Source organism: Pinus tabuliformis, chromosome X (genome assembly GCF_031772625.1).
Source record: "Pinus tabuliformis cultivar Carrire ecotype Pingquan chromosome X, CPIR1, whole genome shotgun sequence".
NCBI classification, from domain to species: domain Eukaryota; kingdom Viridiplantae; phylum Streptophyta; class Pinopsida; order Pinales; family Pinaceae; genus Pinus; species Pinus tabuliformis.
The window spans coordinates 1,336,092,612-1,336,236,790 of NC_142308.1; positions in this window are offsets into that span (position 1 = coordinate 1,336,092,612).

A 144,179-nucleotide genomic window follows, 5' to 3' on the forward strand; every position below is an offset into this window, starting at 1 on the left:
TTTCGAAATCAGAGAGGGTAGAAGAGATTACAAACACTTAACGATTTCCGAAATGAACACTTGTTTCGACACTTAAAAGAGACAAACTCAAACCAATAAGCAAAAGCAAATGTATAATCAACTGCAAACAGCCAATGAACTCTCTCCTAAGATCACAATCAACAGATCTGAATCAAGGGCTACAGGATGATTATTTCACTCATGCAAAGGAAAACTGCGAATGACGCCACAAACACATAAAAACACTCACAGTATTTTTGTACAAAAGGAGGCGGAATCTGAGCAGAGAAAAGGAGTTATCAGACTGGTACCTATGCTGGTTACAGGCTGCAAAAATCAGAGATCAAAACAGGGCAAAACAGAGCAGAGAACCCCAGCTGCACAAGGCTAAACTGGTTCAGCGCAACCTCAACACAGGGGTTTTGACATTCAGCACAGGTAGCCTTCACGGGACCTGCGTTGAAATGCAGAATCCCTTCACTGGGTCTGCGCTGAAGGAGAAACTCTCGTTTCTCACTGGGTTTTGGGTCACAGATTTCTATTTAATTCACTGTTTCAGGCCAAATCAAAGCAACAAGCAAGGTACAATCAAAGGGATGCTTTGAGGGAGTACTAAGATCTATCACAAAGGATCATCAAGTCATTTGTGATTCATTGTTCAGATCATAGACAAGTCCAGTGATTGGATCAAAGCAGCAACTGTCTAGTTTGCATCTGGGAATAGCAGATGCTGTTCGATTGTTGTTGTCAAGTCTATGAAACAAACAATGATAGAAACACAAATAAAATGACTAAACAGATCTCCCCAGCGGAGTCGCCAATTTGTTGTGGGGAAAAATGCCTATGCAGGACGATCCTATCCACCTAAGGTGTGACAGTGCCTTAGCAACAAACAGAGACAGCTATTCTAGTATTCTTCCTTTATGAATTAAGAATGAAGAGAGATAGATGGACTAATCAGTGTCTTCCGTTTGTCCCTCGATCCAGTCTCTCTTCTCTTTGAGGGTTCCCATCTACTCGCCTTCTCGCTCGCCCAGCTTCAAGAGGTTTCTGCAAGATCACAAAAAGAGAACAGTACACAAGACATGGATTCATATTCATAACTAGTTCAGGATTAGAAATCAACTAAACATACTAATGCATTCATACATCAAAAATACATCAGTATATAGGAGAAACCAAGATAGCTTTATTGATGAATAACAAGGTTCAGGAAGAGATACAACCCAGAGGGCTCCAATCCAGCATCTCCTTCCCAGCAAATGGAATTCCTATCTTCACCCCCTTCAAAGCATTAAGCACCCAATGATTCCAATCTCAAACCAACAGCAATTCTTTGCAATAACAAAATTCCAGCCTCTAGATCTCATGGAGGAGAGATCCATATATAGATGTTTGGAGAGAGGATGAGTCAGCTTGAGATCTGACTAGTGTCCTCTCCCTCTGTCAGTTCTTGATTCCACTTGGAGGTTCTTGCTTCCACTTGGAGATTTGGAACCTCTTACTCATCACCAATCGAATTCCCTGAGGCAAGTGTCATTTTGAAAGCTTCCAGGGTTTTGACACCTTGAGAAATGAACTTGCCACATGTCCGCTCTCGTTCAGCGCAGGTAGCTAGTGTTCCCTTTGACATTCAACGCAGGTAGCCAGTGTTTGCTTTGACATTCAGCGCAAACAGCTAGTGTAGCCACTGAAATGATCCTAAATTGACTTGTTTTTGAGCAGTTTCTGGTGGATAACTTCTGTGAATTGCTGTGGTTTGTTAGCCTTGTTCCTCTAGGGGTAGGAACAACATGTTTAGGGACTTTGGATCCCTTAGATTATGGACATTTCATGCTCAATGCTGTAAGGCACAAAAATGTCTATAACAGAGGGTAACCAGTAAGCTTGGCCTTAGGCTAGATAACTAGGAAATATATAGGGTATTCCCAAGAGTCAATGGAGACCATCTCATCCTCCACAATCCTCTCAAGGGTCACTGTGGAGTGGTCTGCAAGTTGCAGGACTATTGTGGTCTTTCTTAATGAACCCTGGAGGTTGAGCTTGAGCATGGTATCCTTGCTCATCAAATTAATGGTGGCCCCAAGATCAATCAAAGTGTGTGGGACAATGGTGTCATTGATGTGCACATCTACTACAGGGTGTCGAGGGTCCAAATACTTTGGATAGATTACTTGCCCCAACATTAATTCAGACAGTTTTCCAATGACATTAATGGTAGGTACATCTCTTCTTCACCTTCCTGGATGCTTGAATCACTTCTCCTTGATAAACCTGTTGTAAATAGGCACATATTTTATAGCTTGGAGAAGTGCAATTTTGACACATAGAATTTTCAATTCTCCCAGAGGTTCAGTCTCTTCTGGGGTAGGGTGGCGTGGTTGGGTTAATCTCTCAGGAAAGGGTGGTGTATTTACTTTAGACACGCTTTCCTATCTTTCTTCCTCAACCTCCCTAGGTGGAGGTAGAGATTGGTTGTCCGGAAGCACTCTCCCAGATCTCAGGTTGATTTCCTAAATTTTGGGTTGATTACCTGTCTGTTTTTTGGGTTCGGATTTGGCAGGGCGGGCATCTGGGGTTGTTTAGGTGGCATAGAGTCTAAAATATGTTGTTGAGTAGGTGGTGAAGGCAATAAAGTTGGAGCATTATTGTATGGGTGCCTCCACACCTGGGACGGTGCATTCCACTAAGGTTGTGGCAGAGCATATGGTTGAAATGGCTAGCTGGTTGGCTGGGAATGATACTAAGGTGCAAAGGACCAAGGAGGAGGTGTAGACCAAGAAGAATGAGAAGGGGGCCCCTAAGAGGGAATGGATGTGGTCTGGCTGGGATTGTAATATGCATGGGATGACCCTTGCATGCCCTGCTGGTATGGCCTAGGCCTATGAGGTCTCCTTTGGTTTCTACAGCAGATTTGTCCATTTACCCCTTCAACTCCTTGATATACAATGTTTAGTCCAAGTGGAGAAGCGCACTTGTCTATGGATTGGTTTTCTTCACAAACTGAGGAGATTTCAATCAAATTCAATGGACATTCATTCCTAGGGTGCCTGCTAGTGCATCTAAGGCAGAAAATGGCCAAGGATCTCTCTGCTTCCTCCTCTTTTCTCTTAATGTAAATAATGTCCATCTGTAGGGTGAGGGTTTGCAACATCTCACTCTTGAAATCATCTAGCATGTTTCCAATTTCACCCTTGATGGATGAATTGGAAGAGGATAGTCTAACCATAGGTTTACTACCCCTACATTTTTTCCTAGATTCCCTAGAATGGTTACTAAAGATAGTTTTGATATCCTCATAGGGTAACTGGTAGATGTCCCCTCCTGGTAACAAGTTTAGGGTATCCAAAATATCTTCCCTTACTCCTCTAATTAGGACTAGCTTCAGTGATTCAGGGTCAAGTGTCCGCCTAGCCCTTTTGTAGCTAAGCTGAAATCTTTCTTCATCATCCTCTAGGGATTCATCATGCCCTAAGGTCATCCTAAAAATTTCCTCTTTAGTGTCTTTAAACTTATAGTAGTCTTGATACTTGTTGTTGAAGGCTTGCTGGATCTAAGTCCAAGTGGTGATGATATCCCCAGGTAAACCCATGAACCAGCGCAAGGCTACATCCTTGAGAGTGGATGGGAATAGTTTCAACTTCTGCTCATCATTGGTGTAGTCATAGGTTCAACATATGATAGAAAATTCAAATAAGAAAGTGTGTGGATCTTCTGTGGTCAGGCCATGAAAATTAGGAAGGGCACAAGGGCTTATATTCTTCATCTTAGTATCCCCATTGGTTTCTCTGATGGAGAAGGAACAATAAATTCTCTCTATTTCCTCTGGCATTTCTATTTTCTGCCATTGGATCAGTAGGAATGGGTTCTTCTTCTTCTTCTTCTCTTGTAGGTTCTTCAAATATTTCAGGTTGCTCACCTAATGGTTCCTCCAATTCGTAGCCACCGAAGAAGAGGGAAGTTTGGTTGTTCAAAGCAATGGGTTTATTTGGAAAAAACTCCCCTAAGTTATCCCTATTCCTACAAGGCATGAAAAAAATGTTTTTGTTTTGTTTTGAGTTTTTTTTCAAACTTTGAAAGTGATTGCATAATTGAAATTGCAGACTGAATGAAAATTAACTGACTGAACTAAAACTAACTATTTGAATGCAATCTTACTTGTAGAATGGAAAGGAAAGAAAAGAATGGAAAATGGAAAAGAAAGCAACTAAATTACTCTTACATAAATGGAAGTAATAGTAGAATACAAAAAACAAGAAATGGAAGAAAGAAAGCAATAATCACATATTACTTAGACACCTCCATGGAAATGACACCAAAAAGTGATGAGTATGAGTATTGCAGCAAGGATGTTGCAACTCCTGGGGCTTCTAACTTTACTTTATCAACCCGAGGTTCATACAAACTTGGAGGTGACAGTGTTGTATACACAAGTAAAAGTGACGGTTCTACCCTTTTGTCACTATTCATCCAGTGAGAGACCACTAGGGTTTTTCAAGCTAGTCTTCTATGGATTTAGAAGAAGCTTGATTACTGATGAGGGAAAGAGAAATATACTCTAAGAAAAAGCTTGTCTACTACAATAAGGAGAAAGACTGAAATCCAATGCTAAAATTACACCATTTTCTAACTAACTACTAAGAGACTATGCTTTAGAAAGAATTCTATGTTAACATGTATGAAATTATATTGTCCTAAGCATGTAAGTTCAAAACATCAAACATTACTATTATGCATGTAAATGACTAGAATAAATCTATTTTTCCTTTTATCTTTTTTATGGAAGAGTGTGAAAGCTAATCTCTTTTGGCAATGTGGCTGGTGGCTTAGGAATGTTGGTGGATGGTTGGAAGGTTTGGGATACCCTTGGGTGACCTTGTATGGATTCCTAGAGCCTTTTCCCTCAATTTAGCTGCGAAATAGGCCACTACAAGAAAATCTACAAGATGTCCTAAAAACTATAGGATTCCCTGTATTTCTAAAAAGATATAGCTGAGAGTAAAATAATGGGTGCTAAAGGTGATGGAAGGCTCAGGGAAGGTAGTTGGTGGATGGGATGAAGCTAGAAAATTCCTAGGATCAGTTAGAACTCAAAACCAATGTTGGGAGATGGTTGGATTTTCTCAACATGCTTGGAGAAGTTTCCTTGTAAAATAATGAAATTGGTGAGGGTCTTAGTGAAAGAAAGGACTAATCATGGATGGATGAAGTTTGAAGGAGGTTGTTAGCTATGAGATCTCTCTTTACTTTTGAAACACCTGCATTGCATCAACATTGATATTTGCCTAAAAATCATGTAAACAAGGAGAATTTCAATAAGCTAGGAAAACAAAGTTTAATGAGCTAGTTGTCTACTTCATGCATCGGGAAAACTTACAGAGTAAGATGGAATCATTGATGGGATCTACTATAAGGCTGAAGATGGAAAAAATGATGACTAGGTTCTAATCTTGCAAATTATTCAAATGTTGGCTTAAGTACAAAAAACTCTAAATTCTATGAGAAAGTAGAATTTTGTCTTTTGGGGGGCTGCATATGAGTCCTTTCCTCAAATCATGATCCCTGAAGGAAGAAGTGAGGCCAAAAGACCAATTGACATATTTTTTATGGTTCTTTATATCTTCTAAACTACTACTGAAGCAAAAATGGAAGAAAACTAATAAACAAACTAATCAAATCTACAATACTTGTAATGAAATACTTCTAAGGAAAATTTAACCATGAATCTATGAAATCAATCTAAGCATACAGATACAAGAAGAGGGGCCTTTTCTACTAGGGTTGGGCCCTAACCCAAGATCTTCGTCCCTCTAAGTTAACTTAGTACCGGATCAAGAAAAATCTCATTCTTATTATCAAAACATAAAATTACATAGCAATGTCTTCCACAAGTCTGGAGCTAAAAAATAACTAGTGTTTTTATAGAAAAAATTCAAATCTAATGAGGCTCTAGGCCTCTTTATTTATACAACTGAAGTCCCCAATGAATTCCTTAAATCTAGGGAGGCTCGACTGCCTAACTTGAGATAAACTAACTCTTTGACTGTCACTTGCTCGGCTGCCTTTTGATCTTCATGACTTGGTTGCTTGTACTCTGAGCTAGTGTGATTGATGGAGGAATATTCAAATGAGGGAGGAGTAAATGAGGAGTATTTTCCTCCTACAATCTCTCTTCCTTGTCCCATTCAAGTTTTAGCCTCTAATCTTGCCAAAATCCCTGATTTTCTCTTACAAACCTGCATTCAATCCACATTAGTCCACTAGGCATAATATCTCACTTTGACTCATCTCATTAAACAAAATATAATGAAAACATGTAATAAATTATGAGAGGAGTTGATTTGAATAAGCTAGGAGGTGAATTAAGGTCCATATAGTTATCTAATGATGAGGCTCATCACACACATGGAACATGAAGAGTCACTAGGATTAGAGTCATGTAGGAGCTCGAAGGTTACATAGAATCTCACGAGTCATAAGGGAGGTCAAGATTCACATGGGAGATGAAGCGTCACCCCATTTGTTATAAATAGACTTTCAAGCCTCAAGAAAAAGGACTTTTAGGACTTCCACATTGGCTTCTCTAGCTTCGCATAGGAGAGAAGATCATTCTTTGGAGGAGGAATTAGTGGCTTAATGTTCCACTATTGGAGCTAGTGTTGCATCATTGTAATTGTGTATCTTGGAACTTTCACTCAATATTTTAAGCTCTCACAACTAGCAAACTTTCATGCATGTATCGTGGATGTTGCAAGACTATTCTTTAAATTTTTTTGGTATATGTTTGTATTCATATCTACTAAGCAAAATGAAATATTTCATTGGATTCAGTATACATCTTGTTGAATGTGCATTGTTACTTGATTTTGTGATCATTGTTAGCTTGTGAACTATTTTGTGAGTTAACTAATGATTCTTTCTATGTTTATTGATGAGCGCCAGTATTGCAGCAATGATGCTGCAACTCCTAGGATACAAGCTTTACTTATCAACCTGGGGTTCGTACAAACTTGGAGGTGATAGTGTTATATGCACAATTAGAAGTGAAGGTCCTACTTGTTGTCACTGTTCATCTGCCAAGAGGCCCTAGGGGTTTGAAGCCAGACTTCTATAGAGTCAGAAGAAGCTTGATTCTTTGATGGAAGAAGAGAAATTCTATTCTAAGAGAGCTACTCTACTATAGTAATGAAGAAAACAACATGTAATGCTAAATCACACCATATCCTGATTAACCATTTAAACAGCTATGCTAAGAAGAATTGCTAAATCAACACTAACCTAATGTTGCTATCTAAGTTATAGGAGTAAAGAGCATAAAACCAAACTAATGTATAAGAAAGGAAACTAAACTAAATATGATTTCACTTTTTATTTGGATTTTCTTTTTTTGGTAAAATCAAGGATGCAATTTAATTGTTCTTGTAGACGTGGCAGGTGGATGGAAGTTGGTTGAGGATGGCTAGAAGGAGTATTGCGATGATCAGATAGTGTTGGAGTCTGATTGAATAACCAAATCAAAGCTTAGTGGTGGCAACATTTAAATAACACGCAGAACAAAGTTCGGGAAGGAGTCAAGCAGAAAAGAAATCGAAGATCGAAATCAACGAAAGGGAGACGTAATGAAGCAGTTGTGCATAAGAACCGTTGGATCAGGCGGATCAACGACAGGACTAATGGAATATGATCAAGGGAGATCATATCGCAGGAGATTGAAATATGAGTGATGGATATCTTATCATAGATTTTAAGTGAATAGATGGATGGATCGATCAACAAATAGGATTAACAGAAGATAAGCGGTGGAGATCTTATTGCTAAGATTAAGTGAATAGATGGATGGATCAATCAACAAATAGGATTAACAGAATATGAGAGGTGGAGAGCTTATCATGGAGATTAAGTGAATAGATGGATATATCACATCAAGTCATGTGTCGGCAGAAGGGTGGAAAACATGTGGAATGATGGAGCAGTTTCTAGCGCGCCCTCAAAGTTGTAAGTGGAATTCCTAAACTTTACATGATTAGCCTGAGTTGGTGACATGTAGCATGGGAAAACCACTTTTCTCATGTGTTTTTGGTTGGATATTGGTCATGCAAGAATTCACACAAGATTGCACCATAGTCGTTGGATCATGCAGGATTGATTAACAGTGGAGATCAGGCAAGCTAGTTGGCGAGCGGGTGACACGATAGCCTTAAGATCAAGCAAGACAAATTGACGATGGAGATTTGGAGAACCTAAAGTCAAACATTGAAATGAATATGCGACACGTGGTTGACGATAATTGGTTAGGGTTGTTGTGGATCAGACGGTAGGGAAATCTACGGGTATAATCTGATTAAGACATGATTTATTAGCTTCTGCATATATTATGCATGAATAAATTTCTGAAGGAAATTAGAATATGAGTGAGATCTTATTATAGAACGAGAGTGATGGAAAAAGATAACGATGAAATGAACCAGGTACTGAATCAAGACGAAAAACTCCAAAGCTCATGCAAGAACTAGAAATCTGTGTTTCTGAGGGTTGTTGAAGGGTCTCTTCCTAAAGTCATGGTCCCAGAGGGAGGAGGTGAGGCCGAGACACTTTCTAACAACATTATGGTGATATTTCTCTCCTTGCTAACCTGCTAATTGAAAGAAGGCACAAATGGAAGCAAACTAAAACACAAACAATCTACGCTACACTATTTTAATGGAAATGCAGCTACTTAAGCAAATGAACGATTAAACCATGAATATATGTTAGCATACATGTACAATATATAGGAGCCTTGGCTACTAGGGTTCGGCCCTAACCCAAGAGCTTTAGCCCTCTGAGTTAACTCAGTGCTGGCTCATAACAAAACTCATTCTTATTATCAAATCAATGGATTACATAAAAAACTATCACAAGTCTTGCAACTTGAAAATAGAATAAAGTTTTACAATAAAAAATATGAACCCTACTGAGGTTGTAGGCCTCTCTAATTATACGTTTGAAGTCTTCAACGACTTCGTTAAAATTAGGGAGGATCACCTCCCAAACTCAAGATAAACTAGTGCTTTGACTTTCACTTGCTCGACTACCTTCTAGTCCTCATGATTTGGGTTTTTGCACTTCGAGTTGATGGAGGAATATTCGAATGGAGGGGTAGTAAATGAGGAGGATTTACCTCCTATAATTCCTCTCCCTTGTACCATTCGAGTTTTGACCAAGGTACTTGCCAAAATTCCTTGCTTTTATCCTTTAATCCTGCATTAAATGCACATTAGACCACAAAGGAAAATATCCAACTCTAACTCATCTCATAAACAAAATATAATCAAAAGTACGCAATAAGTTGTGAGAATAGTTGGTTTGAAGAAGCTAGGAGGTGAATTAAGGCCCATCTAATTACCCAATGATGAGGCTCATCATCACCCCCTACTGAAAGTGTTGCTCATCCTCTAAGTAGCTTAGTTAATGTCCATGTCCTTCATCGCTCTAGTAGCCTCTCTGACATCCCATGCCTCTGTTGCGATCTCTTCTTCTTGTTCATAGAAGCCTTCTTTCCTTTCTATTTCTTCCCACTGCCTCTTTTATTATTCTTCTATTCTCCCTTATAACATACCTAGGAGTAGTGGTGGACTATGTTTTAGGCCTATCCAATTGACCTTCAACCATTGCATTGATTGCTTATACATAGTTGTCCTATTGAGTTCCTCTCTCAACCTTTGAGGGGAGTGATATTCTCTAATCTTCGAGTTGTGTTACAGTGTGTTCCATCTCCTTAAGCAGACATGTATACTATCATCTCCTAGCAGCTTAAGCATATCCTCAAAATGTGAAATTTCTTGCTCTTGGGCAACAAGATATCTAAGTGCTAGCTGAGGATCATTTGCAATTAGATTATGGTTGTTTATTAGGGCCATGATATTTTATTGTTTAGCTCTGATGAAAAGAGGTTCATTTTTCTCTCTGGCCAATATTCTTTTCATCTCTATGCCCCTTGACTCCTCATGGTTCATCCATGATGCCAAAGCCATTATTTGTAGATCTCCTAGCTTGGCATTAGGATCCCAAACATTCATGTCTGTGAGGGCCATGTTGTGCAAGTAAAAGCCAGCCATTTTGGCCCTATCCTCTAGTGTACTTTGATCACAATGATCAATAATCTACTTGTAGTCCTGAAATGGCATGGTGCCCCTTTGTGCTAGTGTTTTAATATGAAATTGCATCCATTGTTATCTGAGGTAAAGAGCATAGGATTTAGATGGCATCCTACACTAGATGGCCTCCAAGGAGAGGTTGGCCATACATGCTAGTTGGTTTTCCCTTTCTTGTAGCTATCCTCTAAACCATGCATTTTCCCTCTCAAGTTGATCTCTCATTATTTCTTCTCTATCCCTTAATCCACTTAGATCTTTGCCCATTTCCTTGAGCTTCTCTTCCATGTTCCCAGTGTCTTCCTCTTTTGTTTCTTGCTCCTCCCCTACCTTGCTTTCCAATTTTTGTGCTTCTTGTAGTTTGTGTTGTGGATCCTATAGGATGGCCTTACCCTTTAAGGAAGTTGATTTGGTACTAGGCCTCCTTACATAGGTGATTGGTGACTTAGGGGAAGGCATTTTGTCTCTTGGTGTAGGGGAATCTTCAATCTCAATAGGGATTTTTGTTGATATTTGTGGCTTCCCTTGGTCGATTATTGTGCTCTTTCTTGTTCTAATATATAGAGGGGTTTGCCTCTTTTTCCCTTTTTTCTTGACTGGGATGTTGAGAGTAGTGAGGGTAGCTACTGGCTTCCTCTCAGGTGCCTATGCAGAAACCCTAGGTGACTCTTCCTTTTGTTGTTCTCCTTCTATTTCAATTCATTCTTCCTCTCTTTTTGTCTTATCTTCTTCCTCTTGTTGTTCTTTCTCATCTCCATCAGTTTCTTCCTTTGCTTCCTCCTCTGTTTCAGCATCATCCTCCTTCTTTTCTCCTCCTTCTTCTTCTGCTTCATCATGTTCCTCTGTATTAGTTTTTTCTTCATCCATCTCATCCCCATCTAGCTCTGTATATTCTTCTTCTTGTTTTTCCTCCTCCTCATTGACAAAAGGATTAACATCATAGGTGAGGGTTTTGATGTCATCCTCTGCTGGTAAGTCTCTAAAGACTGACCTTGTTATAGGGATCCTGAGATTTTGAAGGGAATCCTCAATGAGGATCCTAATAAACCCATGGTGAGCCAATTGTTGGGAACTCCCTTCCTTTAATTTTTTGTTGGAGTCTATGAGTGATTGCATCAAGAAATAGGGTATGCTAAGTCTTTGGTGAACTGGTGCTTCTACCCCAAATCTTAATTCTTCAAGCATCCTAAAATGGTAGCCATAAAAAACACTATATCTACCCTCACATGAGATATATTTGACAAGTTAGTAACCTACCTCACTCCATGGGTATGGAAGACTGTCCCTCCTTACTCCATTTTTATTGTCTCTGGGTTCTTCACCTTCTAAAAATAATTTCCTTTTTTCCACCCGACTGTCTGCTCTGTCTTCTTTTCTCCATGGAATTCCTAGGGGAAGTGTGGTGACCCTATTGATGAGCTCTGGGGTGAGATCTATAGTGAGCCCTCTAACTATAATGGTGGCATGGATTCTGCTGTCTGGAGTGAGGGAATGAGCAAATTCTTGAGCCACCACATCATCATACCCTGTGAACCTTTCGAAAAACCCCATCCATTGGTGTCTTATAAATATCTCAAGCACTTGTGGGTGTTGTTGTATCCTCACAGTGTTTGTGGGTTCTCTCCTATTAAACCCTCATGTCATCTTGCTTGTGAGGCTTGAGGAGGAAATGAGAGGTTTGACACAAGAATTTTAAATTCAGGGAAAAACAGAGCTTCCCCTGTATGTAGTTCACCTCCCACAGTTGTTATATCCACTAGCTTTTAAAGCATTTCTAGTTCATTTTCTTGTAAATGGGGATGGATTTTTAGATCCTACCTCTCTAGAATGGTGGCAGTGGATAATTCTCGTGATAATCCCTCTTGAATCCCTCTCTACCTATCCTATAGAATGCTCCTGTAGACTATTCCTATAGGAATTCCTATGCATGTTCCTATAGAAATTCTCTTGCAAAACAATGGATCCTTGCTTCTGGTGGGTGGCTAGAGTTATGAGAGAAACTTGAGTGAGGGAGTTTTGAGGAGGTGGAATGCATGAATGCATGCAAACTATGTTTTGTTTCCCTTTTATGGCTTTTCAAGGTGAGCTTCCTCGTAATCAGCTCCCACCTCATAGATCCGTAGTTAACCACTTCTTGTCCTACTCATCCTCAATCTTTGAGTTGACTACAACCACGTGTGAGAGGACACGTGGTTTTGTATGTGATGATTGAACAAAGGTGGCCAAGTTAACTAGCCACCTTTTCACTTATAAACCAACTACCTCATAACCCTTACAACTTTTGATCAAATGATGCATATGAGTGAGTGAGAGTGATACTTACCTGTGGTCTTGATGCCATGCTGCAATTGTCGAAGATCAGCGGTGTTGCATTGTTTCTTTGCTGAATGGTCATTATCTTCCTCCTTTACTGTCTGCTGATGGTTTCTTGGCTTTTGCATGTGTCTGTGACTGAAGATCTAATGTTGTTACTATTGTGGAGATCCTGGATCATCCTAGTGAAGACCTGTAGCTGATGATTGATATTATGTGGGATAGGTTGCTACAGGACCTAACCAACCTACCATTCACCCTAGGATTTCTTCCTGTTGGTTTTCAGGGGATCCTATAGGAATACAGGGGATACTGTAGAAAACATAGTCTTCACCTAAATAGAAGCAATGAAGTGAAAAAACAATGGAATTGATGGAGGGATGCATGGTAAGGAGTGGAGGAGATGAATATATGTGAGGCAGGGTTCCCTTTGGATCTTCTCTTTGCTCCTTGATTGTCTTTCTCGCCCACCTGCAAATAACAATTATGTCTTTTTTCTCTCTTTTTTTTTAGGGGGGGAGGGGGGGCTCACAACACCTAGGCTACCTCAGAGAGGTTTTCACCTTAGATGTTTGTCCTGGGTGCCTCAAGGAAGGTTTTCACCCAGGGATCTTCTTATTATTTTTTCCATTTTTTTCATCATTGGGCCGCCTCACGAGGTTTTCAACCCAAATATGGGACTTAGGCACCTCATGGAGGTTTTCACCTAAATCCTTATTCTTTTTTTTTTCTCTTTTTCAGTGACTTGATGAGGGAGGTGCTAGAACTTGCTCCACCATCATCACTGTCTTATTGATCTTATCAATGAACTCTTGTTTTGATAAAGACCTCTTGTACATTTTCAATCAATTTCTATTAACAAGCAATGTAATGGCTTCTTCATCTATAGTCCTGATTTGCACTCAACCATTATGACGGCATCTTTCCACCACTGAGCCATATTTTCTTTAGCTTGCCCTTGAAGTCTTTATACCTAGAATCATATAACAATGCCCAATCGCCCTCTTCAAATTAATTCTCCTTAATATGTCTATCATGCCAGATCTTCCTCTGAAGCTGAACTATCTCTATGTGTAGGAGGGCCTACATTCTGAATTCATCCAAGCCATTCAAATGGAACAATATTTCTTTTTTTGCATGACTGAGATCCAAATCTAGTTGGGCTACCATCCTCAATGTGTTATATTCAAACTAAATGGACAACAAATCCTTTTTCCCATAGACTATCTCATAGGGTCTAAATTCAGTGGTGGTCTTCCATGTTGTATTATAGCCCTGGGTGGCCTCAACCAGTGTCTCTACCCAATCCTTCCTACTGCTGCTCACTACCTTAGTTAAGATGCTCTCCAGTGCCTTATTGGTCCCCTCCACTTGCCCATTAGCTTGTGGATGATAAGGAGTGGAGGTCCTATGCTTGATTTTGTGATGGCTAAGAAGTTATTCAATCATGTTGGAGGTAAACTGGCTGTCTTGGTCTATGACTAGCTCTCTAGGGTACCCAAATTTGTAGAATACATTCTCCCTTAGGAACTTAGCCACCTTCACCTTTGTTGCTTCCTTAATCTCCTTGGTTTCAGCCCACTTAGTCAAATAATAAGTGCACACAATAATGTACTATTTTTGCTTTGAAGGAGGGTTGATAGGACCAACGAAGTCCATGCCCCACTTTTCAAATGGCTCGAAAGTCACTTGAGGTTGTAGGGGAATTTCATTTCTTGGAGTAGGCTTTCCCATCCTTTGGCACCAATCACACTGACTAATATACTTTTTCACATCCTGATGAAGAGTGGGCCAATAATAGCTCACTTGTAACACTTTGAATGTTGTCCTCTTTGCTACAAAGTGACCTCCACAAGGCCCATCATGATAGGTCAGAAGGATGTTGAAAAATTCATCTTCCTTTACACACCTTCTCAAGATTTGATCTGGGCCAAGTTTGAAAATATTTCCCCCAATCCAGTTGAAGGGGGCACCTTTCCTGACTATCTTGCTCTTTTCTTTGGAGGGTAAGTTTGGTGGGAACTGTGTTGATACCAAATAGTTTTGTATATCAGCAAACCATGGGGAGAGAACTGTAATAGAAAAAAAAATGCTCGTCCAGTAACTGGTCATCCACTATTCCTTCTTCACATGCAGGCAGATTCATCCCAGATAGAAAGTCTGCAATGACATTTTCCTTACCATGCTTATCAACAATAGCTACATCAAACTGCTGTAATAAAGGCAACCATCTTATAATTCTAGCATTCACATCTGGTTTGTTCATTAAATATTTGATTGCAGCGTGGTCAGTATGCACAAATGTTTGGTAGCCTATAATGTGATGCCTAAATTTGTTTAATGAATTCACAACATCCAGGAGTTCCTTTTCGGTCACAATATAATTTAGCTCAGCCTTTGATAGGTTCTTACTCATAAAATAGATGGCATATGGAAATTTCTCCTCTACCTAACCTAGGGTTGCTCCTATGGCTTTGCGTGAGGCACCAACATGAATATGAAAAGGGAGGGCCCATTTTGGCCCTCAAAGAATTGGTGCAGTGGTTAACTTACCCTTTAAAATATCTAAGACCTCTTGACAGCGTTTTGACCATATACACCAAAAATCTTTGGCTAACCACCAAAATAAAGGAGTCCAACCTGCTGAAGTCCTTTATGAACCTTCGATAGTATTGAGATAACCCCAATAAACTCCTGACATCCCTCCCCTTTTGCGGAGGTGGGACCCTTTGGATGATTGCTATTTTTTTCGGGTCCACCTACAGTCCTTGCTGAGATATTGAATGACCTAGCACAGTCCCTTCAGTAATTAAGAATTCACATTTTTCCTAACTGAGAGATAGGTTCATTTAAATGCATTTGTGCAATACTTTTCCTAGGTTAGTCAGGCCTTCTTGAAAATCACAGCCATAAGGTGTAAAATCATCCATATAAATTTCCACCGCATCATGTACTAATTCACCAAAAATACTCAAAACTTCTCTTTGGAAAGTGGTAGGAGCATTGCATAGGCCAAAATGAAGGACCCTATAGGAAAAAGTACCCCAAGGATAGCTGAATGTGGTCTTATTCTGGTCTTCTAGGCATATTTGGATTTGGATGTACCCACTAAATCCATCTAGGAAAGAAAAAACCTTCTTCCCTACCAGGTCATCTAGCACTTGGTCAATGAAGGGTAGGGGAAAATGATCCTTCTTTTTGGCTTTATTCAACTCCCTATAATCGACACAAATCCTCCACTTACCATTTCTCTTGGGAACTAACACTAAAGGAGACACCTACTCATTGTCGGATGGGGTAAGTGAATCCTGCATCTATAATTTTTTGCATTTCTTCTTTGACTATATCTTTAAGAGTTGGATTCATCCTCCTTTGTGGTTTTTAGACTGGCTTGCAACCTTCTTTGATGTATATGTGGTGAGTACACACTGAGGGGTGTACTCCCTTCATTTCCTTGTAACTCCAAGCAAAGGCTTCTAGGTTTTCTCTCAACATGTTGCATAGCTTTTCCTCTTTGAGAGAAGAAAGAGATGGATTAATTTTCAAAGTTTTCTCTGTGCCGAATTCTATAGTTTTGACATGGAGTGCGTTGGATTCGGCCAAGAATAAGTCAACTCGATGATTGTTCTGGGTTTCCCTTACTTCTTCTTCTAATCGTAATGAACTAGGAGTTGGACTTTGGAGTAGCTATTCAATTAAGTCATCCTCATCTTGTTGTCCTCCTCCTATGGTTGCTTCCAAAGCATAAAGTTGGGCTGAATAAACATCATCTTCTTCCTCCTCCTCCAACCCTAAAGGTAAATCATGCTCTATAGAAGATTGAGCAATAGGGTATAGGACTAACTGTTTGGACATATGCCCATTCTTGATTGTCATATTCCTAGCTCTGGAGCTAGTGTAAGCATCAGTTGTGGCCAACCATCGCCTCCCAAGGATGAGAGGGTAACTAGTAAGCTTAGCCTTAGGCTGGAGAACTAGAAAACCTATAGGGTACTCCCAGGAGTCAATGGAGACCATCACACCCTCCACAATTCCCTCAGGGGTGACTGTGGAACAGTCTGCAAGTTGCAGAACTGTTGTGATCTTACTTAATGACCCTTGGAGGTTGAATTTGAGCATGGTGTCCTTGGTCATCACATTAATGGCAACCCCAAGATTGATCAGAGTGTGTGGGACAATGGTGCCATTGATGTGCACATCTACTACAGGGCTTCCACGGTCCAAATATTTCGGACATATTACCTGCCCCAACATTAAGTCAAACAGCTACCCAAAGACATTAATGGTAGGGGAATCCCTTTTTATTCTTCATAGATGCTTGAAGAATTTCTCCATAATGAACTTATTGTAAATGGGAACATCTTTTATTTCCTGGAGAAGGGGGATATTTACACATATATTTTTCAATTCTCCCAGAAGTTTAGTTTCTTCTGGGGTAGGCTGGAGTGATTGGGCTAATCTCTCAGGAAAGGGTGGATTTACTTTAAGGTTGCTTTCCTCTCTTTCTTCCTCAACCTTCCTATACGGAAAGGGAGGTTGGTTATCTAGGACAATTCTCCTAGATCTTAGGTTGATCTCACGGATTTCTACAACATAAGATGGGTATGATGTCTCTCCACTGTATGCTTATTGAGCCTGCCCATTATTCAGGTTCGGATTTGGCTGGGTAGGAATCTAGGGTTGCTTGGGTGGAGCAGAGTGTAGGATTTGTGGTTGGGTAGGTGGTGGAGGTAATAGAGCGGGAGCATTGTTGTATTGGGGCCTCCACCCCTGGAGCGTGGTATTCCACTGAGGTTGTGGCGGAACATAAGGTTGAAATGACTGGCTGGCTGGCTGGGAATGATATTGAGATGCATAGGACCAAGGAGGGGGCGTAGACTAGGAAGGATGAGTAGGGTGTCCCCAAGAACGTATAACTGTGGTTTGGTTGGGGTTGTAATATGCATGGGATGACCCTTGCATACCCTTCTGGTATGGTCTAGGCCCAGGAGGTCTCCTATGGTTGATGTAGCAAAGCTGCTCAGTGACCCCTTCAGCTCCTTGATATACATATTGGAGTCTGGGTAAAAAAGGGCACTTGTCTGTGGAGTGGTTTTCTTCACAGACCGAGAAAATATCAATGCAGTTCAATGGACATTCGTTCCAAGGATGCCCCTTGGTGCATGTAGGACAAAAGATGGCCAAGGCTGTCTCTGCTTCCTCTTGCTTCCTTTTGATGTTCATAGTGTCCAATTGCAAGCCAAGGGTTTGCAGCATCTCACTTTTGAAATCTTCTAGCATACTTCCAATTTCACCCTTGATGGAGGAGTTGGAAGATGATGTACTGGCCATAGTTTGACTACTCCTACCCTTTTTCCTGGCTTCCCTAGAATGGTTTCTAAAGACAACCTTGATATCCTCATAGGATAATTAGTATATATCTCCTCCTGCTAACAAATGTAAGGTATCCAAAATATCTTCCCTTACTCCTCTGAGAAGGACTAGCTTTAGTGACTCGGGGTCAAGTGTGCACCTAGCCCTTTTGTAACTGAGCTGGAATATTTCTTCGTCGTCTTCTAAGGATTCATCCTAGCCCATGGTCATCCTGAAAATCTTTCTTTAGTATCCTTTGACCTACAGTAGTCCTGATATTTGTTGTTAAAAGGCCGTTGCATCTGATCCCAAGTTGTGATGCTATCTCCAGGTAAACCCATGAACCATTGCAATGTTGCATCCTTAAGGGTAGATGGAAACAATTTTAACCTTTTATCATCATTTGTATAGTCATAGGTTTGGAATATAACAACAAACTCAAATAGGAAAGTGTCAAGATCCTCTTTAGTCAGGCCAAGGAAATGAGGTAGAGTAGAGGGGCTTATATTCTTCATCTTAGTGTCCCCGATGGTTTCCTTAATGGCGAAGGCACCCACAACTCTCTCTCTATTCCCTCTGCCATTTCAGTTTTTAGCCATTGGTTCAGTAGGAGTGGGTTCTTCTTCTTATTCTTCCCCTATAGGTCCTTCAAATATGTTAGATTGCTCACATAAAGGTTCCTCCAGTTCACAGCCACCGAAGAAGAGAGAAGGTTGGCTGTTGGATGTAGTGGGGGTATTTGGCAAGAATTTCGCTAAATTGTCCTTATTCCTACGAGGCATGAAAGGAAATTTTTTTGGGTTGGTTTTTGTAAGATCTTTTAGCTAGAAAGTACTTTATAGAAATGAAATTTTTAATTGAATGAAAACTACTAACAAAAAGAAGAGTTACTTGCTGAATTGAAATTCTACTTGTAGAATGGAAAGGAAAGTAGATAATGACAACTGAAAGGAAGGAAGATACTAGATTACTTTTGTAGAAATAAACTAATGGCAAGAAATTGAAGACTAGAAATAGAATAAAAGAAAGTAGTGATCACATTCTACTCAGACACCTCCCCAACAGTGGTGCCAAAAGTGATGAGCACCAGTATTGCAGCAAGGATGCTGCAACTCATGGGCTACCAATTTTACTTATCAACCCAGGGTTTGTACAAACATGGAGGTGACAGTGCTATATGCACAAGTAGAAGTGAAGGTCCTACCTGTTGTCACTGTTCATTTGGAGAGAGACCCCAAGGGTTCCAGGACAGACTTATATAGAGTCAGAAGAAGCTTGATTCTTTGATGGAAGAAGAGAAAACCTATTCTAAGAGAGCTACTCTACTACAATAATGAAGAAAAAAACATGTAATGCTAAATCACAGCATGTCCTAATTAACCATTTAAACATTTATGCTAAGGAGAATTACTAAATCAACACTATCCTAATGCTGTTATCTATGTTACAGGAGTAAAGAGCATCAAACCAAACTAATGTGTAAGGAAGGAAACTAAACTAAATATGTTTTCCCATTTTTTGGGTTTTCTTTCTTCTTTGGTAAATCAAGCATGTAATTTAATTGTTCTTGTCGACATGACAGGTGGAATGGAAGGTGGTTGAGGATGGCTAGAAGGAGTATTGCAATGATCAGATAGTGTTAGAGTCTGATTGAATAACCAAATCAAATATCAAGGGTGGAAGCATTTAAATGATACACAAAACAAAGTTCTGGAAGGAGTCAAGTGGAAAATCAATCTAAGATCGAAATCAGCAAAAGGGAGATGTTATGAAGCAGTAGTGCATAGGAACCATTAGATCGGGCAGATCAAGAATAGGACTAACAGAAGATGATTGATGAAGATCTTATCGCAGGAGATTAAGTTAATTAACGGATGGTTCGATCAACAAACAGGATTAACGGAAGATGAGCGGCGGAGATCTTATCTTAGAGATTAAGTGAATAGATGGATAGATCGATCAACGAACATGTTTAATGAAAGGTGAGCAGTGAAGATCTTACCACGGAGATTAAGTGAATAGATGGATGGATCAATCAACAAACAGGATTAACAAAAGATGAGCAGTGGAGATATTATCGCGAAGATTAAGTGAATAGATGGATGTATTGCATCAAGTCACATTTCGACAGAAGTGTGGAAAACATGCGAAATGACGGAGTGGTTTTTGTAGGTGGTAAGCAGTTTCTGATGCGCCCTCAAAGTTGTAAGTGGGATTCCTAAATTTTACATGATTAGCCTAAGTGGGTGACATGTAGCACGGGAAAACAACTTTTCTCGCGTGCTCTCTGTCAGATATCGGTCGTGCAAGAATTCACATGAGATTGTGCGATAGCCGTTGGATCATTCGGGATTGATCAACAGTGGAGATTGGCCAAGCTAGTTGGTGAGAGGGTGACACAATAGCCATTGGATCAAGAAAAATAGATCGATGGTGGAGATTTGGAGCACCTAAAGTCAAACTTTGAAATGAATATGTGACATGTGGTTGATGGCAATTGGTCAGGGTTGTTGTGGATGAGATGGTAGGGAAATCTATGGGTATAATCTGATTAAGACGTGATTTATTAGCTTCTGCATATATTATGCATGAAGAAAGTGCTAAAGGAAATGAAAATATGAGTGAGATATTATTACAGAAAGAGAGTGATGGAAAAAGATAACATTGAAATGATCCAGGTACTAAATCAAGACGACAAACTCCAAGGGTCATGCAAGAACTAGAAATCTGTGTTTTTGGGTGTTGCTGAAGGGTCTCTTCCTTAAGTCATGGTCCCAAAGGGAGGAGGTGAGGCCGAGACACCTGCTAAAAACCTTATGGTGATATTTTTCTCCTTGCTAACCGGTTAATTGAAAGAAGGCACAAATGGAAGCAAACTAAAACACAACCAATCTACGCTACATTGTTGTAATGGAAATGCAGCTACTTAAGCAAATGAATGATTAAACCATGAATCTACGCTAGCATACATGTACAATAAAGAGGATCCTTAGCTACTAGAGTTGGGCCCTAACCGAAGAGCTTCAACCCTCTGAGTTAACTCAGTGCTGGCTCACAAAAGAACTCATTCTTATTATCAAAACAATGGATAACATCAAAAACTGTCACAAGACTTGTAGCTCGAAAATAGAGTAACATTTTACAATAAAAAATCTAAATCAGGTTGTAGGCCTCTCTACTTATATGTCTGAATTCTGCAACGAATTCCTCAAAATTAGGGAGGATTGGCTCCCAAACTCGAGATAAATTGGTGCTTTGACTTTCACTTGGTTGCCTTCTAGTCCTCATGATTTGGTTGTTTGCACTTCAAGCTGATGGAGGAATATTCAAATGGAGGGGTAGTAAATGAGGAGCATTTACCTCTTATAATTCCTCTCCCTTGTCTGATTCGAGTTTTGACCATGGTCTTAGCTAAAATTCCTTGCTTTTATCCTTTAATCCTACGTTAAATGCACATTAGACCACAAAGCAAAATATCCAACTCTAACTCATATCATAAACAAAATATAATCAAAAGTATGTAATAATTTGTGAGAATAGTTGGTTTGACTAAGCTAGGAGGTGAATTAAGGCCCATCTAATTACCTAATGATGACGTTAATCACTTGTGTGTGTCTTTATAGAATAGTACTATTAATTTTATTCTAAAGGGTCACTTTCTCTCTTCCCATCCATGAAATTACCTTATATACATTTCAATTGTATGTTTCATAGTGTCAAATTACATGCTTGTTTCAAAGGTTGCTTTCATACTCTATTATATTGTTTATTGCAACCAAGGAAAATCCTTAATTTATGGTGGTCTAGCCTATTATCCAAATGGTGCTCCTACTCCAAATAGTGTGAGTTTTGATTGGGAATTCATACTAGTGAGAACCCTTACTATTTGTAGTGTCCAACACCATCAACATGGTTATATCCATGAATTTATTGAAGGAACTACATTGTAAATGGTTGGGGAGATGAAGAAAATGTATGAAAGTTAACAATATCAATTTTTGTCTCTGAAAATTAAGGTGATGTTGTCACGCCAAAGGTAGTGATAGTAATTATTTTGAAATAAGGCACATTGGAAATGGTTGGTGAAATGTGATTGGTGGACAAGAAATGTTCACAATAGTTGATAGTTCAGGAAAAGGATAGAAGGTGTTTCAGGGGTTGGTTTTGTGAACATTTATAATGCTAGGCACATTTGGGCTTCAAGATTTTTATAATTCATATATATATATCTATATATATATATATATATATATATATATATTTGATAGATATGGTTATATTAGAAAAGGGGCTTATGCTAAGGCCCTATCACTTGAATGAGTTGGCAGCACTAAAAATGCTATATTTGGTACTTTGTGCCATGTTTGGCAAATTGACACTAAAGTGGTAGTATGTTAAAGTTAAAAAAACATGCATGAATGAGTTGGAATATATTTGGTAGAATGGATATATTTGATAAAATATTTGGCAATTAAGCCAAATTTAACAGTCATGTAAAGTTATAACATGAGAGAAAGTCATTGGTAAATCTTGTAACCCACCAAAATTGAAGAAAACAATAGTTTAACTTAGATTTTCTCATAAAGAAAGGTGCTAAAATATTGAAGACTACATGAACACATCAAGAAGACATTATCGAAGTGGAATATGACTGAAATTAATAATTTATGCATTTTAAGACATGACCTTCACTAAATTTTTATGTCCAAAAATATCAACTCAGAATTCTTTATAAGCATAATTAAATAATCGAGTTGTGGTTGTTTGTGCAATAGTATGTGTTAGGGATGAATCAAAGATGGCTTAGGGTTTGAATGCATTATATTTAGTGTCTGAAAGCTGTTTAAGAATTCATAGAATTCATTGGTGATGATGGTTTTTTTTGGTGTTTGCATCAAAGGTCAGAAATCAAGAAAAATATATGGTTTGGCTATTAGTCCAAGGTGATTTAGTGTCAGGTGAATCAATGCTAGATGAATTGGTAAGAGGATTAGAGATCAAAGAAAGTGTTGAAGGTGTTTTGATGGTGATATTGGTGATTTGAGGTGGTTGATATATGCAATAAGAAAGGTGGTGTTTAAGAGAGAAAGAAAAAGATTTTATCTATGCAAGGACGACATTGAGTTGTGAGAGAGATGAAGTAATATTATTATGTGTAGAATTTATATTCATATAAGTTTGGAAATTTTTTGAAAGATGGATGAACATGGAAATCAAGTGGGCACTTTCAATTTAGGGAGTAGATGCTTCTATCTGAGTAGGTGTTTGAATAATATCTTAGGGGTGATTGCCTCCATAGGTGTGTGCTTCTTGTATATTGATAAAATGTCTACAAAGAGGGAGCATGTGATTCTTGGTAGTGGCTTCTAGCAAAAACAATTAGGGTTTGCTGCTCCTTTCAGTTGGTACTAATAAAAGAGGGGTTGGTTCTCCTTTTAGTATGTGCTAATAAATTAGAGAGTAGTAGCTTCCTTGTGGTAGGTGTTAGAGAAAATTGTAAAAGACACATGTAGCTTGTCGTGGATGAAGGAATAAAGAACAATATTGGTGTCTTTACATTGTGCATATGTGTATGATATTGTTGTTTTATGTTTCACATGTTCATTTATGATTCTACTTACATGAATAGTTGCTAAATAGAATGAAAAATCTTAAATTTGAAATGATTGTATAATTTTGTTACATTATTTATTCACCTCCCTTGTTGGTAGTGTCCTAGTTTTTAACAAATGATTTTCAACTAATATTTTTATTATGTACATGATTGTAATGGTAGACCTACTCCCCCCATGAATAATCCTTCTATATGCACATTAAATCATGTTTTCATACCACTTCAATCATACTCTTCCTATGAGTATGTTGGGAAATATAAAGTATTTGTATCGTCTCCAAAGAAACTACACAGATCCTTGACCAATGTCCATGAATATGCATATGATTGATGCTACCTGCCATATCAGCATACTCCCTTCATGACATGATTTTCCTAATCTCCTTGATTACTTTTGGCAGTGACTGCTCCCTTGTGAACAATATTTTTTCCTGCATAATCTTGCTTCTTCAAGTTTCATTTAAAACAACAATATTCTTGAAGAAGATCTTTAGAGATAGTATGTGTCCTTGATTCTTCCTATTTCATTTTTTATTCCTTAGACTTCATTTTCTTCCTTTCTTCCAATATTTTTCATACATTCAAAACCATTTCTCATTATGATAAAACTTGGGAAAATTAAGTCATAATTACAACCTTTATAAACCTTATCCAAAGCACATTGTTCAGTTTACCTTTGACAAACAAAAATTCAAACATATAACTTTTTTCATGACAAACTTCATTAGGAAAACCCAAAAAATCTTAGAATTGAAGATATCATGGTTTTTGCTTCAAAATGCATAACCAATTAGCAACTAAACCAATTCCTTGAGCACTTAAGGCAATTTCATTATGTTCATTTTCTATCTCAACCTATTTTTTGTTAAAAATATGCAACTACAGTCAAATTCTACCTTAGACAACTCACTCGATGAAGATAATAATTGCATTGAATTTATCTTTTTTAGAGGACCAGAATTGACCTAAAGATCACTCAAATCGGATAAGGGATAGTGTATTTATAAATAATATCCCACATGTGCATATTTAACAAGGTTGCCCCTAAATAAAGGTGGACCCTCTTGGAAGGCCATAAATACAAGTGACCACTACCTCATTTGGACATAATCATGAGACACTCTTCTATCTTGGTTTTTGTGTTAGGTCCCTATACTAGTGTATACCCTTATTCTTATTAGTTCAAACCCTTTATTGTATTGTTATGACCATGTAGTCCCCATATTGTTGTTATTGTGCCCTTACAATATTATTGTTATGTAGGCTTTGATTATATTGTGGCCCCTTAGACTCCTATATATAGTAAGTAGGTCTTTTCATTTGTATTATCCAAAAATTTTCATTTTTGTAATGTAAAGGAGGTTTCCCCCTTGAAGAGGCTAATTTTGAAGTCGTTGGTTTGTCTCCTCTTTTATTTTTTTAGTTGGCTGCATAACATTTGGTATCAAAGCTTAGATTCTAGGGTTTCACTGCTTCAAACAGAACATCATCGAATTTTTGCTAAACATGTTTTTACATGAAGATTCAGAAGCTGAAATTAAAACCCATTTGAGCCAAAATATTGATGCACCTCATGATTCAATTTTAGATGTTCTCGCTATATTTTTAGAAATATCACTTGAGGAAGTTAAGGTTTTTGTAGGATCCAGAATTCAATGTCAAACATGTGAGCTTGGGAAAATCATGATAACTTTCCCTCTAAGAATTGGATTTAAATTTCATAAAAATTAATAGAAAGAGGACCAAATGTAGTTTTTTGGATATCATTTTCAAGGCTTAAGGGAAAAATAGTAACAAGTGGCATGCCATAGAAGTTCGTCGTACTGAACCAATCTATAATCAAGTTATCGTGGAAGATTGGGCATAATGTTTTCTTGGAGAATACAATAGCTATCAGACTTGTGGGGTTGGAAATAGGACTCATAGGGATACCATAGGACCAAAATTGTAGACCTTGGAGATCCTAAATTACATAGATACAATAGAATCAATATAGAGCTCCTACAAAGAGAAAAAAGATGTGTAGTCTTTTTAAAAATTGCATATATTTTCTTCGAAAAACTAGTTTGAAGTGATTCAAAGGGAATGGCGAAGGATATATATCATTTTTTTATTTCAAAATGACTCCAAGAAAGTAAATAGAAACACCTAGTAAGCCACCTGAAAGATCTACCATGACACATGAATAAGAGGAAGAAATGCAACATGATATATCAAAATTACGAGACTAAGTGCAACAAATTTTGCTCTCACAAAAAGTAACATAAGCTATCAAAGCGATGATCAATAAGATAAATGGTATAGAAGAAAAATTTAATGGCAACATGGAATATTTGAAGAAAGACATGGAAGGTTTGAAGGGAGGTGGGACAAAGTCCGTACAAGAAAGGCTTCCTAATGGAAAAAAGGTAGTAAAGGAAACTCATGATGAGAACAAAAGAAATGTTAATCATGGTTTCATAGAACCGAATGTTGGATTGAAGACCCACCATATTCCAAAGAATTATATGAGGAATTTTGATGGAAAGGATCCCATAACATGGATACTACAGATGGAGCAATATTTTGATCTCCATAATGTGAAAAACACACAAAAGGTACATATTGCAACTTGTATTTATAACCCAATCAATTTCTATCGTATCAATAGCTTTGCTCTCATAAAAATATTTTCACTTGTTCTATTTTTATGGAGGAAATGATAGCACATTAGGAGGATACAAAGAGAAACACATTCTTTAGCCAATTGATAAATCTCAAGCAAAAGGGTTCAATGGCATAGCACTTTGAGGACTTCCAAAAATTGAATATCAGGGTAAATGATGTTCCAAAGGAGCATAGAATTGATGTATTCATAGGGACTTTAAATGATAACATCCAACATTAGGTTCACCTTTAGGAGCCTAATTCATTGGAAAAGGCATTCAGGGTGGCCAAAAAAGTGGAAAGCAAAATTATGTCAACAAGGAAGTCTACCACTCACAACTATAAAGACGGATGTGTTGCTACTGCTAGCCCTCCATAACCTACAAGGTTGACACCACAATATTTGGAGGAAAGAAGAGAAAAAGGGCTTTTTTATAGTTGTGATGTCAAATACACTAAAGGTCATAAGTGTGCTGATAAGAATTATTTTACATATATTGTGAAGAGAATGAAATAAAAGATCAATAAACGTCAGAAGAAGAGGATATACACCAAGAACCAACCCTCGAGAATGAAGAAATGAATCCTACCATATCTTGTAATGCATTGGAACTTTATCAATATCATCCACCATCCACCACATCATCTTTAAGATAAAATTCTAAGGTTCGAGAAGTGGAAGATCACATCGAGCATCAACAAAAAAATTCTCCAACTCTTAAAGGATAACCTCACTTTGAAATAGAATCAAATGAAACAACATGCAGATCAACATCGTAGTGAAAGAAGTTCTGATGTTGGAGACTGGGTACTTTTATGGCTACAACCATACAGACAAATATCCCTCAAGCAAGCTAGGAAGGATAATAAATTATCACCAAACTACTATGGTCCTTACAAGGTGTTGCAAAAGATTGGTACTATGGAACACTAATTGGAGCTTCCTCCATCTTCCTGAGTGCACCCAATTTTCCATGTTTCATGCTTAAAGAAGGTTAGTGGTGAAAAGTTGCCAGTTCAAACAATATTGTTGGAACTTGACGAGGAAGGAAAAATCATATTGGAACCTACATAATTCATAGAATCAAGAACCAAATAGCTACAAAATGGATCAATTTTAGAGTATCTCATCAAGTGGAATAACTTACCTGCTGAAGATTCCACATGGGAGGATGAAAATTTTATACAAAAGTATCCAGAATAGTCAAGCATTGAGGACAACATGTTTTCTAAGGAGAGGGGCATGTTAGGTCCCTATACTACTATTGTAACCCCTTATTGTTGTTAGTGCAACCCCTTTATTGTATTATTGTGCCCATTTAGTCCCCATATTGTTATTAGTGTGCCGCATAGAAGCCCACTATTGTTATTATTGTTCCCTTACAATCTTATTGCTATGTAGTCTTTGATTATATTGTGACCCCTTAGACTTCTATATATACAAAGGAGGTATTTTCATTTATATCATCCAAGAATTGTTCATTTGTGTAATGTAAAGGAGGTTTCCCCATTGAAGAGGCTAATTTTGAAGTCGTTGATCTATCTCCTCTTTTATATTCAGAGCTAGTTGCATTAAATCTTGGTTTGCATAGGTTTGAGGCTTGTTCGTGAAGGAATAAGTTTGCTCTGAGGTGAAATTGTAGGGTCTAAAGCTCACATTTCAGATCTAGGGTTTTGTGACACATCCATAGGCACAACATGGGATGGATTCGATCGTAACCGCTTGCACAGAAGCTTATCCATGCAACTAGAGCCTTCTAGATGCATGAACAACTCTCCATCCATGCAACTAGGAGTTAGGGTTTTAGATTTCTGGTTGCAGACCTAGTCGCTCATAAACTAGGTTAGGCTGCTAAATTCACCAGCATAACAACCCGAAGGGTGTGAATCAAACTCTGAGATAAATCTAGGAATATTTGACCACAGTCACACGCTTAGAGTGCTTCAGAGAGAGACCATGTAGCTATAGTATCTCGGATGACTCCTTCATGTGATCGAGACCTAAAAGAAGAAATCTCAGTTATCCAAAGATTTCGCTTACAGACCATAGGGTTTTTCAGTTAACTTATGTCAGTGATAGTTCAATACAGACTTCAAAATCAATAGTTTGAGTATAAGTTTTGTTGGGTTGATTTCATGGATATTGTAGTTGTTTTTGCTAGTTAGCTGCATAGATGAAGTTATGTATCACTATACTCTCTTTTGTTGAATCATTTAATGATAATCAATAAGAAGAATAATTCACAAAGGGTTTTCCCCATAGTGGGTTTTTCCCTAGTCTCTGACCAATCCTCATGTCTCTATGCGTGAATTCTTTTATTTTATTGTTCCTTTATGTTCTGCTACATTAACAATGATCTTATTGTTCTTTACAAATAATTTCATATGCTAATTAATAATGATATAAATCGGAATAACATTTTGATGTTACGGGGTGAAATTAATGTGTTATTTAAGAAATGAACTTGTCAAGCAAAGAAAAATATATCCCTAAGAAATATGTTAATAGAGCTGGGCTGAATAAAATTCATGAAGATCACCCCCATGGAGACACTTTTGATGGAAGCAAGAGAATATGGAGGATACTTAAAATAATTTGATGATTTGAAGTCTTAGGCAATTTGTGTATTAGGGTTTGAAGGATATTATGAGGTTAGGGTTTGAAGGAAACCCTGATTTATGGAAATATTTGAGATATGAAGTCTAGAAACCCTAGCATTGTCAAAGTAAAAATGTCCAAGCACTTGTCACATATTTGATGAAGCCATAGATGGGATAGTCTCTAGTGGGCTTGGTCATTGAGAAATTTGATTGAAGGCAACAGTATTATGTGGACAATGAACAATGATGGTTGGTTCAAGAGGGAGAGTTTAACCTCTCATTGAAGAAGTATTTCTTGACTTATGATGCTCCTTTATGTCTTTATCTTTGTTTGAACTTGAAGATCTTATTATTGTTTTGTTGCTTCCTACATATGTATTTGAGTATTTGGATGTTTCTAACCTCCTTGATGAGATTTAAGAGGAGGATCCTTCCTGAGGATCATTTGAGGTGTAGGAAATAAATGCTAGAGCTTGAAAAGGTAAAGAGGCACCTGATGAAAAGGTGACAATGTGTTGCAAGCTAACTACATAAAATAAGAATGTGCACAGGTATTTGAATACTACAAGGTATGCATGATACATTATGTTATGTTTCAACTATAATATTAAATGTAATAGTTAGCCCTAAGGTATGATGAATTTTTCATCCCCAAATGGTTCATGCATACATATGAAAGTGATTTGGCTTCATGTTTATTATGATGAAATGGTGCACATGGTATAGAACATTTTGATCATGATGAACTTCTTAAATTTTTGTAAGGCTACTTAATGTTGATCTTTGGTATAGTGGTACACCTGATGTTTGGCTAACATATATTGTTTTGGATATCTTGATCCTGTGCAGAAGGATATCACCTTCAATCTAGTAAATGATATTGTTGACACTTGAAATGTATATAGACATGATGGATCTCATATAGAAGGTTATCTCATTGATTTCTATATACAATGGTATTGACAATGCTTATGATGAGCATGATGAAAGTAAGGAAAAAATGGTTGACACCCTTTTTGTTTTGGTAAAGTTTTAATGAATGACCTGAAATAATAAGCATGGTAACCATGATGATAGAATTAGAACTATGAGATTGATATTCAAGATCTTTTATTAACCGTGGTAATGTTTTGATGTGATTAGTAACTATGGAATATGGTAAAATTGAATGCCCTAACTTGATCTATTGACTTGAGATAAGTGATATTATGTTCGTGATATTCGAAGTGTGATGACACACCTATCAGATGCCCCTATCATATAACTCTAACCCTTGATGAAAGATTGATGTCATGATGTGATGATATAGTAGTTTTTTTTATCATGTTATGACCATGATGGATATATGTTTGACTTTATGATCTAACAGATCTGCTAATACATGATAGTATTATAGATAGGTTGATGATATGAATGAGGATGACTAAAACGGATTCCCATTCATAGGTAGAATATCTCCATAAGATACCTTCTCCTATTGTCATTTATATACTCTTAATTGTTGAAATATGATTTATGGGAATGGATAGTCAAATATATGACATTGATTATTTGCAGCAAGTTCTAATCTAAAGAAGGAGAGTTTTCCCTTGCTCTAAGAATCACTCACATGAAAGAAATCTTATAGTTGCGACTGTATCCTCCCAGCTGCATCGATGCAAGATCAAGAGTGCGACTGTAACCTTCCAACTACTTGGAGGAAGTCCTATGGGTACGACTATGCCTACTTGACGCAAAATGAATTTTTGTGCATGAAATCAGGTGTTCTACTTAAGGATATCATTCCTATTGACATGAAATAGACAAAAAAAAGATATATTAGAAGGAAATTGTGAATGATTACTATAATTTAAACATGAAAGTTGAACTTGTGTTTGTAGATGACCAGGATATGCATATAGATGTGTCATTATGATTAAAGTTTGTGCTACAAGGGTTTGACACGATGAGATGTATGATACTCGATAATGACTTAGAACCTTGACTCAATGATTGAGATATGTCTTGGACTCTAGATATCACTATGGTAGCAAATATGCAATTTTACCTAATGACTCATGATTTGACTTGACGATTGATGATTTTCCTCAATGACAATGTTATGTGGGAATAATGCATTTCAGTGATTTATATTGGTATTTTATAATGTTTTTGTATTGGCCTCCTTGTTCCTAGCACAATGGTTGAAGTATAGATAGTTGTGATTTAGTATGGAGATGGAACCTACATGACTTATCCTTGGTGCATGCATTTTCATCTAGTGATAGAAAAGACTTGTATTATGAGCATGACAATGTCTTGATGAAGCTTGGATTGATATTACATGATAAATGACAACTTGTTGGAATCAAAATAGATGATGTCATGACTTGATGAAAGATCTACCCGTCACCTCATCTAAAGAATTGACATTGATGAATTTGATATTGGCTTTGATCTGACATCTAAACTTCGATAAGCTATCATAGTTTATGTGACTCTACAATATTGATTCAAGTAATGTTGAGCATGTTGGTTTGGTAAAGTGTGATGGTTGTAGTGAGAATCACATAAATCGAGCTCCCTGATCCAAATATGTCTGAATTCATAGTTACCTGGTGAAGCTAAGATGATGTGTTGATCCAAACCTCTAATTTATAAGTGTTCCAAGGTATGATTTTTTGTTTTGTTTTAGTTTTATATACTCATGATCTACTATTGATAGGTAATGAGCCTATGATGATCTAAGTAAGAGGGATATGGATTCTAAAGATTGAAATGATGAATCATGGCATGATGAATCAGTTTTTGAAGTTGCGAAAATATGATCTATATTGTGAAGCTATTGAAGGAGTATTAGAAAGTGGAAATGAAAATACTTGGACACTCCAATTGAATTCAACTTGGTAACTAACAGTTGATTGAAGCATTGATGATCTATTTTTGAACATCCATCCATATATGTATATATATATATATATATATATATATATATATATATATATATATGTGTATGTGTGTGTGTGTGTGGATAGAACTTAGAAGAATTCTTGATTGAGTTGCTTCATACACATTGAGTTTCCACTGAGCACCCTTCGAAATACCTTCATGAGACAATCAATTTTAATCTAAGATATTCATCCTACAATATGTCATTGCATGAATATATTGATGATGTTTGGGATTATTATAGATGAGAACATTTGGATGTTACTTTAATATGAAATTTGCCATGATATCTTGAACGAGAGGTCCATAGGACTACCAAGGTTAAGTATGATGTCGCTAGCATGGCTAGCTATCAGGAAGGATGAAGAAGCTCCTTAGAGAGTTGTCTGAGCATGATCTAGATATAACGTGGATACATTGCGATGAATAAGAGTGGGATCCAAATGGAAGAGAATCCCTTATATATAGTTGGGACCAAGATACTTTCATATATTGAGACAGTGCAGTTGTATGAGACAAGTTGCTGGGATGGGGTCCCCTAGGGTCAATTTTCAGGCAAAAGCCCAAGGTTTGTTGTATAAATATGTAAAGTTTCCACAAGTTGTGTTCTTGGAGTGCGTAGATAATTAAAGATTCATAAAGGGTTTTGCCCTTCTTTTATGTAAGTTGAGTCGGCTTTTGACGATCTACCCATGGTCCACGGACTATGGGATTGTATAAATAGGTGTGTCTTAGAGAGTCTAAGTCATGGTCATGGAGAAGTAATGGAGTTTGGTCTATGAGATAAGTCTAAAGATTTAGCAGAGAGGAGTAGGAAGAAAGGCATAGGAGCTATGTGCGTGGAGGCCTAGAGTAGAGTCTGCAGCTAAGTGCATAGACCCCTGCAGCTGAGTGCGTAGGGAATTCTTGAGTCTGTAAGTAGAATTGAGTATTAATAAAGAAGATTATTGCAGAAATACTTGTGTATCTCTTTACTTCTATTATATGAATGCACCTTATGCTGTAATGGGTTTATGAAATAATGATGTATTGATGTGTGACTTTACATGACTTATACTATTATATGAATGCAATTACTGTTAATTGTTTATGCGAATATTATCTTGTTGTATGTTGAAGTTATCGAACACTTAAGATGATATGAGTAATTACTAGGTTATAAGTAATTGTTGATGCATGTAAGTAGTGGATCCACCGATTTAAGGTCCATGAAAGATAGTCGTAGACCTTCATGGAGGTCGAGAGACTAATTAGAAGAAGTTACATTGATAAGCCTTAAGGGCTTATTGATCTGCGCGAAGGCAGATTAAGGGCATAAAATGACATCACGCTCATCTCTAGGTGCAGAAACATGGTTCCAACACCCCCCCATATTGCTTCGGGTGAGACTTTAGTCTGTGCTCCACGGATTGATGCCGAAAGGGGCCAATAGTGTAGGGATTTTTTTGGCGCAAGTAAATCTGAACTTGGGTCAGGACCCACTAATCCAACACAAGCTTAGGCTTGTGGTTGGCTCCTCCTTAAGAGGGAGGATGAATATGGTATCATTTTGTGATTTATATGATTATTTATGTTTTAATATGATATTTTATTTGAAGACCTGCATGAGCAGGATACAACTGGCATTTCTACATGATGATCAATCTAATACCATATATGAGTATGATGAGAGCATGGATGATCAAGGACACTAAGCCAAGTATCCCTCCCTTGTTTGAGCTCCCACAGTGTGGAATTGAGATAAAGGGCTCTTGTGGTTGAGGGAAATATGGAAAATAGGGTATCACCCCTATATGTTAGGCATAGGGTTGGACATATTTATCCCCTAGCTTCATAGGGTTGGAGATGTTACTCCCCTATTTAGTTTATGCAGAGTATACCCTAGTTGGCATCATACCCACAAGTAGTGCTTGTTGGGAATATCGCTCTGCATATGGACAATAGGTTGGGAGTGTATTTGGGGTGTACAACCTAAGTCAATTATGATGTAGATTTTCTACCACATGACTACTTAGAGCAATCAATGGGAAGATCGACATCCAATAGGATTGTGTTGGTATTTCTTCCTTATTTAGTTATTGTTTAAGAATAAGCTCCCTGATGAGATATTAGGGTTATGATGTGATCCTTGTGTTTTTGGATAACATATTTCTTTACTTGGGGTGAGAGTGTCGTATAGGAACTTCCCCACTATCATGGATATGAAGCAAGAGTGTCCAATATGACCTTCTTCATTGCCATTGGTTTCTAGGTTGAGATGTGCTCCCTTATGATATGCTCTCTCATGATGATGAAAATTGACTCCCCACTGATGAGATTTTGGGTAGTAGCATGTTAATTCAGATATCGGGTAATAACCAGATCAACATAGGGTGGTAGATTATACTCCCCTCCGATTACAAATTATTCTTCTTTTAGATTTGATAATGTTCAAGATATGAGTAGGGACAATCAAGAGATAAGCAGGAATAAGCAAAAGATGAATCATGATTAAAATTTAGGATACACGATGATGAGATACTTGAGATTGGATATGATGAAAGGATGTCACGTTGATCCATGATCAGATATTAGCTGGTGTAATTCTCCCTAATTGAGAGGGAGTGTTAAAAATATGAAACTATGGGAAAATTCCACTTTGAATAGATCACTTGATGAAGAAAATACTTTTATTGTATTCCTCTTTTCAAGAGGACCAAAATCGACTGAACGATCACTCAAATTGGATAAGGGAAAGTGTATTTATGACTAATATCCCACATGTTCATATTTAATAAGGTCACCCTTAGAGAAAAGTGGGAACTATTGGAAGGATATAAATACAAGTGACCTCTACCTCATTTGGACACAATCATGAGACACTCTTCTATCTTGGCTTTTGGCTCGCATAGGTCTGAGGCTCGTCCTCAGATGAATAAGTTTACTCTTAAGTGAAATTGTAGGGTTTGAAGCTTGCATTTCATATCTATGGTTTTGGGACATAGTTGCGAGCATAACACATGATGGATCTAACCATAGTCACTCAAATAGAATCTCATCCATGTGACTTGAGCCTTCCTGTCACACAGATAACTCTCCATCCATCTGACTAGGAGTTAGGGTTTCAGATTTCTAGTTGTAGACCCTTATAGATTAGGCTTAAGAGAGTGACCAAAACATTATAGCCGCTCGCTCACAATATTTCAAAGTGTGATTGGGTTGCTAAAGTCACTCGCATAACCACCTGAAGGGTGCAACCAAGTGTCTTAGATATATTTGGGAAGAGATGACCATAATTTATCTCTTATAGTGCTTCAGAGAGCGATCAGGAAGTTATAGTCACTGAGATGACTCCTCCTCCATGTGACCGGGACTTAAAAGATGAAATCTTAATTGTCCGAAGATTTCTCTCAGTGACCGCAGGATTTTGCAGTTAACTTTTCTCAGTGACAGTTCAATACAATCTTCAGAATAATTATTTTAACTATAGGCTTTGTTTGGTTTATTTCATTGATGTTGTAGTTATTTTTGTTAGTTAGCTTCATAAAGGAAGATATGGATCACTGTACTCTCTTTTTTTGAATCATTTTATTAAAATCTATAAGAAGAAGATTTTGCAAAGGGTTTTCCCCATAGTGAGTTTTTCCCTGGTCTCCAACCAATCCTGGTATCTCTTTGCGTAAATGCTTTTATTCTATTATTCCTTTATGTTTCATTGCATTGATGATGATTTTGTTGTTCTTTATACATAATTGGATAGGTTGTTGAATAATGATGTAAATATGAATAATGTTTTGATGTTATGGGGTGAAATTAATGTGTTAATGAAGAAATGCAATTATTAAAGAAAAGAATGATATAGCCTTAAGAAAAATTAACATTTACTTCTCCAAACCCTAATGTTATTTCCTCCTTTCTTGGAAGAATCCTTTTCTTCCCTGGTTTTCTCAAGTAACCCTTTCATGTTTCGTTCTCATGAAATGCGACCAAGATTGTGGAATTTAATTCATCCCATATTATACTAGAATGAATGAGTAATTAATGTATACTTTCTGCTATCAAAGCCATTTGAATCTTGTCTTCCTTCAAACTTACTTTTGGAGGTTTGATTATTGCTTTTATAATTATTTCCATTATAAACTTTGTAATCCCTAGCCTTATGCTTGAAATTTATACATGAAAGGTAATAACAAAGAAGTATACTTTGATACCTGGAAGATAAGTGTTCCGTTGATGAATTTGATTCTTTGAATATATTCTATCTTGGAGGAGATTCTAACCTTTATTGATTGTTTTCCTTGATTACATTTTCGTCTTCTTTCTAATAGACCTTCTTGAGAACATCAGCATAAATTCTTGGAGTAGAAAAATTCCAATATTCTTGTAGATTTCATAGTGATTTGGATTTTGAAGAATGCTAAATTTCCTTCCATGTTGTTCTTCAAATTTAACTTTTGGAGGTTTGGAGCTTGAGACATCCTTGTATGGATACTTACTTGTATAACCAAGACCTGTTTTATTGCATGGTGATCTTTGACAACTGAGAATGTTATCCAATTCTTGTGAGCTATTTAAGTTTTTGTTAATCTTTTCAACATCAATACTCAATGAAACAACACCTTATTCAAGCATATCACATTTTTCTTCTTTCTTCATCATTTTCATCTTCATTACTAATAGTTGCTTCCTTGTAGAAACAACTTCCTCTTCAAGATTTCCACATTCCCGCAATTTTAATTTTATCTTCTTCACCAAGGAATCATCTTTTTGTTTAGATTATTTTAACTCTATCTCTAAAAGAGTAATGTCATGATCCATACATTCCAAGAATATTTTTTTATTAAGAGTTGTGATATTCCTTAGCTCTCGTAGAGTCATAGCTCACCTTGAATAGATTTAAAATATTGTGGCTAACCCTTTTAAGCATATTCCACTGATTGAGCCTTCAAAATGATAATAGGTTATTCTTATATCACGTATAGTGGGGTTAATATTTAGAATTAGTAATTTTTCTTTATGTTACATCCTTTATTCCTTCATCAATTTCATTATTATATTTTTCTAGTGCCTTTTTAAGGAAATGATTTCAGCTTCCAGTGCCTCACAATGACATTTTATTTCTTTTTGCTAGCTATGCCTCACTTCATCTGACAATATTGCTTATTCTAATTTGGAATTACAAGTAACAACATCATTGTCCTATTCCTTTTGGTTTTCATCTTCTTCTGAAAGCTTCTTTATAGCTTCATCTTTACCTTTATAATTTTGGAGTTTCTCTTCAAATTGACTAACACTTTTTATTGAAGCTTTTAATTCCTTTAAGGAATGTTTAGTTCACCTTCATAATTTTTGGCTTGAGGGGGCCTAACCCAGGTTTGCAGTTATTTAGCCAAACAAATCCCTACACTACTGGCCCTTTCGGCATCAGCCCATGGAGCGCGGATTGAAGTCTCACCCTAAGCAGTATGGGGGGATGCAGGAACCAAGTTTCTGCACCCTTGAGATGTATGTGGTGTCGATTTAGTCCAACTATGCCTACCTTCACACAGGTTACCTTGTGTAATTTTCTGTCCTTCAATATTTTCACGATCTGTTATAATCATCTTTCGCGTAGCCCTAACCTGGCGCTGAGATGCTTTCGCGGTGCTATGGCAGTGACCTACATTATTTCCCCAAATTACACTGCGAACCTTACTTATCTTCTTACAAATGTTAGTTAACTTCGTGTAAGTAGATATTCTGTCTCGCATTCACTTAATCAACACATTCATATATATTCGCACATCATATAAATAGTAGAAGTGCAATTTATACCCAATATATTCAATGCATAAAACAGGAAATAAATACACAGAATTAATATAAAACTTCTCTTTATTAATACTTCCAACTGTTACAGACTCAAATCATCCTATGCACTCAGTTGCAGGGGTCCGTGCACTCAAATGCAGACTACTAGGCCTCTGTGCAATCATCTGCAGAGCCTTCTCCTACTCTATGACCCAAAACTAGACTTTACTCCACAAATACGACTCAAATCTTCATCCTTCTCCTCATGTCTTAACTACTTAGAGTCTCGCTCTATTTATACAATCCCATGGTCCGTGGACCATCGGTAGATCTCTATAGCCAACATTACATTAAAAAAGTTTAGGGCGGACAACCCTATGACTCTTTTACAAGCTACGTGCTCTGCGTCCACAAAATGTGGAGTCTTTACATCAGAGTTTACAATTTTTTACCAAAATCTAGGCTCTAAACCCCAAAACTTCCCTTGGGGGATCCCGCGCAAAATAGGCCCCCAACATAAACATCGTGACTCGCCCTCGAGTCACTCTATTGGTGCAGATATCTTTGTGTGAAGAACTCCCAATTCTGTCTGGATCACTACAATATCAGCAATGCACTGAGCAACTACTTGCTATACTTCCTCGACGTGCTATTCAAAGACCACTGTGGCTAAACTGCTACCCTGAACCTTTTCTTGTGTTGCTTGCATCTGCGTGAGCTTTGCTTCAATGGAGGCTGTAATGATACACTCCTCATCAATCCATGGATGTATTTGTGTAGTCAAAACTTCTTCCTTATCTCGAGCAGCATCTACCTGTTCCTTGAGTGCTTTCGCTTGCTACATCCTCGCGAGCCTATTTGTAAGGGAAACCATCTACGCGGTCCCTTTTACTTCGTCATATTTTTGTTGTAGCTCATGCACCTTTGTCTCTAGGCATTGTATGTTTGGGTCCTTCTGCAGGGTAGTGAGAACCTCGAACGACTACTCAAATAACTTTGTGTACTCTATCACTGCACTGTTAACCTCTGCTATTGCTCTTGTAATTGCAATGGCTCGTTGTTCCTTAACCTTCAGTGGAGTTGAAGGTTGCGCCTTCAATTGTATTGCAGCTATTTGAAGGTTCAGCTCCAACTGAACCTTGGCCATTTCTTCCTTTGCCTCATGCACCCCTACTGCTAATTTCCAGACGAATGCCTCCATCGGTTCTTCTACTTGGATGGCCAACTCTGGGACCATCTGGCAAGCTTCCTTCACCACCTGCATGATCTATCCATCTTGCGCCACTACCTCATCGTGTTGCAGGCTCGGTTGTTCAATGTTGATGCGTTGCTCACTAATTACCTGGAGCACACGACCTTCCTTGGCTCGTAGTTCTATAGTGATTCCATCCTATAGGACATAGAGCATCTTCCGAGGGAGTGCAGCCACATTTAACTGATTCCCTTCAACCTACTAACCATAGGCCCATCGGCCTCATTTTCCGTAATGAGTGCTCCATCTGGAAGCATTATGGTGTTGGCCACCTTGTTATAGACAATTTTGTGCCTTGCAGCATCAGGCATGAATTGTCAATAATCCAAGGGATCCAAAGTCCTAAACATGATGTTCCTACCCCTAGAGGAACAAGGTCAGCAAACCAATAGCTCTCAGATCAGTTCTCCACCTGAAAACACTCAAAAACAAGCAATCCTGAAATCAAAGCAGGTGCTCCACTAGGCTTCTGCGCTGAAACTCAACTCCTCCATGGTGTACCTGCGTTGCAAAGCAAGTGGAACAAAGGCCACCTGCGCTGAGCGAGATGGGACAAGTGGCACACTGAGTCATTGCTCTGGAATCTTCCAAAAATGACACTTGGATCAGGGATTTCGCCTTGTGATGAGTCAGAGGCTCTCTTTCTCCAAGTGGAAGCAAGGTTCTCCAAGTGGACTCAAGAACTGAAGATCAACTGAAGAGAGAGAGGACACAAGGCAGCTACACATCAGTTGCAAGCTGACTCATCCTTTCTCAATTCATCTATATATTGAGCTCTCTCCTATGAGCTCAGGAGGCTGGAATTTTGTGCAAAGTAATGATATGCTGTTGGTTTCACTATAGAGCTATTGGGTGATTGCTTGAAGGAGGTGAAGAGGAGAAATTATTTCTACTGGGAGGTGTTGCTGGATTGGGACCTTCAATGGTTGTAACTCTCTCAGAACTTTACTTCTTCATTAATAAAAGCTATTGAGGTTCTTCTATATGCACTTGTTTCAATGATATATTGTGATAATTGTATATTTGATTTATGCTAATCCTTGAATCAGTTATGATTGCATGCTTCTTGTAGTTTCCTTCTTTGTTATTTTGCAGGATCTCATTGTAGCTGGGCCAGCAAAAGAGCAAGGAGCTGGGAGCAAGCAGCCAAAGAGAAGATTTTGGATTCGACATTAAGCGCAAGGCAACGGTTAGTGCATTTCCTCATTCTCTCTTGCTTTCGTAAAGAAGTAAACCTTAAGTAGTTTTCTTTACAGTTGTTGCTGAGGTACTATCACCCTTAGAGTGGGATAGGGTCATCCGAGTCGGATACTTTTCCCTACAACAAACTGGCGACTCCACTGGGGATCGTATCTGTTTGATTGTTTGTAGTATTTTGCTATTCATTTCCTGAACAAAATAGTACCAAATCGAAAAGCTTTTGACTATATCAAAAGCTAAGTAGAGGGCAGCTACTCTAGCTCATTTCTGAGCAGGTTCATGATTTGAAGAGCTGATCTACAAGGATCCTTGTAAGCTCTTAGTGATAGCTTTTCATCTTCCTTGTCATCCCTTACTGTGTGCTTGACTGATAGCTTCTGATTTGAGCAAACACTGTGAATTTTTGAGAAAATTGTGACCCGGAAACTGAGAAAACGCAACTTTCGTTTTCCAAAGCAGGTAGTACACAGGCTACCTGCTTTGCAACGCAGGTCCCGAAGGGGCTACCTGCGCTGAGAGCCAGACTGGCTGTGCAGCACCTGCGTTGGCCCAATTTTGCCTTGTGCAGTTGGGGTTTCCTCCCTTTTTCTTGCCTGTTTTCACTATAGATTTTGCTGCTAGTTGTCAGTCTTGTACCTATTCTGAAACCAACCTTACTTGCCATCATTCCGCCTCTGTTATATAACGAAATTGTACTTGTTCTTTTGTATTTCTTACATCATTTACAATTTCCCATAACGAAAGTTAACCAGTCTTGCTTTGGCCTCTTAGATCTGAACCTGTGTTAGGCATTTTGCTAGTCTAAAGAGTTAGCTTGTTTGCTGTCCATAGCTGATTAGTCTTTTTACTTTCGTCATTATGGTTTGATTTCATGTATTTCCAGTGTTTAAACAAGTAAATCTTAAGGTGTCTTTTGATTTTGGACTAGCTTGTTTACTTTCGCTTGAAATCGAAATCAAAGTTATATAACAACTTTCTTTTTGTAATACATCAACATTAAGAAAGGGAAAAGAAAATACATGCATTGTGCATTTTGCATTTGACTGTTTGCATGCTGATTTAGGAAAATTTGCATTAGTGTGTGCTCTATGATCTGTGTGAAAAGATTTGCCTTTCTTCTCCCTCAGTAGTTAAGATTTTCAAAGTTGAAAGATTGAAAAGTTTGCTTCTCATCTTAGACTGCATTCAGGAATTTGTTACATACATCTCGTGGTGATCCTTAAAGGAAAACTGCTAAACAAGATCAACATTAAAATAAATTCAATTTACATAACAACGCTTTTTAACATAACGCAAACACATAGAGGTCTAGGTAGAGACGTGGTCCGGCGTCGTTAAACATAGTGACTGTCGATCTCTACGAAGGTGGGTGATTCCTCCTGAGAGTCGGTGGCACTAATACGGACTTGTGCTCCCACGTACCGTCGCGTATATATTGGGAGACCCCTATAGGAACAAAGCCTTTATCCATAGGAAGCCGTGTCGGCCGCCCTACTGATCGCGATGCAGTGAACACAGCATTCACGAAGATCGACCACCCGTACCGTAAAACGTATTCTGTGGTTTCGCGAAAAGTTTGGATAACCCTCTGCCTAGAACTCCAGAGAAGTTTCTTTTGGCCTTTTTCAAACTCTATAACTGAAAAAGTCCATCCGAGCATTTGTCACTTCGGGCTCGTTAAAACATCGAAGGAGACTAGAGTCATCTTTAGCTTTTTCTCGACTCTTAAAACATGAAAAAGCAAAGTTGTGTCTAAAGCGTCGTTAATAAAATTTATTTTAATCGGAACATAATCACCTGTTATTCCCACGTTGATCTTTCAGTTGAAAAGTATGGAGCCCACCAACCAAGGAAGTCACCTTGGCGGAAGTCCCAATCCCTTCTCCTCTTGGGGAGATGTTGGTGCACCTCATATGGCCACATTGTCACTTCCAGGATTGACAATTGGCCTACCTGTATGGCTCTTTTCAACTAATGTAGTTCAGATCGCCACTAATCCTGAGCAGTCGAATCAACAGTCAGACCAGTCTAGAGCTACCCACCAGCCTTCCACTTCTTACAGTTCTTCCTCTGATCCTTCATCTTCGCAAGGTAGAGCCGGCAAAAGTCAGCCTCCCATAGAGAAGAAGGAGAAGAAGAAGAAAGAAAAGAAGCAGAAGGAGCCTAAGGCGAAGGCGACTGGGGGCAAGCAAAAGACATCTGACAAAAATCCACACACTGCACCGACCGGGCCTAAATCGCCATGTGTCATTTGCAAAGGGACCCACTTCCACCGTGACTGTCCTTGTATTCCCCGGATACTAAGGGACTGGTCCCCCAGGTTGCACAATCCGGTAGCATCAACCTCTGATAGACATGTTGATTGCATTCCGTCAACTAGCGAGAGTGAAGGACAAAGAGGGAGACCAAGATCACCCTGTATGTTGTGTGAAGGCGATCACGCCATCCACCGATGTCCATTCTTAGACGAGGCAAAGAGAGTTTTGGAAGATCGTCCGGTTTCACCGTTACGACTTCCTCCTGGATACCAAAAACTCGTGCCAAGTCCCTCGATAGTTGAAAATCCAGCTGGCCCGATCAAGTGGTCAGCTGAAGTGTCGGTCATTGAGAATGAACCTACTGAATCCAGACCAGACGAAAGTCTAAAGGTCGAAATGGCAGTTGACCCGGTTCTTCCTTCAGAGGTTTCATCCTCAAATGACTCCGTCATTGAAGACCCATCTTCAAATGACACCCTCACTGAAGAGGATAAGGATGACACCATCCATATCCTTTTCATCAACACAGACTCTGATGAGCATCAGGGCAATGCGCCCATTCCTTTATCGCAGGAAGGAACATCGTCAGGGTCGTATCCGGCCGTGTATTCGGTCCCACCACCAAGCAACCTAGTTGTATCCTTTGATTGGAATCAACTAGGCAGACCCCGGTTACCAGCCAGTATCCCATTCAGAATCATCGTCCAAATCTACAGAATGGTGATGGCTGGAACTATCATTGATGAAGGGGCATCTGTGAGTATCCTTTCCTCTATTGCTTGGAAAGCACTGGGTTCCCCGGCACTTTTACCTGAGATGAGAAATCTATCGGGTTTTGATAAAGGAACCAGTCACCCGTTAGGGATTCTCCCCAATGTTCCCATTACATTGAAAGGGAAGACAGTTCATATGAACGTCATGGTCGTCCAGGGACCCTTGGTATATAACTTACTCCTTGGACGAGACTATATATATTGCATGGAGGCGATAGTGTCCTCACTCTTTAGAGTTATGTGTTTTCCGCACGAAGGAAGAATGGTCAAGCTCGTAGACCAACTTTCATTTCCAGGATCACGCATCGCAAATAGTCAAATACCATCCCTTAACGGTTTATTCACTCAAGGAATGCCTCCACCCCCGGTTCTACTTCCCGATGAATGCGAGTGATTCGGAAAGATGTAACTAGGACCCAGGGGGCATGCACCCTGGCCTGCCTTGGGCAGAGGAAACCTTGGGTATAAAGTTAATTTCCGCAGAAGAATGGGACTAGTCCGTACTCCGTCCGAAGGAAGGAAGAGAGGGTTGTTCTAGGATAAAGTTCTTTTGTTAAAGTTATGTGAGTGAGATAATCAGCTTCTCGCCCCTTTGTCTAAAAAGTAGGCTCTCCTGAAGGAGGAGATCCATTTGTGGCGGCAAGTAGCCACCATCTTTGAAGGCAAGCCTCACCCATTAAAACATATGTTTTGAAGGATAAGTAGGGGCAGCCTCCAAAGAAAGAGATGAAATTGCTGCAACAAGTAGTCACCATCCTTAGCAACCTAGTAATAGACATCGCCGAAAAAAAAAAGAGTTTAGTTTGCGGCAGCGAACAAAACCATTTTTCGGATAATAAGTAAGAGGCAAACCTCCCTCCGTAACGCCAATGTTTTATCTGTTGCGATCTTGCAAAAATCAAAAAGTGAACTGATGGGAAGATAAGTACCGTCGGCACCGAAAAATAATGAGAAGACAAGTATCGTTAAAAATATAGCAAGACGACAAGTAGAAAAACAGAGGTGGGACAGAGGAGGGGTAGCCTTGAAATTATACTTTATACCTGGGGGCATGCGAACCTTTTGGAGTGCAAGCACGGGACGACTATTTATTTTTTTTTAAATTTTTAGGTCCTCCCTTTAAACCTGTAGGTCTAACCCGTTAAACTCGTAGGATTAGCCGTTTCCAGCTTGCATAAAGAAAGGATGTGGGGCAAAAGTTAAAACTTGCCAAATCGGAGTAACTAGTGAGGTATAGCTCCTTAAATATGACTACCTCACCTGAGGCGTTCCTTGTATTAAGACTGGTATATTCGAGCAGTTTTAGCAATGTTCATGCTCGTTTAAAAAATAAACGCAAGATCCGAGCAGTTTTAGCACATAGTTCATGCTCGTTAAAAAATAAACATAAGTTGTGAGCAATCTTCCCCTAGAGTTCAAGCTCACCCAGAAAAAATGAACCGGTAAATAACCTTGGTAAATGTAACCTTTGACAGCCATATTAAAGCCCTTGGTCGTGTTCTTGTAGTCTCACCTCCATCCGTTCATTTGGCCAATCGTTCATCTCCATATGTTTGTTTACCCATTTTGAGGAACAGCTGCGAAGAGTGATTTCACTTAGCCATCCTTGTGACACTGCCGTGATTGGAAAATTCCAACCTGTACCTGGAATCTGCTGCTATCCCTGTTTATCACTCGTTCCTCAAAAGACGAGCCTTCTTTGAGCTCTTTTCTCCTGACTCGTAAAATATGAAAAGTTTGCCGAGTTTTGGCCTTCCAGCTCGTTAAACGACCGGAAGAGCTATCCCTCCTCTAGATTTTAATCTTTTTGGACCTGAGGGATTATTGCACAAAAAGATCGAGTGCTTGTTTTGTTCGGCTCGTTAAAGCAATCGAAAATTCATCCCTTCTGTATCGTTTTATACTTTTTCGGACTTAAGGGATTAGATGACGAAAAAGGAATTCTGGAGTTGACTTTATGTACCTTTTCAGACTCTCTAAAAATGAAAAGGACCGAGTTATCCTTGTCGTTAGACTCGTTAAATTCATTAAATAGCGACAAACTTGTCTTTAGACGAGAACGAGTTTCCCTATCGCTAGGCTCGTTAAAACATAGCGATAGGCTTGCCCGAAGGGCAGGTTATAGAACAAGCATATGTTATCCTCCTCAAGCTTGATAAAAATAAAGAGGTACTGGTCAGCAATGACTGGGGAAAAATTGGGAGAACCTCACAGCTTTAATGGTAGCAAGTCACTCTTGAACATGACACTTTGTCCTCCGTATCACATCGGGTTGGGTTGTTTCATTCACCGGTCTCATCACCATGGTCCTCGCCACACCATCCACATTTGGGGTAATGCTACCAATCCATCACATCAGTGTCGTTATATGTTCAAGAGATGTTGTTCTGCAAAGAGTCAACCGAGTCCCATCCACTGCCATACATTGTCCTTCATCCATTTCATGACCGCCACCCTGAATCATACATCACAGTTTGTTTTCACCTCATCACAATCACTAGCTCCGTTCCGTGTCACTGATGTGGGATTCATTAAGGCCCTCCTTTGACGGATCGCTCCTTGTCGACATCAGCTCATTATCCAAGGAGTTGATCTAGGAACACCCCCTTCAGCACTTTGAAGCTTGCATGCCTCAATGGCAAGTTTCTCACTTCCGGCGACAGGTATACATCAATGACCTTCGACCAGAAGATTTTGCATGGTGGTCGACGCCAAGTCCTTTATTCCCACCATGTGAATTGTACTGCCGTACCTTGAGGGTCATCATCCTTATCGGTGATTCCTCTCGCGCTTGTTAACGGTTTACATCATTGACCGGTAATCAAGCGATGTCTTTCCATGTTCGACTTCAAGAAATTCTCACATGGATTGACTTGTACATCGAGTGAAGATCGGAAGAGATTGAAGACCCCGGATCTAGTTTCATCCATCCGGGCTGCGATATATATTCAGGATATAAAGACATTTGATATGTACATCATTGCAGCAGATGATCATCCTTCTCAAAGGATGATAATTTCAGCAGAGAATTATCAGTCTATCATCAGACGATCGTCTGTTCTATGTACCAAAATGTATTTATAAAGCTGAGCATGGGAATGCCAGCCTCAGCTAGATCATGAAAAAGAATGAAAAATAATGTATTGTATTGTATCTTATTACAGGACACTTCTCAGCAGATTGAATGAACTTCGGATCCTCCTAATAAAGCATTTCACCCGATAAACGACCTCATACTTTAGGGGGCATCTGTTATAGACAATTTTGTGCCTTGCAGCATCAGGCATGAATTGTCAATAATCCAAGGGATCCAAAGTCCCTAAACATGATGTTCCTACCCCTAGAGGAACAAGGTCAGCAAACCAACAGCTCTCAGATCAGTTCTCCACCTGAAAACACTCAAAAACAAGCAATCCTGAAATCAAAGCAGGTGCTCCACTAGGCTTCTGCGCTGAAACTCAACTCCTCCATGGTGTACCTGCGTTGCAAAGCAAGTGGAACAAAGGCCACCTGCGCTGAGCGAGATGGGACAAGTGGCACACTGAGTCATTGCTCTGGAATCTTCCAAAAATGACACTTGGATCAGGGATTTCGCCTTGTGATGAGTCAGAGGCTCTCTTTCTCCAAGTGGAAGCAAGGTTCTCCAAGTGGACTCAAGAACTGAAGATCAACTGAAGAGAGAGAGGACACAAGGCAGCTACACATCAGTTGCAAGCTGACTCATCCTTTCTCAATTCATCTATATATTGAGCTCTCTCCTATGAGCTCAAGAGGCTGGAATTTTGTGCAAAGTAATGATATGCTGTTGGTTTCACTATAGAGCTATTGGGTGATTGCTTGAAGGAGGTGAAGAGGAGAAATTCTTTCTGCTGGGAGGTGTTGCTAGATTGGGGCCTTCAATGGTTGTAACTCTCTCAGAACTTTACTTCTTCATTAATAAAAGCTATTGAGGTTCTTCTATATGCACTTGTTTCAATGATATATTGTGATAATTGTATATTTGATTTATGCTAATCCTTGAATCAGTTATGATTGCATGCTTCTTGTAGTTTCCTTCTTTGTTATTTTGCAGGATCTCATTGTAGCTGGGCCAGCAAAAGAGCAAGGAGCTGGGAGCAAGCAGCCAAAGAGAAGAGTTTGGATTCGACATTAAGCGCAAGGCAACGGTTAGTGCATTTCCTCATTCTCTCTTGCTTTCGTAAAGAAGTAAACCTTAAGTAGTTTTCTTTACAGTTGTTGCTGAGGTACTATCACCCTTAGAGTGGGATAGGGTCATCCGAGTCGGATACTTTTCCCTACAACACACCTGGGCATGCAACATTTCCTCAGTCGTGGACGTGCCTACTGCGAGGCTAGTTGACACTGTGCTAGCCTGGGGAGTGCACACCTACAACTCCTGTATCTGTGCCTGAAGTGCCCCCAACACCATCTGGTGTTCCTCCTCAAACTATTGGAGGGCCTCCTCGGTGATGTCCCTCACCATCTCTCCAATTTCATGTAGATCCCCCTCAGTGAGGGTGATTGGGTCGAAAGAAGTCTTTGAAGACTTTGACTTATTTCGCAGCCCTACCTGCTCTCTTGGGCGTGGACATTTCAGCTAGGTGGACACCGTCTGTGGGTCCGTGCCACCTTGCTCTATATCTGTCTCTAGCTTAGGCGAAGGCGACTTATGCCCTTCGTGCTCTTCCTCTGCTGCCTTTTGCTGCTCTTCCACCAACTTCGCAACGTCACACACCACCTGGCCCTTAGCTGCTTCCGCTTCATTTCTGTGCTTTTCTACCAACTATGTCATTCGCAATTTCGCCTCATCCTTTTTTCGGTGTGCGACAGACTTCTCTGCTTCCACTGTGAAGATAGCAGGAGTGCATCACTCTAGTAGCCACGACTCAAGGACCATGAAAATGATGTTGTCTGTCACCATATAGGGTAGCTCACACCACGTCTTCATGAGGTCCTTCTGCACCCTAATGTAAACGTGGTGGAAATCTACCTTGAACTTCGCGAAGCTCTGCAGACTATTGTAAATAGTGGGCGATAACCGCAACTTGTGATTAAACCCCATTCTGATGTTCATCTCCATGAACACCCAGAAGATTTTGTTGTCCCTTATCTTTGCACATCCCTAGTAGCCCATAGTGAACCGTACTTCCCTACCTCCTGAAGGTCTTGTGTGATCATTGGGAACTGGTTATCTTCGGGCAATTGTCATGCCACCAGTAATATGGACAAAAGAAGCCACACATAGTGAAAAACTTTTGCCTGCTCCTGTGCCTCACGGCAGCTGTCAAGTAAATCTCCGCATAAGTAGTTTTCCCAGTTGAACTGGACCCTTTCTGCACATTGTGCTACTAGTGAAACCACTAGCGCGAGCACCTCATCCACATAGCACTTCCACATAAAATTTCCTGCCAATATCTACATCGCGGCTTTTACCGTAGGGTTGTTGGTGCTAGAAATGGCATACCCTCTCTTCTTTTTCTCTAGCTTAAACTTCTTCTTCATAGCCTCCATGATGGCCAAGTCATCACTCTTGCCCTCCGAGATGTTCGCTGGATCCTCCCCTTTGCAAGGGAGCCAGGTAATTCTGTGAAGCAAATGGTCTGTGATGGGGATGGGCTCCTCCAGCCACAAGCACCCATCATGCACCAACTAGAATAGTTTCCTGATGACAAAAATGGTCACTGGGGCACGATGGTAATGCGACACCTAGATCAAGTTTAGCAGTTCTGCCTTCTCCACACCTCTCAACCATTTACCTGACTCCAACTCTATGATTCGAGTTAGCGCGTTTTTCTTCTGGCGCATTAGTTGCACGGTTGCCAAATGTGGGAAATTCTCATTGTCTGTGAGATCCCAGTCTTCAAATTCAAGTATAGGAACTCACCCCAAGTGTGCTCCTTCAAAAATAATATCATCAAGGAGCAGCAGAGTCTACAAAGGGCTTTTTCTCTCATCTATATCTTTGGGCACCTTTAATTTACCCTTCTGCAGAGAAACATATGCACGCAACCTGATAAGAGGGTCCACACCATGGGTTTCAACCTCCATTTCTACATCCTCCTCTTCTACTAGGATTTCTTCAAATTCTTCCTCCTCATGAGCCTCCAAATTGATAGCCTTCCCCTTTTCTTTGATGGTAAGCTTAGTCCTTAATGGATTCCTAAGGGATATGAACACTAGTACCATAGCCTACTTGTTTTTCTTGGATCTCGGTGTGCGCAGTGATTTAGGGATTTTTGTGACTATCCCGACACTTTCAAGGGCATCTACCTTCATAATGGCCTGCATGGCTTCCTCAGAAGTCATTACTCCAGTATCCATGGCTTCCTTAGATGCTGCCATAGTGCAATTCCACAATTATCTTAATGGCTCAGGTAATTTCTCAAGAAAAAAACTCGCCTTTAGAAGATCGAAGAAGTCCGGGTTCATGAATGTCTGGGTGCGCAACAACTCAATTCTCAAATTGCCAAGTGTTGTTTGTTGGATAACCCTTTGTAATTTATAGCGCCCTTTAAATTTGAATTCAACCGTTCCCCCCACATTCAGTCCATTAATGCTTGATTAGCGGTATATTTTCAAGAACCTAGCCCATAAAGTTCATCTTAAATTCCTACCACCTCCTCCATTTGGTCTGAAACCAAGCAGCACATCATGAAGAGTGACTGTAACGATCACTTTCCAGTAGACCCACGTGACAACACAGCTACCCTCGCACTGTCACGGACCCTGTGACACTTCGCTACTACACGCAGTCTTGACATCGCGCAACTCCCAAGCAGTTTATAGTCCCATGCCTCCTTTCAGCTACCTAGAGTGCTAAGACTGTGCCTCTGTCGGCTAGTCAGATGGCTGGGCCAACTGTGTATGGCTTCAAATAACTACCATTTACCTTTCCTGGGAAGAGTTCTCCATTTAACTTTACCAACTGCACCATGCCACCATCTGTGATCTCCTTAATAACATATGGTCCCAGTGAATGCATTCTGAGCTTCCCTGGGAATTTATCAAACTTACTATCATATAACAACACCAAATTATTCGTCTTAAAGGTGTGCAGCTTAATATGTCGATCATGCCAGGCCTTTTCACACTGCTTTTGTACATGCTGGTGGAATCTAGCCAAAAAACTTTCTTCTTCCAGCTCCTCCAACTGCGTGAGCCTCTCCTCCAGGGCTCCGTGGGTCCATCATACCTATGATTGTTGCTATGTGTGTAGACTAGGCACGATGTATTCCATAGGCATTATGGCTTCCACTCCATAAACAAGCCTAAAGGGTGTTTATCCCATCAGTTTCTTGCATGTCGTCCTATAAGACCATAATACTACAGGTACGCGCAGGTCCCAATCACTTCGCTACGCATTGCATACCTTGTTCAGTGCATTTAATACGTTGTTTAACGCTTCCGTGCATAGAACTTTTGTGAGAATTTTCTTCCTACATAATGTCTCCCCAACATTAAGAGCCATTTGCACATTTGTGCCCCCAACACATGCTTATTGACCATACATTTCAGGACAGAGTTCATGTGTATCCACGTAGGTTGCTTTCCATATGCCTGCGTCCACCTGGCTAGATGCATGAGCAGATCATCTCGTCCATTGTACTTGTCTGTCAATCACACCCTAGGCTTCCCAAATCATGTGCGCGTCATCCTTCTACATTCACACTAGTTGTCAAAGCTCCCTTTGTGCATACCCCACCATCTCATGGCCATCCAAGGCCTGGAAGCATTGCTTTTCTGGCACTTCGCTTTTCAAATTTATCCAAGAAGGTATCTACCTCACTTAAACCATCTTAAGTAGGCAGATCTCTTTCTTATGTCAATACGCAGTACATTGACCTTGTAATCATATTAAAATTAAGCATAGTTACTTTGTGTAACCAATTCTACCATTGTTCTATCTCCTCATCCGATTCCAAAGTACAGGAGCTCTCTAACTCCCATGAAATCCACCCATTTGCAGTGGGATTTACCTAGTCCTACTCTCGCACTGTTATCTTATAGATGCAGTCCAAGTCATCATCACTTTCGTAGTCACGCACCGACTTTGTATAGAATGATCCTTTAGCAGGGTCTAGGGGTATAATTACACGTAGTGATTTCTTTTCAAAAATCATCTTGTGCTTCTTTAAATTAATCACCCCGTTCACGTCAATGGCCCAATCTATTCCTAAGAGTGCAGGGTAGGGATTATTGTCATCAACAATCTCTTTCACTTCAAAGTCTGCCAGCGTGCTCAGTCCCTCAATATCCGCGGTTATTCCTTGCAATCGCCCCATGGGTATTATTCTCTATTGGTTTTCCATTCGCAACTAAATTGGAGACCACTACAGCATAGGTCAGCCCATTCATTCCCATGTTTGCTTTGGCAAAACATTTGCAGCCGATCCTAAATCCAGGATAACTTGATCCATCTCATATTCTTTGATATTCGCGGTTACCCTCATTTATCTTCCCATCCTTGTCTTTTGCTTTCCAATCTTTTGGAATATGCACGATTCTCCTGGCGCGGTCCCAGTGCATCCATTAATGAATTCCTATAATTCTTTTATAGCCTTACTATAGCACAGTAACTTCATACATGTTTCTAGGAACATCGTGAGCATAGATGGGTCCATCTCTGGCTCCAGTCTATCTTTGCTTCCTGAAGTGGAGGCATCAACAAAGCTCTTCTTAGCTTCCATGAACGTTTCTCGAGTGTGCTCCAAATCAAACTCTGTGTCTTTCATTGGCGCTTTACAAACCCAAGTACTGTATTTTGATTGTTTGCCTTTGCCATCTCCCATCGTGATTCCACTTTGGAGCATAATATTCACATTTAGATCTTCCTTGTGTAACTTAGACTTCATCATCTGCAAGTTATGAGTCGGGGGAGGCGGTAGCACTCCTTTGTCATGTATCCTAGCTATCAACATAGGACAATCTTCTGTCTCATGATCAAACAAGGTGCAATACAAACATTACAGGCATGTTGGGTTCATGCAATCGCGGGCATAATGGCCTAGCCCTTCGGAATTGTAGCATATCAACTGTCTGCGACCTCTTCCAGGTCCTCCTCTACCTCGGCCTCATCAACACCCCCGAAATCCTATTCATGCTATTCCTGCATTCAGGTCTAGGGACCATGTTTTGGCATGAAATTTGTCGGTGGGAGTCGTATCCATCATCATCTCATAGCTTCTACAAGTGTGCTCATCGTGTCCCACCGACCTACAAAACTGTAGAACAATTGTTGTGAATTTTTCGTATACTTTTATAACAAGTTGCAGTTGTCTGTGGCATGTTTTCTAGCTATTTGACAAATCGCACACCACAAAGCAGGCATTGCGCTAGGTCCTGGTTTCACTTCTAGCCTTAAAGGCATCGGTCCTCCTTCTCCAAGGTAATTTGTGAAAACTGGGCAGTGGTCCTTGTCATGACCCTGACCCTTGCATTTTATGTAGCACACCTCATCGCACAGTTCTAGTCGAGTTGTCTTTTGTCCTGTTTCAGACTCTGCATCTCAAGGCACAAATTCTTCAGCTAGACGTGGATCTATTGAACTTCCAAGTTGGGATCATGCATCAAGGTCTCATGCATCCTCATCATGATCTCTAAGGCCTCTTCCTGTGTCATTAGCTTATGTTGTGATAACGCACTCCTTAAATGTGGTGTTAGCGAAGCTACAAACCATTCACGATGTTGTCCATCTGTCATATTCATATTAGCTTCGTGAATCGTACATTTTAGCCTCTGATCCAACTCCCAAGGAGTCTCGCCTAGTAGCATCGTGATCTCTTTGAATCCAATGATCGATTGTGCTTCAGACTTCGGCCTGCTAAATTCTTTATTTAGCATTGTTTGGATATCTATGATTCCCGCATTTGGATTATCATTAGAGTGCTTTATATAGCAGGTCAGCATGCGTTTGTACACGGTGCTAACCAATGCCGCTTTCTTTATATTGTCATATGTAACTCCTTCTGCTTCCCATACAGCCTTTAAAATGAACCAGAATCTATCTGGATCTTCATTTACCAATCCGTTGAACACAGGCAACTTCACTGTGCTTGCCATATTGAATCGCGGTGGTGGTGGAGGTGGTATGGGTGAAGAGGGAGGTGATGGTGGTGAAGCTGGAGGCGGTGTTGGTGGAGGTGGTATTCACGGAATTCATTGCTTTATTAGATGTATCGCACTTCGTGAAGAGACCTTCACGAGCTCTTCCTTGTCTCCTCGTGGAGGTGAAATCAAGGGGCTATTTTTTGGTCCCTTATTTCCTTCATTCCTGTAAGTTTCCCACTTTGCGTAGCCCCAAACATCAAGGTAACTCCATAACCCTCTTTTTTCACAATAACATTTTAATCCAAGTATTCAAAGACCTTATTTACTTACCTCACGATCCTTTGAGAAAGCGTTGCTCTACCTTGCTATAGCTGACTGAGGTGTCGATCACAAACTTAGTGATGAATCCTCCCATAATCCGATCGATCCAATGATCAACGGGGTGCGCGATCTTATCCTCCAATGCTTCCAACCTTTAGACTAACTCTAGGGTCCACACAATAGCACTATCAAGTTTCCACCTTGCTTGGTTATCTGCTAGCTTCGCAATCCACTCATATAGCTCAGTAGGGAAGGACACGAAGAAGATTTCATGGTTCTTCATGTATAGGTATCAGTCTAACCAGTCTTCTTTTGATAGTAGTGGGTTCTTGTTCTCCTGTGCTGCAAACTCATGAATTTTTCTATCCAACCAGCCTTCAATTTCCTTCTTAGTTGGATTCCAGTAATACAACATCATACATCTCTATGCAGATTCCTATCCTAACAATAGAACCATTCATTGGCTTGAGGGGGCCTAACCCAGGTTCAGAGTTATTTAGCCAAACAAATCCCTACGCTACTAGCCCTTTCGGCATCAGCCCGCAGAGCATGGACTAAAGTCTCACCCAAAGTAGTGTGGGGGGATGCAGGAACTAACTTTCTGCACCCTTGAGATGTCTGTGGTGTTGATTTAGTCCAAGTATGACTACCTTTGCACAGGTTACTTCATACACTATTCTATCCTTCAATACCTTCGTGATTTGTTATAATTGTCTTTCGCACAGCCCTAACTCGGGGCTAAGATGCTTTCACGTTGCTATGGCAGTGACCTACACTATTTCCCCAAATTACATCGCGATCCTTACTTATCTTCTTACATATGTTAGTTAACTTCGCATAAGTAGATATTATATCTTGCATTCACTTAATCAACACATTCATATATATTCATGCACCATATAAATAGTAGAAGTGCAATTTATACCCAATATATTCAATGCATAAAATAGGAAATAAATACACATAATTAATATAAAACTTCTCTTTATTAATACTTCCAATTGTTATAGACTCGACTTAGCCTATGCACTCAGTTGTAGGGGTCCACGCACTAAACTGCAGACTACTAGGCCTCTGTGCACTCAGCTACAGAGCCTTCTCCTACTCTATGACCTAAAACTAGACTCTACTCCACAGATATGACTCACCTCTTCATCCTTCTCCTCATGCCTTAACTACTTAGAGCCTCGCTCTATTTATACAATCACATGGTTCGTGGACCATGGGTAGATCTCTATAGCCAACATTACATTAACAAAATTGAGGGCGGACATCCCAATGAATCTTTTACAAGCTACACGCTCTGCGCCCAGAAAATGTGAAGTCTTTAAATCGAAGTTTACAAGCTTTGACCAAAATCTAGGCTCTAAGCCCCAAAACTTCCCTTGGTGGATTTCGTGCCCAACAATAATATACTTCCACTTCAATTTCTTCTTCTACTTTATTTGGTTAGTTAACCATGATTAGTTAAATAATGTCATCTTAATTATTTATAATAGATCATGGACACGTAGAAGTATACTGACCTTCATTGCCATAATTGAAACAATATGTAATACTTGATTCCTCTTTTTTACTATGTTATGTGGAATTTTCAATATTGCAGAAAAAGGTGAATTACCTAGATCTCGTGGCCTGCTCTAGAACAATAGAGGACAAAAAGCATGAAGTTTTCCTTAGAGAAATTAGAGTATGGGAAAGAACCCTACTTGGAATTTGTAGCAAGCCTTCCTTTCATCTTTCCTTATAAGCTCCAATTGTAGCTCCAAGTGTTATAATTATAACCCACACATGCGACTAAAACAAGAAAAGGATTCACAACATATATGTAGCATAATATAAAATATGAATTCAATGAATCATCATGGAATTGAACTACATGAGTGAAAACATAACACAATACATATAGGAAAACAAGATACTCTTTGTATTGACAAATATAAGAGAGAGTTTACAACCAGAAATAGTAGTTTACTTTGTAGATGTCTCCCCAAGTTCACTTGTCCTTTCTTGTCACAAAGCATACCTCAACATCAGCCCTAATGCATGAATATGGTCTCATTTAGATTCAAAGCAGCAACATAAGGGTGCTATCAATCTCCAAAAACCAACCTAGACCTTATGGGAGGCATTAAATTTATAGGATAAGTCTAATAGTTTAGGAATTATTATCCAATTACCAATATAGGCTTGAGATCCATTTAAGAGGGGAATATGAGCTCAAGGGATAAGAGATGAGATCTCCAAGATATGATTCAAGCTCTATATCCATTGTAAATGGTTAAAACTACCTTTGAAGATTCTGGAAGAGGAAGATTCAAAAATATTTTTTATTTCTCTGAAATTCTAGAATCAATGCACTTGAAGAAGGAATTAATAAGTTCTTTTCAGTGCTAGTGGACAAAAATGCAACATGTATTGAACGTATGTGACTAAGGAGGCAAGGTGAATTCGGGCTAAAAGCAATGTTTTTCAGCAATTTGTCCTAGAAATTTAGAATTTTTGGAATGCATGCTTAGGGCTTTATGAATGGATGATAACAAAGTGTTCATGGATATTGATTGATCTAGTTTTCACGCCTATTGACCAGATGTGAAAAAATGGCCTGTGACATATTTCCCCCTAAAGTACAAAGTGGGAAGTAATAGCTGATGAATGAACTTATTTACCTTATGACAAGTCCAAATCAAGAACAGTTGGTCGAGATCATAATTTGTTACAATAAATTGTCATCATGATATCACTGTTGAGGGAGGCATACCCATACTCAGCATATCAACCAATATTACATGTACAATGATCAAAAGTCTCATCTACTAATGACAGATTCCATGCTTGCATGAATGTTTGTATGATAATAACCATCATACTCTTTTGATCTTGTATCAATCCTGAAATCATAGCCTGGATGGATGAAACTAGATCTTCTGTCTTGTATCTCGTTCACTCTATTGTTCAATGTCCTAGTCTAACCATGTAAATAAATGAGTTGATGTAGAACATGGTAGACACTATGTGATTACTGGACAATGATGTAAGTTGTTAAAATATGTGAGAGAAACCATTGATTATGTTAATGGCTCTCAAGGTACCATAGTACACTTTGTATGGTGTGAACAAATGAGCTGAAGTCAAACACCACACATAATCTTCTGGTTGAAGGCCAATGATGAAAACATATTGCAAAGAGCAAGGAAATTTTCCATTGATGTATGCAAGTCCCCAGGTGACAAAGGGAGTCTATAAGTCAATTTCCTTGATAATGAGTTGATGTCAAAAGGAATTGACCCATTGCAAGAGAACCTTGATGTATCCCCCATCAACAAAATGAAACAGGGATCAATATTTGAGACAGAATGATGTTGATGTCAAACTGGTTCATGAACAAAAGATATAAATGAAGGCTTAAGAGTCTCGTAGTAGATATTAATTGAAGTACTTATCTTGAACATATTGGTGACACTTTATGGAGTTGTTGGCATTGATCCAAATCCAAATTTGGAGGCTTTTATATGGTATGATGAACCAAAGAGACAAGAAAAGTTCCCAACCTAACAGTCACAAAGATGAAGTGAAAGAGTATCATGTTCAAGAGTGACTCACTACCATAAATAGGTTAAGTACCCCATTTTCCCAATTTTCCCAACCATTTCTAATCAGTACCTCTTTATTTTTGACAAGCTTGAGGAGGATAACATATGATTGATCTGTAAGTTCATCCTTCAAATGAATCGCTCTGAGTATTTTTAATGGACCCTAATAAGGATTGGTTTGGTCTTGTCATGTTCAATGAGTCCAATGTTGTTTGATGCTTTTACGAGTCCAGTGAAGGCATAACTCGGCTCCTTTTTCATGTTTAGAGATTTTGAAAAAAGAGGCAAAAAGAAAAAACTCCAAAGGTTCCTTTTCATAAAATTGTCTCTTGAGCTCGAAAAGGCTAAAAATGATACTCAGGAGAACCTCTAAGCCATGTTTGACTAAGGTATTCCATTTTTGTAAGTAGTTTATCTTAGTCCAGAAAAGGGTTAAACTTGTACTGAGTAAACGTATTTTCATTTACTTTAATGAGTTCGAAAAGGCAAGTGCTCAAGAATATTTTCATGTTTAGGGAGTTTGAAAAGAGCTAAAAGAGGACTCTAGGGGGTTCCTTGTTCGTAAGTTTACAGAGCCCGAGAAAGCGATAAATGTATGATCCACTGTCAAAATGATCTATTTCAATTCAAAAATGTCATTAAATCCTTCAAACAACTGTTAAACTACTTAGAACACCACCAAAAGATTAGAAATATATGATACATGGTAAAATTCGGTCTAATTTAGGTCAAAATAATAAAATATAAGAAAATAATGATAAAAATCACCATAAATAGGTGAAAAGCAATTTTATTTTTACCATTTCCATTTTTACCTCTTGGTGAGTGAGCTCAGAGTGATATTTTCCCTTGAAATTTAGCAGTTTATTGCAACCAATCTGTTGGACCATTTTGACTGTCATCAGTTCTAGGTAGGAGATCCTACCTTTCTCTTTATCTTCATGGTTTCCATTTTTTATTTCATGCATGATTTATTGAGTTTTGAGTGATTTTGGGCTTTAGGATTGTGCCCTATCTTCAATGCACCCTCTCAATCTTGAAAGGTGCACTGGGCTAGGAAGATTTGCACTAGAAAGAGCACTTCAATGCACCTCCTAGAGAAGGGGGGGTGTGTTGCAATGCTCTTTCCTCCTCTAGTAGGGTGCACTGGACGCATTTCAAAAATGGGATTTGTGATTTTCACTCAAAATTTTCTCAATTTTTTGCATGGGATTTGTTCTAAGTGTTCTTCTTGTAACATTGCATGTATCCACCAGAACAAAAATCGATTTGATTTGGCGATAAATAGAACATGAAAACCATGACATGGATACTACCAATGATCCAACAACTATTCAGGCTTTGAGAAATTTTGGACTTCTCAATTTCTTTTAGCTTCTTGGAATATGAGACCAATTGGAATTATTGGAGTATCTAGTGAGAGCATGGGACATTTAGGAACAATGCTTTAGGCTTGGAGTACATGCGCTCAACATACATGTGGAAGATATTTATTTCTTAACAATTTTATCAAGGAGAGGAGATCCTATCTCATTTTTTGGTTTGATAATGGGAAATGAGACTATCAAAGACTACATTATTGAACATTATAGACCTCATTCTCATCCAACAAAGGATGGGAAAATCGATATTAAGGATGTGGTTTGTTTGCCTCTCACGACATCCTTTTTATCATGGCTAGATTGGCTGGCAGTGGTACTCTGCATTTGGATAATAGGTCCCAAATATAATATCCACTCGAATGCATAAAAACAACAATGTTTAATTGGAGAGAGGAGGTGTTAGTGAATATGAAGGAAAAACTTACTAAATCAAAGGATGGAAACTTGAAAAACTTTGGATATGGTTCCATATTGATATAATTTTCCTTGGAGAGGATTCCATTATTCTGTCCCCAACATATTTATCTCAAGCTATCATATCCCAAGGCTCCATGGATGAGGTGATGGGTAAACCTCAGGTCATGACATGCGGGTCCTTCTTCCATGAGTTTCACACATGTTTTATTCTGATGGCTGCATATGTAGCTCATTATCATCGAAGACTACCCACATGTTGGAATGGACTTTCGGAGAGACCCAAAGCTCATGCTATCTGAAGGCGAACAATGGGTTCACATACGTAAAATGAAATCATTTCGAAAGTTTTTTTATTTTTGGGTTTTACAATTCTTTTGTTATTTTTCATGTATCTAAGACTAACTATCAATTTTACATGCAGATGTTGGACATGTTCAACCAATAGTTTCATCCTAACTTCAGTGTCCCAGAAAACCTCTACATGCTCATATTAGAGCACAGGTTGTTGTAGGGACATAGGAGGAGATGCAAGATCTCAAAAAGGGACACAGGAGGAGATGCAAGATCTCAAAAAGGGACACAGGAGGAGATGCAAGATCTCAATGTATTTGAGACCCTTGAAGAGTTTGAAGCATCACATTGATGGATTAACCCATAGCATACCAGAGACTAGAGTCAATCAGGTCCCTATGAGACTGTAGTAATACACCATTGTAATGCCTAAGCACATTAGTTAGTTGTTTTGCAAAGTTGCACGTTTAGTTGTTTGTTACTATGAACACTATTAGTATTAGTCTACTTGGAGGATTTAGAGCCATATTCTAGACTTTCTCACTATAGATCACCTGATAATGCAATATACTAAAGCAAAGTACTTGATCTACTTATACAAACAAACTTGCATAAGCTTAATCAATTTTGAGCAAGATCAATTAGAACACATATAACAGAGAATGAGAAATCAATCACACATGAACACAGAAGAATACTCTGGGGAAAGCCTCAGCTAAAAACCCCGCTATCTGTATTATCATACAAACGAAAATATCTCAGGATTACACAAATCTTTAGCTCATTATCTATCCAGCTCTTAGTACAATCCGTTAATGTTGCTCATAGACTGAATAGACACAACATATGCCTTCCTTCAATCCTCTAAGCCTCCCATTTCCTTGCTTAGTTTCTCCTAGGTCCTCTTGCTACCACCTGTGTGAATTCACCTCTCACACAACTCACCAAACTCATAAATAACTACACAATCCTCAAGGAATGAATTCCTTCTGTATGCAAGAGATATCCTCATGGGAATATTCCTGCAACTGATAGCATAGTAACCCTTCCTCTGATCTCAACTGGGTCTCTGACTGAACTGACATGCATGAGTTATTTATGAGAGAATATTCAGTTATCTGAAGTACACTAGTTACATGCATGCATGCATTAACTAACTGAACTCACAATCAGTTCCACAAACTATTGGAATTAATTTAACTAGACTTAAATGAGCTAACTAATTACAACTCAAAGTACAACTCTTCCTGATCTCCTTAGTTAAGGGATAACATCCTCAATCAAAGGGATAACTATTGCATGTCTTCACATAGACTTCATGTTTGATTTTCTCTAACTAATTAACTCAAGATGAATTAATTGATTATTTTTCAAATAGCTGCTAAGATCAAATTCGAATTTTAATTCTCAATTTTAGTTGAGGGTCTAACTAAAATTGGAATGTATCCTGAAATGCTATTTATAGCAATGATATTTTTAGCACTTCTATATTTATCATTTATTATTACTATATTCATCACTCCCTCTCAACAAGAAAGGGATTATCTGTCCCCCCAATCTTGTGATCCAGGTGGATGTTGGTGGCCACCCACCAACCCATTTGGACCCCCACAACTGTCTCTTTCAGTCTTTTCAGTTTCCTAAATTGTAGCACAGTTTACTATTTTTAGCAGTTTTTCGGGTCCTGAACTTCCGGAGCCGTTTTGAGGCCCTAAACGACGTTTTTTTTGGGATTCTGGGGAAACATGGGTCCATGGACCGATGTTGCCTCCCAAAGTGGTAGTACTCGGATAGATCTTTCTAACGAGCTATCGTACGCGTCAAACGGAGATCGTATGCCAAAGTTACGACCCCGGGAAATTGATGTACCAATTTACCCAAACGGGGCCCACAATTTGGCGTTTCATATTCTAGGGTTAGGTTTTGGGATGTGAAGGGTTTTCCATTGTTTCTCAACAATAAATAGGCCTTCGAGCCTCATTGTAATACAGTTCGGAACAGTTCAGAGGCATGTAGCCGCACATCTCTTCTCAGAGATAAGCTACCATCGCCCTAGCTGGTTTATTCCCATTTCTGGTTGTAAGCATATTTCAGTATTTTCCATTAATGAAATGAAGCATTATTTCTGCTGCATATCTGTGTTTATGGTTATTGCATCTCTATATTTATGGTTATCTCTATAATCTGTTGCGTTCTTGTTTAAATCCAGATCAGTGGTATCAGAGCGGTCTGCTTTTTCTCTGTTTTTCTTTGCATTTCCCCAACGAGGTCGGGATATAAGGAGTTAGGGCTTGAACTGGTCGAACCTTTGCAAGACCAGCCTCGCAAATCCCGACGGCCTCCCATGGCGGATGAGAAGAAAGACGAGGGGGCAGGAGATCCTATTAAAATCTTGCTCGAAGAAGCGCTCGAGCGGCAAAGGAACGCGATGATGGATAGCTTTGCGCAGATTCTTCAGCGGCTACCCAGAGGCGACGCATCGGCTTCCAACAACGACTCTGGAAATGCCACACCGTTTAAGGTACAAGTTAATTTTGAAATCCCCATCTTCGAGGGTCTAATAGACGCAGATGTCGTAGATAAATGGTTAAATCTGCTAGATGGGTATTTTTCTGTTCACGAATTTTCAAGTCGGGAAAAGATTGTTTTCGCTCTTCTCAAAGCAGCCCCCCACGTCAAGGACTGGTGGGAAACTTACTACGAGCAGAAGGATGAAAGTACAGGCTCACTATTTTCAGCCGCACCCACTTGGAATGACTTCCGGGACGCCATCAAGGAGCAGTACTACCCTGTCAGAAGCTATGAGGACAAATACATCAAATGGACCACACTGCGGCAGGGACGAGACCAAGATGTGTTGGAGTTCACAAACATTTTTCATACCCTTCGCACACAGTTGGGTATCAAAGATTCTGAGCTACATCTGGTACTCAAATACCGTGGCTGCCTGCACAGATACATCCAGGAAGAGATGGTGTTTTTGAACATCCCCTCACTCGGCACAGCATATCGATACGCTGTCAAAATCGAGCAAAAGTTCAAACAGAAGAAGCGAGACTTTGGATCTGCAAATCCGAAGCCCAAAGGACAAAGCCAAGGCGGGGTGACCCAAGACAACCCGTCGAAGCCGCAAGAAAAGAACAACACCACGAAGCCAAAGAAGGACACAGGAAAGTGGTGTGAGTTCCACAAGAGTCCCACTCATAACACAAGTGAGTGTCGGACCAAGCAGTCGCTGGTGGCTGAGTTGAAGGCTTCCGAATTAGATGCATGTTCCGATCCTGAGCCAGAACCCGACAAGGTGAATGGAAAAGGGAAGCAGATCATTGATGCGGATCCCAGCGCCACTGTTGCCACCGCCAAGATCCAGAAAGATGAGCCCGAAAATCAAAAGGAAGGGGAGCGTCTTTTCCACTCACAGATGTGGGTGAAGGGTTCGCCGCTACAATTCATTGTCGACAGTGGCAGCCAAAAGAACCTCGTTTCAGCAGAGGTCGTGAAGCGGTTGGGCCTACCAACTACACCACACCCGCAGCCATACAGTATCGGGTGGCTTCACGAAGGACGAGATCTGAAAGTTCGCCAGCAGTGCCGCCTTCCCTACAGCATCAAACCCTTCACAGACGAGGTATTATGTGATGTTACACCTCTGGATGTTTGTGATGTATTATTAGGCCAACCATACTTGTGGAGGCGACATGCTGTGTATGAGTCAAGGCCTCGCGCTGTCATTATTTCTTTGAGCAATTCATTATACAGGATACCAGAGGTAGCCCCACCTACTGCCACATCCTTGATCACTACCAAGAAAGGCAGCAAGCTCATATCACAGACTAGGAAATTCATATGTCTGGTTCACTCCCAAAGTAAGGGGAAGATCGTTGCTACATCCATGACCCCTGCAAAGGGTTCCTCCATGCAGCAGCAGCAGCAAAGGGATACGGTCATGACAGAACACAGGAACAACTTCTCCTCACCCACAGGGGTACCACACAAGTTTCAGGTGGGCGACAAAGTCTGGTTGCATCGACAGAAACAACGCCTTACCAGAACCCATCAGAAGCTCAGACCACTCCGACACAGTCCTTACATCAGTACCAAGGCTATGGGAAACAATGCTTTGAAGCACAGCATTCCTCCATTCCTTCGCTTGCACCGAGTGTTTAATGTGGACCGTCGTCGACCATGCTTCCCACCATTTCTGGACACATCAGAGATTGCAGAACAGCTCACTAGAGAACCAGCTCAGCAGAAGCTTCCTCATCTCAGGGAGGAACTCAACGCAATGGGGACCATTGCTTCCTAAGGGGGGAGGAATGATCCAGGTGGATGTTGGTGGCCACCCACCAACCCATTTGGACCCCCACAACTGTCTCTTTCAGTCTTTTCAGTTTCCTAAATTGTAGCATAGTTTACTATTTTTAGCATTTTTTCGGGTCCTGAACTTCCGGAGCTGTTTTGAGGCCCTAAACGACGTTTTTTTTGGGATTCTGGGGCAACATGGGTCCATGGACCGACGTTGCCTCCCAAAGTGGTAGTACTCGGATAGATCTTTCTAACGAGCTATCGTACGCGTCAAACGGAGATCGTATGCCAAAGTTACGACCCCGGGAAATTGATGTACCAATTTACCCAAACGGGGCCCACAATTTGGCGTTTCATCTTCTAGGGTTAGGTTTTGGGATGTGAAGGTTTTCCATTGTTTCTCAACAATAAATAGGCCTTCGAGCCTCATTGTAATACAGTTCGGAACAATTCAGAGGCATGTAGCCACACATCTCTTCTCAGATATAAGCTACCATCGCCCTAGCTGGTTTATTCCCATTTCTGGTTGTAAGCATATTTCAGTATTTTCCATTAATGAAATGAAGCATTATTTCTGTTGCATATCTGTGTTTATGGTTATTGCATCTCTATATTTATGGTTATCTCTATAATCTGTTGCGTTCCTGTTTAAATCCAGATCATCCTGTCTCTGTGGAACTCGAATTTTCATTTTGGCAATGCCTTAGTCAAAATATCTGCATCCTACTCCTCCGTCAAAACTATTGGCATTATGACACAGGTTTGGCGCTATGACACAGGTGTTGTCCTTGATGGCAACTCACACAGATGAAAGATCATAGTGCAGTAGGTTAGTAGCAAAGAATTGATGATCAAAGTAAAAGGAATGAAGAAAGAAATGTATATATGCAGGTTCACTATATACCAAATCGCGTACATATGTAGGTTCACTATATACCAAGTCGTTACACACGCAGGTTCACTATATACCAAGTCGCGTATATACGCAGGTCCAATATATATCAAGTAGTGTATACACGTAATTTCACTATATACAAAGGCGCTTATATTGTACACACACACTTTCATGCAAGGAAAGGCGCGTACATGTCGAAAAACTAAGTTTTGGGTCTGTGGTATTTGGACCTTTGTATTGCGTACGAAGTATTGAACCCAGGTATTGGGTCCCTGGTATTGGTTCTAAATGGTTTTGGACCATGGTATTGAGTAAGGCCTAAGACTATAAAAGGGGAAGGAGATCATTGGGAAAAGGCATTGACACAAGTATTAAATATCTGATGAAGAGCAAGATCTAGAATACTGGTCATTGGGTAATGGTACATAGCTGGATCTGAATCAAGGAGGAACCTGAGCGCTAGAAGAAGGATAAGTTCTATTGATGGATCTATATGCAGGTTCGGCACAACAGAGGCACGTATACATGCAAGTTCATTAATTCAAAATAATGTATAAGCAGGTTGGCCTTAATACATCAACGTATGCATGTAGGTTCTGCAAATTGAAGTAGCATATAATTGATGTTTGATTGATGTTATTCATGTATCCAGCCTGAAAATTCATGAAACGTAGTCCCTTGAAGAAAAGTGAAGGTTGTAGCCTTCTGTACGTCAGCACCTACGTACTAGTACCTCAGCTAGTACAAGAGATAAGGAGGTTGTAGCTCCCCTCTAGAAGAAGCTGCAGAATGAGAGAAGGTTGTAGCCTTCTGCAGGTAGCAACCTGCGTACTGGTATAAGACTACACCAGTACAAAAACATTGTAAAAAGAAGTTTCTAATTAAAAGAAGATAGAGACGAATTGCAGTAGGTGGAGATAGAGACGAATTGCAGCAGGTGGTTTTCACCCACATTAGGTTTCCTCCTTATATCTTGTGTTCTTATGTGTGACTGCCTGTTGTGCTTTACTGTTCCTAGTTACTGTTTATATGGTTTGATGCACAGATTAATGATCAACATCTGAAGAATAATTTAAATTACAAGTCTGCTGGTTATATGCTGGTTTCCTTAACTGTAGTTGAGTACATATGCAATTTTCACTAACTGAAGTAGTGTATACAAATCTAATTGTGAAATAAAAAATAATCGACCTAAAAATACTGATTCACCCCCCCTCTCAGTATTATTTCCAACAATTGGAATCAGAGCAGGTCCTTCAGAAGAAGCTTGATTGCTTGAAGGAAGATCAATCATCATGAGCAACTATGAAAAGGAGGCATCTATCAGGCTACCAATCTTTGATGGAAGTAACTTCATCTATTGGAAGGTAAGAATCACAACCTATCTTCAATCTCTTGGTACAGAAGTTTGGGATATCGTGGAAACAGGATACACATTTACGTCAGCAACTCCTATAGATACGACTGGTAAGAAGCAGTATGAAACAAATTCAAAGGTTGTCAATACTCTATTAGAGAGTTTATCTCAATTAGAATTCGTCAAGGTTATGCAGCTCAAAACCGCAAAAGAAATATGGGACAAGATCGTTCTAAGCTATGAAGGAGATGATCAGGTAAAACATGCAAAACTACAAACTCTCAGAATTCAATATGAAAATCTCAGAATGCACAATGATGAAAGTGTGGCTAAATATTTCTTACGTATAGATGAGATTGTTAATCGTATGAAAAACTTGGGTGAAGAAATAAAAGAAGTTACTTTGGTTGAAAAGGTTCTAAGATCTTTGTCTTCTAAGTTTGAATCAAAAGTTTCTGCCATAGAAGAAAAGCTGAATCTACAAAGCATTACCATGTCACAGCTGCACGGAATCCTAACTGCTTTCGAAATGAGAAAAGGGGGACCATCAGACATGAGAGAATCTGCATTCAAAGCCTCATGAAAAGGAGAATACAATGAGTCAGGACATATGTCAGAAGGAGAGGAAGAATCAAACATTGTCAAGAACCTTCAACGGGGTTCCGGAAGATTTAGAGGTAAGCTGCCTTTTAAATGCTTTGCTTGTGGAAGATTCAGTCACTATGCAGCCAAGTGTCCTCATAAAGATAAGCTTGACAAAGTTAAGGAAACAGTTAGATGGAACAGAAAATAGAATGTAAGTAAGAAGAGCTATTATACACATGAAGACAGTGATGGATTTTCAAATACTGATGAAGATGAACAATGTAATGATTATAGACTCTTGATGGCTTGTGAAGATGATGATTTCTTGGATGTTATAGATGTAGAATGGCTTTATGAAGAAATTTATAAACTTAAAATTTTTTAGAAGAAAAGAATATTATTATAGATACTCTGACATTCCAACTTGCTAAAAGGGAAAAACATAATGAAAAGTTAGAATGTGAAATGTGGGACTTAGAAAAGATATTGAGAAAACAAAAACTCTTAATCTTAGATTTGCTAAAGGATCTGAAACTTTAGATGAGATTATGAAAGTGTAGCATTCTCCTCTAATCAAGACAGGTCTTGGATATATTGAAGAAGCATCTCAAGCACAGAAGCCATCCACCTCCAAAAGTTATCTTGATGTAGCAAGGAGAAGTGAACAGGTTGAAAAGTGACAGCAAGGGCATAATATAGATCACCAGGTAAATCAAGGACAATTTACTTCAAGGATGAACAAATATCACCAAGTAAATCGCGGGCAATCTACTTCAAGGATGAACAAAAGCTACAACCAACTGTAGGTAAATCATTCTCAATTTGCCTCAAGAATGGATCATTTGGTCGATAGGTTTGATAATTGCAGGAATTTCTTCAATGGCCAATGTTTCTCTTGTCATAACTTTGGACACAAAGCTGCTCAATGTGTTGCCTACAAGATCATCATGACTGGAGAAGCACAAAAACAAAGGAGTATGACTGGGATCATGAAAAGTACCTACAATAACTTTTCAGCTCATGGAAATGAAATAGAATGTTCTATTTGTAACAACTTCGATCATGAAGATTCTGAATGCAGGAGTATTTTTCGGCAAACATCTCAGAAGGAGAAAGTTCCATTGAGTCCCAAAACATCGAGAAAGAAAGAACCGCAACTACAAAGATGTGGTATAGCCTTACATGTGGAAGGGTAGGAAAATCAGTGGTACACCGACAGTGGATGCTTGAGACATATGATAGGTCATAAAGAAAAACTTCAGTCATATAGTGCCTTAGAAAAGGAAATGAAGGTCTAATTTGGAAATGACACCCCTGCACTCATAAAAGGTAAAGGTTCTATTCTTTTGAAAGAAAAGGTGAAAGCTAGAAATGTTATGTATGTTTATGGCTTAAAGCATAATCTATTGAGTGTCAGTCAAATGTGTGATCAAGGAAATGAGGTAATATTTCGATCAAATGGATGTATTTTTCATGAGCTTGATATAGGAGAAACAGTGATCAAATGCATAAGAACTCCCAATAATTTATACATACTCAAGGTAGGACAACAACAGTGCTATCTAAGCGAGAATGATCAACACTAGCTATGGCACAGAAGATTGGGGCATCTAAGCTTCTCGCGGATAAGGAAAGCATGCAAATATCAGGCGGTTCGTGATCTCCCTGACATTAGAATTCCAAACAATACAATATGTAAATCATGTCAGTTTGGTAAGCAAACCTAAACTAATTTCCCTGAGAAGGAAGGATCAGCTAGTAGGCCTCTTGAACTTGTCCATACTGATGTATGTGGTCCATCTAGGAATAGGTCACCTCGAGGAGAAGAATACTTCATATTGTTCATTGATGATTTTTCTAGGATGTGTTGGATAGGACTTCTGAAGCATAAAGACGAAGCTTTTGAAAAGTTCAAAGCATTCAAAGACTTGGTTGAAAACGAATCAGATCGTAGAATCAAATGCCTCAAGTTTGATCAAGGAGGGGAATTTACCTCGGATGAATTTTTCGACTTTTGTGAAGAACATGGAATAAGAAGGGAATTCTCTACTGCAAGGACTCCTCAGAAAAATGGAGTAGTGGAAAGGATGAACAGAATGGTTCAACAAATGGCTCGTGCTATGTTTGATGAGTCTGGAACTCCCGCAACCTTCTGGGGTGAAGCTACATTTGTTGCAGTTACTATTCTGAACAAGACAAATGTCTGAGTGAATAGCACTCAAACTCCTCATGAACTTTGGTATGGTAAGACCCCCACGGTAAAATACTTCAAAATTTTTGGAAGCAAATGTTACATCAAAAGGACTGATGAAAACCTTGGCAAGTTTTAACCTAGAGCAAATGAAGGCATTCTCCTTGGTTACTCTCCCCACAGCAAAGGATATAAGTGTTACAATAAAAGACTTGGAAAAATTGTTGAAAGTATTGATGTAGTGGTTGATGAAGAAGGAAACATTCCTAGGCAGGTAAAATCTGAAGATTTCGAAGATGATGAGGACTATCCTTCAACATCAAATTAGACTTATGATGAAAGAGAAACCCATGAGCCACTAGCAGAATAGATAAGGATATAATAAAAGACTCCATCTAGGTACATTCAGAAAAATCATCCAGAAACTCAAATTTTGGGGCAGAAGGAGGCAGGTGTACAAACAAGAAGAACTATCTCAAAAGCTTCAAGCTATCTAGCATTGCTTTCCTCCACTAAACCATGAAATGTAAGTGAATCATGTAAAGATGAATGCTGGGTCAAGGCCATGAATGAAGAACATGAGTAGATTGAAAAGAATAATACTTGGGAGTTGGTTCCTAAACCAAATGATAAGAATTTCATAGGGACAAAATGGATATTCAAAAACAAGCTGAATGAAAATGGAGATGTTATTAGAAATAAGGCCAGACTTGTTTGTAAAGGGTATGCTCAACAAGAAGGCATAGACTTTGAAGAAACTTTTGCACTGTTTGCTAGACTTGAGGCCATAAGAATGTTCCTTGCTCTTTCTAGCTTTCAGAAGTTCAAAATATATCAAATGGATGTGAAATCTTCCTTTCTGAATGGAGACTTGAAAGAAGAAGTGTATATCGAGCAACCAGATGGGTTTATCCTTGGAAATGACCCAAAACTTGTATGCAGACTTAAGAAGGCACTCTATGGTCTTAAACAGGCTCCAAGGGCTTGGTATTATCATTTGGACAAATACCTCCATCAATAAGTTTTTTCAAAAGGATCAGCAGATAGTTCTATATGTAAAAATTGATAACGCTAAATTGCTAATACTTGTTGTGTATGTTGATGATATCATCTTTGGTAGCAATGAAGAAACCATGAGTTAAAAATTTGCCTTGGTGATGCAGAAAGAATTCGAAATGTCTTTGCTTGGTGAGCTGACATATTTTCTTGGCTTACAAGTTGAACAAAATAAAGACGGTATCTTTGTATCTCAAACCAAGTACCTCAAGCAGATCTTGAAAAAATATGGCATGGAAGATTCAAAACCAGTATGTACCCCTATGGTAACAGGATGTAGCCTCAGTGCAAATGATGAATCAACAACATTACATCAACCAACCTATAGATCCATGATTGGTACTCTGCTCTATTTGACAGGTACCCGACCAGACATCATCCATGCAGTGGGAATAGTTGGAAGATTCTAGGCAAATCCAAAAGAAGCATATCTTTAGGTAGTTAAAAGGATTTTCAAATATCTTCAAGGAACACAAAACTATGGCTTATGGTATCCTAGAGATACAGATCTCACACTTCATGCATATACAAATGCAGATTGGGCAGTAAGCACGGATGACAAAAAAATCACTATTGGTGGTGCATTATTTATGGGTTCCAGATTAGTATCTTGGTTCAACAAGAAACAAATTTCTATTGCTTTATCTACAGCTAAAGCAGAATATGTGGCTGCTGCATCTTGCTGCACACAACTCCTTTGGATGATGCAAACTTTGCAAGACTTTCAAATCACTTGTACTCCACCTATCTCCATTTTATGAGATAATACGCGTGCAACCAGCATTTCAAAGAATCCAATCATGCATTCAAAGACCAAGCACATACCTATCAAATATCATTTTCTCTAGGAACAAGTTCTTGAACAATAGGTCAAATTGGAGTATGTTCCCTCCAAGGAACAGGTTGCTGATATACTCACCAAACCACTACCCAGGGAAACATTTGAATAGCTCAGATAGAAGCTTGGAGTAGTTCATGCATCATATTGCTGTTAAAACTTATCTATTTCAGAGAAAAGTGGTTGTACATGAGTTTCATAAGGAGAATCCACGTACATACGCCAGTTTAAGTGGATACAGTCATGTATATGTTGGTTTGAAGGAAATCGTTGGGCCAGACTCAGAATGAAAAGATTCTGATATGCGTTTGACAGAGACCATCTGGGACAGGTTCACGGGGAGCATATACTTCTAATAATGCATTGTTGGCATTATCTTAGAAGATCTTGGTTCAATTTCACAATTGTTTTTGGTTTCAGGTGGAATAGGTGTTGAGGAAGACCATGGTTCCTGGTCTGAATGATGATTGACAAATGATGCTAATGATAGTGGTTGATGACTATCATAGTTTTGTTGCAGATATCTTGTCTCTATGTCATGTATTCCTTTTTTTAATCAAGGTCATGTAACAACCTACTTTGGTTTCCCCACTATGCCTGGGATGGATGATGTAATGTTCTAGTTTTATCATGTGTAAACCTTTGGAGTATCCCCACTTGGTTGGGTGGATGAGTCAATATTGGTATTTCCCCACTTGGTTGGGAAATGGTTGTATGTATGAGTCTTTGGTGATAGGAAGGTCATGTATGATGTATAAAGTCATGTTTCTTCTTGTAGAACATCTTTTTGCAGACCTTGCCTACTGTCAGGGGGAGCATGGGCAGCACAACAGAGCAGAGATTTCAGCATGTACTCATGGGGAGCATAACCCTTTGCCCTTGATGGAAAAGGGGGATAATGACTTTGAGGAACTTGGGGTTGCAATCAAGTCCAAAGGGGGAGATTGTTGGCATTATGACATAGGTTTGGCACTATGACATAGGTGTTGTCCTTGATGGAAACTCACACAGATGACAGATCATAGTGCAGCAGGTCAGTAGCAAAGAATTGATGATCAGACTACAAAGAATGAAGAAAGAAATGTATATACGTAGGTTCACTATATACCTGTCACACGGAATAAGTCAATCTTGCGGACAAGATAGACCTTCCTAGAATCTAAAGAAGACCTAATGACAAGCAAACCAACCAGACACTATCTTTCTCTAAATATGCTTTTATAAACAAAGGCAAACAAGTGTTTTAAGGCCTACCTTAGGTCCAATGCAAGTTTGTGGATTCCCTCGCTCCTTCGTTCCAAATGAGCTCCTTTGTCGCGAATCGGCAAACACAAACAAGCAAACAAATTAAATAGCACCTGAAAAGACAATATCATAAAACACATTTAACATGAAAGTCAAGGAGTTCATGAAACAAATAACATGAGATACTTGTTGAGAAAAATGAGTTTGATTGTATTAATTCAAAAGAAGAAGAAATTTACAACCTGTGCCTTGACGCTGTACAAGCTCCTCCCAGGGTCCAGCAAGAAGTCTCTTCTACTTTGACAAGTTTCACTCACCTCCCAATGAAGCCAAAAAGGTATGTGATCTCTCCTCTTAAGCTCAACTAGGAAGTCTTAATTTCACCAGCATTTACCCTCAAAAATGTTCAGCTTCTAACCTCCCTAGCAACCAACCCAATGCCTGAATTTATAGTGCAATGGAGGGAAGTTACTAGGTCCTCCTTCAAAGGGATAAAGCCCTCCTTCAAAGGGATAGCTCCTCTCATCAAGGGATTAGCTCCTTCTCTTTTGGGATGCATGAACCACCTAAGAGCGGCAAATCCACGTCAAAATTCCTTCTAGAATCATCTAGAATTAACCCAAAGTGAGTTTTTTTAGAATAAACTTGCGCCTTTTTGACTTTCACAGGGATCCCCACCCACACCTTTAGGGATAGAGCAGGCAGGTCCAAAGTTTTTGTTAACAGAAGGTGTGGGACCACAGGTAACAGTGAGAGAAAGTGTGGAACCAGAGTTTCATTGATTTTTAATGTCTTTCTCTTATTTTCAAACCTTGAATTGAAGAGCTGAGGTCTGAGACTTGCTTAGGAGGACAGTACAAGTGATGATAAACCCATACTGACTGCAAATAATCATGATGACGATATTTTTGTGTAACAGATTGCCCCCTAAAGTGCAAAGTCTGTAGTAGATGAGGATTTCATTTATCATTTAGGAAGAGTGAAGTACTTTATCATTTCGAGGATCATGTTGTGGAGAGTCCGGTTGGAACCTGTAAAAACATTCAATGCAAGATATATATATATGGGATCATATCATCACTGAGGTAGGCATTCCCATACTCAGATCAAAACTGACTTAAAAAACTAACCACTGCTCTGATACAGGAATGATCTTGTAAAACATCAAAAGTATAGACTCATGTGGACACAGTATGGACGCAACCATCTGTTTATGAATAGTCCATTATATAATGAATACAAAATTCCTCGTAGCCTAGATTGTGGAAACTAGATCCAAGGTCTTCATTTCTACTTCCCAAAACAGTACGATTCTATCCATGCGAAAGAATGTATTGATGTCGAACACGTTAGAAACCACTTGATTACCAGTCAATGATGTAAACTGTTAACAAGTGTGAGAGAAACCACCAGTGATGTCAATGGCTCTCAAAGTACCCAGTACAATCCATGAAATGTGAATAAATGTGTTGATGTCAAACATGTCATGGAATCCTCTGATCGAAGGTCGATGATGCAAACTGTCATCAAAGCCGAGAACCCTGCCATTGAGGCATGCAGATCTCAAGGTACTGACGATTTCTAGATCATCTTTCTAGATAATGAGTTGAAGTCAATAGAAAGCGATCGGTCGCAGGCAAGCCCACAACACGAAATCATAGATCAAGTTGAAGAAATTTAGTTGCAAGGACTGACTCAGGGATGGTCAAGATGGATGATAGATATTTTGCAGATGAATGGCTTATTGGCAGTGACCTCTTGAACACATAACGACATGACAGATGGCTTGGTGACAATTGACCCAAAGTTAATACCCAGAAATCGGTTGAAGACTTTCAATGTGGTTTGATCAACTATTAGGCAAAGGATTTCCCAACCCAGGTGAATAAAAGTGTCGTGTTCAAGAGTGGTTACAAAGTATGACAAACAGGCTCATTTTTCTCTCTTTTCCCCCACCATTTCTGGCAAGTACCTCTTTATTTTTGACAAGCTTGAGGAGGATAACATTTTCTTGATTATAAGCTCATCCTTTGGATGAGTCCAACTTAGTTTAAATTCGAACCCTAAGAAGGAGTGGTTCATTCCTGTTTGTAATTGAACAGGTCCTTTACTGTGAAATTTTAACGAGTCCAGTATAGGAGAAACTCGGCGTTTTTCAATTTTAGAGAGTTTGAAAAAACTTAAGAAAACTCCAGGGTTGACCTTTTTCGTAAATTTGTGTCTCCCAAGCCCAAAAAGGTATAAAATAATACTTGAGAGAACCGCTTGATCTTTTACGACCAAGGAGTACTTTTCATCATTAGTTCCCTTGATCCGAAAAAGTAAAAAAGAGATCAACGACACGTGGTTTTATAACCAATATCGAATTTGAAACGACAAAAATCTGGCAATCTTTTCATGTTTTTACGGTTAGAAAAGAGTTGTAAGTGGACCGTCTTTTAATTCCGTTTTAACAAGTTTAAAAGAAAAACTCGCCGATCTTTTCATGTTTCAGGAGTCAGAAAAGAGCTTAAAGGTGACTCTAAATGTTTTTTCGTCGAAAATGATAGATTTTGCTTGAATAATCCGTCATCCTGAACAAAAACACAAACATTATTCATACCTGTTTGAAATGGATAAAAATGTTGCAAAAATACCTTTCCAAAGTGAAACATAAACAAATTTGCAATTTATTTACTCAAAAAACTTATAAAAAGGGCTTTCGTCAATTCATTTTTACTGTTTGAGTTTTGGGTGAGAAAATAGTGCTTTTGTTCAGAAAACTTCCCATGAAGATAGCGGAAAATCCAACCGTCGGAATCGAACGCCGTCTTCTCCAGGTAATCCACATCATTGCACTCTTCATTTTTAACAGTTTCATTTTTTGTTTTAGGCTTTCATTTCATTTTTGGGAGGGTGTTTAGGCTTAAAACCCGCGCACGGGGGCCTGTACGTGTACCACTCCTGACCCCCGAACCCTGACTTTTTCTCCATTGGGAAAAAGTAAGGGGTCCGAACCTTCCATATAGACAAGGTGCGGTCCCATGCACTGTGTCTAACCCGGAGGGTGCGGTCCCTGCCGCAAGGTTTTTTAACCCAAAATTTCTCAAAAATGGCTAAAACAAAACAATTTCTAGCATTCTAATTTATCTTTTTACCTGATGCAGAGAGTACATCATGCTAGATTGGCGTGAACGAGAGCATGAGGATGTGTATGCTGCCGCATGGAACCATCAACCTTTGCTTGATGCTTTGAGGGCATGCGGCTTGTACAAATTCTGGGCCATTCCTGGCATGAGGGCTCAGGTGGATTTCTTACAGTGGCTGGTTGACAGATGGAGCATACAGGACCAGTGCTTTTTCATTGGTGGCCACCAGCTCGAAATTGAGCTGGCAGACATATATTTCTTGACTAGTTTGCCTAAGGGAGGCGAAGACTTGACTCTGTTTGGGGCTAGGCCAAGTGGCCAGTCTGTCGATAGCCTCCGGCTAGAGTTTTGCAACAGCCAGGCTAGAGACAAAGGGATAGATATAAAAGCCATATCCCGTCCTGAACTCATGGTGATTGCATTTACTGTCACTAGACTTTGTGGGAGTGCTTCATTACATATTGCCACTGGATCCCTAATGCGTATGGCAGTTGATTGCTTTCGAGGCACCATCTTCAACTGGTGCGATGCTGTGTTGGCCAATGTGAAAGGCCAACTGACCAGGGCCAAGAACAGACAGCTAAAGACCTTTGGTTATGGGGCTTTGGTTGTGAGTTTTGGTCTGGAGAGGGTTCCCATGTTGATCTCGGAGCACCTTACTGTTGGAGTTGGGTTTCCTCGAGAGCCCAAACTGATGCGATGGGTTGCAGTTATGGCTCGTCACCCGGATGAGAGGACAGAGGTTGCTCGATTCAAACCTGAGTATTTCCAATGGTTGGAAAACCAGGTCTTTTCTATTCAGGACTTCCCTTATGCTGGGGTAGATTTTCGTGGTGACCCAGACATGGCTCTTCCACCAGGAGAATAGTGGGATGACTAAGGTAAAATCATTTTCAACATTTTTCCTATTTAATTTTTTTTTATTATTTTTCCATCGTCCCAAAACTGATAGCAAAAATTTCAAATGCAGATGTGGGTCCACAGCAACCAGTCGCTCTCCGGCCTTACGAGAGGAAACAACCAGTTGCAGCCGCGCCAGCCCCACAGGACGAATCAATAGAGGTTTTGGCCGAGTTGGAGGGTCATCTCGAGCGCTTGATAGGAGATATTCCGGAGACCACTATAGATGACATTCCTCGTCGACTTCAGCGCTATGTGATTGGGGTCCCAGGACCTTTGAGGAGGTTCCTTTGCAAGGTGGCCCGTGCAGTGGTTTCTTATCGAGATCATCACCGGTGATAGGATGATCGCCTATTGTGGGCACATATGACATTTTTGTTTTTTGTACTTATCATTTTTGCCGATCATAAGGTGTTTTTCAACCTATGATCGAGGACGATGTATTTTTTGACACTCTCCTATATATATATATATATATATCACTATTACCGGCTTATCTTGTAAATCATGTTATGGAATGGTTTTAAATTTACATGTATGATTATTGCAAATGTCTACTTAACGTTCGAGAAGCAATTGCATCTGCTAATGTATTTAAATATCTTGGAATATGCTGATATTCAATATAATCAAATTCACGTTCCAAGAGACGCACTCTCAAAAATAATCTTAATAATACTGGATTTCTAATGGCATATATTCTATTAAGTTGTAATACAACGAGTTCAGAATCTAACCTCACTATCAAACTCCGAATCCCAAATGAAATAGATTCAGATAATAACTCAATCACTGCACTATACTTGGCAATGTTGTTCGTTGTTTGACTGAGGCTTACCCCATGCATAGATACTAACTCGTCAGAGGGCGAATAGATAACCCAAGCTACGGAAAAAGTGTTCCGTATATTACGACAAGCACCATCAGCGAAACCAATGTATGTTTGGAGAGGCATCGACATCTGCAATATCAAGAGTAAAACCAAGATAAGTAGGAATAATGACGAAAAACACTCTCTAAGCTAAGCACATTGTCTAAACTAAAACACACTAGCTAGAAAGAAAAGCTATCCTAACTAAAAATCTCCATACCCATTCTTTAAGCATAATACCTCTTCAAGTAAAGACCATTCCTGGGTTTACCCAAAGAGTCCCCATCAAAGTCTACCAATTCATAGGCCCCTTTTTCTAGCTTTCGCTTGACAACATAGGGACCATGCCACATAGGAACGAATTTTCCAGCACCTAATTTATCATTAGCTTGATCGTAAACTAAGACTAGATCTCCTTCCGAAAAATTTCGAGGGGTCACATTTCGATCATACTGAGCTTTCATACGTTTTGCGTGAGTTTCGATCGCCAATGCAACATCACGTCAATTCTCATCTAATTGCGCCAAGTATAACAAACGCTTTTCCTCTTCGAAAGTGGCTGGAAGTAACTCGATGGCCATTTGCAGTGACGGGATTTCGCATTCAATGGGTAACATAGCTTCCAGACCATAGACTAGCTGGAAAGGAGTGAACCCAGTTGATGTTTTTACTGAAGTTCGGTATGCCCAAAGCGTTGAAAATAGCATGTTATGCCAATTCGACTGATGAATCCCAATGATTCGTCGGATCATAATGACTAAAACTTTGTTGATGGATTCAACCAGACCATTAGCTTGTGGATAATAAGGGGTTGAACTATCGTGACGCAAACCAAGCTGGCCTGCAAGTTCGGTCATCATAACGTTTCGAAAATGACGTCCATGATCAGTGATTATCGCTTGTGGGACACAAAACCTAGCAATTATATGATTGAACATGAAAATTGTAGATGTCTTGTCGTCTGCCTCAAATGTAGGCATCGCCTTGGCCCACTTGGTAAAATAATCTACCGCAAGGATGATATACGCATGCCCCCCGGCCGAGTGAGGGTTACATGTAATAAATTTGATACCCCATTTTGCAAAAGGACCAATGGCAATTATAGGGTGGAGACGAGTAGGTGGAGCGCAAATATTTCGATCAAAAATTTGGCAGTTGTGGCATTTTCGGACCGCAGTAATACAATATTTAAACAAAGACGGCTAGAAGTAGCCAGCGCACAATACCTTTTGGGCTGTGGCATACCCAGACATATGACTGCCACACGCTCTAGAGTGATAGTCATTTAGAACCCTTTCAGCTTCCTCGTGAGTTATGCAACGTCGAAAAACAGAGTCCGCCCCACGGCGATAAAGAGTATCTCCAATAATCCTGTATTGTTGGGACTGGAATCGTTTTTTCTGACGATCTCACCTTGAAATTTCTGGCCGAAAGGATTGGGTCTGGAGATAAACGATGATATCCCCATACCACGGATCTAAAGTTCTGATTAGAAACAAGGATTCATCCGCAATGGGCTCCTCCGCCACAGTTTCTGTGTCAGCACGCGGGAAGTCACACATTAACTCCGCAAAAACTAAAGATTTCTTAGAATTGGATTTCTCAAATTCTAAGTCGAACTCCTGCAGGATAAAAATCCATTTAGAGTACTTGCCCCCTAGCAATTTCTTGGTAAAAATGTAGATCATAGGGTTGCAATCCGAAATTACTGTAGTTTTACATAGTAAAATGTGGTGACGAAAATGTTGGACAGCTTGAACAACTGCCAATGCCAATTTCTCCACATGTGAGTATTTTAACTCAGTTGGATTTAAAGTTTGACTAAGGTAATATATCACATGTTCAGTACCGAATTCACCTTCCTGAACTAAGACCATTACAATGGTGGAATGAGAGGTGGCGAGATACAAGAAGTAATCCTGGTTGTAGTTGGGAGGATGCAATAACGGTGCATGGGTCAATGCATGTTTGAGTGCATCAAAAGGTTTCTGAGCTATCTCATCCCAATAGAATGAAGTATTCTGTTTCAACAACCGGGTAAAACCCTTTGTAACCTCAGCGTAGTTAGGAATGAATCGTCGTAAAAAGTTTGCTTTCCCTTGCAAACTTTGGAGTTGGCAGAGACTCAAAGGAGGATGCAATTTAACAATAGCTTCGACCTTCGAGGGATCGACGTGAATGCCGGCTTTCGAAACTACAAACCCCAGCAATCGACCCATCTCTATACAGAAGACACATTTGTGTGGGTTCAACCAAATCCGATAATGCCTACACCTCATAAAGATTGCTCGTAAATGGACGAGGTGATCAACTCGATGTAATGAATGAGCAGGCAAGTCATCGAGATAGGGTTGCACAATGTGCTTGATGTCATGAAATGCATAAGACATGGCCCTTTGAAAAGTTGCTCTGGCATTCTTGAGCCCAAAAGGTAACTTGTAATAAGCAAATGTCCCCCATGGACAAATGAAAGCCGTTTTTGGTTGATTGGCAGGTAGAATATTGATTTGATTGTATCCGGAAAAACCATCCATGAAGGAGAATATTTCGCTGTCGGCACAATCATCAATGATTTCATCGATATAGGGAGTTAGGTAATTGTCCTTTGGATAGGCTCGATTGATGTCCCTATAATCGATACATATTCTTATTGTTCCCTGCTTTTTGTTAACCGGAACAATATTCGATACCCAATCCGTTAACGGGATCGGATAAATGAAACCTGCTTTGAGTAATTTTTCAACTTCTACTTTAATTGCAGCAGCTTTTCTTGGGTGAATCTGACGCAAACGTTGCCGGACGGGTTTAGCATCCGGGTAAGTCTTGATCTCATGAACAACAATCGCAGGATCAATTCCTGGCATTTCCTCATAGGACCAGGCAAACACGTCGCGGAATTCTTGAAATAGGGCCTTATATATTTGAATTTCGTCATTTGTACACGAGGCACCTATATGAATGTTCTCAACAATTCCAGGCTTAACCGAAATGTCAATAGGAATAGTTCGAGAGATGTTTCCCAAATTTAACTCTAAATCAGGATGTTTCATTGGATTTTGAGGTTCCTTGACATATTCAGTCGTAAAAATTTATGAAAAATCATTTTCAAAACGATCATTCTCAGGTAAAAATGAAGATCTGTGATGGAGATCTTCCCATGGTAAATCATCTACACATAGGATTTCACAAACTTGCTCATCAGAGTGAATAAGTTCAGAAAACGTGATTAAATCCGAGCTTGATGTGAAAAATGATTCCTCACGGACCACATTCATGAAGTCATTTTTGGTTGAAGATGGGTTGGTAAACGATTGCACGGCCTCATACGCAATTTCATATGGACTCAAAGGCATGACATCACCAAATGAGTCTATCTCAGATTCAGAAGGAATGATCCAAGGATCATCATAAACAATGGTGTTTGACGTAATCATATGAATGGTTGCAAATGAAAACGATGCGTTGATGGAAGTAAAAGGAAAAGTTCCCAGTAAACCGGCATCTTTAACTAGTCCTACTCCAACATCCTTATATGGGATAGTTGTTTTACCGACATGCTGAATACTTTCAGAAAAGGTTGGGTCGGATGAAAAGTAAGCCAGCTGGTCTATTGTTACGATCTTTCCATTATGAGGAAACTTTATAACCCAAAAGACCGATGAAACGACCGCTGTCATAGCGTAAGACCAACTTCGACCCAAGAGAAGGTTGTAATCTAGAGGGGCATCAACCACCTCCACGTCTAGATTAACGGTTTTTCCTTCAACCCCTATAGGCAAATCATGTAGAATGCTAAAAGGATGAAACCCACGGCCATCAAATGCCTTTAGAATCGTCGGGGATTGATTTAGTAAAGGAGAACCAAGCGATCTCCAACACTGTATCGACATAATACACGTTGAGGCTCCCTCATCAATCACAGTCCGATGTATAGGCCTGTTTTTGACTATCACTAGAATCTAGAAAGCCATTTGATGAGGCAAACACGGTGTACTATTTTCTAGATCGAAAATTATTAGGTTCGAGTCCTGAACGTCAACAGCTCCTATAGCCGACAAAAGTAATTTACGCTGTGCTGGACATGATTGCAGCACCTCCAAAGCCGACATTGCTAAGGGTGAAACAACTAAATCCTCAACAATGTTATAGTTCTGAGCCACTCTCGCATGTGGATTGAAAGCTGATTTTCGAAGTATACCCTTGGCGGGCGGTTTGATTACCAAGTCTTGATTAGGTTTCTCGATCTGTAGTGGATCGGAACCGAGAGCTGAGGTTGATGGATTAGAATGAGAAGATTCTGCTTCTTTACCATCAACAGGACTTTTACTACCATAATCTTGTGATCGAGTCGCAATCCTAACATGGGACATCATCAGTATGGGTTCTTCATTGGCACTCGAGGAAGAACCTATCATCTTACTGTCTTGAGCTAGAAAAGGATCCTTCAAAACAGCAGGCATTGGGAACCTTTGACAATCTTCGCAACCTCTGCACAATGAGGGCAGTCTCTTGTAAAATGTTCATTGTCACAAATGAGACAAGGATAATGAGGTTTGCATTTTTCATCATTGGATTCGAATTTTTCAGGTTTCTCCTTTGAATTTTTGTCTGTTTTATTCTTCTTCTTTCCTTTCTTCTTTCCACCGGATTTTGATTTGGCTGTAGATGACTCTACAATGTGGATATCGGTGGAAATCTCTGCAGAAGAATCTCCTGTCAAGGAATCAGGCAAGGTTATGATAGGAGAAGAATTCTTGGAAGACTTCTTAACCATACCAATCATACCATCGGCGGCATGAGATCCCGAAGGAGCTGTAGCGATTTGATTTTGCTTGGGAAGATCATGGATTTTCTCGTGTAACATACCTGACTGAGTATAGACCAAGTCAAGGTACTGTGCTTGAGAAATTACTTGCTCCTCAGTAACAACTTCGGCTTTAGCTACATCTTCAGTGATCTTTGGCAACAAAGATTTTACAAACCACTCAGCTAAGATCTGATCCGGAATAAAAACCTTCACTAAATGTCGTCGATGTCTCCACTCATGAATATGATCTGAAATGTAAGTGGAAGTCGATTGTTTTAACGAAGTTAACGATTTCGTGCCATTGTCATATCGGACTAGCAACTGAAAATGAGTTAAAAAGGAGGTAGCTAATTGACTAAAATTATAAAAAGTGCCTCGTGGTAACTCAATGTACCACTTGGCCGCGAGACCAATTAGAGTGCACTGGAAAAGTCTTAGATGGATTGAATCATCTGAAATGGAGTTAGACGCACACCAGAGGTGGTAAGTCATCACATGGTTCGACTAGTCCTCTCCTAATTTACCTTCGAACTTAGGAATGTCACTAGGCAACTTATTTGGCATTGGCGGCCAAAACGGAAGATAATTAATTGGATCGTTCGTTAGGTGCGACAAGTCAGGCAAGTCCAAAGTTGCAATAAATGGTAACTGATGATTAGGGTCCCTAAAACTTTGGGTCATGAGACCCGCCCCAGGAGGAGGATATCCAGGATAACTAGGAATAGGAATTGCATTTGGGATATTGTATCCTCCCAGAAAACCAGGATTAACCGGACCGTACTGGGGTTGTTGAGGTTGTTGATAAGTGTACCCAGGGTACGGTTGATACTGATAGACTGGCTGCTGCACAGCAAGACCAAATTGGTACTGTCCCTAGTACGGTTGATAAGTAAATTGTGGTTGACTTGTGACAACCGTACTTGAACCAGGTTGTCCTATAGGCATCTGAACCGAAGTTTGAATCGTAGATCCAGACGGTGGTAAAGATGTCTGAGGAGTAGATACAGGAACAGTAGAAACTAGAGTTGTCGATACTCTGGAAGTAGGTGGGGTAGATTGAACAGATGTTGTGGCAGTTGTAGCAGTCGTTTGAGGTGGAGTACAAGGCATACTAGGCCCAGGCTGAGAAACTACCGAAGGTATAGAAGTTTGAATGTTAGACTGGACTGGTTGCTGGGGTGTACCAGAAACTAATGGTTGTCCAGTTTGAGATGACAACTGTACATTTGGCTGCAACACCTGTTGAGTTTGCGATGGATCCCACACTATATTCATTCCAGGGTATTGACCCATAACAGGTTGAGAATATTGAAGACCAGAACCGGGTTGAGGGTAGGATTGATAATTTAAAGGTACATTTCCTGTTCCTTGAACATACGTTTGATCGGAGGGTGGTTGGAAACCTTGGTTCGAGTACTGACCTTGGGGTTGGTACCCTTGAGGCACGTACTGATACTGGGGTTGACCTTGAGGTATAAATTGATACTGGGGTTGACCTTGGGGTACATATTGAGTCTGGGGTTGACCTTGAGGAACGTACTATCCCGTAGGTATGTACTGTCCTTGAGGTTGCCCCCCAGATTCAAATTGGGTACCTTGAGGTTGCCCCCCAGGCGGTAACTGGCCACCTTGAGGTTGAGGATTGGGAATAGAACCTGACATCATGAGAATGTCTTCTACGCTCAATGGCTTAGTACCATTGCTTCCAGTTAATAACCCTTGCTCAATGGGTTGAGGAGATGCTCCTTAAAAAGTACCAGAAAGTGATTGATACCCAGAGGGAACAGAAGGACCACTGTACAAAAATGATTTGGGTGATTGAGTAAACATGGATGACTGTCTTGACATATTTAATGGAGGATAATAACCTTTAGGTGTTGGGTGATAAGGAACACGAGGTGGTGAAAAACTTAACCCTAGGTTTTCTAAGAAATTAGTCAAAGAAAGATACGAAGTACTGCTCCTAGGTGGACTGTAAAAAATTGATTCATGCTCCCTTAGCTCAATAACAGGTTGATTTTCAGGGATAGGGATGCCTACTTCTTCTTCTGGAGTAGCAAGTTCTTCAATAGCTATAAGTCCAGAAGGAAGATCTTGGGTGATTACTCTTTCTACCCTAGGTGAACTAGGACCACTAGAAGCTGGAGAAACAAACCCCGATGTCGGAGTAGCAGCAAATTCACTTTCAGGTTCAGATATTTCAGGTTCCTCACCTATATCACTAGTAGATGAAAAGCTATCATTAACTTCGAAAACAGACACTGACTGTGGATTATAATCTATACTATCACTTGAAAATCAGGATGTACCACCAAAGAAGACTCTCCTTCTTCAGGTGACCCAACTCTACTGTCTCTAGGAGTTACGAGGACTTTCAAGCCTTCAAGCTGGCTCGGTGAAAACTCAGGAGGTTGGCCCCGAAGTCTACGGGACTTCCTCGGTAATTCAGCCACAGTTAAAAACTTTTAACTACTTCACATGCAAACAAAGTAAAATCTCAATGAAAACCACCTGAAGCCTCTAAAGAACCAAACAAATTTGAATCACATGCCTAAAGAATCTAGGAGATCAAACACACACAAACAGTAACTTTCCGTACTGAAAACACTAGTTGGTGATGAAATCCAACATCGCAGAGTTCAATACAGAAATGGTGGTTGGAACAGTTACCCCAGAAACTTGCTTAATGAATAGACTGGCACAAGTTCCTCCAGTTAACCGTCTCGAGTGAAGAGAACCCCCCAGAAAATCCAAGTGAGTCTGGACGACATCTGCTCCAAGTACAGTGGGATCTTCCCACCACTGTCACCTCAAGAAGAATCCTAAAGAATATGGCCACTAAGGTTACCAACTGAAACAAATATACATGGGGGAACAGTCTACGATCCGATACGCACGCAAGGGCAGAGTAGCAAGCTCAATCCCCTTGAAGGCTCCTTGTCATAATCCAAGGTTTACCAACAAGTGACCCCAGGCTCCTCGACAATGGTTAATCCGAGGTTTACCGTTTTTAATACGTGAATATCTGGCGTCGTTCCCAATGAGGAAGGATTGATTCACACACTGGTTCGGACATGATCTCGTGCTTCTCCTTTAAGAGGAGCTTTCCCAGAGCATAAATGCAACAATTGGATTTCTTCCCTACCACAAGATACAGCTACTTGTTTTTTTTTACTGTCTTGGAGAGTTAATTACTCTCCTACTCCAAGACACTAGCCTAAGCTAAGTTGGTGTATAAGAGCCCTAGAAATAAAAATCTTGCTAGATGAATTTTACTTTAAGCGTTATTTTTAATTGGTTTTTGTTTCAGTCAAAAGGTGCGGAGATGAAACTCGTGGTATGAAGACTCGACTCAAAATCACTAAAAATGCACCTAAGATGATTTAAACAATCTTTTCTCTTCGATGAACTTCTAGCTAAGAAAGAGTTTGAGAATGCAAATACTTTGTAAACACAAATCCTTCTTAACAAACAACTTAAAAGAAGAGTTTTTGTCCTTTCCAATGCACTCAAAATGAGACAACTAGTTATTTCACAAAAATTTCCCTTTTTCGTTTCAAAGCACTCAACCACTACAAAAAGAAAACCTTTTCCAAAAGAGATTTTTTAAATTTTTATAAAACACTCAAAACTACGAAAATGACTAACTTTGAGATCTATAAATTATAAAAACCTATTTGAAGTCAAAGCCTACAAGATGTATTTTTTAAGGATGTTTTACTTAGCTAGATGTAAGCTAAGGACCAATTTATGCAGAATCACAAATCAGTCAAGAACAACCAATTTTGTTTTCTTATTAAAAATGAAAATCCAAACTTTTAAACACAAGCTTTTCGAAGTTTTGTAAAGAGAAAACACAAAGCGGATTCCTCAACAAGGGGAGATTTCATAAATGGTCAAACTCATAAGAAGGCTGGTAGACATCAAGGTGATCTGAGGTCCCTACAGCTTTTAAGCTCAGAGCCACTACAAGACCAAAATGAAAAACAAGCCCAACAAGCAAAACTCCTAGGAATTTCACCTAAAACCCTAACACTAATGAAATCAACCTAAGGAAAGCTTCTGACAAGTTATATGCAGGTCTGGGCAGTAGATAATAACTTCTAAACAAAAACTAAGCTAACTAACAGAGGAAATCTTAGGTTTTTCAAAATTTTGACAGGGTCCGCAGGCCCACAGTTAACACAGGTGCGGTACCGCTCTGTGCTAAAAGCAAAGGTGCGGATAGATATGCACTGTGTGAAAAGGCTAGGGTGCGGTCCTCTCCCAAAGCTATAAAAAATGAAAAATAACCCTGGATCTACAAACTCTACCCAATTTCACACACAACAAGCCAAAAATAGAAACAAAAACATAGTTTCTCAAGTCAAAGTAAAAACAAGGAAAAAATCAAGTCCCCAGCGGAGTCGCCATTTTGTCACATGGAATAAGTCGATCTTGCGGACAAGATAGACCTTCCTAGAATCTAAAGAAGACCTAATGACAAGCAAACCAACCAGACACTATCTTTCTATAAATATGCTTTTATAAACAAAGGCAAACAAGTGTTTTAAGGCCTACCTTAGGTCCAACGCAAGTTTGTGGATGCCCTCGCTCCTTCGATCCAAATGAGCTCCTTTGTCGCGAATCTGCAAACACAAACAAGCAAACAAATTAAATAGCACCTGAAAAGCCAATATCATAAAACACATTTAACATGAAAGTCAAGGAGTTCATGAAACAAATAACATGAGATACTTGTTGAGTAAAATGAGTTTGATTGTATTAATTCAAAAGAAGAAGAACTTTACAACCTGTTCCTTGACACTGTACAAGCTCCTCCCAGGGTCCAGCAAGAAGTCTCCTCTACTTTGACAAGTTTAACTCACTTCCCAATGAAGCCAAAAAGGTATGTGATCTCTCCTCTTAATCTCAACTAGGAAGTCTTAATTTCACCAGCATTTACCCTAAAAAATGTTCAGCTTCTAACCTCCCTAGCAACTAGCCCAATGCCTGAATTTATAGTGCAATGGAGGGAAGTTACTAGGTCCTCCCTTAAAGGGATAAAGCCCTCCTTCAAAGGGATAGCTCCTCTCATCAAGGGATTAGCTCCTTCTCTTTTGGGATGCATGAACCACCTAAGAGCGGCAAATCCACGCCAAAATTCCTTCTAGAATCATCTAGAATTAACCCAAAGTGAGTTTTTTAGAATAAACTTGCGCCTTCTTGACTTTCACAGGGGTCTGCACCCACACCTTTAGGGATAGAGTGGGCAGGTCCACAGTTTTTGTAAACAGAAGGTGCGGGACCGCAGGTAACAGTGAGAGAAAGTGCGGAACCAGAGTTTCGTTAATTTTTAATGTCTTTCTCTTATTTCAAAGCTTGACTTGAAGAGCTGAGGTCTGAGACTTGCTTAGGAGGACAATACAAGTGATGATAGACCCATACTGACTGCAAATAATCATGATGACGATATTTTTGTGTAACAATACCAAGTCGCATACATATGCAGGTTCACTATATACCAAGTCGTGTACACACGCAGGTTCACTATATACCAAGTTGTGTATATACGCAGGTTTGCTATATACCAAGTAGTGTATACACGCAGTTTCACTATATACAAAGGTGCGTATATTATACACACGCACTTTCACGCAAGGAAAGGTGCGTACATGTCGGAAAACTAAGTTTTGCGTCTGTGGTATTTGGACCTATGGTTTTGGACCCTGGTATTGTGTCGAAGTATTGAACCTAGGTATTGGGTCCCTAGTATTGGTTCTAAATCCTTTTGGACCATGGTATTGAGTAAGGCCTAAGAATATAAAGGGGCAAGGAGATCTTTGGGCAAAGGCATTGACTCAAGTATTGAATATCTGATGAAGAGAAAGATCTAGAATACTGGTCATTGGGTAATGGTGCATAGCTGGATCTGAATCAAGGAGGAACCTCAACACTAGAAGAAGGATAAGTTCTATTGATGGATCTGTATGCAGGTTCAACACACCAGAAGCGCGTATACATGCAGGTTCATTAATTCAAAATAGTGCATACGTAGGTTGGCCTTAATACATCAACATATGCACACAGGTTCTACATATTGAAGTAGCATATAATTGATGTTTGATTGATGTTATTCATGGATCTAGTCTAAAAATTCATGAAATGTGGTCCCTGGAAGAAAACAGAAGGTTGTAGCCTTCTGTAGGTCAGCACCTACGTACTAGTACCTTAGATAGTACAAGAGCTAAGGGGGTTGTAGCTCCCTTCTAGGAGAAGCTGGAGAACGAGAGAAGGTTGTAGCCTTCTGCAGGTAGTAGCCTGCGTACTGGTATAAGACTGCACCAGTACAAAAACATTGTAAAAATAAGTTTCTAATTAAAAGAAGATACATATGAATTGCAGCGGGTGGTTTTCACCCACATTGAGTTCCACCTTATATCTTGTGTTCTTATGTGTGACTGCCTATTCTGTTTTATTGTTCCTGGTTACTGTTTATATGGTTTGATTCACAGATTAATGATCAACATCTGAAGAATAATTTAAATTACAAGTCTGTTGGTTATACGCTAGTTTCCTTAACTGTAGTTGCATACATATGTGGTTTTCACTAACTGAAGTATCATATACAAATCTGATTGTGAAATGAAAAATAATTGACCTGATAATACTGATTCACCCCCCCTCTCGGTATTATTTCCACCAAAAACATATAGCAACAACATGATCCTCTTCACCACACAATCTCAAAGATGATGACACCAGATATCGATGTGATTGGACCTATCATGAAATATTAGATTCACAGAGAGTTTGATACAACTCTAATTATCACAATAGATCATAGTTGGATCCATCCTCTGATCAAAAAATCCAACTAGAATTTTCCACATCCAAATGGCCTCACATGTTGCCTGACTGGTAGCCATGTATTCAACCTCTACTGAGCTAAGTGCAACTGACCTCTGTTTTCTGTTGTACCAAGAAACTGAAGTTGAACCAGGGTTGAAAATTCCTCCTAAAGTGCTCTTCTGATCTGATGGACTCCCTGCCCAATCTACATCTGTGAAGCCCTAAAGCTTCACTCCCTCTATCCGTCTATACCATAATCCATACTGAGATGTGCCTCTGAGGTATCTCAACACATGCTTCGTTGCCTTCCAAAATAGCTTGGTATGCTGAACCATAGATTGACTCAGTTGGTTCACCACAAAGCATAAATTTGGTCGTGTGTTCACTAAATACATCAATAAATCTACAAGCTGCTGATAAACAGTAGCAGCTACTACCTCACCTGAGGTAGCATCCTCCTTCCTCCAGTTACCTGCTAGAGGAGTCTGCATGGTCTTGCACTTCTCCATGTGGAATCTCTTGAGTATCTCATTGACGTACTTGTTTGAGACACAAACACTTCCCCATCCTACTGCCACACTTCCGTGCCTAGAAAGTTGTGCATGTGACCCATGTCTTTCATCTCGAACTCTCTTGCAAGGTCCTCCTTCAAGCCTTGATCAAATGATCATCACCTGTCAATATCAGATCATCAACATAAAGAACAATGCTCAATGGCTTACCTTCTACCATGATGTGGTAAACGTTCGCATCTGCTTCACTCTTTGTGAAGCCCAGCTAGATTAAATAATTGTTGATCCTAGTGTACCAAGCACGAGGTTCTTGCTTCAACCCATAAAAATCTCTCTTGAGACAACACACATGCGACTCATGATCGAAGGTCTCAAATCCTTCAGGCTGCTCTATGTACACCTCTTCCTCAATCTTGCCATTGAGGAACACAATATTCACATCCTTCTGATGGATCTTCCAACCCATTTGTGCTAATAGTGCCAACATCGATATGATAGATGAGTACCTTGCTACAGGAGCAAAATTCTCATCATAGTCGATCCCCTCAAACTGTGAGAAACCATGGGCAACAAACCTTACCTTATGTTTCTCCACACTCCCATCAGCTGCTTTCTTTACCTTGTAAAGCCAATGAGAACTCACCACTGACTTGTCCTCCGGTCTTGGAACAACATCCCAAACATTGTTCTGAGCTATGGATTCATACTCCTCCACTATAGCATCAACCCAAACTGGTTGTTGCAATGTTTCCTTGAAGGAATATGGTTTGGTCTCTACACACTCCCCAACCAGGGCCATGTAACCAGTGTACTACTCTGGTGACCTCCTTTTTCTGCATTGAGAAGATGGTTGTCCCATATTCTCTCTCGCATCCATCAACAATCTATCAGCTTCCCTTGAGCATTTCCACCCATATCTGAAAGACTCTGCATGATTGGATGTCTCCACTCCTGGATCCTCTACATGCAGCTTCTCTGCATCAGCTTGAGGCTCCTCCTCCTTAGGAACCAAAAGTTCCTCCTCTGAATGCAACTTGAGCTCCCTCTCAAGGGAAACTTGCATGGCCTTCTGCTTGCCGAACTTTAGATCTCTACGTACCACATTCCTTTGACTGGTAGGCAAGAACACCGGATAGTTGTGGGGTGTATCAGTGTACCCCACAAGTATCCCCAACTTAGCTATTGGCTCTAACTTCTTCCATGCATCTTTGGTCACATGGAAAAATACCGATGAGCCAAACATCCTGAAGTGACTTACATGTGGTCTCTTCCCGGAAAAATCCTCCACTAGTGTCTTCATTCCTAGTGTATGATGCGGGCTTCTATTCTGCAAGTACGCTGTTATAATGCATGCCTTAGCCCACAAATGAAGTGGTAGGCCTTGTTCATGCAACATAGCCCTAGCTACTCCCACAATTGTTCTATTCTTCCTTTCAGCCACCCCATTATGCTGTGGGTTATGGTGTGCCGTCAACTCCTGTTTAATTCCTTCTTTTGCACAAAGGTCCTTAAACTGTTAAGAGACACACTCTCCACCATTTTTTCTTCACAAGGCCCTTATTTTCTTTCCAGATTATTTCTCAACCAAGGATTTGAACTCACAAAACCTTGAGAGGGTTTGGTCCTTCTTCTACATGAATTAGATCCAACATCTATGAGAAAAATCATCAATGAAAATAACATAGTACCTTTGTTTAGCAGTAGAGGCTGTCGAGAATGGTCCACACACATCTATATGAACTCACTTCAGGATTGCTCCAGCTCGATTGTATCGATCCTGAAAGGAATATTTTGCATACTTACCGAAGGTACACCCTTTGCATGTATCCACTTGCTCCAGTTTACCCTTGGGAAGTTTGGTAGAAATCTGTTGCATGATCTTCAAGACCCCATGGTGCAAGTGGCCCAATATTTTATGCCATAGCTCACCAATATCTTGGCTTTACACCAACTCTGCTTTGGAACTCAATGCAGCAAAATCATCTACGTCTAGCTTGTCGAGATTATTTACCCGAATCCCAATCCTCTTGGTCTATCTAGTGCTGAGGTGCGTCAGGAATGCCTTTCCTTAACTAATGACTACATCATAGCCTTTGTCTTCCAACATAGCGATGGATACCATGTTCTTCTTCAGTCCAAGCTCATACTTTACAACAGTCAGGGTGAAAGGAGCTCCATGCTCCCTCTGAAACACAACCATGCCTTCACCTGAAACATGATACTTTCCATCATCGCCCATATCTATGTGCATCTGGAGGTCCTTCTCCTCCAAGGTACTGAATAAGCTCTTGTCATCGGTCATTTGGAATGAGGCTCTACTATCTAGGTACCAAACACAACCCACCATTGATGAAACCATGCATGTGATGAGGGTGAAATCTAATTCAAACTATGAGGCCAGTGCCTCACCATCTGATCCTTTCGAGGATCCCTTCTTGGATTTCTTCTGTGGACAATTCATAGCATAATGTCCCACCTCATGACAATGAAATCTTCACACTTTCGATTTGTCAATCCTCTTCCCACCATGGGAAGAACTCGATTTGGAATGGGATGCATTCCATTTTCCTTTCCTTCCCTTACTCGCTAAGGCTACATTTTCTTCATCATCATGCTTTGATGAATATCCATCTCTAGTGCTTCTCCTTATCTCCTCCTGCATCAGATCCGACCACAATCGTTCCCAATATGGCAATTTATCTCTTCCGCTTACTGAGTCTTGGTAGCTATGCCATCTCTTAGGAATATTGAGGAGAGTAAGAATTGCCATGTCATCATCGGTTGTTGTGATTCCTACACTTCCAATCTCATCCCTGGAAGTGGTGAGCTTGTTCATATATGTATAGATCGTGTCACCCTTTTCACACTTGATTTTCCAAAGCTTGTCTTTCAGTGCAAACTTCCTCTAATCACAGTTGTTCTGATATAGATCCTTCAATGTTTTCCACATTGAAAACGGTGTCTCCTTCCCATGGAGACTCGAGACAATGTGGTCTTGAACTCCCTCCAGAAGAATCCTCCTCGCTCTAGCCACACATTTCTTCCATTCCTCCAATTCTTGGGAATTATCAGCTACTAGCTTGGGGACTTCTTGATCAATGAATTCCTTCAAACTGTTGTCCTCTAATACCACTTCCATGCAATCCTTCTAGGCCACGTAATTCGAGATGCCATCTAGGGCATACTCGAGTCTCAAACCATTGAACGCCATTGGTGAAATTTGAGATGTAATAAGAATTTGATTTCTATAATCAGGAACTTCAAACTTCAAAGTTATCCCTTATTTGTATACTATTCTCCACTTTGATCACCTTTGCTCCAATACCATGTAGACTTTCTCACTATAGATCACCTGATAATGCAATATACTAAAGCAAAATACTTGATCTACTTCTACAAATAAACTTGCAGAAGCTTAATCGATTTTGAGCAATATCAATTAGAACATATATAACAGAGAATGAGAAATCAATCACACATGAACATAGAAGAATACTCTAGGGAAAGCCTCAGCTAAAAACCTGGCTATCTATATTATCATACAAGTGGAAATATCTTAGGATTACACAAAGCTTTAGCCCACAAGCTATCCATTTCTCAATATAATCCCTCAATGTTGCTCATAGACTGAATAGACACAACATATTCGTTCCTTCAGTCCTCCAAGCCTCCTATTTTCTTGTGCAGTTTCTCCTTGGTCCTCTGGCTTCCACCTGTGTGAATTCACCTCTCACACAACTCACCAAACTTAGAAATAACTACACAATCATCAAGGAATGAATTCCTTTTGCATGCAAGAGATATCCTCATGGGAATATTCTTGCAACTAATAGTATAGTATCCCTTCCTCTGATCTCAATTGGGTCTCTGATTGAACTGACATGCATGAGTTATTTATGAGAGAATACTCAGTTATCTAAAGTATACTAGTTACATACATGCATGCATTAACTAACTGAACTCATAATTAGTTCCACAAACTGTTGGAACTAATATAACTAGACTTAACTGAGTTAACTGAGCTAACTAATTACAACTCAAAGTACAACTCATCCCGATCTCCTTAATTAAGGGATAACTTCCTCAATCAAAGGGATAACTATTGCATGTCTTCACATAGACTTCATGTTTGATTTTATCTAACTAATTAACTCAAGATGAATTAATTAATTATTTTTCAAATAGTTTCTAAGATCAAATTCGAATTTTAATTCTCAATTTTAGTTGAGGGACTAACTAAAATTGGAATGTATCCCAAAATTCTATTTATAGCAATGTTATTTTTACCACTTCTATATTTATCATTTCTTGTTGCTATTTTCAACACATATTTTGACTACATGTATTTTTGATATGATAGACCATGTGGCCATAAGTGTCTTGGAAACAAGTTTTTGTAAAACAAAACTTTATATACAGTTATCTACCTATTGGTGTTTCTTAGTTTCTCTATTATCTTGTTCAATGTGTGATATGGATTGAATTTAAGTGACATGTGTCACAAATTTCTATATAAAACTTGATTCTCTAATGCATCTAGTAATTTGTTTAGACTTCTAGTAATGTGTTTATATTGGATATAATCAAAATTTCTTTCTAGAAGGTGAACCCTTAGAAACATACAAAGCATAGTTGGACTTACTACTAAATAGACATTAGTTAAATGTAGTACTACAAGTTGTGAGTCAATTCTAACCACTATATGGTATACGCCATTACAAATAACATTGGGAAACAACTCGATCACTCTGCTATACTCAACGATGTTATTTTTAGAGTGACATATACAAATCCCTTGTAAACTCACTAACTCCCCATTCAGATCATAGATAGCCCATGTTATGGAGGAATGGTTCTAAGTACTGTGACTAGCACCATTTTCATAACTAAAATATGGTTGAAAGGATGTTGACATCTACAAACCAAATGTAACACAAGATTAATAAAGATGTGTTAACGGGAAAAGTGTCTACTCAGAATGACCCTATCCCACTAAGGTGTGACAGTGACCTTAGAAACAAACAGAGAAAACTACTTTCGTATTCTTCTTTATGAACTATAAATGAAGAGGAATGGGATGAACCAAACTGTGCCTTGCACTAGTCCTTTGATCCAATCTCTCTCCTCTTTGATAGCTTCGAGCTACCTACTCCCTTACTTTCCCAGCTTCACCAAGTTCTCGTAAGATCACAGAAGAAGAAAACTACACAAAGACATGGATTTATATTCATAAATAGCTTAGGATCAAATTTAAGCTAAACATACAAATGTAACAAACATCAATGATACACAAGCATGGAGGAGAAACTCAAATAGTTTTATTGATATAACAAGAAGATCCAGGAGGAGTTACAACCGATGATTCCTGATCCAGCATCAACCTCCCAGCATAGAATCCCCTCTTCACCTCCAACAAAGCATAGATCACCCAATACTCTGATATCTATCTCAAAACTAACAACAATTCTCTGCAATGTACAAAATTCCAACCTCTGGATCTCTGGGATGAGGGATCCATATATAGATGTATGCAAAGAGGATGAGTCAGCTTATGATTTGACTAGTGGCCTCTCTCTTTCAGTTCTTGCTTCCACTTGGAGACTGAGAGCCTCTTACTCATCCTTGGTCGAACTCAGTGAGGCAAGTGTCATTGGGGAAGATTCTGGAAGCTTCCATTGTCTGTCCACCTCACGGAATGACACTTCCATTTGTCATTTCCCGCTCAACGCACCCTGGTAGTGCATTTAGGTGCGTTGCAACGCACCTAGCTAGTGTACTTGGGTGCTATGCAACGCAACTAGCTAGTGGAGTAGCTGAAATGATCCTGATTTGACTGATTCTGAGCAATTTCTGGTGGAGAACTTCTGGGAGAAGCTGTAATTTGTTGACCTTGTTCCTTTAGGGGTCGGAACAACACTTTTAGGGACTTAGGATCCCTTGGTTTATGGACATTTCATGCTTAGAGCTGTAAGGCACAAAAATTTCTATAACAGTTGCCCCCTAAAGTATGAGGCCGTTTATCGGGTGAAATGCTTTATTAGGAGGATATGAAGTTCTTTCAATGCTGGGAGGAGACCTATAATAAGATACAATACAATACATTATCTTCATACTGTTTTCATGATCTAGCTGAGGTGGGCGTTCCCATGCTCAGCTTTATAAATTCATTTTCATGTACATAGGACAGACAATCGTCTGATGGTAGACTGATGATTCTGATAGAGCCATCATCCTTTTGGTAGGATGATTATCTGTGCTGCAATGCTGTACATTTCAATGTCTTTATTTTCCTGAATATATATCGCAGCCCGGATGGATGAAACTAGATCCGGGGTCTTCAATCTCGTCTGATCTTCACTCGAAGTACAAGTCGATCCATGTGAGAAATGTTTTGAAGTCGAACATGGAAAGACATCGCTTGATTACCAGTCAATGATGTAAACTGTTAACAAACGCGAGAGGAATCACCGATAATGATGATGACCCTCATGGTACTGCAGTACAATTCACGTGGTGTGAATAAAGGACTTGGCGTCGAACACCACGCAAAATCTTTCGGTCGAAGGTCATTGACGTATACCTGTCGCCGGAAGTGAGAAACTTGCCATTGAGGCATGCAAGCTTCAAAGTACTGAATGGGGTGTTCCTAGATCAACTTCTTGGATAATGAGCTGGTGTCGACAAGAAGCGATCCGTCAAAGGAGGGACTTAATGAATCCCACATCAATGACACGGAACAGAGCAAATGATTTTGATGGAGGTGAAAACAATCTGATGATATACGGTTCAGGATGGCGGTCATGAAAGAATGAAGTATAATGTATGGTAGTGGATGGGACACAGGTGACTTCTCTGGATGACTTCTCTTGAACATGTCGGCGACACTTATGTGACGGATTGGTAGAATTTACCCCAAATGTGGATGGTATGGCGTGACCATGGTGATGTGACCGATGAATGGAACAACCCAACCCGACTCAGGCATGGAGTGGAAGTGTCATGTTCAAGAGCGACTTGCTACCAATAAAGATTCTTTGAGTTTTCTTCCCAATTTTTCCCCAGTCATTGTTGACCAGTACCTCTTTATTTTTGTCAAGCTTGAGGAGGATAACATATGCTTGTTCTATAATTTTCCCTTCGGGAAAATCCATCGCTATGTTTTAACGAGCCTAGCGATAGTGAAACTCATTCTCGTCTAAAGACAAGTTTGTCGCTATTAATATTTTTAACGAGTTTAACGACAAAGATAACTCGGTCCTTTTCATTTTTAGAGAGTTTGAAAAGGTACGTAAAGGTAACTCCAAAATTCCTTTTTCGTCATCTAATCCCTTAAGTCTGAAAAAGTATAAAACAATACAGAAGGGATGAATTTTCGATAGTTTTAACGAGCCGAACAAAACAAGCGCTCGATCTTTTTGTGCAATAATCCCTTAGGTCCAAAAAGATTAAAATCTAGAGGAGGGATGGCACTTCCGCTCGCTTTAACGAGCTAGAAGGCCAAAACTCGGCAATCTTTTCATATTTTACGAGTCAGTTGAAAAGAGCTTAAAGAAGACTCGTCTTTTGAGGAACGAGTGATAAAATGGGTAGCAGCTGATTCTAGGTAAGGTTTGGAATTTTCCAATCACGGCAGTGTCACAAGGATGGCCAGTGAAATCACTCTTCGTAGCTGTTCCTCAAAATGGGTAAACAATCAAATGGAGGTGAATGATCGGCCAATGGAAAAGTGGAGGTGACGGTGCAAACACGACCAAGGCTTTAATGGCTGATATGTTACATTCACGGTGGTTATTTACCGAGGAATAGTTCATTTTTTAACGAGCTTAAACGCGGGTGGAAACATTTGCTCATGTCTTATGTTTATTTTTTAACGAGCTTGAACTATGTGCTAAAACTGCTCGATTAATCCAGTCATATGATAAGAATGTCTCATATAAAATTGGCAATTTTTAGAGTTTTTCTCCACATCCTTTCTTTATGCAAGTTAGGTGATGACTAATCGTACGAGTTTAAAGGGTTAGAGGTCCTAAAAATTTAAAAAATACATAGACGCCCCTTGCTTGCACTCCAAAAGGTTTGCATGCCCCCAGGTATAGAACAGAGTTTCAATGTCTCCCTCTATTCGAGCTGACAAAACATTCGTTTTATTAGGAAGGGTCACCCTTTATTCGAGCTGACAAAACATTCATTTTATCAGGAAGGGTACTACCTCTTACAGGTTACCCAAATATTGTTCTATTTATGGCGTAAACAAAACACTTCTCTGGCGATGTCTACCGAGATAAACAAAGGTGAGCGACGATGCCCGCTACTCACATAACTTTGACAAGAGAATCTTATTCTAGAATAACCCCTCTTCCAATCACGAACGGGGTACAAACTAGTCATATTCTCCCACGGAAACCTACCCTATACCCGAAGTTTTTCTGCCGAAGCAGACCAGGACGCATGCCCGCTGGGTTTTAGTCATATCCCTCCGAATTACTCACGTTCATCGGGAGGACGGACTGGGGATTGAGACATTTCTTGCGTGAAGAGACCATTTAGGGATGGTATATGACTATTTGCTATGCGTGATCCAGGAAATGAAAGCTGGTCCACGAGCTTGACCACTCTTCCTTCGTGCGGAAAACACATTACTCTAAAGAGTGAGGAGACGATGGCTCCCATGCAATAAATATAGTCTCGTCCAAGGAGTAGGTTATAATCCAAGGGTCCTTGAACTACCATTACATTCAGGTGAACTATCTTCCCTCTCAATTTTATGGGCACATCGGGAAGGATCCCTAAAGGTCGACTGGTTCCTTTATCAAAGCCTATCAGATTTCTCATCTCAGGCAACAGCGATGGCGAACCAAGCGCTTTCCAAGCAATAGAGGAAAGGATACTCATAGAAGCCCCCTCATCTACGATGGTACCAGCCATGACCATTCTATATATTTGAACGATAATTCGGAATGGTACACTTGCTGGTAAACGGGGTCTGCCTAGTTGATTCCAGTCGAAGGAGACAACTAGGTTTCTTGGAGGTGGGACCGAGTAGATGGTCGGGTATGGCTCTGACGAACTTCCCTCCTGTGGTAAGGGAATGGGTAGATTGCCCCCATGTTCGTCGGAGTCTGTGTTGATGAAGAGAATTTGGACGGTGTCATCCTTGTTCTCTTCAGTGACTGTATCATCTGAAGATAAAACCTCTGAAGGCAAGACAGGGTCAACTGCCGCCTCGACCTATCGACTTTCGTCTGGTATGGATTCAGATGGTTTATCTTCAATGATAGGCGCTTCAGCTGACCACTTAAGCGGGCCAGCTGGATTCTCAACTAGCGATGGACTCGGCAAGATTTTTTATATCCAGGAGGAAGTCGTAACAGTGAAACCAGACGATCATCCAAAACTCTTTTCGCTTCGTCTAAGAAGGGACAACGGTGGACGGCATTATTGCCTTCACACAGTTTACAAGGAAATCTAGATTTCCCTTTTTGTCCTAGGGCTTCACTTTCGCTAGTTGACGGTGTGCTTTCAACATGATCATCAGAGGTTGATGACACCGGATTGTGCAAACAAGGAGACCAGTCCCTTAGTATCCGAGGGATGCAAGGACAATCTCTGTGAAAGTGGTCTCCTTTGCAAATGACACATGGTGATTTAGGCCTGGTCGGTGCAGTGTGTGGATTTTCGTTAGACGACACTCATTTTCCCCCATTCACCTTTGGCTCCTTCTTCTTCTTCTCTTTCTTCTTCTTCTCCTTCTTCTCCTTAGGAACTTGACTTTTGGCTTTGCCAGCCCCATCAAGCGAAGAGGAAGGAGGAGAGGAAGAATTAGAGGAAGAATTAGAGGAAGTAGAAGGTTGGTGGGAAACTCTGGACTCGTCTAATTGCTGATTCGATTGTTCAGGAATGGTGGTGTTCTGAACGACATTGGTTGAGAAGAGCCATACTGGCAAGCCAATTGTCAGTCCTGGAAGCGACAATGTGGCCATATGGGGTGCACCAACATCTCCCCAAGAGGAGAAGGGACTACGATTTCCACCAAGGGGAATTCCTTGGTTGGTAGACTCCATTTTCTCAACCTAAGATCAATGTAGGAAAAAGGGTATGAATATTCCGTTTAAAATAAATTTTTAGACGCTTTGACACAACTTGTTTTTTCAGTTTTTAAGAGTCGAGAAAAAACAAAAGATGACTCTAGTCTCCTTCGATTTTTAATGAGCCTGAAGTGACAAGTGCTCAGATGGACCTTTTCCGTTAAGGAGTCTGAAAAGGAACGAAAGGGACTGCTCTGGAGATCTAGGTAGAGGGAGTACCAAACCAATCGCAAAACTACAGAATACTTTTTACGGTATGGCAGTCAATCTTCCCGAATGCTGTGTTTGGTGCATTGCGATCAGTAGGGCGATCGACACGGCTTCCTATGCATAAAAGGTTTTAAGCCTATAGGGGTCTCCCAATATATACTCGACGGTACGTGGGAGCACAGGTATGTACTGGCACTTATCGTCTCAAGGTGGAGGAATCACCCAACCATCAGTGAGGACAACAATTACCAGGCTTTACGACGCCGGAATACGTCTCTAGCCTAGACCTCTAAATGTTGTGCGTTAAGTTCCAAAAAGTTGTTAGATTCATTCAATTTATTTTAAGTTGATCTTTCTTATGAAGTTTTCCTTTTGGGATCACCACGAGATGTAGATGTAATTCCTAAAATTCAATCTAAAGATGATAAGAAAACTTTTATCTCTTTTCAGCAATGAAAATCCTAGCTACAAGGGGAAAAGAAAGACACAATCTTTTCTCGAAGAGCAAAGAGCACACTATAAATGCACTTTTCCTAAATCAAGCCAAACAGACTGTCAATATGCAAATGCACATGTGCATGTATTTGTTTTCACTTTCTTAATATTGATGCCTAAAAATAAAGTTGATGTACAAATTTGAATTTGATTTCAAGTGACAAACACAAACAAGCTTCTTTTCGAAATCAAAAGGTAGAGATGATTACGACACTTTATGATTTTGAAATAAATACTCGTTTCGACACTAGAAAGTCACAAATTCAAACCAAAGGCAAAATTAAAAGCATAATCGACTGTCAACAGCAAATAAAATTTCTCCTAAGATCGAAATCGACAGTTACGACAGATCTAAATCAAAGGACGACAGTATGACTATTCTACTTTTTTAATGGAAAACTGTAAATGATGTAACAAACACACAAAAACATCTACGGTCTTTTTGTACAAAGGAGGCAGAATTAAGGCAAAGAAAAGGGGTTTTTAAACAGACACATACACTGATCACAGGCTGCAAAAATCAGAGACAAAACTAAAAAAATGAAGCAAAGAACCTCAGCTGCACAAGGCTAGGCTGATCAGCGCACCTGTTACACAGAGAAACTGGATTGCAGCACATGTAGCCCTCTCTGGAACTGTGTTGAAATGAAGAATCTCTTCACAGAGCCTGCACTGGGGCAGAAACGAGAATTCTATCCAGGTTCTGGGTCATGGTTTGCAGTTTAATCTATAGTTTTTTACCGAGTAAAAGCAATCAGTAATGCACAATTAGAGGGTAGATTTAAAGGAGGTCTAAGAGCTATCACAAAGGGCAATCAGATCATTTGTGAGTCAGTTGTTCAAATCATAAACAGATCCAATGAATGGATTGAAGTAGCAGATGTCTACTTTCCAATGCAGTTCGATTGCTACTTCTAAGTTTATGAAACAAACAACAAGAGAAACACAAACTAACTAACTAGACACGATCCCCAGTGGAGTCGCCATTTTGTTAACGGGAAAAGTGTCTACTCAGAACGACCCTATCCCACTAAGGTGTGACAGTGACCTTAGAAACAAACAGAGAAAACTACTTTCGTATTCTTCTTTATGAACTATAAACGAAGAGGAATGGGATGAACCAACCTGTGTCTTGCACTAGTCCTTTGATCCAATCTCTCTCCTCTTTGACAGCTTCCAGCTACCTGCTCCCTTACTTTCCCAGCTTCACCAAGTTCCTGTAAGATCACAGAAGAAGAAACCTACACAAAGACATGGATTTATATTCATAAATAGCTTAGGATCAGATTTAAGCTAAACATACAAATGTAACAAACGTCAATGATACACAAGCATGTAGGAGAAACTCAAATAGTTTTATTGATATAACAAGAAGATCCAGGAGGAGTTACAACTGATGATTCCTGATCCAGCATCAACCTCCCAGCATAGAATCCCCTCTTCACCTCCAACAAAGCATAAATCACCCAATACTTTGATATCTATCTCAAAACCAACAACAATTCTCTGCAATGTACAAAATTCCAGCCTCTGGATCTCTGGGATGAGGGATCCATATATAGATGTATGCAAAGAGGATGAGTTAGCTTATGATTTGACTAGTTGCCTCTCTCTGTCAGTTCTTGCTTCCACTTTAGGACTGAGAGCCTCTTACTCATCCTCGGTCGAACTCAGTGAGGCAAGTGTCATTGGGGAAGATTCTGGAAGCTTCCATTGTCTGTCCACCTCGCGGAATGACACTGCCATTTGTCATTTCCTGCTCAACGCACGCTGGTAGTGCATTTAGGTGTGTTGCAACGCACCTAGCTAGTGTACTTGGGTGCTATGCAACGCAGCTAGCTAGTGGAGCAGTTGAAATGATCCTGATTTGATTGATTCTAAGAAATTTCTGGTGGAGAACTTCTGCGAGAAGCTATACTTTGTTGACCTTGTTCCTTTAGGGGTCGGAACAACACTTTTAGGGACCTAGGATCCCTTGGTTTATGGACATTTCATGCTTAGATCTGTAAGGCACAAAAATGTCTATAACAAGATGGTAGGAAACTATGAAGGGAACACATTACAAACACACTCAACACACCTATAAACAATATGTACACAGTGACTATGCAAAAATTATTTAATCATAATATTTTTTAAGGTACAACCCATTTATGGGTTGCGCTAATGGAATTTCATCGAAATAAAATAGTGCGTAAGCCCCTTTTGAAAGGACATGTTTCACTCTGTATGGACCTAGCCACATTGGCTCAAACTTCTCAAACCCTAAAGTATTAGATTCTTAATCATACAATAGGACTAGGTCACATTCTGAGAAGGCATGAGGTTTAAAATTATTTTCATATTGTGCCTCAATGCATTTCTTGTGGGTCTCATTGGTCATTGCGGCATCACGTCGAGTTTCATCTAATTGTGATATATGAAAGAGATGCTCTTCTTCAGTGAATGTGGCACGGACGAGTTCAATAACAAGTTTCAAAGATGGAATCTCACACTTAATAGGAAGGATTATTTACGCACCATAACCAATTCGAAAGATGTGAATCCAGTAGCAGTCCGGATAGAGGTTTGATATTCTGATAAAGTTACATAAAGGATGAGGTGCTAATTCATTTTATGGATCCTATCATCTGTTGTAGCGTTGTTTTCAAAACATTGTTGATAACTTCTACTAGTCCATTTTTTTGTGGGTAATAGGGAGTTTAACTATAATGGTGAAGTCCCAAAATGGTAGTAAAGTTAGACATCATGTGATTTTAGAAATGCTTTCACTATTCTATAACAATAGCTTGTGTTACACTAAACCTTGTAATTACATGATTAAAGAGGATCATAGCACTGTTTCTTCAATGTTATTATATGTAGGAATCCCCTTAGCCCACTTGGTAAAATAATATACCACCACAATTATGTGGCCATGCCCCCTGGTCGATTGAGCGTTACATGTCATAAATTCAATGCCCCATTTTGAGAAGGGTCCAACGGTGATAGTAGGATGTAAAGGTGCAGGAGGAGCATGGGTTTTACAATCATAGATCTGGCAAGAATGGCACTTTTGGACAGTAAAAACTAAATCACAAAACATCGTAGGCCAAAAGTAGACAACATGAAAAATATTTTGTGTAGTGGCATAACCAGACACATTCCCACAACATGCCCCAACATGGCATTCGTTTAGAAATTTCTTGGCCTCCTCATGAGTGATGCACATTCTAAAAATTGTATCGATACCACGATGATAAAGGGTGTCGCTGTCACACGGAATCTGTCAAGGGTGCGGACACGACTGACCTTCCTAGAAGTCTAAGACATTCTAATGACAAACAAGACAAAATGGAGTGATCTTTCTCTAAATACACCTTTTACAACATGAAAACTACAAGTGTTTAGGCTTACCTTATTCCAAAACGCTGTTGTTGAAGTCCGTTCTTGACGATCCGGATGAGCTCCTCCTTCAAGTCAATTCCTGCAACCACAAACAATCAAACAATTACCAAGCACTTGCATTTCATATAATAAAACATATATTCAACATGCAGACCAAGGAACACATGAAATAACTCATTAACACAAGCTATTGAGAAAAATAAACCAGTTTGTATTAATAACGAAACAAAGAAACTCTTACAACCTGGCCTTGGTGTTGTGCAAGTTCCTCCCAGGGTCCATCAAGGGTTTTCCTCTACTTTGACAAAGCTCACCCTCTCCCAAGTAGAATCAAGTGAAGACAATCTCTCCTCACAAAGGCTCTAATGGAAGACCTAAATCCTGCAGCATTTACCCAAAGAAAATGTATAGCTCCAACCTCCTCTCCTTCTGGCTCAATGCCTTTATTTATAGTGCTGTAAAGAGGTTATTCAGGTCCACTATCAATGGGATCATCCCCCTCTATGGGTGGGATAGCTCCCTTATTGATGGGATAAGTTCCCCCTTAATAGAGATACATGAACCAACTGGAGGCGCATCCATTTCATCAAACCGACCTCTAGAATGTTCTAGAAGTAACCACAAGTAACTTTTTCAAGATAAAACTCGCGCATTTTGCCTTTTACAGAGGGACGCACCTGTCCCTTAACATACAGAGCGTCCATGGACGCAGATTTTGTGAACATGGTCAGCGTCCCCGCAGGTAAGGCTAGAGAGAACCTGCGACCCCAGAGATAAACATAGTTTTTACAAGACTTTCTCTCTTCTTTGAGTTTGAGATGGATAACAGAGGCATGAGACTTGCCTAAGAGGGTAGCATGACTGTTGATTTGAGCCATACTAACTGTAAGTAGTCAAGGTGACATTTTTTAGTGTAACAGATTGCCCCCTAAAGTGCGAAGCCTGGAATAGAATAGGGTTTTGTAATTCTAGGAAGGGTGAAGCGCTTTATCATTTCAAGGATTGCCTTGTGGATGGCCTGGTTGGAACCTGCAATTTTCAACACAAAATACATGGATAAGATTATATCATCACTGAGGTAGGCATTCCCATACTCAGATTCAAAACTTTAACTAATGGACTAACTATTCTGATACAGGAATGATCTTGCAGTACATCATTTTTATAGACTTTTGTAGACACAGTATGGACGCAGCCATCTGTTTATGATTAGTCTACATAGATAATGAATACAAAACTCCTCGCAGCCTGGATGGTAGAAACTAGATCCAGGGTCTTCACTTCTACTTCCCGAATTGGTACGATTCTAGCCATGTGATTAAATGATTCGATGTCGAACATGGTAGAAACCACTTGATTACCAGTCAATGATGTAAACTGTTAACAAGCGTGAGAGAAACCACCAGTAATGTCAATGGTTCTCAAAGTACCAAGCACAACCCGTGAAATGTGAATAGATGTTTTGATGTCGAACACTTCACGGAATCCTCTGATCGAAAGTCAATGATGTAAACTGACGTCAAAGGCGAGAAACCTGCCATTGATGCATGCAGACTTCAAGGTACTGTCGATTCCTAAGTCATCTTTCTAGATAATGTGTCGATGTCGATAGAAAGCGACCCGTTGCAGGCAAGCCCGCAACACGAAATCATTGTTCAAGTTGAAGAAATGTTGCTGTAAGGACTGACTCAGGGATGGTCAAATGGATGACAAGTATTTTGCAGATGAAAGTTTTTGCTTGCAGACCTCTTGAACACATAACGACACAACAGATGGCTTGGTGACGAATAACTCAAAGTTAACCCCTGGAACCCGGTTAAAGACTTTCAAAGTGATTTGGTCAACTGTGAGGTAAAAGATTTCCCAACCCAGGTGAATGAAAAGTGTCGTGTTCAAGAGCGGTAATAAAGTTTCTTCTGAGACAAAAGGTGACAAATAGGTTCATTCTTCTCTTTTTTCCCCCACCATTTCTGGCAAGTACCTCTTTATTTTTAACAAGCTTGAGGAGGATAACATATGCTTGATTATAAGCTCATCCTTCGGACGAGTCCAACCTAGTTTAAATTCGAACCCTAGGAAGGAGTGGTTCGTTCCTGTTTGTAATTGAACAGGTCCTCTACTGTAAAAGTTTAACGAGCCCAGTATAGGAGAAACTCGGCGTTTTTCAATTTTAGAGAGTCTGAAAAAACTAAAGGAGACTCCACGTTGAACTTTTTCGTATATTTGTGTCCCTCAAGCCCGAAAAAGTATAAAATAATACCTGGGGGAACCGCTTGATCTTGCGACCAAGGAGTACTTTCATAATAGTGTCGTTAACCTGAAAAGTAAAAAGCGATCAAGGACACGTCGTTTTATTTCCTTATCGAGTTCGAAACGACAAAAACCCGGCAATCTTTTCCTGATTTTGCGGTCAGAAAAGAGCTAAAAGGGGACCGTCTTTTAATTCCGTTTTAACGAGTGAAAAAGAAACACTCGGCGATCTTTTCATGTTTTAGGAGTCAGAAAAGGGCTTAAAAGATGACTCTGAAATTTTGTTTGTGAAAAATTACAATTTCCCTCGAAATCCCTTTGTCCTGCACAAAAGCGACACATTACTCATACCTGTTTAAAATAGGCAAAAATACATTCAAAAACATCTTTTCATGGTAAAAAATGAACTAATTCATCCAAAAAACCTATAAAAAGACCTTTTACCATGTCATTTTTACCGTTTCACTGTTGAGGTTGAAAAAGGAGCTTTTGACAAGAAACTTCCCGTGGTCGCTGCGGAAAATCTGACCGTCGGAATCGAACGCCGTCTCATCCAGGTATTTTACACATCCTACTCTGCATTTCTATCCGTTTAGAATCAATTTTTAGGTTTTAGTTTCATTTTTTGGGGGGGTTTTGGTTTTGGAATGCGCCTCTCGGCGGACGCAGGTGCCCTTCGGGTGACCTGCGTCCCCCGACTTTTTCTCATACGGGAAAACGGTCGGAAGACGCAGCCCGCCTTCAGGCCAGCTGCGTCCGGGCGCCCTGTGCTACAAAGCCGGGGTGCGTCCTCCGAGAAACGCGCATTTCAAAACCCCAACTCTCTCAAAAAACCACCAAAAATTCCCAAATTAATTTCTAATTGCTATTTTTGATATGCAGGGCATTAATCATGTTAGACTGGAGAGAAAGAGAGCATGTAGAGGAAGATGAAGCTGCAATAAATCATCAACCTTCCCTGGATGCCCTAAGAGCATGCGGATTATACAAATATTGGACCATACCGGGCATGAGGGGCCAGGTAAGATTCTTGGAATGGCTGGTTGAGCGATGGAACGTACAAGAACAATGCTTTTACATAGGAGGGCACCAGCTCGAGATAGAGCCCTCGGATGTATACTTTCTCACTGGCTTGCCAAACAGAGGTGAGCAACTCAGTCTTGCGGGGACTAGGCCGGGTGGCCAATCCCTTGATAGTCTCCGCGAGAATTGGTGCACACCTGGGGCTCACCATTCAAAAGGCATAGAGATAAAACACATCACTCTACCGGAACTCAAAGTCATAGCGTTCACGGTTACCAGAATTTGCGGCGCGGCCGCTTTACACATTGCTTCCGGATCCCAAATGCGGATGGCAATTGACTGTTACCAAGGCACCATTTTCAACTGGTGTGAAGCTGTGTCGGCTCATATGAAGAGCCAACTGACCAAGGCAAAGAACGGACGACTAAAGACTTTTGGATATGGGCCTATAGTCGTGAGCTTTGCCTTGGAGAGAATTCCAATGCTGATCCCTCAGCAACTCACTGTTGATATCTTGGGTCCCCAGCAGCCAAAGCTGATACGATGGGTTGCGGTGATGGCCCGGCATCCTGACGAGGGCGCGACAGTAGTTCGATTCTCAGATAGTTATTTTGACTGGTTAGAGGGCCAGCTTTTTGTGATACAGGACTTTCCGTATGCCGGAATGGATTTCAGAGGTGATCCGGACATGGTTCTTCCACAGGGAGAACAATGGGACGACAGAGGTACTTTTTATTTTCACAAGTTTTCTAGTTATGTATTTTTTGTATTTTTTATATATATCGTCTCAAAACTAATAGTAAATCTTTCAAAATGCAGATGTTGGTCCACAGCGTCCAGCCAACCTCCGGCCTTATGATAGACTACATCCAGCTGCACCGGTACCGGCCCCACAGGATGCGACAGCAGAAGTACTAGCTGAGTTGGAGCATGATCTAGAGCGTCTCACGGCAGATATACCTGAGACTACTATGGACGACATTCCTATCAGGCTTCAGCGCTTCGTAGTCGCGGTCCCTGGACCGTTTAGGAGATTTTTGCGTAAGGTAGCCCGCGCAGTGGTGTCGTACAGAGAGCACCACCAGTGATTGACTAGTCACTTTTGTAGTCACATGTGACATTTTTGACTTTTTGTACTATCATTTTGCCGATCATAAGGTGTTTTAAACCTATGATCGAAGACGATGTATATATTTTTTGACACACTTCTATCTATATATATCACTATTACCGGCTTATCTTGTTTAACATATGTGATGAAATGTTTTTAAATTTACTTGCATGATTATCGTAAATGTCTGTCCAACATTCGAGAAGCAATTGCATCTGCTAATGTATTCAAAGACCTTGGAATATGTTGATATTCAATGTAATCAAATTCACGTTCCAAGAGACGCACTCTCAAAAACAACCTTAATAACACAGGATTTCTAATGGCATAAACTCTATTAAGCTGTAATACAACAAGTTCAGAATCTAACCTCACTATCAAACGTCGAATTCCAAATGAAATAGATTCGGATAATAATTCAACCACTGCACTGTATTCTGCAATGTTATTCGTTGTTTGACCGAGGCTTACCCCATGCATAGAAACTAACTCGTCAGAGGGCGAATAGATAACCCAAGCTGCGGAAGAGATATTCCGTGTACTACGACAAGCACCATCAGCAAATCCAATGTATGTTTGGAGAGGCGTCGACATCTACAATATCAAGAGTAAAACCAAGATAAGCCAGAATAATGACGAAAAACCACACTCGCTAAGCTAAGCACACTGACTAAACTAACACACTTGCTAGCTAGAAAGAAAATCTAACCTATCTAAAAATTTCTCCATACCCATCATTTTAAGCATAATACCTCTTTAGGTAAAGTCCATTTCTGGGTTTACCCAAAGAGTCCCCATCAAAATCAACTAACTCATAAGCCCCTTTTGCTAGCTTTCGCTTTACAATGTAGGGCCCATGCCACATGGGAACGAATTTTCCGGCACCTAGCTTATCGTTAGCTTGATCATATAATAGTACTAGGTCTCCTTCCGAAAAACTTCGAGGGGTTACATTTTTATCGTACTGAGCTTTCATTCGTTTCGCGTGAGTCTCGATAGCTAAAGTAGCGTCACGTCGAGTCTCATCTAATTTAGCCAAGTATAATAACCGTTTCTCCTCTTCGGAAGTAGCTGGAAGTAATTCGACAGCCATTTGAAGTGATGGGATTTCGCATTCAATAGGTAACACAGCTTCTAAGCCATAAACTAGCTGGAAAGGGGTGAAACCTGTTGAATTTTTCACTGAAGTTCGATATGCCCATAGCGCCGAAAATAACATGTTATGCCAATTCGTTCGATGGATACCAATGATCCGTCGAATCATGATGACTAGAACTTTGTTGATTGACTCAACCAAACCGTTGGCTTGCGGATAATAAGGAGTAGAGCTATCGTGGCGCAAACCAAGCTGGCTTGTAAGCTCAGTCATCATGACGTTTCGAAAATGGCTCCCATGGTCAGTAATGATTGCTTGTGGGACACCAAACCTAGTTATGATATGATTGAATACGAAAACTGCAGCTGTCTTGCCGCTTGCGTCGAATGTAGGCATCGCCTCGGCCCATTTTGTAAAATAATCAACCGCGAGGATGATATACGCATGCCCCCCGGCCGAGTGAGGGTTACAAGTAATAAAGTCAATGCCCCATTTGGCGAATGGACCAGCGGCAATTATAGGGTGGAGAGGAGCAGGTGGAGCGCGCATCTTTCGATCAAACACTTGACAGTTGTGGCATGTTCTGACAGCAAGGATACAATCTTTAAACATAGACGGCCAGAAATAGCCAGCGCGCAACACCTTCTGAGCTGTGGCATACCCAGACATATGACCGCCACATGCTCCAGAGTGACAATCATTCAAAACTCTCTCAGCCTCTTCGTGAGTTAAACAACGTCGAAAAACTAAGTCTGCCCCCCGGCGATAAAGTGTATCTCCAATAATTCTGTATTGCTGGGATCGAAACCGAATTTTTCGACGGTCTTCCTTGGAAGCTTCAGGCCGAAAGGTTTGGGTTTGGAGATAGATGATTATATCCCCATACCACGGATCTAAAGTGCTAATAAGAAACAAAGATTCGTCCGCAATGGACTCCTCTGCCACAGTCTCTGTGTCAGCACTCGGGAAATCACACATCAATTCCGCAAAAACTAAAGATTTCTTAGACTTGGACTTCTCGAACTCCAAGTCGAACTCTTGCAGGATAACAATCCATTTAGAGTACTTGCCCCCTAGCAGTTGTTTTGTCAAAATATAAATCATAGGGTTGCAATCCGAAATAACTGTAGTCTTGCGGAGAAGAATGTAGTGACGAAAACGCTGGACAGCTTGAACGGCTGCCAGGGCCAATTTCTCCACATGCGAATATTTTAACTCAGTGGGATTTAAGGTTCTACTAAGATAATATATCACATGCTCTGCTTTGAATTCATCTTCTTGAACTAACACCATTCCAATGGTGGAATGCGAAGCTGCGAGGTATAAGAAGTAGTCCTGGTTGTAGTTGGGAGGATGCAATAACGGTGCATGGGTCAACGCGTGTTTCAGTGCATCAAAAGATTGTTGGGCAATCTCGTCCCAAAAGAATTGTGCGTTCTGTTTCAACAACCGTGTAAAACCTTTAGTGACCTCGGCGTAGTTTGGGATGAATCGGCGTAAAAAGTTCGCTTTCCCTTGCAAACTTTGGAGTTGGCGCAAACTCGAAGGAGGAGGCAATTTGATGATAGCCTCGACTTTCGAGGGATCGACGCGAATGCCGGCTTTTGAAACAACAAATCCCAGCAATCGACCTGTTTCTATACAGAAAACACACTTGTGGGGATTCAACCGAATTCGATAATGCCTACACCTCATAAAGATTGCTCGTAGGTGGACAAGGTGATCAGCTCGTTGTAAAGAATGAGCAGGCAAATCATCGAGATAGGGTTGCACAATGTGCTTGATGTCATGAAATGCATAAGACATCGCCCGTTGAAAAGTGGCCCCGGCATTCTTAAGTCCAAAAGGTAATTTGCAATAAGCAAATGTCCCCCATGGACAAATGAATGCCGTTTTTGGTTGATCGGCAGGTAGAATATTGATTTGATTATAGCCTGAGAAACCATCCATGAAGGAAAACATCTCACTTCCGGCACAATCATCAATAATTTGATCGATATAAGGCGTAGGATAGTTGTCTTTTGGACAAGCTCGATTGATATCCCTATAGTCGATACAGATTCTTATTGTTCCTTGTTTTTTATTGACGGGAACAATATTCGATACCCAATCCGTTAACGGGATCGGATAAATGAAACCTGCTTTCAACAGCTTTTCGACTTCTGCTTTAATTGCAGCCGCTTTTCGAGGGTGAATCTGACGCAACCGTTGCCGAATGGGTTTAGCATCCGGGTAGGTTTTGATTTCATGAACAACAATGGCAGGATCAATTCCGGCATTTCCTCGTAAGACCAGGCAAACACGTCGCGGAATTCTTGGAATAGGGCCTTGTAAGTTTGGATTTCTTCTTCAGTACATGCGGCACCTATATGAATGTTCTCCTCGATTCCGGGCTTCACTGAAATATCAATGGGAATAGTACGAGAAATATTCCCTAAATTCAGCTCTGAATCAGAATGTTTCGTTGGATCCTGAGCGTCTTTGACATATTCAGCGGTAAAGATAGATGAAAAATCATTTTCAAATGCATCATCCTTAGGTAAAAACGAAGATCTGTGATGGAGATCTTCCCATGGTAGATCATCTACACTTAGGATTTCGCGAAGTTGTTCGTCAGATGACACTTCTTCGGGAAACGTTATCCGTTCTAAGGGTGAGGTGAAAAGTGACTCTTCACTGACCACATTCATTTGGTCGGTTGAATGAAAGTCGGTAAAAGACATAAGAGCTTCATAAGCAATCTCATACGGACTCAACGGCATAACATCACCGAGTGAGTCTAGCTCAGAGTCAGAGGGAACATACCAAGGATCATCATAAATAATGTTTTCTGACGTGATCATATGAATTGTTGCGAACGAAGGGTCTGCATTGAGTGGAGGGAGAGGAAAAGTTCCCAGTAAACCGGAATCCTTAACTAAACCTACACCAATGTCCCTATAAGGGATTGTCGTTTTACCAACATGCTGGATAGTTTCTGAAGAGGTTGGGTCGGATGAAAAGTATGTCAGCTGATCAATAGTCACGATCTTACCGTTATGTGGAAACTTAATGACTCTGAAGACCGATGAAACGACCGCTGTCATAGCATATGACCAACTTCGACCCAAAAGAAGGTTGTAGTCTAGAGGGGCATCAACCACTTCCACATCCAGACTAACGGTTTTACCTTCGACCCCTATAGGCAATTCTTGTAGAATACCAAACGGACGGAACCCACGGCCATCAAAGGCCTTAAGGATGGTGGGGGATTGGTTCAACGAAGGAGAACCAAGCGATCTCCAACATTGAATCGACATAATACACGTAGAAGCTCCCTCATCAATCACAGTCCGATGAATAGGCCTGTTTTTGACTATCACTGGAATTTGGAAAGCCATTTGATGGGGGAGACGCGGTGTACTACTTTCTAGATCAAAGATCATTAGGTTCGGGTCCTGAACATCGACAGCTCCAATAGCCGACAAAAGCAATTTTCGTTGCGCTGGACATGATTGCAGCACTTCGAGTGCCGACATTGCTGAAGGTGAAACAGCTAAGTCTTCAACAATGTTGTAATTCTGGGCTGCTCTCGCATGTGGATTGAAAGCAGACCTTCGAAGTACACCCTTGGCGGGCGGCTTAATCACTAAGTCTGGGTTAGGTTTTTCGATCTGTAGTGGATCGGAACCAGGAGCTGAGGTTGATGGGTTAGAGTGAGAAGATTCTGCTTCCTTACCATCAACAGGAGCCTTACTACCATAATCTTGCGATCGAGTCGCAATCCTGACATGAGACATCATCAAAATGGGTTCTTCACTGGCATTCGAAGAAGAACCTATCATCTTATTCTCCTGCTCTGGAAATGGATTTTTTAACACAGCAGGAGTGGGAGAACCTTTGACTATTTTCACTACCTCGGCCCGATGAGGGCAGTCTCTCGTAAAATGATCTTCTTCACAAATAAGACAAGGATATCGAGGTTTGCGCTTTTCGTCATTGGTTTCCGACTTTTCCGTTTTCTCCTTTGGAGCCTTGTCTGCTTTAGCCTTCTTCTTTCCTTTCTTCTTTCCACCGTTTTTGGATTTGGCCGTAGATGACTCTACAGCGTGAATGTCGGCGGTAAGTTCAGGAGGAGAAGACTCTCCTGTCGGAGAATCAGGCAAAGTGATAATTGGAGTATTGGAGGTCTTGGAAGACTTCTTCTTACTCTTCGTAGTCACGATACCGATCATACCATCAGCGGCATGAGATCCCGAAGGAGCAGCAGCGATTTGGTTTGACTTTGGAAGATCCGGAATTTTCTCGTGTAACGTACCCGACTGAGTGTAAACTAAGTCAAGGTATTGTGCCTGAGCAATGACTTGCTCCTCAGTAACTACTCCGGCCTTAGCTACATCTTCAGTAATTCTTGGTAATAATGATTTGACAAACCATTCAGCTAAGATTTGGTCCGGGATAAAAACTTTCACTAATCTCCTTCGACGTCTCCACTCATGGATGTGATCAGAAATGTACGTGGATGTCGATTGTTTTAGCGAAGTTAATAATTCTGTACCATTATCGTATCTGACTGGTAACTGAAAATGAGTTAAGAACGAGGTAGCTAACTGGCTAAAGTTGTAAAAAGAGGCCCGTGGTAACTCAATGTACCACTTGGCTGCGAGACCAATGAGTGTACGCTGGAAAAGACGTAAGCGGATGGAATCATCTGAGATGGAATTTGATGCACACCAGAGGTGGTAAGTCATCACGTGATTAGACGGATCCTCTCCAGACTTACCTTCGAACTTGGGTATATCGCTGGGCAACTTATTTGGCATTGGCGGCCAGAACGGAAGATATTGAATTGGATCGTTCGTTAGGCGCGTCAAGTCGGGTAAATCTAAAGTTGCAATAAACGGTAACTGCCGGTTAGGATCTCTAAAACTCTGAGTCACAATACCAGCCCCAGGAGGAGGATATCCAGGATAACTAGGAACAGGAGTCGCATTTGGGATATTATATCCTCCTGGAAAACCAGGATTAACCGGACCGTACTGGGGTTGCTGAGGTGGTTGATAAGTGTACCCAGGATACGGTTGATACTGGTAAACCGGTTGTTGGGCAGCTTGCCCAGGTTGATACTGTCCCTGGTACGGAGGTTGAACAAATTGAGGTTGAGTAGTAACAACCGTACTTGTACCAGGTTGGCCTGCAGGCATCTGGACTGTGGTTTGAACCGTGGGTCCAGACAACGGTACAGATGTCTGAGGAGTGGTTACAGGGACAGTAGAAACCGGAGCTGCCGATACTCCAGAAGTAAGCATGGTAGATGAAGCGGTAGTTGCTGCAGCCGTGTGAGGTGGAGTACCAGGTGCAATTGGCGGCTGAGTAACTACGGAAGTTACAGGGGTCTGAACACTTGACTGGACAGGTTGCGGTTGCTGGGGTGGACCAGGAACTGCAGGTTGTCCTGCTTGAGGTACCGACTGTATACTTGGTTGCGACATCTGTTGACCCTGTGACGGATCCCATGTTAACATTCCAGGGTATTGACTCGTAACAGGTTGAGGATACTGAGATCCATAGCCGTATTGAGGATAGGGTTGATAACTGTAAGGTGCAGTCCCATATGATTGCCCTTGAGGTGGTTGATAACCTTGACCAGGGTATTGACCCGTAGGTTGATAACCTTGAGGTAAATACGAATACTGGGGTTGACCTTGACCTTGAGGTTGGTATCCTTGAGGTTGATACCCTTGGGGTTGATACCCTTGGGGTTGCCATCCTTGAGGTTGCCATCCTTGAGGTTGATACTGATACTGAGGTTGACTTTGGGGTACATATTGAGGCTGGGGTTGATACCCTTGGGGTTGATACCCTTGAGGTTGCCCCCCAGTCACGAATGAAGTACCTTGAGGTTGCCCCCCAGGCATTAACGAAGGTTGCCCCCCAGGCGGTAATTGGCCACCTTGAGGTTGGTTAATGGGAGTTGAACCTGACATCATATAAACTTCACCTATACTCAATGGTACATTACCACTGTTTCCAACTAATAACCCATGATCAATGGGTTGAGGAGATGCTCCCGCAAAGGTACCAGAAAGTGATTGATACCCAGTAGGAACAGAAGGACCGCCATGTAAAAATGATTCAGGACTTTGTGAAAACACAGATGACTGACCAGACATATTTACAGGAGAATGAATTCCTCTAGGTGGAACCGGAGTACGAGGTGTAGAAAAACCTACTGAGTTGTCTAAAAAATTGGTTAATGCAAGGTACCAAGATTCACTTCTAGGAGGACTGTAAAAGATGGATTCACGCTCCCTTAGATCAAGGGTAATTAGATCTTCAGAATCAGAAACGCCTATTTCTTCCTCTGGAACAAGTTCTTCTATAGCAATTAATCCAACAGGAAGATTTTCGGTGATAATTCTTTCTATTCTTGGTGAATCAGGAACACTAGGAGTTGGAGTAACAGGTTCTGAAATTTCAGGTTCTTCGCCTGTTTCACTGGCAGATGAAAAACTACCAGCAAGCTCGGAAACTGTAACAGCTTCGGGATTGTAACCTGTTTCTAAACTTTGGTAATCTGGATGGACTACCAAGGAAAATTCTCCTTCTTCAGGTGATCCTACTCTACTGCCACTAGGAGGAGTTACAAGGACCTTTAACCCTTCTAAATTACCTGGGTCGTCTCGAGGAGGGGATCCCCTAAGTCTACGGGATCTTCTCAACAATTCGGCCACAGAAACAACTTCAGGAGACTGGCCCGCAATTCGACGGGACCTTCTCGGTAATTCCGCCACAATTAAAGATTTTTAACTACAACACACGAAAACAAAGTAAAAAATTTCAAATCAAACCACCTAAAGTCTTCTAAAGAAGCAAACAAATTTGAAGCACACGCCTAAATAATCTAGAGCGTCAAACCACACACAAACAGTAGTCTTCCGGACCAAAAGCGCTAGTTGGTGATTAGGCCCAACCTCGCAGGATTCAGTACAGAAATAGTGGGTGGAACAGTTACCCCGGCAACCTGCTTAATGAATAGACTGGACCAAGTTCCTCCACTTTAACCGTCTCGAAGTGAAGCGAACCCCCCAGAAAATCCAAGTGAGTATAACCGACGTCTGCTCCAGGTACAGTGGGACCTTCCCTCCACCGTCACCTTGGGTAGAATCCTAGATATTATGGCCACTAAGGTTACCAATCACAACAATTACACCTGGGGGAACAGTCTAAACTCCGACAGCACGCAAGGGCAGAGTAGCAAGCTCCAATCCCCTTACCGGCTCCTTGACAACAATCCAAGGTTTACCGATAAGTGACCCCTGGCTCCTCGACAATGGTTAATCCGAGGTTTACCGTTTGTAATACGTACTGCCTGGCGTCGTTCCCAACGAGGGAGGAATGATCCCCTCACTGGTTCGGACACGAGCTCGTGTTTCTCCTTTAAGAGGAGCTTTCCCAGAATGTAACTGAAACAATTGGATTTGTTCTACTCAAGATAGACTATCTGTTTGGTTTTGTAGTCTTGGAGAGTTAAGTACTCACCTACTCCAAGACCCTAGCCTAAGCTATGTTGGTGCTTCAGAGCCCTAGAAAAATAAAGATTACTAGATTGATTTTAATTTAAGCGTTACTTTTAAGGTTGTTTCTTAAGTCAAAAGGTGATGGAAGTGAAACTAGTGGTGTGTTGACTCGACTCGAAACCACTACAAAATGCACCTAGAATGATTTATCCACTACTTTACTTTTTCGATGAATTGCTTAACTAAAAAGTTGAGAGAATGCAATCTTTATAAAAGCAACTTCTTAATTGAAGACAATCAAAGAAACAATTCGTTTTTCTTTTCCAAGCATAAAAACATAACTTCTCTTTACATGCACGAAAAAACTCTTTTCTTCTTTTGAAAACAAAAAGCTACTTGAAACAAGACTTTTTAAGAAGATGTTTTTGTATTTTTCTTTTAATAAAGCAAATAAATCTAATATAACCAAAAATCAATCTTAACAACTCTTAAAATCTATGAAAATGCACTCATAAGCAAACTAAAGGCAAATTTACTCTAAGCAATCTTAACGAGGCCAAAACTAACAATGATTATTTCTAAGGTGTTTTACTTGATCACAATCAAATCAAGGACTAGCTTATTGCAGAATCAAAAACTAGCCAAAACAAAACTCTAATCTTTTTGTTCTTTTTGTAAAATGGAAATCAATACTTTATAAACAAGTAATTCGAAATTTGACCCAAAACAACTCAAATGGCAAGTTGCTCACAAAAGGAGACTTTACGACAGGCCCGACTTCTAAGAAGGTTGACTAACCAGAGAGATCTAAGGCTGGACAACTTTCTACTATCAAAGTCACTACAAAGCCTTTCCAAAAATCAAACCCTAGGTCTAAACTTCGTTGAAAACCACTAAAACACTCAAAGCTCACAAAACAAGTTCAGGTGAAAATTCTTGACAGGGTACTAAAGGATCTGGGCAGAAAACACTAAGGAAAAACAAAATCTAAAAGCAATTTAAAGCAAAAATGGAATTTTCTTAAGTTTTACAGGAAGACGCAGGCAACCCGTTGTCACAGGTGCGGCCCCGCTCTGTGCAGACGGCAACAGCGCGTCCAAAGACGCACTGTGCAGTACTCAGAGACTGCGTCCTTCTGGGAAAATGAAGAAAAACCAAATCTAACTAAATCTAAAGCTAAGCCACCCAAATACTAATTCTCACAGTCAAAAACCAGAAAATAAAAATGATTTTCTCAAAGCAAAGTTCATATAAAGGAAAAGACTCTCTCATTAATGGATTCCCCAGTGGAGTCGCCAATTTGTCACACGGAATCTGTCAAGGGTGCGGACACGACTGACCTTCCTAGAAGTCTAAGACATTCTAATGACAAACAAGACAAAATGGAGTGATCTTTCTCTAAATACACCTTTTACAACATGAAAACTACAAGTGTTTAGGCTTACCTTATTCCAAAACGCTGTTGTTGAAGTCCGTTCTTGACGATCCGGATGAGCTCCTCCTTCAAGTCAATTCCTGCAACCACAAACAATCAAACAATTACCAAGCACTTGCATTTCATATAATAAAACATATATTCAACATGCAGACCAAGGAACACATGAAATAACTCATTAACACAAGCTATTGAGAAAAATAAACCAGTTTGTATTAATAACGAAACAAAGAAACTCTTACAACCTGGCCTTGGTGTTGTGCAAGTTCCTCCCAGGGTCCATCAAGGGTTTTCCTCTACTTTGACAAAGCTCACCCTCTCCCAAGTAGAATCAAGTGAAGACAATCTCTCCTCACAAAGGCTCTAATGGAAGACCTAAATCCTGCAGCATTTACCCAAAGAAAATGTATAGCTCCAACCTCCTCTCCTTCTGGCTCAATGCCTTTATTTATAGTGCTGTAAAGAGGTTATTCAGGTCCACTATCAATGGGATCATCCCCCTCTATGGGTGGGATAGCTCCCTTATTGATGGGATAAGTTCCCCCTTAATAGAGATACATGAACCAACTGGAGGCGCATCCATTTCATCAAACCGACCTCTAGAATGTTCTAGAAGTAACCACAAGTAACTTTTTCAAGATAAAACTCGCGCATTTTGCCTTTTACAGAGGGACGCACCTGTCCCTTAACATACAGAGCGTCCATGGACGCAGATTTTGTGAACATGGTCAGCGTCCCCGCAGGTAAGGCTAGAGAGAACCTGCGACCCCAGAGATAAACATAGTTTTTACAAGACTTTCTCTCTTCTTTGAGTTTGAGATGGATAACAGAGGCATAAGACTTGCCTAAGAGGGTAGCATGACTGTTGATTTGAGCCATACTAACTGTAAGTAGTCAAGGTGACATTTTTTAGTGTAACAGTCGCCAATTATAATATAATTTTAAGCCTTGTATTGAATACATCTTTGGTTAGAGCGAGAGGTATCAGTCTAGAAGTCTAGGTTTGGAGATATATGATTATGTCTCCATACCAAGGGTTAGACGAATCGATCAGAAACAATGACTCATTAGGAATAGAATCATTAAATGTGGACCTAGTGTCTGAATAGGGAAGGTCACATATCAGTTCGATAAAGACTAAGGATTTATTTGACTTGGACTTGATGAAATCCAAATTGAAATCTTGGAGAATAACAATCCATTTGGAGTAATTTCCCCCCAGAAATTGTTGTGACAAGATGTATGTCATTGGGTTGTAATCATAAACAACCATAGTCTTATGAAGCATAATGTAGTGATGAAACCTTTGGATAGCTTAGACAACTGCCAAAGTTAACTTTTTAATGTGAGTATATTTGGTTTTTATATTGTTTAAGTTCCAAGTCAAATATTTAATGGGATGGTTGTCCCCTATGTTATCCTCTTGGGACAATACCATAGAAATCGTAGTAATTGCAATAGTGAGATACAAGAAGTAATCACGCTGATAATCTAGGGGATACAACAATGATACCTATACCAGAACATCTTTTAAAGCATCAAATGCCTTTTGGGAAGTGTCATACCAATGTAAGGGAACCTCTTTCTTCAATAATTGAGTAAATCCTTTGGTTAATTCAACATAATTGGGAACACATCTCCTTCGAAATTTATCCTTCCATTGAAGGTGTTGTAACTGAACGAGAGAGGAGGGAGAAGGAAAATATAGGTTTTCCTAGACTTTAAGTGGATCAATATGAATTCCTTGCTTCGATAAAAGGAATCCAAGAAGTCAACTGGATTAAATCAAAAACACACATTTGTGTGGATTGAACCTAATATTATAATGTTGACAATGTCAAAATATGGCCCTAAGATTCATCAGATGATCTACATGATGTTTCGAGTGGGTAGGTAGGTCATCCAAATAAGGTTTTATAATGTGCTTAATGTCACAAAAGGCATAATTTTTGGGTTGTGTTATATTCTTTCCACATAGTTAACAGGGGGTTTGAGGTGTACCTGTAACCCCACTTTATGGGGTCCGGGGTAGCGCCCCAAAAAATTTTGGTTTTGGACCCTATGTTAGGTTGGGCAGACCCACCTATGGTTTTTTGCATGATTTTCGCACATGTTTTTGGATGCAATGGTTTTCGGTCCATGGTTTTGGACGCTATGGTTTTCGGTCCATGGTATTGGATGCTTCGGCATGTATAAATATGTATTGTAATATTGAAAGGAACATAATGAAAAATCAAGCTCGTAGTCTTGATTTTGGGATCCATGGGAAAATATTTGTGTATATGTGTTATGCTCTCACGTTGTTTATTTTATGTGTTTTAGAATTCGTATGTAGGTAATTTCTGTACGGGGTTAAAACCTACAATAATTCATTTCCATCTTAAAAGTTGCCCCAACATTTTTCAAACCACAATGGAGTTTCTAGTAGGAAAATATGCCCCATGGACACATAAATGTGATTTTATGTTGGTACAATGGGAGAATATTGATTTCATGTATAACAATATTTGGATCAATACATGGCATCTCCTCATATGACTAGTTTGTTAGGCCAGGAGGGTAACTCTAAATGAAATTTTTTCTTTTGTATTTATATAGAACATAGATATATACATGGGAAGGAAGACTATTGGGTTTCATCTCCCAATGCCTCTTTGTCTTCTAGTTCTCTTTATTTCTATATTTACAATATTTACATGGATTTACCTAATCCCAAATATTATATGTCAACATTCGTCCCCTTAACCTGAATGGATGTTGGTGAATCTAAGCATCATTCTAAACCTTTGGAACTTTTCACTTCCAAGTGCTTTGGTGTAGATGTCTTGAATTTGCTCATTTGTGGAACTATGTCATAGGTGAATTGTTTTTGCCTCAACATGATGTCAAATCAGATGATATTTTGTATTGATGTTCTTCATTTGGTCATGGGACTTCAGATTCTTGGCCAACTTTATTGTAGAAGTGTTTTCAATCAGAAGAGGAGTTTAAAGCACTTGGTTCTCCTGAAAATATTCTGGAAATTTCCTCAGCCACACAATTTTCTTCGTTTCTTCTGTTGTTACCACATAATCTACCTCTGTTATCGAATCTTTTGGAACTGATTATTTGCATGGCCTCGAGGAGGGAGCTCTTGATCCAAAACTCATAACATAACCTGAAGTAGACACCCCAGTTTCTTTATCTCCATCGAGCTCTGAATCAGAGTATCCAATCATGATGAAGTCACCCACCTATGTATACTTGAGTCCAAAGTCTTGAGTTCCCTTCAAGTACTTTAGAGCCTTTTTCACAATAGACAAATGATCCTCATAGGGGTTTTGCATAAACCTAGAGAGAATCCCAAGAATAAATGAAATGTCTGTTGTGGTAGTAATTAGGTAGTTGAGACTTTCTATGTGTTTTCTATACTTCATTGCATCCTCCGCTTCTTTTCCTTCAGTAGATGTGAGCTTTAAGTTTTGTTCCATTGGAGTAGTCAAAGGATTGTACTTAGCCATTCCAGACATGTTCAACATATCTATGATTTACTTCTTCTAAGTTAGGAATATAAAATTTGGATGTTCGATTACTTAAATACCAAGATAGTAGTGAACATAGCCCAAATTTGCCATTTCAAAATTTTTCCTCAATTCCTTCTTTATGGATGCAATGTAGCTTTCATTTTTCCCTATCATTAGAAGATCTTCTACATACACCACCAGATATACAATTGTTTTTCTAAATTTCTTGAAAACAATGTTGCATCATCAAGGTCATAATGTTTGAAATTGAGTTTTAGAAGACGCTCAATTAACTTCTCGTACCAAACTCGTAGTGTTTGCTTGAGGCTACACAAGGATTTTACAAGATTTAATACTTTATGTTCCTAACCCTTCAAAAAAAATCCTTCTGCTTGGGACATAAAAAAAAAAATTTCTCTTATATTTCCACTCAAGAAAGAAATTTTTACATCCATTTGATGGAATTTCCAACCATTCTCAATTTCCAAGGAAAAGAGTGTCCGGATGGTAGCTGATTTTTCTATGGGGGAGAAAGTCACCTCATAGTCGACCCCTTCCTTCTTTGCAAAACCTTTTTCCACAAGCCTGGATTTGTTCTTGTCATGTGAGCCAACTGCTTTATACTTCTTCTTGAAGACCCACTTGTAGCCTTACGGTTTGGTTCCAAATGGAGGATCAATCGGCTTTTAGGTGCCATTCTTGATCAAAGCATAATATTCTTTCTGCATCGCTTATTTTCATTCAGCACAAGAAGAAGATTATTTGAAGGAATTTGGTTCAAATTTTGTGTACTAATTTAGTTCAAAGTCATAAGAAACATCCACATCAACAGGTGAATCAGAATTGTCTACATCACCTCCATTTTATTTGGTTGAGCTTCTTGTTCCTGTCTTTCCAACCTCATTAGGATGAACACTTTCAAGTGTCTTTGTCAGCCTTTTTGGAGGACCTTTTTGATACGGCCCAAGATGTTTAGTTGACTGAGATAGGTTTGAATCAAGATTTATTCTTCCAATTCTATCAATCATTTCACTCAAAGTTTAATCAGTGGTTGAAACTTCGTGTACGGGAGAGAGTACTTTAGAAGACAATTCCACATATTGATCCAGTACAGGTATCCCCCTTCAAGATGTGGAATGTCATTATCAAACTCTTGAAAATACTTTTCATGTCTAAATCTATCCATGCCATCAAGCAACCACTCAAAAACATTATCAGTCTTGGAAGATTCAAGAAAAAACACATCTCTAGATATTATAAACTTGTTATTCACTTCATCATAGAGACAATATGCTTGGGAGGTATTTGAGTACCCCAAGAAGATACATTTGTGACTACTTGGACCGAGTTTGTTTCTCTGTTCCTTCGGTATCAAGGCATAATATGTGGACCCAAAAACCCTTAGATTCCTCACCAAAGGAATGTGGCCATACCATATTTCATAGGGAGTCTTTTTTTTATATAGCATTATATGGACAAATATTCTTTATATACACAACACATAGAATCGAATCAGCCCAAAAATTCCACTTTAACATTCTTGAAAAACATCATGGAGCGTACCATATTTAAGATTGTACTATACATTCTTTCGTCTATCCATTCTATTGGGGATTATAAGGTATGGTTGTTTGATTTTTGATCCCATGTTGGTGAAGATAGTTTTCAAATTCATTTGATGTATATTATTTTCCGTTATCAATACAAATAAATCCAATATGAGATTGTGCATCATTTTCAATGTATGCATAAAAGTTTTTGAATGTTTCAAAATCTTCAGATTTGTTCTTCAATAAATTAACCCAATACATTATGGTGTAGTCATCAATAAATGTCATCATATATTTATTACCATTTGCAGAAGGAACATGCATTGGGACACATAAATCAAAATGAATGAGTTGAAGTTTTTTATGTGCTCTAGAATGAGAATCATCAAAAGACTGTTTGTTGCGGTTTCCTAGAATACAAGCATCGCATTGCATAAATTTTCCTAGATACAATAGGTAAAATAGTGACACCTTTTTTCTTCAAAAAATAAAGGCTTTAATAGTTCAAGTGTCCAAATATGGCATGCCATAAAATACTTGATGGAAATTTTCCTTCATCATAATGAGAACTAAATGATTTTTTTTTTGCACTAGTAGAGGTTGATTGTAGCTTCAAAATTCTTTCTTCTTATATCTAAGTCATGACAGGTGAGTGATCTGATTCTTTTCTAACCTAAAATTTTCCATAAAATATGTGAATGGAGTGTCCTTATTGGTGGGTGTGGACCAAAGACAACAAATTTCTCCTCAACTTCAGGAGGTACAAAATATCATGTATAAGAAAGTTTGGAAGACCAAGAAGTTTGAGCCTAATGGTGCCATGCCCTGATGGCTTGAGTTTTGACTTATCTACAAAGTATACTGCTCCATTAACATTATCAATGGATTCTTCAAAGAAATCTCTCCTGATATTCATGTGGAAAGTTTCTCTTGAATCAAGAAACCAAACATATTTCCATGAAGAAAGTGAAGCATTAAGTAGGTATCCAGTTACTCCAATGTTGCAATGTGTCACAACATAATGAGTGGACTCGGGTGCTTTTCCTTTCCCTTTGTTCGATGTTTTACCTTTTCCTTCATTTATTTTCTACTAAATTTTTTCCTAAGGAATCTTACAAGTGGAAGCATCATGTCCATATCTATTGCATCGTATGAAATGAAGATCAAACCTTTCTCCTTGGAAATGTCTACCCCCCCATCTCTAAAAGTATTCCCTCCTCTTCCTCTTCAGTCACCGATTCCTCTAGAAGAATCTTGTGCGTGATTTTTCTCTTTTTGTAAAAGGCACACAACTTCTTCAGCAGACTGAGGAGATTCCCTCTTCCCAAAATACTTCTCCCTTTTAGCAAACTTATCTTCAAGGGAGTCAAAGGTAATCTCCTTAAGGTTTCTACTTGCTTGCAATGACTGAGGATAATGTGAATAGGTGGGATATAGTGCCTTGACATAAGCTATGAGAGGGATATCTATTTCAACACCAGTGGCTTTTATGTCATGCATAATCGATCTTAATTTTGATTCTAAGGCAAGAGGGTCATAATTTTTAATCATGAATTGAACACTGTCAAGCTCAGAGCATGAGTCATACAATTCCTTCAACTTCTTTAAGGATTCAAAGGCATTTGAAAATGGAGAAATATGATGACTCCCCTATTCATTTATTGACACTGTAATCAAGGCATATTCTTTGTTGTTCTTATTTCCCAAATGGAAAGTTTCTTATCTGATGTCGGATTTTTTGGTGCACTGTCTCCTTCTCCTTCACAAACTCATTTCCAAAACTCATTAAAAATAAAAGCGTGTTTTATCTTCCGATACCACTCATCATAGTTCTCTTTTCCAGAGAGAACTACAACCACAATGGAGATGAGAGAATGCATCATACAGTCTAATATGGCCTCAAAATTACAGTGGTTACAACAAAAGGTTGATGTATTTTCAATAAATCTCATTGGTTATGTCTTCAAAAATCATCAATTAAAATTCACTCTTTCAATATATACCATTCATACGTGTTATAGACATTTTTGTGCGTTACAGCATTAAGCATGAAATTTCCATAATCCAAGGGATCCAAAGTCCCTAAAAGAGTTGTTCCTGACCCTAAGGGAACAAGGTCAACCAATGACAGCTTCTCCCAGAAGTTCTCCACCAAAAACCACTCAGAACTAGTCAATTCAGGATCAATTCAGATGCTCTACTAGCTGCCTGCGTTGCAATGCACCCTAGTACACTAGCTAGGTGCGTTGCAACGCACCTAAATGCACTACCAGGGTGCACTGAACGAGAAATTCCAAATGGCAGTATCATTCCGCGAGGTGTACAGACACTGGAAGCTTCCAGAATCTTCCTCAATGACACTTGCCTCAATGAAATCGACCAGTGATGAGTAAGAGGCTCTCAGCCTCCAAGTGGAAGTAAGAACTGACAGAGAGAAGCCACAAGTCAAAACATAAGCTGACTCATCCTCTCTGCTTACATCTATATATGGATCCCTCATCCCAGAGATCCAGAGGCTGGAATTTTGTACTTTGCAGAGAATTGTTGTTGGTTTGAGATTGAGATTAGTACATTGGGTGATTTATGCTTTGTTGGAGGAGAGGAAGGGATTCCTTTGCTGGGAGGTAGATGCTGGATCGGGACTCACTTGGTTGTATCTCCTCTTGAACTTTCTTATTCTATCAATAAACTATTTGAGTTTCTCCTACATGCTGTATATCAATGATGTTTTGTTATATTTGCATGTTTAGCTTAATCTGATCCTGAGCTTTTTATGAATGCATATCTATATCTTCGTGTAGTTTCTCTCTCTTGTGATCTTGCAGGAATTCGGTGAAGCTGGGCCGGTAAGGGAGCAGGGAGCTGGGAGCCATTGAAGAGAGGAATGATTGGATCAACAAACTAGCGAAAGACACAGGTTAGTTACATCCTTTCTCCTTATTTACATTTCATAAAGAATAATATTCAAGTAGTTTTCCTTGTTTGTTGCTAAGGCACTATCACACCTTAGAGTGGGATAGGGGCATTCTGAATGGATACTTTTCCCAACAACAAATTGGCGACTCCACTGGGGATCGTATCTAGTTAGTTTATTTGTGTTTCTATTGTTGTTCATCTCATAAACTCAGGAGTGCCGAATCGAACTGCATTTTCCATTTACAAATGCAAAGTAGAGATCTGCCACTCTAGTCCACTCACTGGGCCTGTTTATGAACTGAACAATTTGATCCAAAAATGCTCCAACTGCCCTTTGTGATAGCTCTTAGTCCTCCTTTAAATCATCCTCCTAATTGTACCTTATTGATAGCTTTTATCTGGCCAAAAACCATAGATCAAACTGCAAACCATGACCCAGAACCCAGAGACAATTCTCGTTTCTGCTTCAGCGCAGGCTCTGTGAAGAGGTTTTGCATTTCAACGCAGGTCCCGAGAGAGCTACCTGCGCTGCAATTCAGTTTCTCTGTGCAAGGGGTGCGCTGATCAGCCTTTACCTTGTGCAGCTGTGGTTCTCTGCTTCTTTTTGCTCAGTTTTATCTCTGTTCTTGCAGCCTGTTATCAGTGTGTGTACCTATCTGAAAACCCCTTTTCTTTACCTTAATTTTTCCTCAGTTGTATAAAAGAAACTGTATTTGTTTTTTTGTATTTGTTACATCATTTGCAGTTTCCCGTTACAAAAGTAAACTAGTCATACTGTCGCCCTTAGATCTAGACCTGTCGTAAGTGTCGTTTTGATCTTAGGAGTGAGTTTGTTTGCTGTTCACAGTTGATTACGCTTTTGCTTTTGTCTTTTGGTTTGAATTTATGAATTTCTAGTGTCGAAACAAGTGTTTACTTCAAAATCATAAAGTGTCGTAATCGTCTTTTTGATTTCGAAAGAAGCTTGTTTGTGTTTTTCGCTTGAAATCGAATTCAAATTTGTACAACAGCTTTCTTTTTAGGCATCAATATTAAGAAAGTGAAAACAAATACATGCATATGTGCATTTGCATTTTGACAGTTTGCATGCTTTGATTTAGGAAAAGTGCATTTACAGTGTGCTCTATGCTCTTTGAGAAAAGATTGTGTCTTTCTTTTCCCCTTGTAGCTAGGATTTTCATTGTTGAAAAGAGATAAAAGCTTGCTTATCATCTTTAGACTGCATTTAGGAATTGTATCTACATCTCGTGGTGATCCAAAAAAGAAAACTTCTAAGAAAGATCAACCTAAAATAAATTGAATGAACTTTAAAACGCATTGGAACTTAATGCACAACATAGAGGTCTAGGCTAGAGACGTGTTCCGGCGTCGTAAAACCTGGTAACTGTTGCCTCACTGATGGTTGGGTGATTCTTCCTGAGAGACAACAAGTGCCAGTACGGATTGTGCTCCCACGTACCGTCGAGTATATATTGGGAGACCCCTATAGGCATAAAACCTTTATCCATAGGAAGCCGTGTCGGCCACCCTACTGATCGCAATGCACTGAACACAACATTCGGGAAGATTGACAGCCCGTACCTTAAAAAGTATTCTGCGGTTTTGCGAAAAGTTTGGCACACCCTCTACCTAGAAATCTAGAGCAGTCCCTTTCATTCCTTTTCAGACTCCTTAACAGAAAAGGTCCATCTGAGCACTTGTCACTTCAGGCTCATTAAAAATCGAAGGAGACTACAGTCATCTTTTTCCTTTTCTCGACTCTTTAAAATTGAAAAAGCAAGTTGTGCCTAAAGCGTCTAAAATTAATTTAATTTGGAAACATATTTCCCCTTTTGTATTTTAGTTGATCGAGTAATCCGCAATCATGGAAGAAAGTCAATTGAAACCCCGTCGTTCGCAGAGACTTACGAGTCAACCGTCTTTGTCTCCGAAATCGAAAACAATACGGACAAAGTGAACTCGTTTAACCGGTTCAAAATCTCCTATTAAAGTTAGAACAAGTGTTCCAACTACATCCGAGATTCCGGTTACTCCAAACATTTCTGGAAACCCTGCCTCTACAGAAGAAGTTCAACAGCCATAGAGGGACAGTGATACTGATCCTAGTCTGAGAGCAAACACTTGTGTTACTGAACCAGTTCCATCTGCAACCGGTTCGGAGAGTCTTGCTCCTCAAACATCTGTCGCTATCGATTCAACCCCTTCTTCGGCACCAGAAATATTTTACGGACCTGATGGTCTTCCCCTTCCACCTGGTTTGATTGCGATAGAGGAAATTGTAGAAGATCCGCAAGCAAGTAATCCAACACATTTTGGAGTCGAAGTCACTCTATTTCCTTCGACATCAGAAGTTAGTCTACCACCAGTGGAAGTTCCTGTAGAATCGCTAGGTAATCTTTTGGATAGACTCAAAATGTCTGAACAACCGTCAACATCTAGGACTGTGTCGACTGACACAGCGATAGCGGAACTCCCTGCCGTCACTCCGACAATGTTTGCTGGCATACCATCTGTCCCGACTAGCTCACAACAGCTAGAAGGAGTCCATCCAGGGGCTATTTCGACAGTATGGTCCGTTCCTGTTTCTTCCTCCGGAATAATATCCGGCAACTCTTATGTTGAAACTCGACAAATTGATCCATTTGGAGGTCAATTTGGGCAATCCAGTCCCAAGGGCAGACAATTCCTTTGAGTTCCAGATTACCACCGTATGGGGGGCAGTATGCCCTTTCATTAACCCCTCCGGGAGGATATCCATACGGGAGTTCACAACAGTATTCAAGTTATATTGGAGTTACGTCAAGTGGTTGGGTACCTATGCTACCCCAACAACCAAGGGTTGTGTATTCTATGCAACAATGTGCACCTATGTCGAACATCCCGACAACACCAGCTATTGTAACGGTGTCACAAGTTCAAACGCTGCCTGTTGTATGTCAACCTCAGATTTCTCAGATTGTAATGCAACAGCCCCTTGACCCTGTGACTCAACCACAATCGCTGACAGGTGGGGCGACATAGGTCCAAACGGGTACAATTACCCCACACCTTGGTCCAACGGTTAGTATAGCGCAACAGAACATGGCTTCACAACCGTGGCTGGTGCAATACCAGCAACCACAATTCCAACAAGTGTACCAAGGTTCTGAGTAGCAGATCTTTGCGAACAGTGGACAGCCGTACATTCAAAATGGTCAAAATCAACCACTTTACAATGGTCATGTCCACCAACCGTATCAGTCATACCAGCATCAACTACATTATGCTGGTATGCAAAGGCCAACTGCTCAGGCAATTCCATCATACCCTGGGTATGCTTAACCTAACCTGAATCAACAGTTACCATTCGTGGCAACCTTAGAGTTACCTGATTTACACCGGTTAACGAATGATCCAATTGCTTACGCCCCTTGGTGGCCAGCGATTCCACACAAACTTCCATCAGATATTCCTAAATTTAATGGAAATCCAGGTGAAGATCCATCGAATCACGTGATGACTTTTTATCTATGGTGTTCATCAAACACTCTAAACGATGATTTGATAAGGCTTCGCCTTTTTCAGAGGACGTTAACGGGTCCAGCGGCAAAATGGTATATTGAATTGCCTAGAGCTTCGTTCGACAACTTCAGTACCTTAGCCACGACTTTCTTAACCCATTTTCAATTACCGATAAGGTATGAAACGGGAACGGAAATCCTAACCAACTTCAAACAGACAACCGCCACTCACATATCTGATCATATACATGAGTGGCGACGTCATCGTAGGATGGTAAAAACGTACGTTCCCGATCAGCTATTAGCTGAATGGTTTATCAAGTCGTTACTTCCTGCCATAACGGAAGATGTGGCAAAGGGGGGAGTCGTAACGGAAGAGCAAGTTATCGCTCGTGCGCAATATCTAGACTTGGTCTATACTCAGTCTGGCACGCTCTACGACAAAAAACCTAGCGCCCCTAGACCGGAATTCTCAATTCCTCCTCCTCCTAAATCAAACAATGACTCTCACGCCGGCGATGGCGTGATTGGCACTACAAACGCGAAATCGACAAAGGCTACATCCAAGAAAGCCCGTAAGATTTCAGATCAAAATGCAAAAGACAAAATTCTTGCTTCGGAAGTAAATGCCATATCAGCAGATAAGGGCAAAGAAACCAAACAACCAGGAAGCAAGAAGAAACGAAAAAAAGGGAAGAAGAAGAAGGAGCCAAAAGCGACTGGGGGCAAACGAGTGTCGTCTGACGAGAATCCACACACAGCACCGACTAGGCCTAAATCGCCATGTGTCATCTGCAAGGGAGACCACTTTCACAGAGATTGTCCCTGCATCCCTCGGATACTAAGGGACTGGTCTCCCCGTCTGCACAATCCGGTGGCATCAACCTCTGATAGCCATGTTGAATGCACACCGTCAACTAGCGAAAGTGAAGTCCCAGGACAAAAAGCGAGAGCTAGATCTCCTTGTAAACTGTGCGAAGGCAATCATGCCATCCACTGTTGTCCCTTCTTAGACGAAGCTAAAAGTGTTTTGGATGATCGTCCGGTTTCACCGTTATGACTTCCTCCTGGATATAAAAAACTCTTGACGAGTCCTTCGTTAGTTGAAAATCCAGCTGGCCCGCTCAAGTGGTCAGCTGTAGCGCCGGTCATTGAAGATGAACCAGCTGAATCCATACCCGACGAAAGTCAAAAGGTCGAGGCGGTAGTTGACCCAGTCTTGCCTTCAGAGGTTTTATCTTCGAATGATACTGCCACTGAGGAGAATAAGGATGACACCATCCAAATTCTCTTCATCAACACAGACTCCGACGAACACGGGGGCAATCCACCCATTCCTTTATCGCAGGAAGGAAGTTCGTCAGAGCGATACCTGGCCGTCTACTCGGTCCCACCACCAAGCAACCTAGTTGTCTCCTTCGACTGGAATCAACTAGGCAGACCCCATTTTCCAGCAAGCATACCATTCAGAATTATCGTCCAAATATACAGAATGGTCATGGCTAGCACCATCATTGATGAGGGGGAATCTGTGAGTATCCTTTCCTCTATTGCTTGGAAAGCACTTGGTTCGCCATCGCTTTTACCTGAAATGAGAAATCTGACAGGCTTTGATAAAGGAACCAGTCGACCTTTAGGGATCCTCCCCAATGTGCCCATAACATTGAAAGGGAAGACCGTTCAAATGAACGTGATGGTCATTCAAGGACCGTTGGATTATAACCTACTCCTTGGACGAGACTATATATATTGCATGGGAGCCATCGTCTCCTCACTCTTTAGAGTAATGTGTTTTCCGCACGAAGGAAGAGTGGTCAAGCTCGTGGACCAGCTTTCATTTCCCGGATCACGCATCGCAAATAGTCATATACCATCCCTAAATGGTCTCTTCACGCAAGAAATGTCTCAACCTACGGTCCGTCCTCCCGATGAGCGCGAGTAATTCGGAGGGATATGACTGGAACCCAGGGGGCATGCGTCCTGGTCTGCTTCGGCAGGAAAACTTTGGGTATAGGGTAGGTTTCCGCGGGACAATATGACTAGTCTGTACCCCGTCCATCTTGGAAGAGGGGTTATTCTAGAATAAGATTCTCTTGTCAAAGTTATGTGTTTGGCGCTCGTTTTCACTCACCTTTGTCTATCTCGGTAGACATCGCCGAAGAAGTGTTTTGTTTGCTGTGCAAATAAGACAATCTTTGGTAACCTGAAAGAGTTAGGTCTTTCCTGGTAGAACAAATGTTTTATCTGCAAATTGAGGGGTAATCTTGAAATCGTACTTTATACTTGGGGGCATGCAAACCTTTTGGAGTGCAAGCAAAGAGCGGTTATTTATCTGTTTTTTGGGTTAGTCATTTCCTAACTTGCATAAGGAAAGGATCCGAAGCAAAGCTTTGTAAGGCGCAAGCTCCATAAAAAATGGAATCTTAAATGAGACATTCTTATCATATGACTGGAATCGAGCAGTTTTAGCACATAGTTCATGCTCGTCAAAAAATAAACATAAGACTGAGCAAGTGTTTCAACCCGCGTTTAAGCTCGTTAAAAAATGAACTATCCTCCGGTAAATAACCACCGTGAATGTAACATTATCAGCCATTAAAGCCTTGGTCGTGTTTGCACCGTCACCTCCACTTTTCCATTGGCCGATCATTCACCTCCATATGATTGTTTACCCATTTTGAGGAACAGCTGCGAAGAGTGATTTCATTAGCCATCCTTGTGACACTGCCGTGATTGGAAAATTCCAACCCTTACCTGGAATCAGCTGCTACCTGTTTTATCACGCGTTCCTCAAAAGACGAGTCTTCTTTAAGCTCTTTTCATTTGACTCGTAAAATATGAAAAGATTGCCGAGTTTTGACCTTCCAACTCGTTAAAGCGACCGGAAGAGCTATCCCTTGTTGTGGGGAAAAATGTCTATTTAGGACGATCCTATCCAACTAAGGTGTGACAGCGCCTTAGCAACAAGCGAATACAGCTATCATGATTTCTTCCTTTATGAAATGTGAAAGAGGGGAGATCGGCAGACTTACCGTTGTCTTGCGGCTGTCCCTCGAACTAGATCCTCTTCTCTTTGTGTATCCACAGCTACTTGCCTCCTCGCTCGATCAAGAGAACAGCTACTTGAATCCCACAAGATCACAAGAGAACAGCTACCTGTGACAAGAGAACAGCTACTTGCAACAAGAGAAGGACACAATACAAAGACAAATATACATATTCATAAATGATTCAGGATTAGAAGTAAATCAAATACACCAATGCAACCATACAAAATACACCAGCATATAGGAAAGAATCAAGATAGCTTTATTGAAAGTAACAGGGTTCAGGAAGAGATACAACCCATAGGGCTCCAACCCAGCATCTCCTTCCCAGCAGAATGGAATTCCTTCTTCAGCTCCTTTCAAAGCATAACACACCCAATATTTCTAGCCACAAACCAATAGTAATTCTTTGCAAATACCAAATTCCAGCCTCCCTGATCTCATGTAGAAGAGATCTATATATAGGGATATTGGAGAGAGGATGAGTCAGCTTGAGACTAGCCTGAGACTGACTAGTGTCCTCTCCCACTTCAGTTCTTGAGTCCACTTGGAGGTCCTTGCTTCCACTTGGAGATTTGGAACCTCTTACTCATCACCAGTTGAATTCCCTGATCCAAGTGTCATTTTGGAAGCTTCCTGGGCATTGACACCTTGAGGAATGACTCTGCCACTTGTCCAAACTCGCTCAGCACAGGTAGCCTTCTTTGCAGTTGACATTCAACGCAGGTAGACAGTGGAGCAGTTGACATGATCCAGAATTGCCCTGTTTTTGAGTGTTTTCAGGTGGAGAACTTTTGTGAATTGTTGTGGTTTGCTGGCCTTATTCCTCTAGGGGTAGGAACAACATGTTTAGGGACTTTGGATCCCTTGATTATTGACATTTCATGCTCAGTGATGCAAGGCACAAAAATTTCTATAACAGTTGCCCCCTAAAGTATGAGGCCGTTTATCGGGTGAAATGCTTTATCCAGGAGGGTCCGAAGTTCATCCATCTGCTGGGAGGAGACCTGTAATAAAATACAATACAATACATTATGATTCATACTGCTTTCATGATCTAGCTGAGGCGGGCATTCCCATGCTCAGCTTTATAAATTCATTTTTGTACATAGAATAGACGATCGTCTGATGGTAGACTGATAATTTTAGTGAAATTATCATCCTTTGAGTAGGATGATCATCTGCTGCAATGATGTACATGTCAAATGTCTTTATTTTTCCTGAATATATATCGCAACCCGGATGGATGAAACTAGATCCGGGGTCTTCAAACTCGTTCGATCTTCACTCTAAGTACAAGTCGATCCATGTGAGAATTGCGTTGAATTCGAACATGGAAAGACATCGCTTGATTACCGGTCAATAATGTAAACCGTTAACAAGCGTGAGAGGAATCACCGATAATGATAATGACCCTCAAGGTACTGCAGTACAATTCACGTGGTGTGAATAAAGGACTTGGCGTCGAACACCACGCAAAATCTTCTGGTCGAAGGTCATTGATGTATACCTCTCGCCGGAAGTGAGAAACTTGCCATTGAGGCATGCAAGCTTCAAAGTACTGAAGGGGTTGTTCCTAGATCAACTCCTTGGATAATGAGCTGATGTCGACAAGGAGTGATCTGTCAAAGGAGGGCCTTAATGAATCCCACATCAGTGACACGGAACAGAGCTAATGATTTTAATGGAGGTGAAAGCAATCTGTGACATATGATTCAGGGTGGCGGTCATGAATGGATGAAGGATAATGTATGGCAGTGGATGGGACCCGGTTGACTTTTTATGAACGACTTCTCTTGAACATATGGCGACACTGATGCGATGGATCGATAGCATTACCCCAAATATGGATGGTATGGCAAAACCATGGTGATGTGACCGGTGAATGAAACAACCCAACCCGAATGTGATACGGAGGAAAAGTGTCATGTTCAAGAGCGACCTGCTACCATCAAAGTTTTCTTGATTTTTTCCCAATTTTTCCCCAGTCATTGCTAACCAGTACCTCTTTATTTTTGTCAAGCTTGAAGAGGATAATATATGCTTGTTCTATAACCTGCCCTTCGGGCAAGCCCATCGCTATGTTTTAACGAGCTTAGCGATGGTAAAACTCATTCTCGTCTAAAGACAAGTTTGTCGCTAATTAATAATTTTAACGAGTCTAACGACAAGGATAACTCGGTCCTTTTCATTTTTAGAGAGTCTGAAAAGGTACATAAAGTTAACTCCAAAATTCATTTTTCGTCATCTAATCCCTTAAGTCCGAAAAAGTATAAAACAATACAAAAGGGATGAGTTTTCGATATCTTTAACGAGCCGAACAAAACAAGCGCTCGATCTTTTTGTGCAATAATCCCTCGGGTCCAAAAAGATTAAAATCTAGAGGAGGGATAGCTCTTCCTGTCCTTTAACGAGCTGGAAGGCCAAAACTCGGCAATCTTTTCATATTTTACGAGTCAGCTGAAAAGAGCTTAAAGAAGACTCGTCTTTTGAGGAACGAGTGATAAACAGGGATAGCAACTGATTCCAGGTACAGGTTGGAATTTTCCAATCACGGCAGTGTCACAAGGATGGCTAGGTGAAATCACTCTTTGCAGTTGTTCCTCAAAATGGGTAAACAATCATATGGAGGTGAACGATCGGCTAAATGAAGGTGGAGGTGGCAGGTGCAAACACGACCAAGGCTTTTATGGCTGATAAATTTACGATCACAGCGGTTATTTACCGGGATAGGTTCATTTTTTAGTTAAAAATGAGCTTAAACTCTGGAGGAAACATTGCTCACTGCTTATATTTATTTTTTAACGAGCATGAAGACCGCGTTAAAACTGCTCGGATCTTGCATTTATTTTTTAACGAGCATGAACTTTATGCTAAAACTGCTCGAATTACCCAGTCATAAGATAAGAGTGTCTCATGAAAGATCCCATTTTTTATAGAGCTTGCGCCTTACCAAAGCTATGCTCACTCTCCTTTCTTTATGCAAGTTAGGAAACGACTAACCCAAAAAACAGATAAATAACCGCTCTTTGCTTGCACTCCAAAAGGTTTGCATGCCCCCAGGTATAAAACAGAGTTTCAAGGTTACCTCTACTTCAATTCCATCGAAACTTTCGTTTCACCGGGAGAGGCTTACCTCTTTCAGGCTACCCAAAGATTGTCTCGTTACTCTTTCAAACAAAACACTTCCTCGGCAATGTCTACCGAAATAGACAAGGGTGAATGACCATTGTCAAACATGTAACTTTGACAAAAGAATCTTATTCTAGAACAACCCCTCTTCCATCCACGGATGGGGTACGGACTAGTCATATTCTCTCGTGGAAACCTACCCTATACCCAAAGTTTCCCTGCCAAAGCAGGCCAGGATGTATGCCCCTTGGGTTCCGGTCATATCCTCCTGGATTACTCGCGCTCATCAGGAGGACGGACCGTGGGTTGAGACACTTCTTGCATGAATATACCATTTAGGGATGGCACATGACTATTTGCGATGTGTGATCCGGGAAATGAAAGTTGGTCTACGAGCTTGACCATTCTTCCTTCATGCGAAAAACACATTACTCTAAAGAGTGAGGAGACTACAGCTCCCATGCAATATATATAGTCTCGTCCAAGGAGTAGGTTATAATCCAAGGGTCCTTGAACGACCATCACGTTCATTTGAATGGTCTTCCCTTTCAATGTTATAGGCACATTAGGGAGGATCCCTAAAGGTCGACTGGTTCCTTTATCAAAACCTGATAGATTTCTCATCTCAGGTAAGAGTGCTGGCGAACCAAGCGCTCTCCAAGCAATAGAGGAAAGGATACTCACAGATGTCCCCTCATCAATGATAGTGCCAGCCATTACCATTCTGTATATTTGACAAATAATTCTGAATGGCACACTGGCTAGCAACTGGGGTCTGCCTAGTTGGTTCCAATCAAAGGACACAACCAGGTTGCTTGGTGGTGGGACCGAATATATGGCCGGATAGCACTCTGATGAACTTCCTTCCTGCGACAAAGGAATAGTGGCATTGCCCCCTTGATCATCAGAGTCAGTGCTGATGAAGAGAACCTGGACGGTGTCATCTATATTCTCCTCTGTGATGGTGTCATTCGAAGGTGGAGCCTCTGAAGGAAAAATCGGGTCAACTGCCGTATCAACCTTTTGACTTTCGTCAGGCATGGATCCAGACGGTTCTTCTTCAATGACAGGTGCTTCGGCTGACCATCTAAGTGGCTCAGCCGAATTCTCAACTAGTGAGGGACTTGGCAGGAGTCTTTGATATCCAGGAGGAAGATTCGCTTGTAAAATCGGGCGATCTTCCAGAACTCTTTTTGCCTCGTCTAAGAAGGGACAACGGTGGATGGCGTGATCACCTTCACACAGTCTGCAGGGAAATTTAACTTTCCCATTCTGTCCTGGAGCTTCACTCCCACTAGTTGACGGTGAGCAATCGACATGGCTATCAGAGGTCGATGCTCCCGAATTGTGAAAATGGGGGGACCAGTCTCTTAGTATCCGTGGGATACAGGGACAATCTCTATGGAAGTGGTCTCCCCTGCATATGATACATGGCAATTTAGGCCTTACAAGTGCGGTGTGTGGATTTTTGTTAGATGACATTTGCTTGCCCCCAGTCGCCTTAGGCTCCTTCTTCTTCTTTTCTTTCTTCTTCTTCTCCTTCTTCTCCTTAGGAACCCGATTTTTTGATCGACCAGTTCCGTCAAGCGAAGAGGAAGGAGGGGAGGAAGATGAAGTGGAAGGCTGGGAGGCAACTCTTGTCTGGTCTAACTGTTGACTCGACTGTTCAGGAGTGGTGGTATTCTGAACGACATTGGTCGAAAAGAGCCAAACTGGTAGGCCAATTGTCAGTCCTGGAAGCGACAATGTGGCCATGTGGGGCGCACCAACATCTCCCCAAGAGGAGAAGGGACTAGGATTTCCACCCAAGGGAACTCCTTGGTTGGTGTGCTCCATCTTTTCAACCTAAAGATCAACATAGGATTAAAGGGTGATTGTTCCGTTTAAAATAAATTGTTAACGACGCTTTTTAGACACAACTTGCTTTTTCAGTTTTAAAGAGTCGAGAAAAAGCTAAAGATGACTCTAGTCTCCTTCGATGTTTTAACGAGCCCGAAGTGACAAATGCTCGGATGGACTTTTTCTGTTATAGAGTCTGAAAAAGGCCAAAAGGAACTGCTCTGGAGATCTAGGTAGAGGGTGTGCCAAACCTTTCGCAAAACCACAGAATACTTTTTACGGTACGGGTGGTCGATCTTCGTGAATGCTGTGTTCACTGCATTGCGATCAGTAGGGCGGCCGACACGGCTTCCTAAGGATAAAAGATATATGCCTATAGGGGTCTCCCAATATATACGTGACGGTACGTGGGAGCACAATCCATATTAGCGCCACCGACTCTCAGGAGGAATCACCCACCTTCTTCGAGATCGACAGTCACTATGTTTAACGACGCCGAAACACGTCTCTAGCCTAGACCTCTATGTTGTGCGTTATGTTACAAAGCGTTGTTAGGTTCATTCAGTTTATTTTAGGTTGATCTTTTTAAAGTTTGCCTTTCAAGGTTCACCACGAGATGTATGATACAACTTCCTAAATGCAGTCTAAGATGATAAGCAAGCTTTACAATATTTCAACTTTGAAAATCCTAGCTACTAAGGGAAAAGAGAGCGACTATCTTTTCTCAAAGAGCAATCAGCACACTCTAATGCACTTTCCCTAAATCCAACATGCAAACTTATCAAATGCAAAATGCACAATGCAGGTGTTTGTTTTCACTTTCTTAGTATAAATGCCTACAAAGAAAGATTTTTGCACAACTTTGAATTTGCTTTTACAATGATCAAAATAAACAAGTTCACTTTCTTCGAAATCAACAAGGGTAGAAGAGATTACAATCACTTTGCGATTTTCGAAATAAAGACTCGTTTTGATACTTTGAAAAGAACAAATTCAAACCAATAAGCAAAGGTAAAACTATAATCAATCTGAACAAACAGCCAATGAACTCTCTTCTAAGATCACTTTCAATTAGATCTGAATCAAAGGCTACAGAAAGACTACTTTACTCATGCAAAGGAAGACTGTAAATGACGCCACAAACACATAAAAACATTCACAATCTTTTTGTACAAAAATTGGGGTGGAATTCGGGCAAAGAAAAGGGTTATCAGACTAGCACCTATGCTGGTTAAAGGTTGCAAAAACAGAGATCAAAACAGGGCAAAAGAGGACAAAGAACCCCAACTGCACAAGGCCACACTGGTTCAGCACAGGTCCAACACTGTCAGTTTGACATTTAGCGCAGGTAGCCCCTTCGGGACCTACGTTGAAATGCAGACTGCCTTCACAGTGCCTGCGCTGAAGAGAGAAACTCTCGTTTCCCTTGGTTTCTGGGTCATAAAATGCTCAAAAATCAACTGTTTCAGGCCAAATCAGAAACACAAGCAAGGTATAAACAGAGGGATACTTTGATAGGGTACTAAAGACTATCACAAGGATCAATCAAATCATTTGTGGATCTATTTTAGATCATAGACAAGTCCAACATACTGGATCAAAGCAGCAACTTTTACTTTGCATCCGGGAAAGATGCAGTTCAAGAGTTGCTGTCAAGTCTATGAAGTAAACAAATGACGGAAACACAAATGAAATGAATAAACAAGTTCTTCCCCAGCGGAGTCGCCAATTTGTTGTGGGGAAAAATGCCTATTTAGGACGATCCTATCCACCTAAGGTGTGACAACGCCTTAGCAACAAGCGAATACAGCTATCATGATTTCTTCCTTTATGAAATGTGAAAGAGGGGAGATCGGCAGACTTACCGTTGTCTTGCAGCTGTCCCTCGAACTAGATCGTCTTCTCTTTGTGTATCCACAGCTACTTGCCTCCTCGCTCGATCAAGAGAATAGCTACTTGAATCCCACGAGATCACAAGAGAACAGCAACCTGTGACAAGAGAACAACTACGTGCAACAATAGAAGGACACAATACAAAGACAAATATACATATTCATAAATGATTCAGGATTAGAAGTAAATCAAATATACCAATGCAATCATACAAAATACACCAGCATATAGGAAAGAATCAAGATAGCTTTATTGAAAGTAACAGGGTTCAGGAAGAGATACAACCCATAGGGCTCCAACCCAGCATCTCCTTCCCAGCAGAATGGAATTCCTTCTTCAGCTCCTTTCAAAGCATAACACACCCAATATTTCTAGCCACAAACCAACAACAATTCTTTGCAAATACCAAATTCCAGCCTCCCTGATCTCATGTAGAAGAGATCTATATATAGGGATATTGGAGAGAGGATGAGTCAGCTTGAGACTGGCCTGAGACTGACTAGTGTCCTCTCCCACTTCAGTTCTTGAGTCCACTTGGAGGTCCTTGCTTCCACTTGGAGATTTGGAACCTCTTACTCATCACCAGTCGAATTCCCTGATCCAAGTGTCATTTTGGAAGCTTCCTGGGCATTGACACCTTGAGGAATGACTCTGCCAGTTGTCCAAACTCACTCAGCGCAGGTAGCCTTCTTTGCAGTTGACATTCAATGCAGGTAGACAGTGGAGCAGTTGACATTCAGCACAGATGCTCAGTGGAGCAGTTGACATGATCCAGAATTGCCCTGTTTTTGAGTGTTTTCAGGTGGAGAACTTTTGTGAATTGTTGCGGTTTGCTGGCCTTGTTCCTCTAGGGGTAGGAACAAAATGTTTAGGGACTTTGGATCCCTTGATTATTGACATTTCATGCTCAGTGATGCAAGGCACAAAAATTTCTATAACATCCCTCCTCTAGATTTTAATCTTTTTGGACCTGAGGGATTATTGCACAAAAAGATCGAGCGCTTGCTTTGTTTGGCTCGTTAAAACTATCGAAAATTCATCCCTTCTGTATTGTTTTATACTTTTTCGGACTGAAGGGATTAGATGTTGAAAAAGGAATTTTGGAGTTAACTTTACGTACCTTTTCAGACTCTCTAAAAATGAAAAGGACCGAGTTATCTTTGTCGTTAGACTCGTTAAAAACATTAATAGCGACAAGCTTGTCTTTAGACGAGAACGAGTTTCACTATCGCTAGGCTCGTTAAAACATAGCGATGGGTTTGCCGGAAGGGCAAATTATAGAACAAGCATATGTTATCCTCCTCAAGATTGAAAAAAATAAAGAGGTACTGGTCAGCAATGACTGGGGAAAATTGGGAAGAAACTCAAAGAACTTTTATTGGTAGCAAGTCGCTCTTGAACATGACACTTCCACTCCGTGCCTGAGTCGGGTTGGGTTGTTTCATTCACCGGTTACATCACCATGGTCTCGCCATACCATCCACCTTTGGGGTAAATGCTACCGATCCATCACACAAGTGTTGCCGATATGTTCAAGAGAAGTCATCCAGAGAAGTCAACCGTGTCCCATCCACTACCATACATTATCCTTCATTCTTTCATGACCGCCACCCTGAACCATATATCATCAGATCGTTTTCACCTCCATCAAAATCATTTTCTCCGTTCCGTGTCACTGATGTGGGATACATTAAGGTCCTCCTTTAACGGATCGCTTCTTGTCGACATCAGCTCATTATCCAAGAAGTTGTTCTAGGAACACCCCCTTCAGTACTTTGAAGCTTGCATGCCTCAATGGCAAGTTTCTCACTTCCGGCGACAGGTATACATCAATGACCTTCGACCAAAAGATTTTGCGTGGTGTTCGACGCCAAGTCCTTTATTCACACCACGTGAATTGTACTGCAGTACCTTGAGGGTCATTATCGTTATCGGTGATTCCTCTCGCGCTTGTTAACAGTTTACATCATTGACTGGTAATCAAGCGATGTCTTTCCATGTTCGACTTCAGAACATTTCTCACATGGATCGACTTGTACTTAGAGTGGAGATCGGACGAGATTGAAGACCCCGGATCTAGTTTCATCCATCCGGGCTGCAATATATATTCAGGAAAAATAAAGACATTGACATGTACAACATTGCAGCACAGATAATCATCCTACCAAAAGGATGATGATTTCATCAAAATCATCAGTCTACCATCATACGATTGTCTGTTCTATGTACAGAAAAATGAATTTATAAAGCTGAGCATGGGAATGCCCGCCTCAGCTAGATCATGAAAACATTATGAAAAAATAATGTATTATATTGTATCTTATTACAGGTCTCCTCCCAACATTGAAAGAACTTTGGATCCTCCTAATAAAGCATTTCACCCGATAAACGGCCTCATACTTTAGGGGGCAACTATTATAGATATTTTTGTGCCTTACAGCATTAAGCATGAAATTTCCATAATCCAAGGGATACAAAGTCCCTAAAAGCGTTGTTCCTGCCCCTAAGGGAACAAGGTCAACCAATGACAGCTTCTCCCAGAAGTTCTCCACCAAAAACCACTCAGAACTAGTCAATTCAGGATCAATTCAGATGCTCTACTAGCTGCCTGCGTTGCAATGCACCCCAGTACACTAGTTAGGTGCATTGCAACGCACCTAAATGCACTACCAGGGGGCGCTGAGCGAGAAATGCCAAATGGCAGTATCATTCCGCGAGGTGTACAGACACTGGAAGCTTCCAGAATCTTCCTCAATGACACTTGCCTCAATGAATTCGACCAGTGATGAGTAAGAGGCTCTCAACCTCCAAGTGGAAGCAAGAACTGACAGAGAGAAGCCACAAGTCAAAACATAAGCTTACTCATCCTCTCTGCTTACATCTATATATGGATCCCTCATCCCAGAGATCTAGAGGCTGGAATTTTGTACTTTGCAGAGAATTGCTGTTGGTTTGATATTGAGATTAGTACATTGGGTGATTTATGCTTTGTTGGAGGAGAGGAAGGGATTCCTTTGCTGGGAGGTAGATGCTGGATCGGGACTCACTTGGTTGTATCTCCTCTTGAACTTTCTTATTCTATCAATAAACTATTTGAGTTTCTCCTACATGCTGTATATCAATGATGTTTTGTTATATTTGCATGTTTAGCTTAATCTGATCCTGATATTTTTATGAATGTATATCTATATCTTCGTGTAGTTTCTCTCTCTTGTGATCTTGCAGGAATTCAGTGAAGCTAGGCCAGTAAGGGAGCAGGGAGTTGGGAGCCATTGAACAGAGGAATGATTGGATCAACAAACTAGCGAAAGACACAGGTTAGTTACATCCTTTCTCCTCATTTACATTTCATAAAGAAGAATATTCAAGTAGGATAGGGGCATTATGAATGGATACTTTTCCCAACAACAATACGGCATATAAAAAAGGGATTGATGCACATATGAAAACTTCAAATCACAAAATAAATTTATAATATATATACACCATGTTTAAATCAACATATATACTATGGCCTTCAAAAAATACTTGCAACACACCATGTTTATGTGTCTCATCGCACCATGTACCATGTAATCTATAATAGACCAACACAGGTTCATAATTAATATAATGGCTTAAAAAAACTTCAATGAACACCAAGCATATCAAGCCTTCAATTTAATGCAGTGGTAATCGTACCATAAAAAATCCATACACAACATACATACCAGTCATAGGAATAATGCACAAAAGAACAACCAGAGATAAGGTTCAACGTAGCTCAATGTCACCAATCCCATGTAAATATTAGGATTTCCATGCTCAGTTATCGATCACGTCAGACTAGTCAACAACATTTCATGGCATATGTGATTTATATATATACTTCAATTCCCAATGCACCAACACAAATTTTCAATTAACACAACAACCAACATATAAAAAAAACTTCACATAACATTCACAATTAATGAAACAACCATTTCATGAGTTACCTATGCACACATCAGGAATGAACAATGCAACATTTAATTCATAGTGAGTCACAATACACCATTGTCACACGGAATTTGTCAAGGGTGCGGACACGACTGACCTTCCTAGAAGTCTAAGACGTTCTAATGACAAACAAGACAAAATGGAGTGATCTTTCTCTAAATACACCTTTTACAACATGAAAACTACAAGTGTTTAGGCTTACCTTATTCCAAAACGCTGTTGTTGAAGTCCGTTCTTGACGATCCGGATGAGCTCCTCCTTCAAGTCAATTCCTGCAACCACAAACAATCAAACAATTACCAAGCACTTGCATTTCATATAATAAAACATATATTCAACATGCAGACCAAGGAACACATGAAATAACTCATTAACACAAGCTATTGAGAAAAATAAACCAGTTTGTATTAATAACGAAACAAAGAAACTCTTACAACCTGGCCTTGGTGTTGTGCAAGTTCCTCCCAGGGTCCATCAAGGGTTTTCCTCTACTTTGACAAAGCTCACCCTCTCCCAAGTAGAATCAAGTGAAGACAATCTCTCCTCACAAAGGCTCTAATGGAAGACCTAAATCCTGCAGCATTTACCCAAAGAAAATGTATAGCTCCAACCTCCTCTCCTTCTGGCTCAATGCCTTTATTTATAGTGCTGTAAAGAGGTTATTCAGGTCCACTATCAATGGGATCATCCCCCTCTTTGGGTGGGATAGCTCCCTTATTGATGGGATAAGTTCCCCCTTAATAGAGATACATGAACCAACTGGAGGCGCATCCATTTCATCAAACCGACCTCTAGAATGTTCTAGAAGTAACCACAAGTAACTTTTTCAAGATAAAACTCGCGCATTTTGCCTTTTACAGAGGGACGCACCTGTCCCTTAACATACAGAGCGTCCATGGACGCAGATTTTGTGAACATGGTCAGCGTCCCCGCAGGTAAGGCTAGAGAGAACCTGCGACCCCAGAGATAAACATAGTTTTTACAAGACTTTCTCTCTTCTTTGAGTTTGAGATGGATAACAGAGGCATGAGACTTGCCTAAGAGGGTAGCATGACTGTTGATTTGAGCCATACTAACTGTAAGTAGTCAAGGTGACATTTTTTAGTGTAACAGATTGCCCCCTAAAGTGCGAAGCCTGGAATAGAGTAGGGTTTTGTAATTCTAGGAAGGGTGAAGCGCTTTATCATTTCAAGGATTGTCTTGTGGATGGCCTGGTTGGAACCTGCAATTTTCAACACAAAATACATGGATAAGATTATATCATCACTGAGGTAGGCATTCCCATACTCAGATTCAAAACTTTAACTAATGGACTAACTATTCTGATACAGGAATGATCTTGCAGTACATCATTTTAATAGACTTTTGTAGACACAGTATGGACGCAGCCATCTGTTTATGATTAGTCTACATAGATAATGAATACAAAACTCCTCGCAGCCTGGATGGTAGAAACTAGATCCAGGGTCTTCACTTCTACTTCCCGAATTGGTACGATTCTAGCCATGTGATTAAATGATTCGATGTCGAACATGATAGAAACCACTTGATTACCAGTCAATGATGTAAACTGTTAACAAGCGTGAGAGAAACCACCAGTAATGTCAATGGTTCTCAAAGTACCAAGCACAACCCGTGAAATGTGAATAGATGTTTTGATGTCGAACACTTCACGGAATCCTTTGATCGAAAGTCAATGATGTAAACTGACGTCAAAGGCGAGAAACCTGCCATTGATGCATGCAGACTTCAAGGTACTGTCGATTCCTAAGTCATCTTTCTAGATAATGTGTCGATGTCGATAGAAAGCGACCCG